Source organism: Trachurus japonicus, chromosome 19 (genome assembly GCF_045865225.1).
Source record: "Trachurus japonicus isolate A0001 chromosome 19, Traja_1.0".
NCBI lineage: Eukaryota > Metazoa > Chordata > Actinopteri > Carangiformes > Carangidae > Trachurus > Trachurus japonicus.
Window position 1 is genome coordinate 17,191,355 of NC_140925.1, and position 121,896 is coordinate 17,313,250.

A 121,896-nucleotide genomic window follows, 5' to 3' on the forward strand; every position below is an offset into this window, starting at 1 on the left:
TAAGAGTGCCCGGAAAGAAGGGATTGATAGAGGATGAAATATTGAGTGATTGATGAATGGAGGAAAAGTGAAATCGTCAGCAAAGGTCGAAAAGGCTGGAGCGGGCAGAGGTCGAAGCTGAAAGGTGTGTGGTTGAGCGAATGCAAAAACACTGACATAATCTGAAAGATATCGACCACAGAATAACTCAATCTGACATTAATCACTGTGGAAGACTTGACATCGAACTTTAAATACCACAGAGGTCATTCTGCTCCGAAAACCTTCCTGAATTTCCTCAGTCACTTTCAAGTTCTGCAATGCCAAAAAAAAATGTATTTATTTCTTTTAAAGGGAATCAGAGTACCATCTCTCCCTTGTGGTCAGATATGAATTTTCTGAATTCTGCCATGGGGTTTTCAATTTGACTTGAATTTTAATCAGATTTGATCTCAAGAAGCAACCGATTTTTGGAATATTAGGGAGGTGGATTTCTATCTTCATTTGTAAATCTTAACACATAAACACTGATAATAAAACCTTTTGAATGACTTGAAAGAAAATATTCAGGCTTCATAAACTCAGAAAGGTCAGTCAAATATTTCCGTGCGATAAATTTAGTGGCGCTTAATAAAACTCAAGCATTCAGTGATGATAAAATGTCAAGATGAGGCATTCAATGGCTGATATAAATCAAAGTGCCATTACGATGATTTGCCTGCATGGTTGTGTATCAGCAGCCCAGTCAGGAAGAACCTAACAGCCTGTGGTGGTTTATCAGCCTTTACACATCATCATCAAGTACAAACTCAAAAGCAGAAAACTGTGAAGCTCACAGATCCTGTGAGCATGTGTAATTTGGGTTTGTCATAGCGTAGGAAATTTAAGGCTCAGATTTCACTTTGAGTCTTCATACAATACATTCACACTTACTTCTATACACACTATGGTGTCAAAATATGTCAAACTACAACAAAAAGACATTTCTCAGGCAGGTTTTCATTTCCTTCAGGTTGAAGACCTGAGAAGAAGAGAGTTGATATTTTACTTGATAACCTGTCTCCTCTATCTGTCATTACAGCAGCAGATGCACAATAATGAGTTTAAAAGGCTCTAAGATGTGTATGCTGGAAGTGGATGATATGTGCCTCTCATATCGTTCCGACAGTAGTGTAAACTTCACATGCACATTTCATTTAGCATGCATGTACATCTGCTTATTGTTCAATAAATAGCATGTATCCACATATTAAAGGGATATTTATCCATCAAATGTCATAGTTTTATTATTGGGATGAGTGAGTGAAACACAGAGAAAGAAAAGAATCAGTGTTAGTTGGTGTCTCCTCCAGGCAATCTATCCTGTAGTTTAAGTGAAACAGCTTGGGATCAATCTTATCCTAAATTTCATTAAAATCAAATGTGTCAAACTTGAAGTAGAGCTTGAGGATAATAAAAGCCAGTACGAGTCATTTAGACCCTGAATTTTTTTTTTTTAAAGAGAGAGAAAGAAAGAAAATCAAGAGCCACTAGGGGAAAGTCAGCAGCTAATGTTTGAAACTTTCACCCATGCTGATAAAATCAAACGCGTCCCCTCGTCTCTCCTGATCTTCCCTTCATCTTCATCTATCCACTAGCACTTCTTTGCCTCGCAGTCTCTCACCTCTGCCCTCACTCCTTTCCCTCCACTCTTTCATCTTCCCATCTTCCCCTTTCTTCCCTGGTGGTCATACTGCATCTTCCCCCCTTTTCTTCCCCCTCTCCATCTCCTTGGGGTAAAGATGTACTGAATAATTCAGAACAGGGCCTGATTTATAAGAGTGCCTGTAGTGCCCAGACATCTCAGTCTCGCTCATCAGTCTGGCAGCTCATTATGGCCGGAGAGCGGCACGGCGGCCTAATCTCCAATGACACGCTGCTGTTCCCAAACTGGTGTACAACATCAGCACAGTGTGTTCCAAATGAACGAGTATAAGCAGTTGTGGCTCAGCAGTAAATGACAGGCTGTGATCTGCCTCTTTGTATGTTATCGCTCTCAAACAACCGAGCACAGTCTGCCTCGGGAAAATAAATTTCTCACTATTTCCATGTCGGAAAAAAGAAAAAAAAATCCTAACGCCAGGTTTTCGTGATTTAAGCGTGGATTGAAGTATTTCATGGTCCTGTGTTGAAGCACATCAGCACGAAGTGGGGAGCACTACCCATTCACATCCTCCCATCTGCTCTGTATACTACATCTCAACAAGCCCGCCTTTTCTGAACCCCCGAAATAGACACGTATTACCGACCACCATTTGATAGATTTTTGCCCTTGGGAATCCTATGGAAAATTTTGTGTTGCTGAATTGTAATTGTCTGCGCTGTACATGAGGAGATAATAGCAGTGGGAGGAAGACGTATGATTACAATAGCCATTCTTATGCAGTCATTAAATGGGATAATTTAGACTTTATTAAAGTATAGGAAAATTGAACACTTACTCATTATGCTAGGGCTTCCCCTGAGGGAAACCTGAGAATCTCAGGACTTTGAGAGGCACTAAAAAAAAAAACACAACCAACCCAATAATGAAAAAGTAGATAGAATTCAATATGTAAATCCATCTCAATACTTAATCAGATGGAACTTGTGACTTACAGCTGGTTTTATAAAATCTAAACCATGAATTTATATCTGTAATTAGAACACTATTGTTTTTCTAATATGTAAAATCCAATAAACAGATTGTTAAAAGAAAAAAAATCTAAATCAGAATTGATTGTGCTTGATCTGAATCCTGAAATCAGTAGCTTTAGCTTTCAGCATGAAACAATACTGAAGGTACTATCTCAGACCTTTAAAGTCAATAAGCTTGAAGGAACAACTTCACTACCATTCTGATTTCTGTATGATAAATATGAATGTACAGGCGAGAGTTGAAACTCTGCCAACGTGCTGCAGTGTTTATGGTTCAGTCTGCGTGGGACCATCTATAAGTTTGAGTCTTCCTGTTTTAAAACCAATCGCTATCAACCTGGACCCACACAGGAACCCAAACCCTCCCTCTTCAACCACATGACCTTTGAACTGTTATATAATTCCCTCGCTGCATTGGGTGTGTGTGGTGTGGGGGTAAAGTATACATATATGTATGTGTGTGTGTGTAGTGCGCCAGGTCAGCAGGTCATTGTCCTGAGGTCAAAGTATCATGTTCAGGCAGCCTGGATCAGGTGTCCTCTGTCAAAGATGATCCTTCCAGGGATAACAGACTTCTTCGATGATGGGATGTCCAATTAGACCTGCTTTAATGGGGTTGGGTTCCTCAATAATGCAAACGTGTACGCATTCGCTGGCTGTCAGTGGATGATCAGTGTTATCATTAGCTTTGCTGTTACAGACAAGCTGTGAACATGATCCAGCACAGTGGAGACTCCGCTGAAAGCTGGAAGATAACATTTCCAACTTCCCTAATGGAGAAATGACCAATGAGCTGCTCCATTGAGCCCAACCAGCCAATCACAAGACCTCCAGGCTCTTGAAGGAACAACAGAAACATTACATTTATATCATAACTGCCCTACGCCTCCTGTTCATCGCTTCTCTGTTCCCTCGGCAACATCCATCTTTTCTCTCTCTCCCTCTGCCCCCTTATATTGTTTCCATTATTTTTCCACCAGCAGGACTGAGGAGAAGAGAAGAAAAGACGACGCAGATGATGTTTCCTCCATAGCTGACTCTGTTAATCTCTCTCATTCTCCTTCAGAAGGTTTAATCAAAGTAATTTGACTCCAGCCGCGATAGTTGAAACAACAGATGAGCGAAGAGGAGGGAGGAGGATGAAGTAATGAGAGTGTGACAGAAGTAAAGAAGTTTTTGCTGCAGATAGATAGAGGAAATGGAGCTCTGGGGCAGATCTGAGTCTAATCTTTCATAAAACTAATTATATAGAACAATGTCGGTCAAAGCATTTTGGTGCTGGTTGCCCATTGTTCAACAGCACATCCTGCCTGCTACCTTTACTGCTCACATCTTTGAGCAGCCTCCCCAGCCTCCTCCTGTATTAGCATCAGGAATGCAGACTCAGCACGTTCCTATGGAGTCATGTATCCGACCTCATGCTCATTAATTGGTCTGTATCACATATTCAGCTTTCTGCAGGTTTGTTGAGTGACACAGTTGTGCAATTTTATTCTGGAGCACCATCAAACTAAAACATGTGGGGGCGTTGTATAGCTCAGTGGAGAGCAGGCGACACATTACGCTCCACAGCGACCCCGGTTCGATTCCACCAGTGGCCTTTGCTGCATGTCTCCCCATTTCCTGTCTCTCTAACGTCCTATCCATTAAACGCCTGAAAAGCCCAAAAGAAATATACTTTAAACAATTAAAAAAAAATTAAAATAAGTGACACTGTTGATACATTGTTTTTTAAATGTGAATGTCCAGGCTGGATTACGCCACAAAAAGCAGATGGAATCAACATGTTTATCCATACATGCTCATTTAACAGAGCCAAATAGAAAAGCTTGCTGTATTTGTAATTACTGCCAAGATTTGTTTGTTCAGCGATAACAAAGTTCTGCATTCTTGTGTTCTAATTGTCAGTCATGCTCATAGTTGCTTAGAGCGGATAATACAGGAAAACAGACTATGTTTTCGCAGATAAGTCCACTATACTGTATGTTCAATTACATAATTCCCCCACATGATACAAAAATGTATCTAGGGCAGCAAAGTGGTTTTAACTATTCAACTCTCAGTGCAGTTGCACTAACCACCAGTTTACATATTTAGATGCACTGTAGCAACTTGGTCAATGTAAATGCAGCAGACCAGTTACCACTTTTCTCCTGTACCCCAAACCACAGATACAAAAAGACTGACTACTCTTTTTAGACCTTTAGAAAAAACTTTGTATGTCATATTAAATACAAGATCCATGCACTCATACTTGCAAGCATTCATACCTCGACAGCTGGATATATGTGCACATGTGGATCTACTATTTGTGCACATGTGTCCAAGAAACTGTCAGGGAATTCAGCTCTCAGCTTTCCAGGTAACCAGATTCCTCATTTATTTATACGACATTTAAGAAATCATCCTCATGGAGAGAGGCAACCGTAATCCAGTAATTTAAGTGCTCTAAAATGAAATGCATGTGTAATTGCTCAGGTTGTATTGAGTTATTACGGTCAATAGTGTAAATCAATAAACAGGAGCGAGTGTTTTATGTCAATGTATTCAACACATTTTTACATTGGTGGGATAATGTGCCATAATCTGAATTTCTACTTGATTTACTATCACAATATAGAGAATACCAATGGAGCGATATGAAATTACATGTACAGTATGATAATCAAGGCTTTTATGTTAACTGCCCCTCGCTTCTTGAATAATCAATGCCTGATAGATGTTACTCTCCATGTATTACTACGCATTATAAAGAACTAATCCACTGGTAAGATAATGAGAACAGACAAGAGGACAATAACTACATTTGGATACATTAAGAGGGAGGAGCACATGAGCAGAGAGGGGTAGTAAACGGCCCTGTGAGCCACAGGCACACGGTTTTATTTATGAATTTAATTTGTGTTTTTCTTAAAGAGGCACTTGGCGGCCTTCCTCGACACAGAGGGGAGTTAGGACCCAGAGGACAGCCAAGGGAGCACGTTAAATTAGAAGCAGACTTCTTTCTCTCTCTCTCTTTCCCTCTCTCGGTGTCTCTCTCTCGTTCTCAAGACAAAGAGGCGAGGAGGAAACGGAGGGAGAGGGAAGAAGAGAGAGACAGAGTCTGGAACTGCTTTTGTAGCCACATCTTGTAGGAAATCCTGAACAGCGCATGTTAACGAGGGACACAGACACCACGAGTGCCGAGGCTCTCCTCCCTGTGCTCTGTGTATATATACGTGTAGGTGTGTATGTGTATAAGAAAGTATAATACACACCCCCAGCTACAGTAGACTACGTGTGCCCACCGAGACACTGCTGACAAACATACGGTGAAAAAAGGCAGACATACCGCGCACGCAAAAACACGTAACCACACACATGGCGAGGACTGGCGACTACGCAATGCATAAATACCCATAAACACACTCAGAATAACATATTGCACAAACAAACATACAGTGCTAGTTTGTGTCACGTCATCGACACAGAGGCACACACACACACACAGACCTCTTCAGGGACCAGACAGGGTTTCCCTCTCAGTCTGCAAACTGTGTGTAGTTACCAAGGAATGATTGCAAAACTCACTCGCACACACACACAGGGAGACATGCAACAGAGCAGTGAGACCTCCCCATGTGCTTGTATATCAGGCAAAGCTATGGTGTGTTGGCCTATGTTAATATGAAGACTAATAAAGACCAGATCTTACAGAATGGTACAGAACCACACACACACACACACACACACACACGGGAGAGTGGAAAAGAGGGAAAACGATGATATAGTGGTGACTAAGAGAAAATATTAATCAAAGCAGAAACCAGATTTCTCTCTTTCTCACTCTGCATGTGGGCTGCTCTGCACCCCAGGGTGTGGCGCATGCATTTTTCTCCCAGAAATGATATTGTCACATTTATGAATGTGTGGGAGATTCAAAAAGCAATATGTATGATGGAGGAAGAGGGTCAACCTCTTTCTTATTTAGATATCACTTGTATCCGTGTGGGATTTTGGCACATTCTGCTCAGCTGTTGTTGCCGTGTGAGTGTTTGTGTGAGATGCTGGGCCTTCAAGATATATAGATATCTTTTTATTACTTTGTCCAACTTTTCATTACTTCTCGCTCCATGATTCACTTACTAATCTATCACGACTAAAGCAATAATGCTGAGCAGTATTCACATTCAGTGTATGAAATTTGATGAGTTGGATTTTACTTACTATTACATGATATATAACATGTCCAGATTCTATCATTTTTTTAGTTAAAATCAAAATGGAGTTACATTTTTCAATGAGTCATAGAGACACAATTTAGCTTACAATGGTTCGAGGCTAAACGTGTTCCAAATCTGTCAGCACAAAGATGAAATAGTTCTTTTTTACAGCAGACATTGATTTGTCATAGTGGTAAAAGCACAGGTGTTATGAAGTAAAGAAATAGGTCATGTGAAAGAATGAGTAATGTAAAACAAGTCATGAATAGTAAACACTGGGGCTAACATTAGCATTGTTTGTTTGGTTTTCTTGCCCTCACAATAGCCACCTGTTTTCACCTACTGACAGGAAAAATCTGCAGTTAGCTGGTGAATGTAGTTTGATATGTTTCAGCTGAACTACTTTATTTCCATTAAGATTTGTTAAAAAAGCAAAACAGTGAGTATTAAACGTAAATTAATCAGGTGGCCGGGCCAGGACTCCAAATGAATGTGACTGTAACTCTCTGTCTGGGTGTGGAGATTGCTAACAGTTTTCTACAACTACGTCACTTAATTAAATGTCAGTGTTGTGTTTTTCACTGTCCTTTGAAAAAGATAATTCAGTCTTAAGTGTATAATCTAAAAAACATAAATCACAAAACTAGGCCAGATGTTTTCACTTCGACCAGACAAGTAGACTTGTTTACTGTATGTAGCCATATGGATTGTGTGTGATTGACATCTGCTTTATTTCCCTGTATTTTTCCCAATTTAGGCCGAGGACAGCTTGCATCATGGAGTTTGCTAACATCAGCAAGCTCTCAGTGTAGCCCTGCACAAGTTATTATGGAAGCTTTGATCAGCATAAAACTTTAATTGGTGTACTGTATGTAAATCAACTTAGTTTTGCTACTGGACTTTTAACTTTGAGAAAGACCTTTCATTGCACACCATTTGACATGCCACAAAGGTCTAATATGGATGTAACAATGACATAGTGAAGCCATTTTCTATGTAATGTCGTAGCATGTTCATGCAGGGCCATGAAACAGAAGCTGAATCTGATCTGTGCGTGCAAGGTGAACTAGGCCTTTTCTCACACCAGATATTTTTGACTCATCATGGTTGTAAAAGCAAAGGTGTTTTTTTTTTCCTTAAATAGTAAAATTAGGTCAAATTAAAGGGTGTGTAATGTGAAAGTCCCTGGTAGTCATCGCTGGTGGCAACATGAACATCTATCTGCTCCATGTTTGGTTACTGGTCTCAAATGCACTGCTCATTTCATCGACCACATACGCAGCCATGGTGAGAAATTATGAGTGCACCGACTGCACTAAATGAGTGAATGAATAATAAAAATAGCTTACTTAAGAATTCGGCTGACTGCAACTCCTGCCTCGTACAAATGTGTATGTTATTTTCCCCACCGCTCACATAAAGCTGATATAATAGTGGCAAAAACACAGGGGCTGCTCTATCATCAGGTGCTGACGGACTGATCTGTGACATTTTTCTACTCACCGGTCTAACAGATTACACCTGTTTCACCCTGTAACCACCTCCAAATCTGGTAAGCTCTGGGCTCATGGGACGAGATCCCATTCACTCCTCAGCTGATCCCGGCACAGGTGTAGCGCTTATGAGGGATGCGCAGGGCTTGGCACTGTAACAAAACGCTGTGATCTGATTCTGGAGCAGCCACTATCTCTGTCACCCCTGGGACATTAAGCTCTAATGGCTGCGAAACTGTAAATGTCACAGTGATTTGGACCAAGCGCGGAGAGCCGGATAGTGTGTGTTTCTGTGTTTCTGTGTGTGTGTGTGTGTGTGTGTGTGTGTGTGTGTGTGTGTGTGTGTGTGTGTGTGTGTGTGTGTGTGTCTATTGTCATGTCAGAGCCACTGCCTGAGCAAAAGGCATCACAGTGAAAGGGCACTGAAGTGAGGGGAAGTAATTACAGTATGACAAAAGTGTACACACAATATATTTTCCATACATCAGTTGCACAAAGCTCCACATAGCAAACACACACTTAACCTACATTTGTTTGTATGTAAACTATAGCTTAACATGCAAGGCCTGTGGGTCACCCTTGGTGATAGGGACATGGATTAGTGACCTCTCATTAAGCCCATCGTCCTCCATTGTTGTAAGCTTTTCTTTTCTCATGCAACCAATACAGAATTATTATATCATGGCTGTATGACTAGTTTCAGGCTACAGCACTGTTTATTGTATAAAAAATAAGCCATGTGTGAAATTGTGTCATAACTGCTGCTTGAATTCTTGAGTTATGTAAAAATGTGGGTTTGTCGAATCTGAAGGGGTTCCCCCGAGGAGCCATTGTGATATTGTGCTGACAAGGCCAAAACTGTGTTGTGTAGGATGTGTATGATATCACTGTGGCTTTGACCTTTGACCACCAAAATCGTATCATGCTCCAGTCCAAGGTGAGGTTTGGATCAAATTTTCTCAGAGCTCCTTGAAGACAGTGCCTCCAGCCCTGGTGTAAAAATGGAGGCAGATTTGCTACATAATGAGAAAAATAATGTTTCCATGGTTGCATTGGAGGTAGAGAAAAGCAGGTTTCTCATTCTCTAGCAAGTGACCATCAATCTGGCATCTGAAATGACAACTGCCACACTTAATCAGCTGTAATGTTCCCTCCCAGCTGGTTGAAAACGCTGTCACCGACTGACTTCTTAATGTTTCCAGTGAACTCGATCTGAAGTAGGGACCCAGTAAAAGAGGCGTTTTGAAGCACTTGATGAGTGAATACAGCTCAACATATCATACTGAAAGACTTAGGCTAAAACTCCATGTCCTCACACACACACAAAATCCATCCTCACAACTTGTTGAAGACTCTGGAACAAGGAAGCTGCATTGTTTTTGTATTCAAGTGGTGAGCTAGTTCTTCTAGGCTAAGTATTTATTATAGGTGTAATAAAGATTAATGAAAGATCAGACGCGTGTTTCATTCCAGCATAACACGTTCTGGCTGCCTACCTCAAATACTTGGACTTGGATAAGCAAGACAGAGGTTAGCTTACCCTTTTGCTCTTGTTTTGTTGGATACGGAAAAAAAGACACACAGTCAGAAGCTCGGCAGGTGTCCCGTACCTGGCTATGACTGTTACACTATGGAGGGACAATCACTGATGAGAAGGGTGTGACTGATCACATCACATCACACATGCTCATCAATAAAGGGCGGCACTTTAAAATTACACAGACCACAGGAGGATTAGCCACAACAGCCATCCATGATGACCGTAAACGCAAACATCTTATTGGCTTTTACTCCGCTTCTTCTGTATCTATATTAGCTGGAGTTAACCAGGGTTACTGCACATGTTGTTGAACAATTAAAGCAATGTGATCTATATTATTTTGAGAGCTTCATTAAAGTTCTGTTTGTTGAGGGAAGCAGCAAATGTATGCGAGCTGTGGATGAAGAATGCTACAGACAGGCCACACATCACAGACACGGATGTAGACACACATACAGACGCACACACGGGAACTCACACACAGGCGGGCTGAAAGGCCAACGGACATATCATGACTCTTATATAAGCTTCCCACCCCCAGAGGTATTTATATCCCTCGTTTGTTATCTATAATAAGACATCTCTCTTTTTTCCCCCCCTCGCTCCTTCTCCAGACTCCCCGGTCCTGCTGCGGGAAAATCCTGATTAGTGTGCTGATGACTTGACAGAGAGCGATCGAGACGGAGACACAGAGACAGTGCGGGGAGGAGGACAGAGGTGGGGCGGGAGACGGAAAAGAAGAAAAAGAAAAAAAAGAAAGTGCAGAAGGTGACAAGGGAGATAGATTTCTGTGTGTCTGCGTGTGTCTGATTTAACAGTCAACCGATTTGACGCTCTACATGTTTGTCCCTTGAGAAGTGTGTGTGTGAGTGTGTGTGTTGGTACAGAGATAAGGCCAGCAGTCAGGTCTGGTGTGTGTCAACGCCACCTGAGTCCCTGGCTAGTAACGCCGCCTAAAAAGGGAACTTGTCAGATGTAGTATCGCCGGCTGCGCTGGTCACCAACTTATCAATCTGTCTGAGGACAAAAAGGGCTGAAGAGGGGGAGCTGTGGTTATCACAGGAACTCTTAGCGGAGGGCGTGGCAGGAATATCTAAAAAAGGAAAAGAAAGAGGAGAGGATGGAGACTGTGAAACCAATTTCCCTCGATTAAGTAGCCGTGTGAGAAAGAGAAAACGAGGAAGGTGTGAAAGTGAATGGAAACAGGGCATTATATGATATAAGAAGTAGGTGGTGGGATAGAGAGAATCAGCAGAGGGGAAGGAGTAGAGGGTGAAGGAGAAAGACTCAGGTATTGACAATGACGTGGGACAGCAGCAGCCGTGGTGCGATAGTGAAGATAACTCGATTCTGCTGCGCAATGAGATTCTGCTGGGTAAGAGTAAGTGTATAGCGAGCCCACCCCCGTCCTCCTCCTCCTCCTCCTTCTGTACCCCAACCCCCCCCACCTCTTCTGTTGCCATTCTGTGCAGCCAAGCCCAAGTCTTCTACAATTCTCTAATGAGAAAAAGCTGGTAGGAAAATCCTGGACTTGGTCCTACATAAATTTACTGCCATCTCAGAGAACAGCCCAAGGAGAGAAGGGCTGAGCAGGAAGAAACAAGACACACTGAAAGAGAGCAAAAAATAAGACTCATTTAGAAGGGTAATTTCTTTGTATACACTACTGTACGGATGTGTATAGACTGTAGAGAGTGTCTTATAGTGGCAAGCGGAAACACTTATGATGAGACTGAACTTGAGATCCACTGCTAATATGTTAGCATGGTGTGTTCTTTGGAGGCTGGTGATTAGCATACTAGTAAGTAACCACCCTCATGTCCTTTGGTGCAGTGGACAAAATGGTCCTAGAAGACCGCCATTACATTTCTGTTGTATTTGTTAGACTGGAAAAAAAACTACTAGAAGTATGGGTGCAGCCAACACACCACTAATATCACAGTCAAAACCAATCTAACAATCAATCAATCAGCCAACTGCTCAGCCTACCCTATACCCATCCAACATCTAGTCAAGCAGCCAATCAAAAACAACCAACCAGTCAGTCAACTGATCAAACCATCAACCAATCAAAATAAACCCAACCATAATCAATCATCTATCAGACACGTAGCCAAACAGCCAGGCCTCAAACCATCAACCAGACCAATCTTCTAACCAAAGCACCCGTCCTGATAATTAACTGCAGATGACAGTGACAGAATGTTTTTTTTTTCCTTCACGCAACTTAATCACGACAAACCGCGTTCCAAAGCAGTAGTAATTAACTGCACTAATTGTTCTCCTGGCACAAATTATTTATTGAAAATTAGTGACAAATTTTCTGTCTGGAGATACAGACACACACATACACACACACACACACACACACACACACAGCGAAGTGGGTTTTACAGGGCCACAGATGAGTTCTTGAACACAGCACATCTGTAAAAGTCTCGGCTCCATCCCTCCCTCTCAGCTTCTCTACCTCCTGTCATCAGACGCTTTTTCCTTTTCCTCTCGCTCTCCTTCTGTTTCCTCCGTTGGGGAGCTAGCCTGTGGTTTTACAGGATTCACATTAATTTGTTAACTAGGCCACCAGAGTCACGGGGGTGGAAGAGCACAACACGTCTGACAAGAAAAATGAGGCAACCCAACAAAATACCAGTGTGTGAAAACATCACCGGGCGTCTCCATACATCCTGCTTTAAGCTCTAGCCTTTACGGTCCTCATGTACACATGGGCAGAAACTCCCACAATTCATTAGTGTTTGTACATACATAAAAAAACGTGAGTGCAAAACACATTCAGACACCACACACATGCACGCACACACACACACACACACACAGTGAGAGTGCTTCCTGCTGCTGTCAGGCAGACTACAGTGAAGTTTGTGGTTTGCCCCTGAATCACTGTGGTCGCAGCCTCACCAGGTGTCTATCAGGTTAGCCAGTCCTGCCTTGCCAACACACACACACACACACACACACACACACTTTCTCTGAAGTCCACAAACACATTCAGTGCTTATATATCCACTTACGTAACTAGGTTACAGTGAGAAACCAGGGTACATAGGTAATCAGAGAGTGAGCAACAGCTCTAGCAGCAAATGGAGGCCACAGTTTCAGTGTTCACACGAGTCTAAGATTGTTTTACAATTTACAATTTTTACAATTGCAAAAGTTAGAGTGTCTTTGTTTTTTAGTTTTCGCTTGAAATGTTCTGTCTAAGCTCCTTCCCTCCTCATCAGTCTTCACTTGTTGCTCTTGTACAGTAGATTCCCATATAAAAGCTATGATATTTCTTTATCAACATGCACTGAGAACAAATATGGGACAGGTGGAATGAACTGTAGATGCTACTGGTAGAACACTGCTCGTAGTTTCTCTTTTAATTGTGTTAAAAAGGTTAACCATAGAGGAAGTTTTGACTTTGTATGAACTACTGTAAGTAACACATTTTATTTGTTAATTTGATGCATGACGTTGTATCATTTAAATAGGAGGCAGTACTATAGTGCAGTAGTTGTAGCTTCACACAGAGATGGTTCAGAGTTTTTACCTGGTTTGGTCTTTGTGTGAGAAATGTACATGTTCTCCTTGTGCCTACGTGGGTTTCCTCCCACACTCTAAACACACACAGGTCAGATTCATTGGTGGCTCTGGAATTCTGTATAGGAGTTTTGTTTTGTGTTTTATTCATTTTTTTCCCCCAATAGATCTAATATTGACCAAACCTGTAGCCTGTAAAATATGTTACAATACTGCACAGGTATGTCTGGCAGATATTCCAAACTGTGGGATCATTTCTAGGGGCTAAAGCAAATTCATCATTCATCAGCCTCAAACAACCACTGTCATCTGGAACATGTAACTTCAGCCACTTAGCATGACAACTCCAACGTCCTCTAGTTTCTCCTTAATGTTTGTACCAACACATTCAGAATCACTTTGGCCAGTGATGTTAACCGGCGGCTTGCTTTGTGCACACACACTTGTAAATGTCTACTCTGCAGGCTCGTTAGAATGGTGCTGTATTTCTCTGTTATGACATCGTGCTCATTCCTTGACTGATTGCTTGTGTAACGGGGGAACTGAATGCCAGAATTGGCTGTGAAAATTCAAAATGTGTGACTGAAGTCTGTGGATATCATCAATTGCCTGAATAGGACGGTCCAATGGAGATCTGTGCATGACTGTACAGTGTGTGATGATCTCATTTTTAATGACACAAGAGAATGATTAAAATACCAAATCTAAGTATTAGTATCAGTTGTTTTTGACCCAAGAGACACTGGGAAACATGAACAAACTTCACTTCTACACTTTAATAACGATGTGTACCTTAATATTTTGGGGGCAGTCTATTCCCTCTCTAGACTCCGTTCATCATCTGTGTGATAAGAGTCAACACATCGGGGCGCCGAGTGGCGCAGGAAGTTTGGCGAGCGCCCCATGTTTAGAGGCTACAGTCCTCGCTGCAGTCAACCCCGGTTCGAATCCCGCATCGGACGGCCCTTTCCTGCATGTCTTCCCCCTCTCTCTGCCTCCCCATTTCCTGTCTATGCCATCTAATAAAAGGCATGAAAAGCCAAAACATATACTTAAAAAAAAAAAAGAATCAATCCCATTCATGGTAAAAACTCAATGAAGCAGTGACACTGCAGCATTCCAAAGAGCCGTCTAGACACCATAAGGTGCAATTTACACCAATAAACCTATATTCAAACCTTTGATTTCCATACTGTACGTGCCTATTAGCAACTAGTAGCGGCAATTTGCAATGGAAAGCTAAATGCGCCATCTTTTTGTTCAAAATAGACATGTTTTGGTGGAGCTGAATCATATCCTGCTGTTTCTACTGTAAAACACAATAATTAATGTCCTTCTGTGCCCACGAGGAAGAGCTTTCCCCAGGAAAGACCTACCAAACACCAGGTGTGTAGAAAAGTAGGCTACCCGCTTTAATGAGCTGACTATAGGTTGAAGCTATAGCGCCGCGGCAATCAGCGACAGAGAGTAGAAAAATGAGTAGCAGGCTGGGCACTGAGCACAAAGAAGGGTTTTCTTTGTGCTCAGTCTGTTTGCAGTTTAAAGCTGCTCATTAAGAGCAGACCTCATACTGATTCGTCTACTCACACCTTGCTGCAGTCTGAGCTCGGCCTCGTTCCTTTTCTCCACCTCACTCTGGCTCCGCTGCCATCTCTTTCTAATGGTCAGCGCTGTTATTCATCAATAATTGGCACTTTGAGTGTGACGGTGGCTGAATCACTGAGTTTCACACATATACTGTATAGTGTGTCAGAGGGTTTTTTTCTGTGCCAGTAAAGTGATCTATCACTGTTGTCAGTGAATCAGTGTTTGGATGGGGTTCAACACATTATGCTAAAAGAACCTTCACTTTCTTCGAATAACCTCAGAGCCTGGGAGCGTGTGTCGAGTATGTATAAAACAGATGTTGGGGAGGTTTTGAGCACATGCAGCGAAGCTGCATGATATGGTCAACAAAATATCTCTGCAATTATGCTGGTAAATATTGCAACCGATATTTGGACTCGGGTATGATGAACACTCGCTCACTTCCTTCAGCCAAAGCCAAAAGCAAATGCTTAGTGACTAACAGCGATAAATCCCTACCAACCGGCATTAAATTCTGAATGTAACAAAGACTTTCTTGCACTATAACAAAGCCGTACGCCCCCACTCACACGCCTACATGAATACCAGCCACAGTCGGCGCTGAATGTTCCTGACCGGAGCTGTTTTGTCATTAGAGACCTTTGGTTGTCGAACTTTTAGTATCCTAGTTGAAAGGAAAATATTTCTTAAAAAATGCTTATTATCTGTCCAGTCATTCAACCGATGCAGCAGTGAAAGATGCCACAGCAAACATACTTGTTGGATCACTTTCCCTCAAGACATCTCAACTTCCTAATGACTTCCTACAGAATGCCTTTAGATCACCCCTGGAGAATGCACCTCAGCTTCTTGCCAGCAGGGTTTTTGTTGCAGAAAGTCATAGCAATGGGAGCAGAAGATGTTTTCCAGTAAGGGAAACAAAACACTGTGGTGTACAGAGGCTACAGAGAATGGCCTCTGTCTCTGCTTCTTCTTGGGTGGCATTTATACATCAATGATCATGTATCATCATATCATGTATCATTTTAAATAATGATACAATTATATTTACATAATTAGGTTGGTGTTGCAGTGGTTACCACTCTCACCTCCCATCAGGAAGGTTCTGGGTTCGATTCCTTCCATAGGCTGATTGGCAGCTTTAAACTGCCCTGTCCAGAGTGAACCTTACCCCGCCCTCACCCTTTGTCAGCTTGGATTAGCTACAGTCCCCTCCCCCATGACCCTGCATGGATAAGCGGTGTATAGACAATGGATGGATGGATGATATAATGATAAATAATTCAAATTTGTTCACGCTACTGAAACAACATTAATTATTACATGTTCATATATTCAGATATTTACAATTTTAGTCAATATATTTTATTGGTGGATCAAATGTCAAAGTTGTCACTTGTTAAATTAAAAATGTAACACCACCCTGCTGCCTCAGGGCAACACAGTGTTTCAGTGCCATTCAACACATGACCAGTAACTCTAATGTTTTGGTTTTTCTCATCACCTGCACTGCCAAGAGCACAGTCTTTACAGTTTTAAGCTCAAACAACAACATCACCATACACTACCTGCATGCACCATACAACACACACACACCTGGCTGCATCTGGCTACTGATGAGGCAGATTGTGACGACCAAGAGAGAGCTAAAGGGTGGGTGACTACTGGGCTTCAATTCAACAGCATTAAATGATGAGATAATGGGCTGATGTGAGCCTGTTGATTGTGTTAATGTTTGACTGAATGACAACGAGGCCCAATTAAGAACAGACCAAAAAGCCTTCTGATTGGTCAACAATAACCACAATACTTTATGTGCGCATTAATTTTTTGGTGTTTTATTAAGAACAGCACTACTTGCTTTTAGAGATCCAAGTATGTTAAACTTTAATTTGATTGTTTGTGCAGCCTTAAATATACACACAAATACACACACACACACACACACACACACCAGCACCACAGCTGCTCATCCCTTGTGGCAAGCACTTTACATGCAAAGTACATGCAGGTCACATCATATGCTCAGCGAAACAGATGATTACAGACTAAAGTCCCCTTAACACACACACACACACACAAATGCACACTAAAAAAAGGACTTGCTCAGTTAAGTAAATGAATACTTCAAATATAATCTGTGGGTGAGTTCATGTCAGCCTCCTAGTGAGTTAAAGAGAACATACAGCTTCAGTTCCTGCAGAGAATACGGAAAATGCACGCACACACACATATATTATGCATCCTCTGACACCTATGAAAGAGTTTCTGATAGAATTCACAGTGAAGATCAAACTGAAAGAAGTTGGAACTGTCTGAAATTCTCCAAGGAACCGGGAGACAGGGAGTGAGGTGGGGGGTGGGGGAGAAAATATGAAAGTAAAGTTGTTGGCGGGTACAGGCCTACTTTTTCACCTCTTAAAAAATGCTCTCTGAAATCCCACTCAGCTCTCCAACTTAGCCTCTCTTTTATTTTAACCCCCCCTCTTCTTTTTCTTTTCTTTTTTTCTTCTTCTACGTCTTCTTCTACTGGTTTTGGAGGCCGTCAGAGATGGCACACACACCCCTCCTCGCTCTCCAGCCAACGTGAGGCTATTAATTCCAGAGGAGGAAAAAAAAAAAATCAAGGGGCCCGGGAGAAAAGAGAAGCGGAGGAGGAGGAGGAGGAGGAGGAGGAGAAGGGGAGAGGGGAGAACAGGCGATGGGGAGGGCAGGAGACATTTTCTGCTGATTAAGTAAGTGTTCGCTTCGGCTTCCATTATTTGACAGACGCATCAGAGCAACAAGCAACAAATGTGAAAGCCCACTTTGCTGTAATACAGAGCGAGAGAGCGAAACAGAAGGACAAAACAAATCAGTAGCATATTTCACCAAAATCCCTCCACTCCCTTGAGCGCTAGTGCTTTTGTCGGCCTTCCAATGAGGCTATTTCAACGTGATGACAAACACCTAGCCCCGCCAGGTGTCCTCCCTTACTGTTCTGGGCAGTGTAATCCTCTGCTTAAATCAGTGTGAGCAAAGGACAGAGAGCACTGGACCAGATCCCAAATTCCCCTCCGCCCTGCTCCTCCTCCTCCTCCTCCTTCTTGGCACAACATCCAGCTCCCCGTCAGAGAGGAGACACCTACGGGAGTCCTGGGGAAGTGTGTGTGTGTGTGTGTGTGTGTGTGCTGCTTACACAACCTCTCTCTCACACACACACACACACACAAACACACAAAAGCTCTCACTTTCTATCATATACTGATTCTGCAAGAATCATTAGCAAAACCAGCAGAGGGAATTTCACACAGGCAATGTGCCGGGCAAAACATCACTCAGAGCGAACACCCCAGGGGTCTTCAATTAGACCCTAAATACCTCAGCGAGTATCCAAGGGTCCTAATTACTTCAGACTGTTGAAAATGGCCGCGGGCCGCCCGAGGCCGAGGGCTCACCGAGGATATGCCTGTTTAGAATAGATTCTGGCCCCGAGATCAGTCGGGCTTTCCTGTGTTGTCGGTCTACGGCATCAGACGGAGGAAGCGGTCTTTGTTCATCAGAGCCCAGGCAGAGCCGACTGCTGGTGGTGTGCTGGAGATGTATTTATAGCAGGAACAGACACGACTGCAGGATTAATTCTCCAACCAGCGAGCGGAGGGAGACGTGGTGTTGGAGAGGCAGAGGAGGGCCGCGCATCCAGAGAGGAAGAGTTAAAAATATAGCTAAAGATACATCTGCTCTCTTGGATACAAAGCATCAGTGTACACATAGCCTCACGCAGTGGAGCGCTCACACACACACACACACACACACACACACACTTTCACACACTCACAGGGGGCGCAGAGACAGATCGATCCCAGTAACGTTACAATACATTACAGAAGCGCTGACCTTTTCCTAAATTGGTGCAGATACACATTAAAGGGCAAACGAGAGGACAGAGATAATCTAAATACAATCCTCACAGCCCTGGAGACACATGTCCACGCAAATACAGAGGAACATTCACAGATAACCCAGCAGTCATGTCAATGCTTTCAAATCCACTGGCAGTGGTTGGAAAACTCTGCTGTATATATCCATGTGCAACTTCAGCGTTGCAGAACACACAGTTGTGCATCATTTCACAAATCTAGACTGTGGCACATCAGGAACTAACTTTGCAATGTGTCTAAATCTGCTTCCATGCACATCCATGGGTGACAGCATGGACTCAAATGTAGTTGCCAGTGGTCAAGATGTGGACTGGAGGACTTCTGGTAGACCAAGGGTTAATTCTCCATCATCCATTACTGACATACTGTGGCTAATTAGGATAATTGTCAGGAGATGAACTGGCAACCATTTTGATTCTCCGTTAATTGTTAAAACTGCTCAACAACAATCAGCGACAAGGATGGTGGGGAGAGAGGAGGAGAGGGAGGGGCAGAGATACTCAACTGACTTTGCATCTCAATTAAAATCGGTGATGTGAAGCAAGAGACGAGGCAGAAGGGATGGAGGGATGGAGGGAGACAGGGGAGGAAAGAACAGAGGTAATCCGAATGACATTAACACAGACACACAGCACCTATGAGGAAAAAAAGAAACACAAAGGCTGCCTGAAACCTCCGGAGCAGAGCGCTATCAGCCAAGGAGACATTCCTTCCCATAGGCCTCTCACATCCAGGCACCACAACCTCACACACACACACACACACACACACACACACACACAATGCCGACACACTGGGAAAGACAGACACACATTGAGAGTTAGTGGAGAGTCTCTAGTGCCTCCATTCTCTCCTGAGGACTGAATCAGTGCAGGTCTGTACACTTATGAATCAATAACACACAATAATACACTTCAGTTGCAGGAATGATTCAATAAGGCTCTGTTGCTTGAATAGACTCCACCCCTCCCTCGCTATTCACCCCCAAAGCAAAGGCGACCGTTCGATAAAACAGCCACTACAGGTTTGTATCAATAAACTCATTTAAAATAAGCAGACCCTCACTGTAAGTCCAGTGGTGTGAGGTCAATAGATTTTCATCGCCGGATTTCGTTATGAATAATCAATCTGCAGCGAACGCCAGGTCAGAGGAATCAGAGCATGTCGAGGGAGCAACGAAGCTGGAGAGCGTGGACTTGAGGGCCAACACACAGCACAACACACACACACACACACACACACACACACACACACACACGTTCTGCCAGGTGACCATGGATGAGCTGCAGTGGGACCAACACACACATCTGTGTCAAACAAACACACTTCAAATCTGCCTCTTTGTTCATATTAGATCATGATGCTTGTTCACTGGAGACACAGGTTTATATGAAAACATGGATCAATACACACACACTGATGTCAGAATCAGTATGTCTAAGCAGCCCATGTGCCCCCCCTCCCCTGTGACTCCAGGTACTGAGGTCATTCATTAACCCCTGAGGTCAACTGGAAAAGCCAGGAGCAGGTGTTTCCTACCTGCCAGGTGAGACTCGCCGATGTGCGCATGAGCAGCCTCCTGTCTGATTAGTAAAAGGATATGGGTTGCAGACCATCTTGAGACACCAGCTCCGAGGCCGGGTGGTTTGTTTCAGGTAGAAGAAGACCACCGGGGCCAGGTCGCGGTAGGGCAGGTTCTCCCCGCCGCTCGCCGACGCGTCCTCCCCGGCTGTAGAGATCCCGTCGGGCGCCGGGGACGCCGGCTCCACCACCACCTCGCTGCTCTCTCCGCTCCCGGCGCCGACCCCGGACAGATCGTTGAGCCGGATGAAAGTCCTCGGCAGAGAGGAGCGACCCTCCGCGCCCCTGGCATCGGGGACCCCGGAGAGATTTCCCGCATCCTCGGCCATCATTCACCTCCTGCGGGCGATAGGAGACCGTAAACATATGATTAGACACAGTAAATACAGCTGACAGCCATGGAAATGCCCAGCAGCGGCCAGAGCAGGGCGCATTATGGAAGCAAAGTAAATATTAAGATTTAAGAAATATCAATATCTGGTTTCTTATTATTAAATCAACTTTACACGTAGTGAAAACCGGCCTGCTGCAAAACATATGCTTACAATTAAATCTAAATATTGGAGGGAGCGGTGGTCGTCATGGAGGTTATTTTAGGAAAAATATGCGCACACCTCATCGAGAAATTATTTCAAAAGAATGAATATGATACAAAACACATTTTAACGGCTACAGATGACCATGCAGACTGTGGATTTATTGTCATAAGCTGGAAATAAAATGAGAATCCACCAAATAAAATCAGCCCCCCAAATATTCAAGAGGGCTCGCATTCCTTTTCATCAAAAACAAAAGCCCAAATCTCTCTCTCCTCAGCAACAATCGTCTGCGACTGCTACAATTCGTTTCCAAACTTCAGCAGCATCAGTCATCCAACAACAGCACAGACATTATTACTAACTGATTTGCGCCTGTTTTTGTTTCTAAACGAATCAAAGAGCATCTTTCCGTTGGGGTTATTACCTGTAATGGATTCGGTAGATGTGCTCAAAGCGCGCACAGTCATCGCATGATCAGTTTTTGTTGTGGCTATTAAGTCCAAACATGCCTGAAGAAGAAGAAAAAAAATAAGAGAAAAGAATCCCGCTGGAAAGAAGGAAAGACGAGGAGAAGAGGAGATAAAAGCAGAGATAAGAGGGGAGCGGGGGGCACAGAGGAGAGGAGAGAGGGTCTTGTGGGTTTGGTGCGTCTGGCGGACCGTATAGTTTCCAGGTGGTGCGTAGCCGCGCGGGTCCGTCTCAACAGACGCGGTGCGCCCAAAACCCGGCTCTCCGATGTGCAGCGGAGCTTTCCCAGGGTCCTTCAGCAAAACTTGATAATCAATCCCCGGTTCGAGATGAAGGCGAGGAGCCGTCAGTTGTCTACTTTGGCAGCGCGCAGTCTGGTGAAAATATTACCGCCGCGCACAAACTTCTCTGTGATCCCCTCCTCCTCCACAGAGCTGATGGACAAACCCCAAAATGTGAGAGAAAAAAACGAAAGTGAATTATGGATTGGCTCCCTGGCGTTTTCCACCGCTGCTTTCCCCCACTTCAGATAGAGGATCCACTACTTTTGGCTGCATCCACAGGCGGTTTTAAGTGCATATCCCGCATCAGTGTTTTTAAAGATCCACGGAGATGCTGCTGCACATCCCTCTCTTCCTGCGTCAAACACACACACACTCACACACAAGGCGCTGGTAGTTTCTAAATATCACCAACAGCTTCCCTCTTCATGGTTGCACATATGACCAGCCGGCCGCTCCCGCTCTCTGTCTTGTCTCCTCCGGGCTGTACTCGGTCGGTTCCGTCCATCAGCAGAGCTCACACAGCTGGATCGCTGGATGGGGGATCCTAACTTCTCGGTCCTCGCCCAGCGAGCGCGGCTCTGGGCCAATCACGGCGCGTCCTGAGTTGGAGCGGCCTCCTCAGTGGCTGAGCTGCTCGTCAATCCGAAGAGCAGATCGGAGGGGAGGGGGTGAAACAGCTGGAATCTTATTGTTAACTGTCAGCCAATGAAAATCGAGGGAGTGATGGCATAGAGCAGTACTGCTACGTGATTGGTCCAGAGCTTTATTATGGGGAATTTTGAGGGGGAAAAGTTGCCACATGGTGCAATGTGACTCCAACTAACTGTGAATATACAGGGATGTATATAATAGCTGTCTCCCGGTCCAAGAGTCGAGACAAAACCAAAGAGCCCACAGATCTGATTATCTTGTACATTAAGTCCAATTGGAATTTTATCGAGTTAAACATTACATGGATGTGAAGTATGCTGATACGAAATATAAATTCAGCAGTTACAAGTTCTCTCACTGTGAAACATGCGGTGAATGGAATTATTATTATTATTATTATGAAGTTCAACTGTCCAACATGGCCCCCACACTTCCCTAATGGGATCCCACGAGACACCTCAAAGCCAGTCTGGGGCCATATTCTGAAATTATCACATTTGCAAATTAGTAAAAGTTAGTTAACATATGTTTTTGTTTTTGTTTTTTAAGAAAAAGAAAAGCAGGCAAGGCAGGTAAAAAGTTTAATGCAGTATACATAATGAGATTTCTTCTTCTTGTTAATATGATGATTTGGGGACCCCAGCCCCTGGAGGAGAACTCTGACATGTAGGCTGCTGACCACTAGGGGAAGATGTTTCCCCAGGCCGTCTATCTCATTCTCACACCCACACCCCCCCCCCCCCCCCCCCCCCCCCACACACACACACACACACACACAAAGAGTATCTACAGCTGGTTTAGTGATAAAAACCTGAGGCAGAGCAGATAGTTGTACTAGTTTTTAAGTGACATGATGTCTCTGAATTATAATACCAACCAACCCTCAACTTTTGTGTAGGCTTGTGATTGTTGTACACACACACACACACACACACACACACACACACAGTCGTTACTCATTACAGACATTACTCACAGCAGCAGCGCTCTTTATTTTCTCGACAGTTTATTGAAAAGCAAGAGAGAATCAATGAGGAAGACCAGGCTGTTTTTTTTTTATTCTGTTGCAGCCAGTGTTTATGTGTGTGTTGTGTAGTAGCAAATATTAATCACTTGGACTGTTTATACACATCTCATTATGAATTGCATGTTGGCTAAGACTCACACATGCACACACAACCTAAGAGACTTCTGTATGTGAACACAGGAGGAAGACACAAAGAGGAAAAGTGAGTGTGACTCATTACAGCTTCTGTCAATACACACTGTTTGGACCAATAACTTTATGGTGCACTATCCAGAGTGCCCATTAAAACATGCTGATCAGACACTGTTGGTACATATAAGAAGGGAATGAGGTGCTGCTCTGAATACTTAATAGCAAAAGTGAAACACAATTAAGACCAGGCTATGGGTAAAGCAAAGTATAAAAACAACATCTATTAATAATAAGCCTTAAAATTATGAATTTATAATTCATAAAACGGAATAAAACATTGGTATTTCAACACACAGTTCGCAAAAAACACTTCCCAAGGCGAGCGTTTATGAAGGGTTGATGAATGATGTTTGTTAGCGTCGGGCCAGTTCAAGCCGAGACCTCTATTTATCAGAGTGAGCGATCGGAGCTCTCCGGGGAAAACCTTCTCTCACGGTTGCTCCACAGGCCTGCTGACCAGCAGCACTGTTTACGCATAGGCACAGCTCATTCTTTACCGCTCACCTCTCACCGACTGCAGCGACAGATCTCATCGACAGAGAAAATGTAATGCCACGGAGGTTAAAAATGACTGACTTATCTCTCCTTCTTCAGCAGGAGGCGTCCATCCATGTCTACAGCACACAGTACGAAGACTCCTGATGAGTGTCGATAGAGAAAACGATTCTTACGATGCACAGTCAGTGCCTCAGTAATTCTTTAAGTTGCCATGGACGTGGAAAGACTTGTGCATTGGAAACACACTGGACATGTGGCAGCTGACGTCACTGAGCTGCTGTAGAAGAGCAGGCGTGAGTTCACACTGACTGCATCTCTGCTGCATTGCTGCAGATCTGTCTTGTTACACTAAGTTTGCAGACCATCGGAAGGTAAGGCTAAGTTAAAATAACTTTGTGTTCATTTATCAAAGAAAATGTCAATAAATTGCCACTGTCTCTACAAGAAGCTTCTAAAATGACAATATTTCTTCTTCAGGTGTATCATATTCAGATTCAATAGACAAGTACAGGAGGTGTTAGTCTTGTGTGATGTGACTGGAATGACCTAACAGGTCTTTCCTCTGTTTCTGTCAGGACATACTGTACATGTGAACCAAGGGCCAAAGACTGAATCTCTACTGTACATCATGTGACACATTCACCCATTTACACCTGCACTGACAGCTATTAAAAATCATTATGTTCCGCAAGCGCCACACATAACTCAACACACTACGAATGAGAATATGATAACTTTGACCATTTCATTTTTCATCAGCACGTTACACAACTACACTTTACCACTAATTTGTTATATGAATTACAGACATTCATGTTCCCAGTAATGTTGTTTGTATTAATTTGGTAAATCCAGCACCATCATAAGGAAAACTCAAATCAAACCTTCATACTTTGACCCCTTCACTTTATATGTAACTGAAACCTTCACAAATGTTTTCTCTGTGTCATTTATATCTGTAACTGTGTGTGTGTGTGTGTGTGTGTGTGTGTGTGTGTGTGTGTGTGTGTGTGTGTGTGTGTGTGTGTGTGTGTGTGAGCAGCCTATACACTCAATCATTGAACCCTCATTAGTCCCCCTGTCCCTGTCCACTCCCAACAGGCTTCAGGAGTGAGGTTTGTCTAGAAGCAGTAATTACTATATTGATCATTGAGTCAGAGTCTTTCCTGTTTCCAGTATTGTTCTTACAGTTAACCATTTGCACCAAGGGACAAAAGGCTCAACACTGTCACTCAACTTACTGTTGTTGTGAAAGTCATGGCCTATTGAAGAGAAATCTGGGGAAGATAAAGGTTTTTTAACTGAAGTATTCACTCTATGTAGCTCCGCCTACTTGACCAGCTTCAATTATGTTAAAGGAGACATATTATGCCCCCTTTCCACAAATTAAAATAGTTCCCAGGTGTCTTAAAGATATGACTGTGACATGCTTTGGTCAATATACCCCAAGGATCAAACATCACAGCTCTCAAAACAGCCCTGTACAGAACAACTGGTTTCAGTGCCTGTCCCTTTAAATGCAAATGAACCACTGCTTGCCCCGCCCCACCCCTTCTACCGGTCCTAGGTAGGGGAGGTATATGCAAATTCGAAACCAAGTTACATCACTGGAGGACAACTGAGGGGACAGCTGACACCATGTGGATTTCAACCTAGGGAGCCTGCACATTACAGATTTTATTTTGTCAATTGCCACATTTTCGGGGCCAGGAGGCAAGACGAACATCCAAATATATGTTAAAGAGCCTTCAAAAAGTGATATTTCTATAATATGTCCCCCATATGCACTACTTAACTGGTTTGACCCACTCATCTAACAAATCAAATCTCAGTCAGGATGTTGAATACAATCAGAGGTGAGGTAACTATGGATCACATATCACACAAAGATCAATCCACTGCCCACTACAAACCATGAATTTAAATTGATTACCAAGTTAACACCCCGTTTGATATCATGAGATCAATGTCAGTTATGGAGAATCACCCATCTTTCCATCAGCTATACTGCTTATCCATGCAAGGACCCAGTGTGGTGGTGGGGCTACACAGAGGTATGAATGTGTGTGAGTGTTGTTTGACTGGTGACCTACAGTATAAGGGCAATCTAGAGTCACAAATTCAGCTAAATGTGCTTGTATTTGGAGTGTGGAAGAAAGCTGGAGAACCTGGAGAAAACCCACGCAGGAACATGGAGAATATGCTAACTTGGATTTGTTGTCAAAGGAGCCACTGGATTACTAACTAGGATGTACAATCACACTGTAGGTAGAATACATTGTATGCCTCCTCATCACTGATAAACAAAGACTTCGGCCAAACAGAACCACAGGACTTATTCTGTTATGAGAAATCTAGTAACCCCACTTTCCTAAGCAGGGGAAATGCCAACAGGCCAAAATGGAAATAAGGACAAAAACATTTTTAATCTTACTGACGGCATGTTGAAATATGTCAAGCTGGTTCCTTTTAATCAATAAAATCATCAGAAGTTAAATATTATTTTTGTGGTTGCTGTGAAATCCAGGAAGTTGTTATTCGCATATGCTGTTTAACTTTGTGGTATTCATTTTCTGGAAAAGCAGTCCATTCCTATATTTAGTGCCAGAAAACCTGCAATCATTTAGAGCCAGAAATCGATAATATTTTGATATAGGACATTAAAACCTTGAAAACTCAGAACTTTGAAACTTCAAAGCAAAATTTTTGTCTCGGCAACATTATTTTTTCAATAAAATAAAAAGGAATCAAAGTTTATAAGAAAAAAAAAACACCCTTAGTTACAGTTTATTGAGAGTTTCACACTCAGAGTCTGAGCTAATCTACCCAGACTGTGTGTGTGTGTGTTGATTAGATTTGAGTGATGGTGCTGGCAGCTTTCACTAAACAATCTACCACACCAATCTGACTATTGGCAGGTTACGGCTGAAATGTAACTAAACTCTCATTAGTGCATGGACAGGAGTGACATCATCCTTTCCAAACTCCAGCCCACTTCAGAAACCGAGGACAAAAACAGAAATACCAATCTCTCTTGTGTGGATAAACCAAAATTGGTAACGTTGGTTATAACAACAATCTGACTGGGAGTGGCCTAACCCTAATCCTGGCCTCTTCCATCCAGAATATTTAAAAACAAGACTAAGCTAAAACCTACATTAGGGACAGCGCATTGATGTCACATTGGCCAAGATAATGCCTTACAAAAAAAAAAAAAAAAACACAAACTAAAGACTATATCTGTGCTATGACATCTTTCTGTTATCATCATATTTCCACCTTTCTGCTGCTCCTTGAACAAAAAAGACATCACACATACACTGTTGCCCATTTTGTTTTCAGACATATTCCTCTATTTACTCTATTAAGAGTAACTGTGATTAATTTTCAGTGATATGATTGATCAATAAGAAGATATACTTCATCAAGAATAAATCACATTGCCAATAATTTCATGAGAAGAGGTAAAAAATATATACTTTTTACTCCAACTTTATGGGCAACAGTGTATTATGTAGCACTGCAGGCTATAAACACCTCCCAATTAGAAACAGTGTAAATTCATGTCTCAAGCTTTGAGATTGTCGGGCTGGGCCCGTTGCAATGTAGTGTTGGGAGGATCAAAGGGGAAACTCTTGCACAGATCCTTGTATATGACAACACCAGGGGTCAGGTGACATTGACCATCATGTACACGTCAGTCACTTTTAGCTAATAGGGTTTAGCCAAGAGCTCTTAGGAGACTTTCCATGCAGAAGGGTCATATGAGATCAGGGAGGTCCCAAATTACCCATTTGAACCTTTGACCTGGCTCCATCTCCTGGATCCGGGGCAGCAGCTGGCCTCGGAGGCTACAGGTTCATGGAGGTACAGGAGAACACTAGAGGACAGAGCTGATGAGAAATTACAGTACCAGCCAATAAGAATCTAGTGATGTGTTAACTACTGGCGGGGTGGGGGGTATGCTTCTTCCAATTGGAGAAAACATAATCGCTGATGGTATATTTTTTGGCTGGATGGTCCACAACTATAACATTGATGTCTAAGTGACTGACAGTTAGTCATCATATTTCCACCAGTGTTCAGCTGAATGCTACATGATGGAAATGACCCATTGGCATTAGATCTTTGAAAAAGAATAGATGCAGTGCTGCCACACACATTTGATCCTAGAAACTAAAAGAAAAAAAGTGTAGGTTGAATTTGCTACAGTAAGTGTCACTCACTCTTTCAAACTTGTTCCATTGTCTCATATCAGAAACAAAAAAACATTGTAAATTCAACTGGGTAGAGGAGGGCATACTGTAAATGGCTGCCACTGGTGTTTGAGTAAATGTCAATGAACACACTGCGCCTGGCATAAATGTAAAAAACAAAAATTTGGTACTGGAGTCCTGCAGGTGTGTAAACATAACTCAAAATTTGGATTTGGATGCCTGAATAATCTGTACATATTCTGAACATGTTCAATATCAACATAGTTGCAAAAATGCTAATGAACAACGGTTGCTCGTTATGTTTATCTGATCACAATTATGTTTCCCATTAAACATGTATAGACATTTTTGGGCGACAGTGCTGTTTGTCTTTCTATTAAGAACATGTAACACTATGATCTGGATACTATCAAAAAGTTAGCTACCCTATATGCGTTTTGTTCTATTCCTTTAAACTATTTTCTCAAGTTAATTAAGGTTGAATTAGGATTGTCTATCTAATAATTGACTGAGCCCTTTTGTGTTTGAATATTTAAAGTATACTTGTGCAGGCTTCATAGATTCTTCTTAGATTCTGTTGATGCCTAGCCATGAGGATGGATGCCTCTTTTGCAAGTTCATGGCCGTATGTTCACAGATGTCCTGTCACCTTCTGTGTGAAATCCTAGACCGGAAACTTGCCATTTAATAAATTCACCATCAGCGCTGACAGTGTTTCTTTTTGGCCAAGCACACTGCCAAAAGACGGGTGACCTACACTCAAATGCATCGTGTGTAGCTAAAGAGAGAGGACTGAATCTGCTGCTGCTCTGCCAGTGTGTGTATCGACATGTGGATCATGTCATTCAGGACTCGGGTCCTAGCAGTTCAAATTAAAATTAGGTGGAAGAAATGAATACTGTGATGGAATAATCAAAACAGATGGTACAAAATTAAATGATAGAAATACAAGACGAGCGAGTACATCATGCATCTTAAGGAGGCGTCCAGGGGATATTGCTGGACTACGGCCTGACTGCATCTTAAAACAGATACACAAGAATACACACACACACTCATGTCTGGACAGAACAGGGCTGGCGACCAGATGCAAGGTGATTGCCTCTAGTCTCACTTTTCTATTTATATGTCAAACGATAAATAGAAGAAAACAAGCATGTCAGTTTATTTTAGCCCACATGCAATCCAAAACAATACAGTAATACAATGCACTCCATGTGACTCATGTAGTGTGTCCGTGTGTGTGTGTGTGTGTGTGTGTGTGTGTGTCGGGGGGGGGGGGGGGGGGGGGGGGAAATGGTCCGAAGAGGGTCAACAACAATATCAGTCGTTTGGGAACAAAATTCACTTCTAATTGAAATATGCTAAACACAAGTTTCCAGACTATACAAAGCTGTGACTCTGAAAGATTTGCATTCCTGCCTGCCCATCAAAAAAAAGAAAACAAAAAACAAGTGTTCAGTGATACTTATTCACATTGTGAATTGCTCCAGTTTTATGTTTTATGATTTCTTTTGGTTTTTTTCCCAAGGATGCCAGCCAGGTCTCTCTCCTGATATATTATATTAGTTAATTTTGGTAAATTGTCACGTTTTTGTTTCTCACACAAACCCATGTACATGAAATGCAACTAGCAACAAACCAGTGCAGTTGAAAAATTAAAAACACATTAAAAACGTGCAACATGAGCCCACAAAACTCCCTTCCCAAAGTCCAAAAACCATCCAAATACGAAATTCTCAATTTCAATATCAAAGGTCCAACTCAAACTTCCCTGCAGGGTTAGGTTTCTTGTTTGTTTAATAAGGGAAAAATTCAATTCATGTGAAAAAAAACCTTCAAGAAGGATGTATTCTGTCACCAACAGGTCGACTCAGTCATTAGTCCTTCAGTCTAGTCCAGTCACTCAGACATCCAATTGGGTTTCCTACTGTATGGCTGTGGTGTAGCTGTGGACGGGCGTTTGGTGGTTGAGGCCATCAGATTCAGGCAGACACATGTGATCAATTCTTATGACCTCACTGTTTGCTATCACGACATGAGCACGCTGCTCCCTGCGGTTCCAACTGAGTGACAACTCACTGACAAATAAAGTTAATATTCAAATTGAGAGAATCAGTGGCATTGCTTCTGAGATGGCTTTCAGTTTCACCTTCAGAAAAATCGAAAATGACAATTTGGGAAGTGGGAGGGTGCGCAGGAAACATGGAACTGGCAACCTCAATTACAGCAACAGCAACGCAACTGAGAACGAAACAATGACTCCATAATATGCCTGTAATGACACAGAGGCAAAAAAAAAAAGAAAAACAGGGCAGAGAGCAACATGAATCGGAGATGTAATAGAATGAGGATAAATAAAAGAGGAAGGGGGAGAATGAGGAAGAGCAAAGGAGGAGAAGGTTTCCAAAATAGGAGCAAAGGGAGCGAAAGTGTCACAGAAGGGAAAGGCATCAAAAGAAGAAAAAAAGGGGAAAGGGAGAAGAAAGGGAGCAGAGGAAGACAGAGCTGCAGAGAAAAGTAGATGGAGGAGTAAACATGAGGAATGATCGTGAGAAAATGCAGTCAACAAGTCAAGAGGTAGTTCACCGGGGTTGTGACTGATATTGTGTAGGTGCTAAAATCCAGACTCTACTGCCGTCGTCTCTTTGATTCTCTGCCATCTTCTCTCTGAGCCTAATTAAAACTGCATTGTTTTGTTTTGTTTTTTTGTTGCAAATGTAATTTGATAAGAGGGAGTTGCTACTGCAGCGTGACAAAACAGAGACAGAAGTGAGGGAAAAGTTGAGATGAGGGAGAGGGAGAAACAGACGGGGCCCTCAGCACTTCCCTCCTCGCCTCTGCCTTTCATCTCTCTCCTCTTTGAGAGTCCTCCAGCCCTGTTTGTGTCGGCTCCCACCGAGCTCCACGCTCCCACTGGGGGTCTTAGCAAATCAACACAGGACGAGCTGCTGTCCCCAGGGTGAGGCAGGGCCATGTGGGGCCCCTGCTTTGGAGCCGGTGCCGCTAATAGCTCAGGGCACAGGTTTTCTACGGGTACGTGGCGTCGGCCCCACGTTGCCTACATTACAAGTGTGAAAACTACATTCTACCAGATGCGGAGGATAAAAGAGTGGGGGAACCAAACTGCCGTGTGTTTATCTGTTGGTGAAGATTTTTGTGAGGATCATGCCTCTGCAAATTCATAGTGTATGTTGTGGATAAATCATAGAGCGTTCTCACGCACACCAACAGATACTGGGTCATATGCTTTTGTGCCCAGGATAACAGGATTAAAAGTCCATAGCCACTCCTGCAGCTAGGAGACTGTGCTTAGGAACAGAGGAGCTCGCTGATGTTTAGAAGGTGATCACCATCTTAATGTAGCATGCTACCACTTGTAAATAACAAAAGACACCTGAGGCTGATGGGAATTCCATACATTTGGCAGATGTCTAAATAAGGATGTGTCCAGTAGTTTGGTTTGTGATTAAACAACAGCCTGAACCTCTCAGTCCTCAGCTAGAGATGGTTTTGAGGTCAATGTTGAAAGAAGCCATCGAAGACAGCAGCATTTCACATTGCATGCATATCTCAACAGCAGTCTCAACTCCTGCCAATCAGTCCCAGCATTTTTTAACCAGTTGATGCTTCAGCAGGCTGCAGCATAGAAAAGGACACTGGCCAGTGGCCACCACCAACTGATAATACAGGTGCAGCATTTCACTGCAAAACGTCAGTGTCCTTGTTACGCCATTCACTTTACAAATTCAAAGTCTGCCATTTACAGAATCAACACTGGCTCATAATCTGGAGTTGGTCCCCGGGCGCTGCACCGCGGCTGCCCACTGCTCCTCAGGGATGGGTTAAATGCAGAGAAAGAATTTCACTGTACTAGCTGTATATGTGACTAATAAAGTACCTTTACCTTTACTTTAACTATCAATGTAGAGCCCCAGTGCTGCTCAACATTGTCCCGGAGACACAGTGACCCAGCCCTGAGCTCTGTGGTCGTCTTGTTGGATAATGCACAATCCAGGACCTAGGCTAAGACCACCCACTGTCCCTTTAGGAAGTTGTTAAATGCACTTGAAAAAGAAAAAGCATAATCCTCATGTAACCAACTGATCCAAGTAAGAATGGGCCTGGCAGAGGATCTTCCACAGCAATAGTTCCTTCTAGTCAAACTGTGGAGGGTCTAGTCCATGTTCAAGCTGGGGCCTCAGAATGTTATTCAGGTTATTAATTCATCCTCAGCTTCAAATTATCAACCTGAATTAAATCTAAATATTATTGAACGTGTAAAAAATGTCATTTAATGATCAATCATGAAACCCAGCAAAGATAATTCTTGTCCCGGGCTCACCACCTGTTAAATGATGTCTGGCAGCCAGTGTGAGAAATCACAGTGCAAGTGTCAGTCGGTCAGATTGATGGTCACAGTCTGGCTATGTGGGTTAAAAGCTGGCTGTGTCTATTCACACAGGAAAAGGAAAAGCGATCATGGCAATCGATCACTCCCACAGGGTAAACCCATTGACAGGCAGACTAACCCAGCACACACATTTTTCATATGAAAACTAACACAGACACACACTCTTACCAAGTGGTTTATTTCTTCAATACTGATTTTAAAGGGAAAGGAAAATGACTGACATGTTGGTCTCCTGCTATTTAGACAAGTAAGACGGGGTCACAGGGCTGAAAAAAATGATTTTGAATTCAATCAATCATTTGAATGATCTGTTCAAAAATCAGAAATTGATCTTTTTAAACATCTGCAGCATGTAAAGCTGAACGTTCCTTGTGAATACATGAAGCTGTAACTCTGTTAGTCTTGTGTGGAGGTCCAGTCATGTGAGACAAAAACATGGCAAATGTGGTTCCATTAAATTCTGATTTAAAAACTGGTGTTGGGCAAAAGGAAGCACAGGATATGCAAGATGGAGGTGAACTTACTCATTTTACATATTTTCATGAGCTGCCTCATGATTCGATTTGCAATCAGACATTTTTTTTTCTTTTTCATAATATACAAAATATAGATTATTCATATACGATTTCTCCAAATATTCAGGGTTGTTGATTTTACTTAATTCAAGTGACATGCCTGCACCAAAGTCAGTGACTGGACATCCATCCACCCATCCTGCTTACTGTATCCATGCAGGCTGGAGCCACTCCCAGTTGACATTGCCTGAGACCCTGAACAAACCCCAAGTCTATCACAGGGCCGACAAATAAGCAACAGACACACACTCAAATTCACAGCTACAGGCAATTTAGAATAGCCAATCAACTTAGAAGTTGGAGAACCTGGAGAGAACCAATGCAGGAAGAGGGAAAACATGAATCAAACCCAGAACCTTCTTACCAAGAGGAAATGGTGTCAACCACCTTTCAACTGGTCGCCACTGGTTGTACATGTAAAGAATAATATTTTCAATAATGCACTACATTAGAGTTTCATTCCACAGCTTTAGTTCAATGAGTATCTCATCTAAGCAATATTACTGTTTTGACTAGTGTTGACTAATTAATCATACTGTCATGAGCCAAATGAAGCAAAAACAAACCAAACAATAAATTGAAAAACAACTACCACATCTTGGGCTGCAGCCTCTCACACAAACACAAACTTAAGCGGTGGACACCACAAGGAGGAAACTTTTTACTGGAGCTGGTGACTACATTCAAAGTGCCATCAAAACTATTGAAGGGATAGTGCAACATTTTGGCAAATTTGACATGATCCCTTTAGTCATAGGAGTAGATTATCGGTGCATGTTGTTTTTAAGATCAGCGGGGCAGAGACGTGAGCTGCTCAGCGAACACAATGGCAAGGCAAGGCAATTTTATTTGTATAGCCCGTTTTTACAAACAGTTTGTCTCAAAGGGCTTTACATGGCATCGTAACAACATCCTCTGTCCTTAGACCCTCACATCGACTGAGGAAAAACTCCATAGAAACAGGGAAAAATCGGAGAAACCTCAGGGTGAGCAACAGAGGAGGGATCCCTCACCCAGGACGGACAGATGTGCAATAGATGTTGTTACAGACAAGACAGTTTACAGTTTATGTCAGAATAAATGATTTGGAAGTGAATGGTACATGTCCCCTGTCCCTCAAAACTCATCAAATACACAATCCAACAACTCCAAAATGCTCTCGTAGAGAAGTTATAACCTGCACATTCACTACACTATGAGATAATCATAATTATGTAAATCACGACACATGAAGCAAATACTCGGAACTTGTGCTTTTGAAATCACTCCGCCCAGCGGCTGTGTCTGGATTGTAGTTCCAGGCTACGCATTAGCCTCAAAATCAACTCTGTCTTGTAATGTAACATTATTATCTCATAGCGTGGTGAATGTACAGGTCACCTACTTGTCCACAAGGGCGATTTGGAGTTGTTGGAGGGACAGGGGACCTGTACTGTTCACCTCCATTGTGTTCGCTGAGCAGCTCATATCTCTGCCCTGCTGATCTCAAAACAACATGCACCAATAATTAAAGGTAATGAACCTACCGCTATATGACTATACGGATTATGGGAATAGGCAAATTTGCCAAAATGTTGAACTATCCCTTTAAGGCCATCAGCATCTTTAAATCACACCACCTAAACTTAACTCACGAAACCTAACCTACATGTTCAGCCTCTCCATCCTCTGGTTTGTTTTACCCGAGCACTGTGTTAAGTTGAGCTCATGATAAACTGTTGTGAACGAACTAAAAGGAACACTTTGTGTGTTTACACTAGAGCGTCATTTGCCACAAACATTTGCCTGAGACAGCAGCAGAGTTACCTGCAACAGAGAGAGAAGGACAGAGGAGACGACCGATAGTGACCTCTGTCTGTGTTCTTCATTCAGCTTCACTCCGCAAAACTGTATAAGCACACTTAAATGTTGGTTACATCAACAATGCAGCAATTATATTATATCACCCAGTGTTGACGCACATTGCTAACGTTCCTCATGTTGCACAAGCCTAGTTTTAACAGAAACATCTCCAAATAGTGCATTTTCTTTTATAACTCAAACTACTTTCCACCATAGTTTTTTTTTTGGTTTTGTCCAGAAATCTGTCAGGAACAAGCTCCCCTTGGGTTTCTTCATTACAGAGACAGTACTAATGAGGTGGCCTGACCTTGTGTGCGTTTGTGGGCGTGTGTGCGTTCCAAACCTCTGACCTCAGGAATGATCTACAGCTGCTACCTGCCAATTGGATGTGACAAGAAGTCTGTTCACTTCTCCGTCACTTGTCCTCACACACCCACGCAGTAAGCAGATACATGAATGCACACAGACACACACTAATCAGACACACAAGACACACCGAGGAAGGCATCCAGGTGCAAACGAGACGAGAAAATGGACGTGGTACAGACAAACTGCCTGATGCCAGTAAACTTTCCCTCCTTCAGCTCAGCTTTAGAAAGATTCTTCTTCATCATAAGAGGAAAACAGATGAAGGTGTTTACGTCCCACACATGATTAAAAAGCCTCTTGGCCTCCTTCCCAGCAGTGCCAGTTTGACCAAACCCGGCGTCACCATCTTGCACATCAGAACAGCAGACAGCCTCTTGAATGTATGTACTGTATGTTACCCAGTGAAGATTAATACAAGTCCAGGGCCCAAACATTTGTCTCAAGTCATTTCCCTGACTGAAATGAGCGACTGGAAGGGTGATCAATATTTCCATTCACATGATTGCTTGGTGGGTGTTTTGAATTATCTGAATAATGGAAAAGTGTAGGAGTTGGGCTGTAAAGTGTGTGTGTGTGTGTGTGTGTGTGTGTGTGTGTGTGTGTGTGTGTGTGTGTGTGTGTGTGTGTGTGTGTGTGTGTGTGTGTGTGTGTGTGTGTATAAGGGAAAACACAGGGAGAAAGGGAACGACTGTTTGCATCCTTGCTGTCTGTGGACATGTTTACATTTCTAAGTGACTGAGTTTCCATATGTGCTGTAATCCCTTCATCCCCCTTTCTGCCCACTTTGATTTAGTGGTTAATAAAAGTAGGAAACTATGAACTCCATGCTATATTTACTGCAATGCACTGTTTTAGTAGCCCCCACTTTGAATATACAGACAAACATGAAAAAAATGAGGGGAAATATGAACCGGTATAAATACTTCCATGCGACACAGGAATCACTAAACGGTTTGATAAAGTATGAAAATGGCTTAAATCACATGCTGTGGCCTGTCACCATATGTCAACTCAAGTTAAACAACCAAACGGTTTGGAAGGATCTTCTCTCCAGTGGAGTTTCTACAGATTTGGCAAATATGTTTTTTGAGTATTAAGCCATTATGTTACTTTGAAGTTGTGTTGATATCTTTTTTTTTTGCCTTGGCTTCATTATACAACTCTTTCTACAACATGGGAAAAACATAAATGTGCATGTTTTATGTACAGCAATGTGATCACATTGTACAGGGATGTCATGTTAGAGTTCATGTCAGAAAAGATGTGGAGTTGGGGGAAATAAGCATTTAACAAAAAAAAATGTCAGAGATCTTCTCCTCTAAACAAATGGAACTGATCAAAACAATAAACATACAACACATCAAAAATCACAGTTCCTCCAACAGACAAGGAAAGAGGAGCTGGCTGGAAATGCTGTTTTGTTTTTTTTCTTACCTGAAGTTAAAAAACATCCATTATTTAGCCTAGTTTTTATTTTAATCAAAAGCACCTACAACATACGTCTAATGCGTTGCTAACATTTCCTTTCATTAATTACAATGCATTTCTTCTCTCTGGTCAGCGCTCCTCCGCTCCTCCTTCACAACACACATGCACTCAGTGAGGCCTCTCTCCCAGCTCAGCCCCGTCCACTGCGCTCCCCAACCTCCTGCTGCTGTTGACGTCGGCATGAGCGGACCAGTTGGTCCAACTGGCTACGCTCCGAGCGGACGTGGCGGCGCACATTCAGTGCATACAGAACATTCACAGAACTAAACTTTTATAGTTTGTTAAAAATTTGAATACTCTAGTGTGATTCTTGTCATTTGCTCTACTGCAGTTTGGTGATTCCCTATACAACACAACACTACAGCCTCACTGCTGTTATTGCTGTACACTGCACAGTTCAACCCGAACGCAGTGGTACAGGGCCTTAGAAACACTCTGTACTCTGCCATCACTGAGATCAAGTCTCAGAAAAAGCACAATACCTGTCTGAAGGAGAAACCAAACCTGCAGGAGATGGAGTGGAGGCAGGGGGAGAGCCAACACCAGGCTAAAGGAAGAGGAAAAAGGCTAACACAAAGGCCTACGGTGACATCCTGGACTTACTCGTTCAAAAGAAAGTATGAGTTGAAGAGGAGAGAGGAGGAGTGAGAGGAGGCCAGGTGTGGAGCCCTGGAGGTGAGCCTGCAGGAGAGAGCTCAGAGAGAGAGGACTGGTACAGCAGAGTGATGGAGGAGAGAACATGGCTCAGCTGGAACAGGAGGAGACAGACATTAAACAAAAGGAGAACAAGAGGAGGAAGGAACAGGAGGAGGAAAACATTGGAAAGACAACGAGAAGGTGGAGCAGGAAAGAAGAACGACTAATGAACGAGAGAAAGGACAGCAAGCCAAAGAGGAGGAGGAGGAAGCAAAAGAACAGAGGTACTGGTATGCAACTTATTTTTGTAAAATGCACATACAACACACTTCTGTTTGTCTACATTACACCTGTCTGTATCACGCTCATCAGTGGTGAGGTAACACACACTTAACACACAGTTTTCTGAAAAATGTCACAAGGTGCCATGTAGCGCAGTGGTTTGAGCAGGCGCCCCATATGCAGAGGCTATAGCCCTCGCTGTGGGCCCTCTCTCTCTCAACTATCAAATAAAGGCAAAAAATAGCCCCCCAAAAAGTCAAGTCACGGGAGAAAATTGAGCATTAAACCTCCCACACTAGTGTACATGACCCTAAAGTAATCAGTATGAATTCTGACTTGTTTTTGCCTGAATCTGATTACAGTTTCAGCTCGGTCACTGTTATGTATCACTTGTACACGACCTAAATAGAAATAGGCCAAACTTACCCACAAACCAGTTTGCTGTGTGGACCACATCTGGCCCATGTGCGACACACTGCAAGTTGGTGGGAAACTACATTTTGAGTATTTGTCACAAAGTGATACAGTATACGGTGCATCAGACCAATTTAGAGATATAGATTAGTTTTATCAGGTCATTATAATTAAGTATTTTTGTTTTGCCAAAAAACAGCGGAACTTTTATTTTAAAATAGTGAGTTCTAATTTCACCAGTACATCATTGTGGGCCTTATCTTGCACACATAATACGTCCCTACGCTGATTTTGGCCGATACATGCATGTCTATCTAATAATGCAAAACATACTTTAGTGACTAACACAGTAGACGGGGCTCCTTCAGCCCAAAGAGAAACAAAAGGTGTCTCGGTGAGTTCACATGGCCGTCCAGAGTTCAAGTGGGTTTCCTTTCATTCCTTACGTCTCCAGCTTGAGCAGTTTATTATGTAAATGATGCCGTATCATTCATCATGGGACTGTGATGAAACTCGACACACAGGAATGCCATCTGGACACAGATCAGAAGGAAGGAGGGCAGTGGTACCACGGGAACAGATGTGGTATCGTAAGTGGGAGAACATTTCCATAAGCCACTGTAGCGCCATCAGATAGACACACCGACTGGAGGTATTCCTTCTCTGGATAACTGAGCGTGCCTGTTTTCTTTGGAGACATTGAGGGTGTAACCTGCTCCTCGGTGAGTTTTCTGAGCGGGTCTCTCCCATCAGAACAGTCACACTTCATTAACCTGAGAGGAGAAGACAGGGATGTGTACGCGAGTGTGTGTACGAGTGTGTCTCCACACTCTGGCTAGCCTTTGGCTTTTTTCAATGGTCTGGAGAGAGTTACGGCCACAATACCGAGAAGCCATGCAAGTATTTGCTCTTAGCTGCAAAATGTCCAGAAGAAAAATGATCTGCAGCTTTTATCCATGTTCTTTGTGGTCGCAGCACTGTTTAGAGTTTAAATGTCTCATCAAATAGGAATTCCACTTCTACTTTATCAGGCTTATTTCAAGGCACTGGGAGCCTATGAAGTAGCTTGCAGATGTGACATGCCTGCAGATGTTTAAGGCTCGGCTCAGTCATTAAAAATAGCAGATATTATGTAATGGGCTGAGGGTGAAAATTGAGGGTTTGTGTAAATTCATAGAACAATGAAAACACCCATATACCCACATCACATTAGAGCACAACTCTGATTCATCGTTGGCAGCTTCTTCTCTCCAAACTTTGATCTGGAGAGTCCACTTGGAAAATGTTAGGATATAAGTCCTATACTTTCCTATCCAAAGATCAGATATTCTTTTTTTCGTGAGGCAACAATCAGTCCAAGAAAATGTTGCATTATGGGTCGTTTCTAACCTTAAAGGGGAACTACTATATGCAAGTCCACTCGCTTTTCCGCTGTTTTGGTTACGCTCCTCTCACCCATGTTCATTTGTTTACAACAAAGCCAGCAAAAAATCAATAAATGGAGTGGTGAATAACGTTACATAACATACCGTAGATGACCATTTATTAGCCCGGGCGTTTAATATGCTAAATCGACTTGGAGCCCAGGCGTTTATAAGAACCAGGCGCGTATTTGCAACAGGCTACAATTTATTTTTGCAATGAGCAGCACCAGACCATCATGCAAAGAACAAGGATTTCACCGTAGGACCACTGGAACAAAACTACTTTTTCCCCCGACGCATCTTTATTGACATCAGACAATAAATACAAAGACAGTTTGTCTGTGTTACCGCGACACAGGGAGCTGATCAGAGCAGTGTTATGAATGATAACGGAAGGGGGGGGTCGATCGCGGTAATTTCAACACTGTACATTAGCGCATTTATCTATATCCCTATATCCCTCAGTCTAGCGCGCCTGTGTTTGTGTGTGTGTGCGCGCCTGCATGCGAGAGAGAGAGCGAGAGGAGGGGCTGACTTACAGAAGAGGTGAGAGCCGGTGCTGTTAAAAAAAAAAACTTTTGTTTTCTGTGCAAGACTATGGTAAACACTTAATCGCCCGGGCGTTTAATTGAACCGGCGTTTATTATGCCAAATGAAGTCGGACCCCGGCGGCTATTAGAGCACAGGCGCGTATTTGCACGCGGGCGATTATTTGGTCATCTACGGTATACGATGTTACGGCGGTGTGTTTGTGTAGCTTTAACCGTCATAAACAAAAGATTAAGGGTTACGGAGCGCATTTGTGTTGCGGTGTGCAGAGACGAGAGCCGGGACACCGGGCGGCGACCGAGTGACTACACTGATGTTGCAAGGTTGATTTTCAGCCATGAGACGCCAGGTGAAAGCAGAGAGCCTCCGTTCTCTCTCGTAACAAGTCACAAGTCACAAGTCATGTAGTTAACTTCTATCACAATTACTCCGGAGCTTTTTAATTAAGGAAAAAAATGTAGCATAGCCATGGGAGAAATCCTGCTTAGTTCCTCTTTAATGTTAAACTGAAGGTTTCTTGTCTTTACTATAGAAATAAACCACACACACAATTGTCTATCTAGCTGTCAAGGTCAACACTGAATGTCCTGCTTTAGATGGTAAGTGAGTATGTAAACGAGAGAAACTCCTCAAATGTTTAACATTAAAATGGAAGAAAATTTACATTTTATGCAAGAAAAGGACAAAAGTATGTTCCGGGACAACCAGATTATGTATGTTCAAAACGTATTTAATCATTTTACTCTGAGCGTTTTAGTATCTTTCAGTTTCATCTTCAAAAAAGCATTGATGTTTACTGCTGGTCACTTTTTCTCCACCATACTGTAGCAAACCTTCCAATATATACATTAAAGCTGATCTTTAATAAAGCCTGAATTATTGTGGCGTGTTGATGTGGGGAAACAGCAACTATCTGTACATGCTAGTATCTGTCTTCTCATTATAGAACCCCGGCTTCAAAGCATGACAGCCAGTCAATGAAAATGCAGCCGTAATCAAATTATCAATACCCAGCGCCACTCACAGAATATCAAAGTTGTTATCTGCGTATGCATGAGCAGAAATTAACGCAGTAAATCACAGAGGAGCTCAGATTTAATGAGAGGCTATTTGTTGGCGTGCTGCAAGGCCACCTACAGCTGCAAACACACATCAAAGACACCAGAGTGACTTGATGTTAATATTGACTCTACAGGATTTTCAATCAACAGCAACTTTAATTTTAAGTAACATACAGTTTGAGTTCATCCACATAATCTAGCCATTAATCACCATCATTAATAGGCATGTACCTTTGCAGGCAGAGGAGTGTACTAAGTGTAACATTGCCTTCTTTATACAGTCTAATCATCCATCCATCCTTTACCTACCTACCTTGAACAAAATGCTACGATGCTAGCAGGTGAGATGTTAATCTGATAATTTAGGGTTTCTATGTCAAAATGTGTTAATCAAAACTACAGACAATGCTGTGAAATGCCCTGTATTTATGGTTCTGAGGTGAGAATGTGTAGTGAACTGAACATACTTCAGTACAAAGCCAAAAGCTAGCATGATCACCGCCATTACCTTTTCAGAAATGCGGTCAGACGGTACAAGAATAATCGCTGAGGTTGGACGATTTACCCGCAGGGCAGCGTGAATATCTGAACCAAATTTCACAGGAAGCCAAAGAGCCGACATTTCACTCCAAGCCACCACTCACAACCTCAGTGGTGCTGCAAAAAAGTCAGAGGAACAGCAAAATTATTAGCGGTCTTTCATGGTGATCCATCCTGTGATACTCAGGAAGTGCAGACCGACGGACTGACAGCACCACCTCTAGCTCCACAGTATGTCCCCTGTCTGATGGTTGCTCTCTCTCTTTCTTACAGTACAGTGTCAGTGCTGCTTCTCACCACATCTAAGCTTAATTCTTCCCCTGATGAGTGGGTGTGAGGCTATTTAAGGAATCTGGCTGAACATCTATATTGATCTTTCAGTTACAGCGGGACTAAATCATGAAGCACCATATGCTAACAATGATCTTTCACAGCATGTGTCATACAAAATCTCTTCATGTTTTCATCACAGGGCTGCCCCTGCAGCATGTTGAAGCTTCACTGACAGAAGAAGAAATGTTGCTCTTAGGTGATTTGCTGCTGATAAGGAATTATGTGTTGCATGCAAGTTTATGGTACATTAACTCCTTTGCAATTAAATTTATTTCAGCAATCAAAAGGTAAAATGATGCCAGGCCACATGTGTGCAGACATGTAGCAATTGTTATATTTCCTCCAAATCTTGCTGAATATCCTTTTGATTGTTCTGCTGAATATTTAGTAATTTCTTGCCCCGTTCAATCCGCCTTTCCTCCTCACTGTAGCAGCATGTGTCTGAGGTGCCTGTTCTCGCTTCAGTGTGGTGTTTAACTAGTGATTTCTGTGGAACAGAGAGAACTAGAGTCCAAAATAGAGACAGAAAGCTCCACCAGTGTCACACACCATCCAATTACATCTAATGCTAAGAGCTTTTCCCTTTGTGTCAGTTGTGCTATGTACAGAGACAACCACAACTAACAAAACTGAATAGATCAACAAGCATAATTAATGCCTTTTATAACTCTAATATCTTATGTTTTAAGTTCTGATCTAGATCCATCTTTTTATATGTTTTCCATTGTTTCCACTCATTGCTGAGCTCTGAGTCAGTGGCTGCATTGTTAATTCATGAGTATGAATTTCTGGTCTGGGCCAAAAACATGTTTTGTGTGGTCAAAGAGACTTTAACCTACAAATTCTAATCATTTGTCAAGTGAATTTTGATAACTATTAACTCTTTGAGTGCCAGCCCTTTTATAAAATTCTAATCATTTGTCAAGTGAATTTTGATAACTATTAACTCTTTGAGTGCCAGCCCTTTTATAAAATGGTCAGTGCCATGTGCCAGCGTTTCGGGGCATTTTGAGTAATATTTTAAGACCAAGAGAATATTTTGTATTATGACTCTGAAAACACAAAATAGCTCAAAGGAAAGAGGAGACTCTCTATTTAACTAAAAAAAAAAAAACTAAAATGGACTTCATTCTTGGCATTTCCCCCCCCAATTTTACCAGATTCTCCCTCCAGATGATTGTCAGCAGGTAGGACTGACAGATCAATTCTGTTTTCATTGTCATCACGATATCAACATGCACAATTAACACATCGAAAAAGGTGGCCTGAAATGCAATAAGCAAGTTTCATTTACAGGTGTGTGACATGCCTTCACACTCCCTTCACTATACACCTCATTACTGGGACCTGAGCTACACAGCTACAGTAGACGTAGCTAATGTAACAACAACAACAACAACAACAACAACAACTCCATCAGGTCCCTCAGATACCACGTCTGAAACGTGCCCACATGGGATCCATCGACTATTTGTTCTGGCGCAACTTCTCGTGTTTAGTCGACTTATACAGTATAATGTTGTAGTGTGTTTACAGTGCGCAAGCTTTCCACTGTCTCACTGTTTTTGGTGTATTTGTGTGGCATACAGTATGTAATACAGCGTTTTGAGTCTTTTTCAGAAAGACACAGGAACTGTATGGTTAATGTTCATACCTGAATATTTGATTTATTTATCATCATCATCATCGCAGTATTGAACTGTGTCATCTCAGCACATTTTGTTAATATCATGCAGGTCTACCACTAGGCTTCATTTAGCTTTCTGGCTACAGAACTCAGCTCTCCCTGCAAAGATCTGTTCAGATTTCACTCCAGGAGGTTGGAGTTCCTACTACCTGTGTATTCTCAGGTCGTGCAAGAACACACGCTTAATCCATTTTAAATCAAAAACACGTTCCTGTTTTACACTTTGCTCTGCTTGATATTCAATGTCTATGAACACTGCGGGCAAAGACAGAATCCCTGCCCCTGGTCAATAATGAATTAATACACAGGTGTATGGAGAACCACTAGCCAGCCAAACCTCACAACCGACAGGGCTAAATCAGCACTGATCAGCAAATACCAGGGTGACCCATTCACAGGCCCAGCAGAAAGAAAGACCTGCCTCCTCACTGTGCACTGGTCTGACTCAGCACACAAACAAGAGAACATCGTGAGGTTGACCATGTGGGTGTGACCTGTACGTTGTTCCTGCATCGCTCCACTGCTAGCTGCCCATGGCCATACTGTAATTAATTAATGATGCTCAGACCTCTGTGATGAACACGTGAGGGAGGCGATGCCTAACAATCGATGCATGAATTACAGTTTGATGCCAAAGGAACAGAAGCTAACCCTGCTGAGGTGGAAGCATGGCAGCTTGGAGACCAGCTGCCTCCATCAGAAGGTGGAAGGGGGGTAGACAGTCGCTCCCCACCTCAAGGCGCTCCACCAAGGAAAAAGGCCAACAGAGTCAATTGTTTGGAAGTTAATGTTGACACACTCGTACTTTTACATGACTGTGTGTTAGTGTGACTAATTGTGGTACTCTGACTAACACCAGACAATACATGTGAAAGTGAGTGAGTAAGACAGAATTCTTTCTCAAAGTCAGACTATGACACCAAGATAATGTGGTTGGGAGCCGAGTTGCTCCTGCATGTTTACCACAAAGACAAACAGGCCTAAGTGCTCTGAGCATTTCCCTCCCCAGACTTTGACTCAGGGGTCAAACAAAATGTAACAGGAAGAAGATGCTGGTAACAAATGCACAGCACGTACAAAGTTTACAGAGCTGCGAAGTTGTCCATATCTCTACCACGCTTTAGTCAATAAACAATTACATTCCTGTGTTTGTGCACTGGGACAAGGACAGAAGTCCAATTAAATGGCACAGTTAAGCTATAACATAGCCCCGACTTAAATAGTACATGCTTTTTTTATATATATATATATATATATATTTTTTTTTTTTTTAGGGCATTTTTGGCTTTATCTGATAGCATAGTTGAGAGAGACAGGAAATGGGGAGGCAGAGAGAGGGGGAACGACATGCGGTTAAGGCCTGCAGCGAGGACTGTAGCCTCTGCATATGGGGCACCTGCTCCACCCACTGTGCCACATGACTCCTTAACTGTATGTTAATGTTCTGACTGAGGTTAACGTGTGGGCCCACAGGCTGGGGCCCCGACACCACCAGGATGAGCAGAGGGTGCCCCGTCTACAAACGCCCTCCCTGTAGCCAAGGTGGCTGTCAACATGCACTGTAGGCTGTTTTCCCTCTGGCAATGGCAAGTGTGGCCTTTCATCACCTTGATGGGCTGTTTGTCAGTGACAGAGGCTCCAGGACAGAGCTCACCCCGTCCAGACAGAGGGCTTCCAGGTGGATTATGGATGTGATGGAGGAGGCATACAGGTCAAGACGACTGCCCTCGCTTGTTAATATCAGAGTTCACTTCACGAGAAGCCAGGGCAGTACTATGGGACATATACTAGAGAGATACTTGGCCTGTGAGATAGGTGTCATTCAGTGTTGGCAAATCATACAGTCATTGTTAGGTGTGTGACTTTTGACTTGCGCCCAAAATGAGTGGTAAAACTGTTGCTTTAATCTCACCAGTTCCTTTGGAGACTATATTATCAGCTCAGCTGAAAGCCCAAATATTGTCCAAATAAACTGCAGCCAGCTCATTGTGTGAATGGAGCCTTCATGGCCCCTAGAGCAGCACCCTGACTCGGAGCTGTGACTTAGCACAAGTGTCCAGCGTCACATTGTCCCACAGTTCACCTCAGTGCTGGAGCCATCTCAACAGATGGCCGGAGCCCGTTGACATTTGGGTATCACTATTCTCCTTCCATTTCTGTTAAACTCTCAAATCCTGCAGTTTACACGTGTCGACAAATGTCATCAAATGTCGAGCAAATGTCAAGGGCTCAGACACCAAGACGGGCACGGCCACTTGAATGTGTGTGTGCAAACCGTGCACGTAAAACCACAAGATGTTCAACTACTTGAATATAATCTCCCTTATTTCTTCGGCCAAAAGTTTAATTGTAAGAAAGATACAAGAGAGCAGACTCAGCACATACGCTGGTATAATTTCATGTGTAACTTTATGTGAACTGACCCTGACTATTTGGCTCAGTAAAAAAAACAATACGATTTTATCTTCCAAAAACAGCCATATTGATTCCAATTTAGGGAACAAATTGAGCAGCAGGGAGCTTATAATCACCCTGTTGTCTTGTGCAAATGCTTATGTTTCTCTCACCAAACGCGATGCAAAAACTGTGATGCTGAGTAAGAGAGGAGAGGAAGGAAGTGAGGAGGGAAATGGAGAAGTGTGGATTTGGGCAGAGGGGAAGGAAGGATTTAATGAGCATCTTCTTCTCTCTACTTTCATCTCCCGGCTTTCATCTAACTAGGCTAACATGATGAACTAGTCGCCCTGTTCCCCCTCAGTCTCCGTTGCTCTAGTTACCTCCCTACCCACCACACAAACCGGGCTTGACAATACATGATAAATCTACAGGATGAGGAGGAGAGAAAGAGAGAGTGAGGGAGATGGAGCGAGTGTGTTCACTCCGTCGTGCTGATAAAATGCTGATCAGCTCTCTCATGTTTCTTCTTCCTCACCCACTTTTTCTCCTCGGCACCAATGAGTGGATACAAGTGACATCTGTTTTTTACCATCCTTTTTCATTAAAAAAAAAAAAAATCTAATAAAATAAATAAATAAAAATGAATCCCAACCTGCTTGACTCACAGCTACACAGCTGGACTACTTTAATTGCCATTCTGGTCAGGGTCTCCTAGGAGTTTGTTTTTCATTCAATACCCATAAAACATGATGACTGATGCACCTCCGTTCCAAGGCAAATGAGAAAATATGAGATCAATTTCCTCTCTCGATGATGTCCATTTTAAAATTTCATAACATACACACACACACACACACACACACACATACTTAGCTGAGTTGTATCAAAAATGCCTGGGAGTTAAGTGCAAGCAAGCTACTCCCACCACTGGTCAAAAACAAATGCCACATACAGTAACTGGACCATGTATGGGTGCTGACCATCAGAGTCAAGCCACACCTCTTGTTACTGCCGCTCAACCAGCTGCTGTGGTTCCCAGCTGCTGTTAACCTGCAGTGAAGCAGAGCACTGCTCCCAGTTCAGCCTGACTGCCACTGCAAATAAACTACTTTCATTATTACTATAAGAGGAAGAGGAATGACTGAACATCTGACACAGGTTGACTTTGTATAAACACATTGCGCTGTAACTTTATCATGATGGAGGAGAGCGACTCGAAATGAGGCTTCATACTAGACCAATGACATGTCATAAAGAGGGAATTAGAAATAAAGACCTGTCTGTTACATGCTGGAGTTGAGGTAAATAAAGCTTTCAATCTCTATGATGAAAAACCAGTTGAACATCATTCACTTCTAACTTTATGTCTGAGTGTTCATTGTATAAGTAAAGGAAGCCAAAATCACGGCAGTGTTTTCATACCTGCCTCATATTTGGTTGAATCACATTTTTTATCATGAGTTCATTTTCCTCCCTCAGTGTGGTTTGTTTGGTCAGGAGTGTGAATGTGGTAGTTGTGCTCAGTGATCACCAAAAGCGGGCCAGACGTGCACCGAGACCTGGTCTTGGTGCGCTTCCAAACGGACTCTGGAGAGGTTTGTGGTGAGAACGTGAGCCGGTCTCGATCCGACCCAACCACTGGAACTGCGGTACATTTTTGGACTAAACCAACTAGTCAGCTTAAAGTGGTGCATAAAAACAATGTGATATGACGAGGGCTGCAATCAGATTGTGCAGTTGTCTCTCCATTGGCAGAATACATTAACTCACAGGTGTGAATACACCCATAGTCTCTAACTTAAGCTGCTTTCCCACTATAATTAACGGGTTGACGCAGGTTTTTTTAAATGCTGGTCGACCTGCGAACAATGATCTCCAGCTGGCGAGCTGCGTGGCCATTAACCCCCACCGCAGCGCGTCTAGTGACAGTGCAACAGAAAACAGCGAAGTAGGCCTAAACAACTGAACTGCACGGAAGTGTGTTTTTTTTTTCGCATTGGATAATGCAGGCGCACGGATTATACGTCAGCCTGTACACGATTTACCAGCCACTGATATCGGATCCGTAATCCGTCATTCAAACGTCTGAGACACGCACACACACACGGAGCTCGGGCTGAATATCCCGCCCGCTCGATAACGACCAATCAAATTCGTTTTCCTTACTCGGGTAAACTTGTGTTGCAGCTCGTGACAACTCGGCGCAACAAACAGGACAAACGGCCATTTCTGTACACCTTTAAGCTGTGTTTTTGGTCAGTATGGTGATTTGGTGACATCGCAATCACAGAAATCTGTATTTTGGAGCCTCCACGAGGCAACATTCCAGTCTCTTCTTTTAAATTTGTTCTATTGTCTGACAGACAGAAAAACATGGAAATGAGAAGTGGGAATTTTAACCTATTCTTGTTTATGTTTGTGATCCCAATTTCATTAATTTCCCTCTTCTTTTTCTGGTAGTCATGGGCTTCCATAAATCCCAACGGTGAATACATTCACAAAATACACCTGTCTCACAGAACATTTCATGGTGAAATTTATAGACTGCTGTAGTGGCTCTGAAATGTTTTTTCTTGCTCTCATGAGGCAAAAGGAATCTCTGCTCACATTGTTTATAATATCTAATAATATCTCTACTGGCGCAGTAGTTTATATCCACCACAAAGCTTTATGGTGCAGTGTTGCAGCTGGAAAAGGGAATGCAGTAACAGGAGGGCGGTGGTAACGCTCACACAAAGTGACTGCGTGGCAATAAAACGAGTTAGAGGGGATCCCACCTCAAAAAGAAGACAGCCAGGGTTCTACGCCGCACTGAGACCATAATCGTCTACAAGGTGCAGTAATAAAAATCATTACAGTGTTTTCTCAGGCATCTCACCTCATAATTCTCTCAGCCTATCTCACTCTAAATCATCGACCTGGTGACATTTTGTTCTTTTGTTTGCCCCTTTCTCCTCACTCGCCCCCACATTATCACTCCTCCCCCTGGTGTCACACTCAAACAGTTTAACGAGAGACAAAGTGACTTTTTCCATAAAATATACAAATTAATATACAATTCCTACTAAGATGCAAAGGCATTCAGATAACAATTATATAAAATTATATTAGCCTACAGTGTATAACAATTTGTAGAGAGAAGGCTGCCACTTCAAAACACCAGCATGTGTAGGAGGACTTCAGTTCAAGAGTCTACAGTCAAGCTCTGTGAGGGTGTGTTGGTGCTGAGGTTGCCACAGCAGCACTTTGAGCTATTATGCTAAGATGCTCATAAGTGCCTGTTCACTGCCACCTGCAGCTGCACAGGTGAACCAAAATATTATAAGATGATGCAAACAGGTTAAAGATTACCAACAAGAGACGTTTGTGTTAAACAGAAATGAAGGTCGCCATTAACAAACTAAGGTAAAAGAGACAAAACACAAATTATGTCAGCAGTACATGAGGTTCCATGAGGTCACAACAGCCATAATTCAGCACAAAGGCTATGTGAGGACAAAACTAACATAAAGGTCACTCCAAATGAGATGAATAACAGCAAAGACCAACTTCAATAAAAAGCAATTACAGTAAGTGAGGAAATAGCAGAGGCCTGATGGCCAAACTGAAAGTAACAGTAATGCATGACATCATGTAGACCAGCGGTCCCCAACCTTTTTATCTCCGCGGACCGGTCACCGGTGGAAAATTTTACCGCGGCCCGGGGGGGGGGGGGGGCGGCGGTGGTCATTCTCTTCGGGGGGGGGGGGGGGGGGGGGGGGGGGGTAGCGTACGTTCTCCTGTTTACATTACATGTAGGCCTACTGTATAAACAGGACTACACGTTCACATAGCCTAGTTTTCTCTTACGTTTACGTTCTTTGTTACAACTCACCATAATATAGTATCACAATAATATCAGTCATCTGGGGGTGATGCTCCGTCTGTCATCTCGGTTCCTGTCTACTCTGTCATCTCGTTTTGCTGCTGAAGCTGCAGAAAACTCCGTTTCACAAACATAATATGTTTGTAATTGGAGCAGGTTTTCCGTGCTTTTCTGCTTAAATCCAGAACGCAGGGAGATAAGTTTTCTGTGAAGTGATGAAGCGGCAGAGAGCCGGCCGGGTCCCACACACACATTGCGGAGCTTGGAGCATGTGAATCACCTGCAATGAACCCGTCATTTAAACAGGACTCGTGCTTTTTCTTTTAGAACAGCTTTCTTCTTGTTGGAAAGCGTCGGGTCTTCTGTCGTCTTATTATTGAGTTTTTCCCGGCCCGGCGACGTGTGTTTTTCACTCTTTTACGTTGGTGCCTGCCTGTCAATTGCCTGTCAATTGCGCAGCGCTGGAACGATGCACAAACGGAAGTGGCAACATTTTCAAAATAAAACGACCGGAAGTGTGAAATAGACGAAACAAACGATTTTTTTTTTTTTTCATTTTCATTTAATCTTTCTGCGGCCCGGTACCAAATGATCCACGGACCGGTACCGGTCCGCGGCCCGGTGGTTGGGGACCACTGATGTAGACCATGCAGCATGAATAAGGTCAGAAGGACTTTGATAAGGTCTCCTAACCTGATGCACCAGGCTAACCAAAACTACAATGTGTGTGGTTTAAGTAGGATCATGACCAGGTGACAGAGATCTAGATTATGAAAACAACACTGACGTCAGGTGATGCAGGAAACTTTTCTGTTATTAACTCCTGCTTAGATAATGAACGGGGAGGAGAGGGCCCATCTTACCAAGAGTAAAACAAAGCTCCTTGACCTGTAAGCAGTGGAAGCACGAGGCTTCACACTAACATGGACAAACAGGTGCAGATAGGCTGAAGCAAACTTTCTTCCAGACCATATCCTTGCTACACTATATTAAACTGGTGTAATTAATGCAATAAGTGATGAGCAGTCTTGGAGCTTCTAACAGTTGTGTTCAAGACGTTTTTCTCTGCTCTGTAGGCCTAGATGTGATTGCAGCGTGTGCATTAGCTTACCGAGACTGGGTCATGGGGTCTGAGAGCTGAGTGGCCTCCAGAGCAGGACTGTGCAAGGCGGCTGTCTGCAGCATGGAGCCTGGGTGCAGCGTCAAGTCGGTCTGTTCTGGGACCTGTTGAAGTGGTCCAGGACTCCAGGTGTAGTCCGAGGTGGAGTGGAGAACTGGCTGAAACTGTTGACTTTTCGGAAGAAGCAGAAACAAGATGGACGCAGGCAGCCATCACCTGAACCTGTCGCTGAGCCGGGGAGAGGTGGGGGAGGACTGGAGCAAAGCAAGGCCCATAGACTGTGAATACAAATGCACTGCCTAATGTCGAGAGGCGGGAATAAGCTGATGTGTTGACGTTGCTGTCAAGCAAGCGTTGTTTTTGTTTTTTTTTCTAACCTGTCAAAAGTAGCGGAAGCGACGCGACCTCCTGCAGAGATAGGCGCTGGGATTCACTACCCGCCCAGGTGCTCACAATTGAGACGCTGATTGCGGGAAAACGAACTGATGTGACAGGTACAACGTGATTGGCTCGTATAGCTCATGGAGAGATGTGATTGGATTGTTTTACACCTGGGAAGTCAGAGCGGTGGGAAGAAGAGAACTATTTCTAACTACTGTAACTTGCTAACTAAGCATGCAGTGTTTAAGTGTAACAAAGTAGGAATGCTTTAATATCTAATGATGTAATGTAAGGCTAAAGCACAAATATTTCGTGCAAATACAACCTTACTGTAATGAAATAGGCTACTTCAAATCAAATGTATAACTGTAACCTACTTGTACTTAACTTTCACTTTTTCCTCAACAACATTTCTCCTATGCATGTTACTTGTTATTGCAAAATAAAGGTTGGTGAATGAATTCTCCTTGACTGCAGGTAAATGCAACATCAAAGAGGCATCTGTTGCATGGGCTCTGCTGTTGAAGTTACAACAATAAAGTTTTTTTTTTTAATCAAAATTCTAATTGTTCACTTTTTTAACCTTTACTTGTAAAATTCTAAAATGGGCTAGCCTACATAATGTAAGAAATTTACTTTTGATACAGTAAATACCAGACACTGTAAGATTTTAACTGAAGTGATAGCCTAAAAGGTGACTTCTCCTATCACAGTCATTTTGTGGTAAGATGGTTGTACTCTTACTCAGCTATTGTACGCTTTGTTTCATTACACTTCATTCTGATGGAGGCATAAATGCCCGCATAATAGTTTATGCGAGTCCGTCTGGGAAGAGATGACATTGCCTATTTCATTTGAAAAAGTGGACAATATAAAAAGGCAGCATCCTCTGAAAAATGAAGCATGAGATACTGTAGGCTATAATAAAAGGTGTTCAGAAGGGTTCTGTATCCGTAATCATTTTTGTTTAAGCTTGTACAATGTAGAGTTTCTACCTTTAAACTTCACTTGTTGGATTGTATTTCCAGCTAATAGGATGGGTGTGTTCACAGACTTTCTGGAAGATTTAGCATGTGGTTAAGTTTGTATAATTACAGGTTGGTAAGTAGATGAGGAAGGAGACATTCAACTCCTGACTCATTAGCATCTCTGGATCTGCTACAGCCAATATAATTGTCTAATCATGACAACTGACAACCAGCCAGCTGCTATCAGCTTGGAGATCCCACCCGGCTCAGACCGTCCCCGCTGGGAAGATGCACAACAACATAAACATGATGCAGCCACAGATGTTACATTCTCCATACTGGTGATCATGTTAAATTTGGGGCTTGGTGTTTTTCATCCAGACTGCGACGATGACTCCATTACCTCTCCAGCTCCTCCCCGGCCTCCGGTTGGCTCGACACTATCCAGCTGGATGCCCTCTGCTGCTTGACTGCTTTTGACATGCCGCTGCCTCTGATGTAGTCTGAGCCATGATCCAACCCTGCTGTAGCATTGGCTGAAATGTCACAGAGAGCAAGACAAAGTGGGGATGATACTGCAAGGTTATGAGAGTAAGAGAAGCTGACAGACATATAAATTCACCAAAAATGCTGTTTTAGTGCCGTGTACTATATACGGCGCAGTAATGTGGGAAATGAGTGGATTTATAGCTGTTTGTTATGATGCTGTGTCTGTTTCTATCTTCCTATCCCTCCCACTGACTCCAGAGGAAGTGATGATGAATGCGAATAGACAGATCTTTCTTCACTTCCATCACCACCTCCCACAACAATAACCTCTAATCGATCATTCGCAGCATCACCCTGGGCATTCTGACAGACCACACTTCTTAAGAGCAAATCACGGAGTACTCAAATTTGCTAGTGTTCTTAAAGAAGCAGTGATCGCTGTTTGAGCACTAAAATGGATTCAATAAACTATGTGATGTCAAAAGCATTAGTCATACTGTAGTGACAAACACACATACTGTATTTATAACGTGGATCCAGAGGTCTGCAAACACTTACTGTGGTGAATACATACAATATGTCGGATATATCAACTGTTTTCACATAAATGCACAAAAATAGTTTTGCATCTCAGAGTTGCTGAAGTGACAAACACATTTATTTCTAATAATGTAATATAAGTTACATCAATGGAGGGAAATGTTCAAGATGCTTCCTTGAGCTTAGTATTAGAAGATGAGAACAAGAGCATCCATGCCCCCCTCCCCTCCCCTACCTACCCTCTGCCTCCTAATGTTCTCCTCTCTCCAAGTTAGTCTGTCGCTGTTCTCAGACTCCTGTGGCCTCATTATCACATAGAAAGACTGAAACACAGGAGCCATATCTGACAGAAAGCACAATAGCGCACACACTAGCATGACTTAATAATGTAAAACCAGGATCACGAAACAAAAAAGCATATAGAAAATAATGAGATTTCATCCACGTCAACAAACCTGCAAGTATAACACTATACACATAGATTAGCTCACTTTTCTATATCCAGAATATTGTACAGTGCATATTACAACAATTGCAGTATGAGTTAGCAGAATAAGTTGATAAGTGCCTCCTCATCTTGTTTAATCATTGACACTCCTTGTTAAAGAAAGCTGTACAGATGTGTATAACATGTGTATATTTCATAAAATGTATCTCTCAAATCAGGTCTATACAACATAAAACACATTATCAATTTACAAGTGACAACTAAATCTAGATTTCATACAATTAAGTGTCTCCAAACTGTACAAAGGAACATGTATTCATCTTGTCAAGGTGATATCAAGATTTAATTTTTGAAAAGCTATTCATGCTTTCTCAAAATTTATAGCAGATACTCAGGATGGGTTCATAAGTCTGCATCTTGTAAAAGCCAATCTTACTTTTTTCCCTCCAGATAACAGAAAATACAGGATTTTAATTAATGAATGTGATGAGAAGAGATAATTTGTTATCTTGGAAATAAAGCACTGCTGCAAATGAATGAACGGAGACAGGTCGCTGCTGCTGCAGCTGCTTTTCATCCTATCACGATTATTACAATTCTGCACTCAGTAAAATGGCAAGTAAATGATCTCCTGCAAGGCCAGCTGCTCACCTTTTAACTATGAGAACTCACTCACTCAATTTTTACCATAGCTTCATTGGCCTCTCATTGCTTCCAGAATATAGTTTGAGATTCTACTTATCACTTATGTGTTCGATGGATTTGCTCCAAGCCGTCTCTGACCTTGTCACCCCCTATGTACAAGGGCACACTTCCTGTGGGTCAGCAGAAATAGCTCTTCTGGCACTACCTTGGAACTGCAACAAAGAGTGAGTGTGCCATTTGCTGGCACCAGTACAGTGGAATCACTTACAATTCACAATCTACACTGCTGCTTCCCTACTTCTGCTTAAGCATCAGCTAGAAACACACCTTCAAACTGACTGGGGTGATTAGATATCTTCTGGACCATATTATATTTTATTTATTTATTTCATCACTGAATCCCATTCAAGCATATTGTTTGTATATTTATCTAACAATAAAGTCATTATGGTGTGTAGATTATTGCTCCATAATTAGTGGGCCAACAGGTTAGCTGGGGTCAGCCACTAATCCCAGAGCTAATGAAAATTTAGCTTGCGCAGCTCATCAAAACAATTAGTGCGGAACAATAATGAGACAAGTGATGGAATTCAAAAGGGAGGGGGGGTAACAAATGGTGCATGGTAGCAAGGGTGTAAGGGAAGAAAAAAAAAGATTAAATAAACGAGGAGACAGCAGTTCCAACGTGATTACATGCAGAGGCACAGAGAGGGAGAGACTCGAGTGTGTCTGTAACCAGAGATAGATGGGTCCCAACCTGGTGGAAGATGATAGGGTGAGACACGGAGAGAGGGAAGAGGAGATAAGAGTGTGGAAGCATTTGGTGGAAATACATGAAAAGGATCCCCAAAGTGACAAAAAAAAAGCGTGACTGTTCCCAAACTGACAGGTTAAGAAAAAGTGAGGTCGGGACACGATGGAGCTAAAATGGAACAGAGTGATCCCTCTCTCCTATCTGTCTGTCTCTGTTCCTCCTTCTCCTCCTCCACACCCTGTTTTTCCTCTCTCTTGTCAAAGAAAAGTAGAGAGCAAGGGAGAAGGAAAGTAAACAAGTGCAGATGGCCTAGGTGTTCTCGTAGTATATTGGTGGATAAGAAGGTTGTGTGATGGAGGAATCACGTTTGCCTCTTTTCTCCCCCCCCCCTTGTTGTTTCTTCTCCATCGCTTCCACAGCCCAGAGCTGCGCCCTCCGAGACAAACTCCCTCGCCTCAACATTAGCAGTCCATCTGTCTCCCCCTCTCCTACATAGACATGTATACACACTATCTCCCATGTGTCCCCCTCTCGTTATTACACACAGTCACACAGAGTTTACATTACCTTCATGCATCATGCTGGAGGGGAGAATACACAACAGTGAGTTTCTCTGTGTATGAGGATTATTTATAGTATAAAAGCATAGAGGCAGACTACTAGCACTTTCATATGTTCCTTCTGGAGACTTCCTGTCTTAGACTTAGAGAAGGAAAAACATTGTAAAAATGTCAGTATTTATTCTAGTATTTCTCCAAAATTCTTTCGTGCTGCATTCAGGGACAGTGTGAGTCTAAAATATGTTAATGAAGACCCTGTGTAGCGTCCTCCAGAGACCTAAGCTTTGTCGTTCAAACAAACAAGGAAACTAATTTAATTTTTTTTAAAGTATTTTTGGGGTTTTTTTTCGCCTTAAGTCGAGAGAGACAGGAAATGGGGAGGCAGAGAGGGGAGATTCGAACCAGGGCCGCCTGCAGTGAGGATGGTAGCCTCAACACATGGGGGGGCTGCTCTACCAACTGAGCTAAACACCGCCCAGAAAGAAACTAATTCCATCATTGATGATAGTAACAATGATTTTTCACCACACACAAAGTTATAGTCATGGTGTTCCACAAGGTTCTGTGCTAGGACCGATACTTTTCTACTTATACATGCTTCCTTTACAGTAAGTATTACCACATGGAATGACTGACAGCTGTATTCATTCATTTTAAGCTGTTCTTGGACCAGCCTCTATTCCCTTTATTATTCATTCCAGGCTGATGGACACCCACCCTCAGTCTGGTTTAGTTGGGGGTTTCTTCCTTTTAAATTTAGTTTTTCCTCCCCACTGTTGCAAAGTGTTGCGCATTGTAGGAATATTTTCGTTTCTGTGTCCTGAGTGGCGTTACATGAATAAAATTGGATAGTATTCAAGTCTTATGTGTTGTGTTGTTCCACAAGAATCATAATTTCAAACATTCAATCAAAAAATGAAACAAAAACTGCTTGTAAGAGAAATTTTTATTGTTCAGGGTTGTGCGTATACATGCTGTGCGTTGTTGTCTACACCTCAAGAAAAAAATCACAAGACATGAGGAACTGCAGCAGCACAGGAGAATCCAAGATAACAGACAGCTGAATGAGTGTGAGAGCAGATGTTAAATGGAGGCTCATTAGAGAGCAGCTCCTTCACAGTGACGATACTACAAAATAAATAAAATGCACACTTTTTGGACTTTTAAAATGTATGTACATGGAAAAATACAAACCTAAAAAACCAACCTTTTTTTTATTCACTCAAACACACACTCTTACAGCCAAGGCAAGCAGGCCTCCCCCGTCAGATCCATGTGACATGGACATGAGAGCTGAAACACAGGGGGAGAGGACAACATGGCAGACTGATCCATCAGTAAAATACAGTCCTTCCAACTCATCCATGTGGTTTCAGGTTAACATCTATTGAGAGTCAGTGGTGTACTTCTGGGCTAACAGTCAGGCCAGGACATTTTGGCCAAGTGCTGCATATTTTCAAAAGGCTGCCACTGCTGCTGTGCATATTTCTTTATAAGGATATTTGTATACCTGGATTTCAATATGGCTGCATTGATCAGAAAGCCTGCTAAGATCAAATGTGAGGTGATATTTGAGGTAATACTTTGCTGGTTTTGCTTACACAGAGCTGGAGTTACAGGTTTGACCTTAGTCACCTCACGGTAACCACTCCTACTAATCTAGCGTGTCCACTTTTTAAAGCGCTGGTATTTAATTATGGCAAAGAAAGAAAGAAAAAAGACTAGATCTGGGGCTGCGTACTGACAGCGTGCAGTCTTTGAGGAATATTAACCTCCTGGTAATTATCAGACAGTGAAATTCTTTGGTTGTCACTCTGCCTGTGCCTCCGTGGTGCCGTCCAGCAGCAGGCGACGCAGCTCCTGGGGGTCAGTGACGGGCAGGGAACAGGTGAAGTCCTGGCAGACGAAGGCTGTGGCCTCACCAGCCTGCTGCGACATGGAGGAGAGGGCGGGGAGGCGCTGGCGTAGGAAACTGTCGTCGCTGTCAACGAGCATCAAGACCTGAACACAAAAGAGGTGAAATGGAAGAAAAAGGCTCAGTTTGAATAAACATCTCTCATGAAGTAAAATAAAAGGTTATCAGATAATATAGAGCCGATTACATTACAGAAAATGAATTTCAGTTTACATTCTACAGTTGTTTCATGTATGGCATGATTGATTCATATGCATTTGGATTTGTTTACAGAGTTTTTTATAAGAGCAATGACGAGGCAATACCTTTATAACTTTATTTTCAATAAGCTAAATGGGTCTGTGACTACCTCTGGAGATGGTTTGAGAAAATAGAGTCATTTTATGTTTCCTTTCTCCATATGGCAGCAGTCCCGTCACCAAGGAGGAAGGTTACCGTATTGGAGTTTGTTCAGGGCTTTAAACCATGTTTTATACTTTTAGAGCCAGATGTTTTTTTTTTTCTTTCTTTAATGCAAATTCACCCAAAAGCAAAATAGACCTAAAAATAACACATTCAGTTGTGGGTCAATGGGTAACACGGTCTGATGCCCTCAATAGTGGAGAGACAATTGAGTGGGTGGACAAAATAGAGCAGTGTTGCCCTGTCACACATGGAAAAACATTCAAATGTATGAATTTATTGATGAGTGTGTGGCTCAGAGTGGCAAGAAAAGAGAATGGAAAGAGACGGCCTGTCTTTACATGTTTGGATTGACACGTGTCTTTCTGTAGATGTCATAGTGGGGACATTTCTGTTGAGCCATGCAACTTCACTGGGCTGTGTGATGGTTACACTGGGTTTTATGTGTGTGGAATTAGGAGGTGGGGTTTAGCTTTTGATTTTCAGTTGCAATGGTTAAATTTATGAAAGATGGGCTTTGGGGGGTACATGATATAAAAAGAGAGTCCCCACAACTACAGAAAGAACCAAACATGTGCGTGTGTGTGTCGGTGATGGTGGTCTTGGACAGGCAGCAGAGCGAAGTCAAACAGGGCTGCCCTGTCCATCCCTACGGCGGCTTCCTGTCAAACACGTGTCATTTCCTCCTGGCCCCGCACCACCCCTGGTTCGCAACGCGGCAAGAGATGACAACATTTACGGCAAGCGCAGACAGAGTGGTAAAAGGAAGGCGAGTGGAGGAGGAGGGAGGAAGACAGAATGAGGAGAGAGGTCTGGAAACACATGTCATCCAAGGTGACGTCCTGCCAGAGAAGGCATGACATGTATGGTTGGTGAGTGACAGAGTGGAGGGTCAATATGAATGTATTACAGAGTACAAAACTACTGAAGCTTCTTGGCTTTGTAGCTGAGGTGGTAAACGCCAATACACCTTGCAGGAAAAAAAAACACTTAACAGCTATGATAAGGAAAACTTCTCACTTTAAATCGTCTTATTTTTTTTTTCTTTTATCTTGTTGAGTCAGCTGCGACACAGTGCTGATGATTTGGACCCGTTCCACTGTTCTCTTCACTTTTAAAACTATCCCCCAGCCTCTGTAGAGCAGTGCCAGATAACTCAGACAATGGATCAATTTAGAAACTCTGCATCTCTTTTGTCCCTGTGTCAAGAGTTTAAATACTTTCTTGTGCCAAAAAAAGAAAGAAAGAGTGCTTTAGGCTGCCTGTGTGACAGCGGTGTTTACCTATATCACTGAGTGCTGCTATTATAAGGTTAGAAGGTCCAACAGTGTCTGTTTACATAGCTTTTGTTCAGATTATAGCTGATTTACATCAACTACTTAAGGGGTAAGGTATGTTGCATGGTTAATTTACTCTTTAGTCTGAAACATTCCTTCAAAAAGCATTTTATTCAAAGGGATAGTTCAAAATTTTGGCAAATTGGCCCATTGCCATAATCCTTATAGTTTTAGGAGTAGGTTCGTTACCTTTAATTGTCGGTGCAAGCTGTTTATAGAACAGCAGAGCAGAGCCGTGAGCTGCTCAGAGCTACACTACGGAGGCTAATGGGATTTCTTGGTTTCCCCTCATCAAACTCATCAAAAACGCTCTTGTGGACAAGTTGTGACCTGCACATTCACCACGCTATGAGATAATAACGGAACATTACGAGACAGAGTTTCAAGGTAAATTCATGCAAAACCGCTGATGTGTGTTCCCATCTGGAGCAGTTTTTCGACAAGCAGTCTCTGCATTTGCCTCGAAAACAACTCGTAACGTTCCATTATTATCTCATAGCGTGGTGAATGTGCAGGTCACAACTTGTCTATGAGAGCGTTGTTGGATTGTGAGTTTGATGAGGGAAACCAAGAAATCCCATTAGCCTCGCTCTGAGCAGCTTGCAGCTCTGCTCCAACGTTCTAAAAATAACTTGCACCGACAATCAAAGGTAACAAACCCACTCCGAAGACTATAGGGATTATGGCAATGGGTAAATTTGCCAAAATGTTGAACTATCCCTTCAAGTATGTGGAGTTGGCGTGTTATAAATTCAATGTTAAGTCCAACTTTTCAGTAAATTTAGATGAGATGTTATGGAATTTGCTCAAAATCATGAAAAGTTGGAACATGTCAACTGAGCAAGGTAAATCTACTGATGACGACCATGGACTAAATTGCCATTGATTGAGCACATTACTGTGCCCAGCCCACATGGGCTTAAAAGAAAATACAAGTTTCTTACAGTACAGGCAGGTTTTCAAAACATACAAAACAATAATAGTAAGTAGTCTTACGTAAAATACAGTGTTTTCTGTCTCAATAAATGGCATCCCACTGGTCTTGCAATTATATTTCTCTAGATAAGGTACTATATTTAAAAAGCATAATTTCTTTCTTGATAGTAACTGTAAATCAATATATTGTAATCTGTGTTAATAACAATAAAAAAAGGAAAATATTTGTTATCAGTACCAAAGGTCAGGGATCAGAGCAGAACTAGTACCGAAAATGTCAAATGATATTGAGTGAAGTGTGTCCATCCATAAACTGTAGCACAGTCCCTTCAGTGTGACTGCACCCACCCAGTTCCTATAAAGCCATGTATCCATGTACAGGTGGCTACTGGGGTACCTTTGGCAACCCCGGTTCTGCACGTTCCAGCCCCCACCCACACTCTTGCCTTTGGCCATTTGGCAACCCTGTCCATTAGTGCAGACAGTCCTCCTGTCCCCCTGCAGACCTGCCAGCCAGCATTCACCCAGGCCATCATGCAGAACTGTTTGCATCCTCTCCATTCTGCCTCAATGAGCCTCCTCTTCTCATTCAAGGCCGTCTCAGTGCACCTCAAGTACTCAACTCGAGCCATTTAGACGCTCATTTGTGCCAGTAGCCATCTGCACTTCTAATGCCAAGGAGCCCTCAATGCCAGTCTGCCGTCACTGAAGCCTGGCTCGGCAGTGGCGAGGCGTTTCTGCATCTATTACTAAATGTTCTGCGTGGTAGGTAAAAGCCCTCCTCAGGGGGATGATGAAGTGATACTGCTCTGTCTCATCTTATCTCATTCTCCGCAGTGATGTTGCCGCACCTGTTAGACACAGCTCAGGGCACAAATAACAGTAATTCTCAAACTACAGATTCACACAGTGCTGCATGGGGTTTTCTGTTGACATCTTTTAGACTCACACAGATCCTGTTCAGATCATTGGGACCACCTACTCAACTAAAGTCCTCTGCCAGTCTCTCTTCTCACAGAGTTCCCCATACATTGATTTATTTGCGGTGGCCCACCACAATACCAACATTGACTGCCACGTATTGATTTGCTATTTTTTTCTACTATTTGAAATGGCTAAAACATTATTTCATTGTAGAGCTGTGGACAGAGCATCGATCGGCTCAGCCCCTCCTTACCTCTCTCTCTCTTTCTCTCTCTGACACAAACACACTGACGATTGCCCGGTCTGCCATAGCTGGACTAAAAACAACCACGCATTAGGTCTTTGTAAACAGAAATGATGTATGTGTTTGTTTGCATTAGGGCTGCCACAAACGATTATTTTGATAGTCGACTAGTCACCGACTATTTTTTTCGATTAGTCGACTAATCGGATCATACGTAAATTGAATGTAAAACATACAGCTTATCGCACCAGCATGCAGCTGCTCTTATATACCATCATTAGCTTTCAGCTTGAAGTGTTTAAGGTATATGCTAACTAAAAATAAAGACAATTAAGATGATAGTTCATTAAACTTTTAATGAAATATGCAGCTTTAACTGTAGCATAAAGTGCAAACAGCTGAGTAAAATAAGGATAAGGCACTGGCCTAAACAACACCAAAATAAATACTTAAAGGTTTTTTGTCTTTCCTTCATTTGTCTCTGGCATTAAACATAGCTACATTTAAATAAAATGAGGTGGACACCTGAAACTAAGGAATTGTTCACAATAATAAAGTTTTGGTAGGCCTATCAATCAAATATAACTTGTGCTCATTGTAAATAATAGGAGTCGTTCTGTTAAAAAAAATCAAATAGTTTATAAGACAATCTGAAAAAATGTAAATGTTCCCTTTTTACTGTCACAGAAGGAGAAACATGGAAAGACTCCACCAGAAAGTTCTGTGTGAAACTGTCAAATGAAAACAAGTGAAACTGAGGTGCAGCTCAAACTCTGCAAGGTGTGGACTGTGATGAGCTACCGGAAAATATTGACGTAGATTTACGCCGGGAGAGAAGACTTGCTCGTTAAGATGAGCGCTCATTACGTGACCAGGACGCTGTGACCAGACGCGGTAACGTTCTAGTATTCTCCAACACAGAGTCTCAAAGTCTGCGATTTTATTTTTAAATGATGAACGGCTGTTTTTCAGTCCGTGATTTAAAACGGTGGAGCGGCGGTACCGCTCCTAGTAGCGCTTCTCATTTAAAATGACACAGAGAGAGGGAGGGAGAGGAGCGGCGGGAGCGGCGGCGGCGGCGGGGGGGGGGTTACACCGGTGCCGCTTGATGAGGGACAAGACAGGTAGAGAGAGAAAAGAGAGAGACCACCTGTAAACTCACCTTGAGTGAGTGAGTGAGTGCACGTGTGTATGTGTGGTGGGCGGCTGCGGCGGCGGGTGCGTGTGTGGAAGGTGCCCCAGCAGTTTTGAGAGAAAAACAAAGTTAAAAAAAAGAAAAGAAACGACGCATCGACTATTAAATTAGTTGTCGACGATTTTAATAGTCGACGTAGTCGTGACTAGTCGACTAATCGTGGCAGCCCTAGTTTGCATACTATAGATGCATATCGGCTGAATATGAATGTATATAGGTCTGTATATGGGTGTATGTAGGTTTTGAATAGATTTCTATATTTCTATTTTTTATACATACATACATACAAGGGGTAGGATCATATAAGATTTTTTTTTACCTCTTTCTTCACCCTTTCGAGCATGTTAAAGGCATAGTTCAACATTTTGGCAAATCTGCCCATTTCCATAATCCCTATAGTCATAGCAGTAGGTTCGTTACCTTTAATTGTCAGTGCAAGCTATTTTTAGAACGGTGGAGCAGAGCTGTGAGCTGCTCAGAGCTACGCTACGGAGGCTAATGGGTTTTCTTGGTTTCCCTCATCAAACTCATCGAATACACAATCCAACAACTCCAAAATGCTCTCGTGGAAAAGTTGTGACCTGCACATTCACCACGCTATGAAATAATGAAACGTTACGAGACGGAGTTGTTGTCGAAGCAAATGCAGAGACTGCTGCCGAAAAACTGCCATCGACAGGAACGATCGGTACCTCTCAAACAAAAACAAAATAAAGACTTGATAATAATAATAATAATATAATAATATAACACCTGGGAAGTGAGAGCCAATCACAACTCTCCGGAGACACAGGTGGAGATGTGTTCCACTGCCAGGTGTGAACTGATGTGATGTATGCCCACCTCAGATGAGCTGGTTGACCGAGATGCGTATTAATGCCAGCAGGTATGAACTGGGCCATACACACACACACACACACACACACACACACACACACACACACACACACACACACACACACACACACACACAGGGGAAGACTGGTAAGGAGTGTGATGGAATGTGGTCATAACGGTGTGACTGTTGCTATGGAGACAGGAGGAGGATTTCCCTGCCAAAGCGAACGCTCTCCCTCTCCGTCTCCTGACTCTTCTCTCTCAGCTCGGTGCCGTCTCTCCCCGGGTCTAGACCGCGTCCAACCACGCACCCCTCAACTTAAAGGTCACGCTGTAGTCTGTCTGTGTCACAACAACAATATCTTCACACACACACTCCTGGGGACCAGACAGGACTGCGGTGTGTGTGTGTGTATGTGTGTGAAGCCGTAGCAGACAGCACAGTTGGATACGCATGAGAACACAGTCAAACTCCCACAGGGTTAATCCCTTCATACACTGGGCAACCCTGAAACAAACACACATCAACACACACGTGCACACACGCAGATACACACAACTCCCACCCGTTAAGTGTCCTTACACTGACAGCTCCCTCCCACTCTCCTTCTCTCACTCTGCCAAACCAGTCGAGCTCAGACACTTTAAAAGAACACAGTGTACCTGTGCTGACAGTAACACACACACACACACACACACACACACACATAGACACACATCATCAATGTTAATGTTTTTTATCCCCCTGGTTTCTAACCCAAGTAGTATGCACATGAGTCACAGGCCGACCTCTGTCAGCGATGTGGAGCCAAAGAAACATGATGAACGCCCCACAAACACACTCCTGAGAGCGGCTGTCATACCTGTGGAACAGTGATGACGGTGGCTCTTAATAGTGCTACGTGCAGCCATGCATGAGAAGCTTTTCTTCCTCCCTCCCTTTCACTGTTTTGTCTCTCTCTCACACACACACACACACACACACACACACACAGATACGATCTTGCATGAAGGGACTCCCTCAGTCGTTATCAGAACCCGGCATCTGGCCCGCCACCCCAGGACAGGAACAGACACACATTCACACTTGGACAGTAAAATGGCAGACGGGGCAGCGGGGGGCCATATGCGCCGCACACGTTTTTCAGTCATCTGTCGATACCAGCTTCACCATCAGCTTCCGTTACTCATCTGAATTTGCACCAGGAGACACAGAGAGAGGAGGGGAGGGGGGGTGAGGTGAGAAAACCAGGCAGGAGACATTTCTGAGACAGACTCATGCGGGAATATCAATTAGGTCTTTTTTATTCTTCTGCTAAATCGCTTTAAAGGGATAGTTCAACATTTTGGCAAATTGGCCCATTGCCATAATCCCTATCGTTTTGAGAGTAGGTTCGTTACCTTTAATTGTCGGTGCAAGCTATTTTTAGAACGGCAGAGCAGAGCCGCGAGCTGCTCAGAGCTACGCTACGGAGGCTAATGGGATTTCTTGGTTTCCCTCATCAAACTCATCCAATACACAATCAAAAAACTCCAAAACGCTTTTGTGGACAAGTTGTGACCTGCACATTCACCACGCTATGAGATAAGAACAGAACGTTACAAGACAAGAGTTGTTTTGGTAAACTCACGCATAACCGCTGATGCGCATTCCCGTCAGTGGCAGTTTTTCGACAAGCAGTCTCTGCATTTGCCTCGAAAACAACTCCGTCTCGTAACTCCGTGGCTCCGTAGCGTAGCTCTGAGGAGCTCGCAGCTCTGCTCCGCCGTTCTAAAAACAGCTTGCACCGACAAATAAAGGTAACAAACCAACTCCTTAAACTATAGGGATTATGGCAATGGGCCAATTTGCCAAACTACTGCACTATCCCTTTAAAATGTATTTGATCTGCTTCGTACATGTTTGTTCTATACATTGGCTCTATTCTTACATTTGATTTTTACTCTTTTTCAATTATTATGTGACATTTTATTTCCTCACCTCTTCCTCCTCCCTTTTTTTCTCTACATTACCCCTCTCACTGTGGTGAAGGCTCTAATTTTTTGACAGCACACGGAGGAAGGTCTGGATCCCCACAAAACCTCACTTAAATTTGGCCACATTTGAATACACTGTGCAGGCGGATGACAAGTTAAAGGAAAAAGTGAATAAATGGAGAAACTCAACAAATGCTTCTACAAAAGGTACTTATTAAAGATTTACCAAAAGCTCTGTCAGTTCAACATCACGCAGAGTTGAGGCCATTATTTCCAATGGCTGCACGCTCTCAGGCAACAACTCCACTGGTTCACACTACACTGATTTTCCACCAGGTTAACAGCCAAAGCTGAATGTAAGTTTAGATGAACTCTACAACTTGTATCCAATGGGGTTATCACTGACGGAGTGTGGAAGTGATGGCAGCAAATGATTTCACATTATAGAAAAATGGAGGAAGTATTCATTTTGTCAGCGTCGTTTCTCACAATTATGTAAATCAGCTGAGCAATCCCAGTGGGACAATTGCAGAATAAAACTCTCTGTTATCTGAATATGGATGCATAATTGGTAGAGTCTAGAAAACTAATTGAGAAGTTAGCATTGATACTACAAACAGGCATAAATGTCTCTTTTTTCTAAATCCAGTGAAAATGCAGGAAAAAATAAAGTAAAACCAAATATTATCCAAAGTAGTTTGCAACATTTCCCCTAATGACTAGAGACCAGACCAGATATTAAAATAGAAAACTAAAAGAGAATACACAGGACAGCAAAATCTCTGCCAACAGTCAAGTCATCCCATGGTATAGACATAGTGCTTTAAATACCAAATGCAAAAATATCACAATGACGTTGATAAAAATAGATAAAATCATTATTTAGAGTCTGGTGTATCCCACTGAAGCAAACAAACCTGAATGTACAGCACTCCACACTCACAGACTCACACACCTCTACAGTGATATGAAATTACACAAAATAAAAAAATAAATCAATTTCTTCACATTGTGATTTAAAGAGGAACTATGTAAGTCCAGTTGGTTTTCCTCTGTGTTGCTATTGCTAACCCTCCTCCAGGCCATGTGCATTTGTTTTCAATGAAGCGAAAATGCAATCGATAGAGCGGTACATAATGTTATTCATCATATACGCGTTACTATGTGTATATTTGTATAGCTTAATCCGCCATAAACAAGAGATTACAGTTACAGCGTGTTTGTGTCGTGGTGCCGCCGAGACGAGAGCGAGGACACCGGGTCGGAGGCTCTGATTTTGAAAGGTTATTTTCAACCAAGAGAAGGCAGAGAGCCTCCATTCTCCATTCAAGTCATTTATTTAACCATCACACTTACTCCAAAGCTGTTTTATTTAGGTAAAAATGTAGCATAAGCTAAAAATCCTGCATAGTTCCTTTTTAAATTATATTTGTCTGTCTTATTATCCACAGCGTCATTTCTGTTTTCATGCTCACTGAAGGAACTCGGTGTATGCACTGATTAAACATCTGTCTGCTCCTGTTTGCTGCATTTCCACTGAAAGAGAGAAAAAAAACTTAAAATTGCTTCTGTTGTCAAATGGGTTAAGCTCTAAAATGTCAAAATTGTGCTAATGCACGCTTTTCATCTCAAATTTTTTTATACTGACACCAATGAAAATCTAGTAGCTCACACGCACACACATACACATACACTGATTTTGTGTGTCTTCCGACCTGAGCTAAGTGAGTGGGCGAGTGTGTTCCGGCAGCGTGCTCTGTCCTTTGTCACGCTGGGCATCAGTTTTCAGCTGCTGACAGTCTCTACAGGACCCTCTCCACTAAATCACCGACGTCCGTGGTGAGATGTGACAACGCCTCGGTGTCTGCGCAGAATTAACAACTCCTCTCTTCAATCAGGCCCTGATACCTACCACTGACTTCATCAATTCCTGTTGCATTGAGATAAAAAGGAATTCTCATTCGGTAACACCATAAAAAATGTTAAGGAGATCACATCTGACATATGAAGTGTTACCACGGATTAGTCAGTTGTCTTGGAATATCTCACATGGAAAACAGCAAATTTCATGTCATTGGTTACACTGGCCCTCAGGTATAACTACTGAAGTACGTGTCTGTAGGTATTTTTATAAATACATCTTCATGCAACAAAGGATGTTGATATTTCAAGACACCATTGCCCAGGCAACCCAGCAGAAGGTTGACCAACTGTTAGAGTGCAGTCATTACATCAGGGAGTTTGAGCAGTTTGGCTTTGTGTATTGTTCACTTTCAAGTTCTACGCCTTTTCTGAGAAAACACCAACAGCTATCACTTTGTTAGAAAATCTTCACAGCTGTCAGACAGTCATTCTCTAAAACCCTTCCCTTCTGTCAGCTGCAGGTTTTAAAGCCCCCCTCCAACGATCCTTTTTGGTTATTTTAAAGCATTCTCTGTGGTCTTTAAATTGTGATTATGAAGTTTTTAGCCAAAATCACAAAACCTGTGCCATTTCCCACGGCTCTCCTTCTGCACAGCACCACTAACTCATTAGCAATGCGCCTCTGAGTGGTGGGCGGAGACTGCGCTGCTCAGCATCTGCCGTTGGTTCACAGCAATTTGAAGGCAATTTTGCACTTAACTTTTTCTGCTGATGTGTCCTCTAACATCAGAAAAATGCCACAGGAACATGGGAAAAGCACAAAAAACACAATTTTAATCCGAGGGGGTCTTTAAAGCTACTAAATGTAATGTTTATGTATCATTTTTTTCAGGTGACGCTGTGCAAGCTCCAGGTTCATCCTGGACAGGTCACCAGGGCTGACCTTATCCCCCATATGCTCACATTCACACCTATGAGCACTTGCACATACGCAATTACGCTAATGTGCATGTCCTTGAGCTGTGAGGGGAAGAACTCACCCAGAGAGAGAGAGAGGGAGACAGGGAGGACATGCAGACTCCACACAGAAAGGTGACCATTCAACCCAGAAGCTTCTTGCTCTGAGAGAACAGAACTGCCCACTGAAACACAATGCTGACCACAAAGCAGGATGTGGTGAATTCATGTTTAGTAATGACTGAAATTGCTTTTGGGGGATCCTCCAGTTCAGCTTGTATTTTAGATTTTTTTTATGAAAAACACGAGTGCATTTCTCTCATAAAACAGGCTCCATTATCATATAAATGCTCAAACAGGCAATCCCAGTATGTTTGTGAAAGTTTGTGAGGCGAGTTGTTATTTTTTCTCTTCTAATCCCAAATTGGAAATCAAATTATTTCATGTGAGGTCATCATGTACTAGGGAAAGTGAAAAAAAAGTGAACTGTGCTGTGATGGCCCAATTTTTTTTGTGTTGATACACAAGCTAATAACATCAGTGAGGATGTCCATAATGTTCTTGTAACCGCAACTGAAACCTCTTATTTTTGCTCCACAATATATCGTTCTATTTTTACATTGTCTTATTATTATTATTATTATTATTATTATTATTATTATTATATATAAACATTATATTTATTTTGTTTGTTAACTTCATAGTGTGGTTATGAAGACATGACAGAGCAGTTATGTAGGTGGTCATAGTAATAATGATTGATTGATTTTAAGATGAGCAATGTAATAAAATGTGCCTTGCCTTTAGTGCAGGTCAGTCTGTTGAAAGGCAGATGAACAGTACCGACCCCTGAGACCATACTGTGACTCTGTGTGTGAGATTAAAGGCTGCTGGACTCCACAGAGAAGTGTTTCATTAGCTCTCTGTCACACAGCAGGTTAGAATCTCCAATAAAGATGAAAAAAAATTTAAAAAAATAAAACCAGTTTTCTTTCCAAGTCTTCACAGAAGACTGTAAACAGGCAGGTGAGGAGAAACTGACTCTCATGTCGTATGTGGAAGTATTTGTGGCTGGAACATGAAGGCTGTTACATCACATTGTGGAGGAAGCCATGTGTGCACCGACCCACATCTCCTTTTTACGTCTCATTTTATGTAATGTATGTGTACACAGATGTAACCTGCCTTAGCTCTAATTGTTGATTTTTTAAAACTAGGAGATACAGATATTTTATCAGTGCATTAATTACCTCGTGGACTAGTAAATCAGAAGTCTAGATCGCTCTAGGAGAAAGGGGTATTGGCAATATGCATTGAGTGACAGAGTAAAGAATTGACACAACCATCAGGTAAGTTTTAAGTGTGTTATATTGTTTTGAATAAAGAAATAAAATAAATAAAATGAATAAAAGAAAAAAAATGTTTTACAGTGTCAACACACACATGAGATATCGACCACAGTTTCCAATAAATTCAGTCTCTGAATAAATCACAGTCTCTGTTTTGGGTAGCTCGCCACGACCACTGAGGTCCCTTCTACCTTACAGAACAGGAGGAAATCCTCAGCAGAAGAAGTAGTGGTGCAGATCTCAAACCCAGGAATCCATACCAAAGAAAAAGACCCGGCCTATAAAGGCCAAAAGAAAGGGTTACTATATATTCATGTAAATAAAATATACTTCTAAATGTAAATAAATGCATATAAACACATATTTATACATGTATATTATAACATTGTTTCTTAATAATTGTTTTAACCACTTTTTACTGTGCTTTTAAAATGAACCGAACACAATATAAACATCAACATGAGCCAAAATGGCGGAATATTTCTTTACACTCATCTCCTCTCTTTTCCTCTTTTTTCTATACCGCCGCTCACTCTCAGAGAAAATACACCGAGCGGGGGGTAATGTACACAACACAGATATATAAAACTATTTTTTAAACACTATACACATGAATTTAATGCCTCACTAATCCATATTAACATTAGCAGATGCACATTTCAGCTTTGTTCACCGGACTTTTATCAATTAAGTTCAGGCTACTCACCAGAGGCTCAACTTCACATACACACACACACTCCGGGCACAAGGAAGAATACACGGCTCGTCTGTCCAGGTTCCGCTCTTTTAAGAGACAGGGACATGGGAGTTCAGTAACGTGTAACCTCAAAAATATAATTTAGCGAAATACATGTGGCTAATGACCGGAGCTAGCGCCGTAGCTGCTAATAAACACTCACGTTCTCCTCCGTCTCCGTCACAAAACACACGGTCCGCTTCCAACCCACGGCAAAAGAAAAGGCTTCGCTCTCTGCACCGACGATAAAAACTTAACTCAGACTTGGAATATCTGACTTTCTTTCACAAAACGGTAATATCTGCAGCCGAAGCTTAGCATGCAGCCACCTCGACGACGGTCCGGCAGAGAGAGAGAGAAAAAACAACAACACGCCTGCACGTACACCCTGACGGCGTCTGATTGGTTACTCCGCTTCACATCACGTGAACTCCTCATGTCACCTGAATCTTTTACACTTCCAGAAAGGCACATTCGCCACACTTGAAATAAACAAGACATTCTTTTTAAAACAGATGTAAATAAACGTGTGTATATTAATCTTTTAAATCTATTTATTGACATATTTATGATTTTAATCATAAATCCTATTTATTTATTTTATGTAAGATTACTTTAAATCAAACTCTATTTATTTATTTGTCACATCTATTTATTTATCATTTATTAATTTATTGATCTAATCAATTAACTGATAGCTGGACTAGGATAAGGGCCTAGTAACCTGGGTTACACCCTCCCCTTCTAAAGGTGTGTATGTCCCATTACACCCACATGACTATGAATTGGCCTTGGGGTTACTTGGAGGATGTCTGCATAGCCAGGGTTCTGGAGTGCATCGGCAAAAGCAAGGTTGAGGCCTTGGAAGAGTGACTGGACTATAGACAGCAAGGGATTTCCGAGTTGACCATACTGTAGTCGTTCAGGTTGTTCTCTACGCCTCTGGGAACGTCTGGGAACACTGTCACCCTCACTCTCTCCCACGATGACTGGAGAGGTTCCTCTTCCAGATATCCCAGCTGCGGTTCCCTCATTGGTTCTGTCCAATGACACATCCTCACAAGATTTATTGACAGAGCATCCGTCATCCTTGCTGCTGTCACTGAATGACAGATCTGAGAAAACAGGAAGGCTTTCATCCATAATATTTGGTTCTGAGGGAGACTCCGACATGCTCGGCTGAACAGGTAAGGTCTCATCCTCCTGTCTTGAAATGTCAAAGGGGGCGTCCTGAGAGCTTCCAAACAGAGCTCTTCTCACTTTGGGGGGATCAGTTTCTCTGTGCCTTGAGATGACCTCAGCCTCCGGATCAACAACTGCTGAGGTTCCTTTCCATCCAGAACAGCTTGGCTCATTTGAGGTGTCATCCCCGAAAGCTGGAGGTTTCTCTGACTCGGATGGAATGATCTCCACAGGCATCCACTGTACTGTCCCTCTTTCAGGTGCACGTCTCTTTTCTCTGTCTTGTTTTTCCATGATTAATGTCTCTGTCTTTTCTTCCAGGTCAACAGGAGCAGGAAGCCAACCAGCTGAAGACGAGGTGGGTTGTTTTGTCTCTCCAAGATGTCTCTCCCTTGCAGGTACTGTCTCTGGCCGGGTCACAAGTCTTGTTTCAATGAAGTCAGAGTTCAATGTCTCTCCAGGTAAGTAGTAGTAGTACTCACTGTCTTCTGACTCTGAGTTGTCATCTGCCACCTCAGACTCGGCTGCGGCTTCCATTCTCAACTGTCTCCTTGTTCTAGGTTTGCTGATAGTCTGCTTCGGAGGTTGCTCGGGCTCTGCCACAGGTAAGAACCCACACGGCAGCAAGAGGTCACGGTGTAAGGTGCGAAGTGGTCCATCTTTTCCCTCTGGTTTGACAGAGTACACAGGTAGGTCACCAGCACGTCTGACCACTATGTGAATGTCTGGTTCCCATTTGTCGGCCAACTTGTGTTTCCCTCTGATCCGAACGTTCCTCACAAGGACTCGATCTCCTGCCTCAAGAGTGGATTCGACGACTCTCTTGTCAAACCGTTGCTTGTTGCGCTCAGCTGTCTTTGAGGCATTTTCTGTGGCAACTCGGTAGCTTTCCTCTAGGCGGCCCTTTAAGTCGTGCACATATTGGGAATGTGACTTGGGTTCACAGCTGGACGGGAGATCGAACGCCAAATCAACTGGAAGTCGGGGTTGCCTGCCGAACATTAGTTCGTAGGGACTGAATCCCGTCACGTCATTCCGCGTGCAGTTATAGGCGTGCACTAGGGGCTTGACAAACTCTCGCCAGCGAGATTTGTCCTTGTTCTCGAGTGTGCCCAACATCTGGAGGAGGGTCCTATTGAATCGCTCCACTGGATTTCCCCTAGGGTGGTATGGGGTTGTCCTGATCTTCTGAATGCCAGCGATGGAGCACAGTTCTTTGATGGTGCGAGATTCGAAATCTGGACCCTGGTCACTCAGAAGCTTTTCCGGAAATCCATAATGCACCAGGAAGTTTTCCCATAAGCACTTAGCCACAGTCTGCGCTTTCTGGTTTCGAGTTGGTATCGCGACTGCGTACTTCGTGAAATGGTCTGTCAGTACCAGTATATCTTTTGTGTTGCTCCGATCCGGCTCCACCGATAGAAAATCCATGCAGACCAGCTCCAAGGGCCTGCTGGCCTTGATGTTACACAGAGGAGCTGCTCTTTCGTTTGGAGTCTTTCGGCGCACACAACGTTCACACCTCTTGATCTTCTGCTCTACATATGCGGACATTCTAGGCCAATAGAATCGTGACCTCACGAGGTCGAGGGTCCGCTCTATTCCTAGATGGCCTAGATCATCATGTAGGCCTCTCAGTGCTGTGGCTCTGAGTTCAGTTGGTAGAACAAGCTGGTGTGTGACTCGTCCATGTTCTTGTCGCGTTCTGTACAACACTCCACCTCTCAACTCAAGACGCTTCCATTCTCGGAGCCACAAAACAAGTTCTGGAAGCTCTTGTCTCAAGGTGGGTGAGGGCATGTCTCCAGACTCCTTGTGCTCAATGACCACTCTGAGATCAGGGTCGGCCTGTTGCTTTGCTCTCATCTCCTCTTCAGTCCAAGGACCAATCACAGGGAGTCCATGATCCTCTTCCTGCTGGAAACCACTGGGCAGAGCATCGGAGTGGACGGCGAGAGACTCGACCAGTGCGACTGATGGACATGTGGAATTTTTGTGAGACCACTCAACATCATGCCTCTCACATATGGCCTTCACTGCATCTGGGAGAACAACATCTGGACTCTCCTGATCCTTCAGGTAATGTAGAGTGAACTGTTGGATCCTTTCACGCTCTTTCCTCGACACAGCATCATCCAGGAGCTCCCCATGTGGTCGACGAGAGAGTCCGTCTGCATCCTGATTCTGAGTTCCTGCTCTATACTGGAGCTTGAAGTTGAATGTCGATAGAGCTGATAACCACCTGTAACTCGTGGCATCCAACTTCGCGGAAGTCAGGATGTAAGTTAAGGGATTACTGTCGGTGACGACAGTGAAGTCGGTACCGTACAAGTAATCACTAAACTTAGCAGTGACAGCCCACTTTAGCGCGAGGAATTCCAATTTGTGAGCAGGGTATTTCGCCTCACTCTTTGTCAAACCTCTGCTTGCGAAAGCGATAGCCCTCATCCGTCCATCTTGTTCTTGATACAAAGCCGCACCAAGCCCTGTCGTGCTCGCGTCAGTGTGAAGGACGTATGGGAGTTTGGGGTCCGCAAATCCCAAGACAGGTGCGGTGGTGAGCTTGTCAATGATCTCCTCGAACGCTCTCTGACATTCTGGAGTCCACCTCTTCCCAAAGGATTCCTTCGGATGGAAGTACAGGTGAGTTTTTCCTCTTCCTTGACTGTGTTTCCTGAGAGGTGGGTACCCTGCTGTGAGGTCATTTAGAGGTTTGGTGATCTTTGAGTAGTTCTTCACAAACCGTCTATAGTACCCAGAAAACCCCAGGAAAGAGCGCAGCTGTTTGAGGTTCTCAGGTACTGGCCAGGTCTTTAAGGCTTCTATCTTCTGCGGATCCGTCTCAACTCCATGCTGGGAGACAATGTGACCAAGATACTTAACGGAGGTTTGGAAAAACATGCATTTTTCTGATGACAATTTTAAACCATACTCTTTAAGTCGGTTGAGGACCTGTAGTAATCTTGACTCGTGTTGCTCCAAGGTATCCGAGAAGATGATGAGGTCATCGATGAAAACCAGCGCTTCCTTGCGGTTGAGATCGCCTACACACCTCTCCATCAATCGCTGAAACGTACTTGGCGCGTTGGTAACCCCCTGGGGCATTCTATTAAATTCCCAGAAGCCGAGGGGACACACGAACGCCGTCTTCTGTTTATCAGTCTCTTCCATTTCGACTTGGTAATAGCCCGATTTTAAATCGAGGACTGAAAACCACTTGGAGCCAGTCAAAAGAGAGAACACTTCTTCTAAGTTTGGTAGAGCGTAAGCATCCTTTATTGTTTGTGAGTTGAGTTTCCGGAAGTCGATGCATAACCTCACAGAGCCATTTTTCTTCCGCACGACAACAATGGGGGATGCGAAAGGGGACTCGGACTCGCGTATGACACCAGAATCGAGCAGCTCTTGAAGATGTTTCTTAACTGCGTCGACATCGTGTGGATGGATGGGTCTGGGTCGGTGCTTGAAAGGAGTGTTATCGCTTAGCTTGATGTGATGCTTTACTTTGTTGGTATGACCAAAGTCCATGTCGTGCTGAGAAAAAACTTCAGGCATGCTATTGAGCAGCCTAGTGATTCGCTCTTTCCACTCCGGTGGTAATGGGGAATCCCCAAAATCAAACTCAATTTTGTTGGTTTCAGGAGTTGAATCGGCAGAGGGCTCCTTTCCCATCACTTGCTGAATGGCGTGAATCTCAGCCAGCACTGTTCTCGGGGGGATGGTGACGTCATGTTGGGTCTCATTCCTCAGCAGGATTGACATTGAGCAGGGGCGCTTGACAGGTAAGGTGCACAGGGAGCTAGCAACCAACAGTCCGCCAGGAAGGGACGACGCAGACGCAGCCTCTACAACTGCCCACTTATCCTGGTGAGCACCACTGAGGTGGACCTGCCCCTCCACAACGACCGTGCTGCCCGCTGGCACCATTTCAGGGGTGTTACTCCGCGCCTTGATCAGCCCAAGAGCTCCAGTACTTGCCTGCTTTTTCCGTACTTCCAGGATTTTCAAAACCACTCTGTAGCCAGGAAGGAATGACTGAGGGCGACAATCATGCCTTTCAACATAGCTGGAATAGAGGACGTCTAATGAATTGGTGCCAATGAGGATTTGAGGCACACTGCTCACATCAGGAACAACCAACACCAGCGTAGGGACTTCAGTCTCTTTTCCCAAAAACTCCTCTGGAAACAACAGGTTGAGTTCTACGTACCCGAGGTAAGGCACGGCCTCTCCATTGGCTCCCTCTACTTGCAGCTCTACATCCAAAAGGTCGTCCAAGGATTTCAAGGAATGATGGGACAGGTGAGTCTGGAAAAAGGACAGCGGGATAGTGGTCACCTGAGATCCCGTATCTAGCAGGCAGTTAACTTTGTGGCCTTCAATAGTGACTTGAGCAGTGCATTTTGTTCCAACCAGCTTGGGCGGCAGTATGGTGGAGGTGGTGTTAGCATTACCACACTTGCTAGCCACTTGCTTTGTTTTTCTAGGGCGTATGGTTGATCTTTTAGTCCCTGTTTGCCCTGCAACAGGGGCTTCTAGTAGTTTAACTGCTGGATGCTAGGGCTGCCATTTTGCTGATCCCATTGCCGTTGTTTTTCTCTAAGCAGCTGTCTCTTTTCCTCAACGAGGAGGGGGTTGGGTTCACTCTCACAGTGGACTGCCAGGTGAGCGTCTCCACCGCAGCGGAAACAGTACCATGGACGGGGCCTATTGTTTGCTGTTGGCCCAGAACTGGACTGTCCGCTCACTCTCTTGTTGGGTGGCTGGTGTCGAGCTGTCATGGAGAAGTCTCTTGAGAATGCAGGCGATGGTATCTGATGACTCTGAACTTGGGGTGGGCTCACCTGTGCTTGAAGAAAGGCAAGCTGATGTTTCAATGCTTTAATCTCTGTTGCTTCTAGGTGGTCGCTCTTTGCTTCCTGAGTTGCTTTCCTCATATCTGCTACTTGTGCTTGAATGTCAGTAATTTGTCTTTTCAATGTGCTGATTTCAGTTGTGTCAGGACAGCTGACTTTGGCTTTACGTGGAGTTGTAGTCTGCATGACAGCAACCTGGGCTTGTATTTCGTTGAGCTGTTTCTTTAAGACGTCAGTATCTGTTACTTCTTTCTCAGGTGTAGCACAACTGTATGCAGCTAACTGTTGTGATGCAGCTCTGAACTTTGGGACAGCAGGACTTGGTTTGTGTAGTCCAAGGTGTTTTTTCATGCGGTTATGTTTACTTGCCTGTCTGTCTTCTTCCGTTCTAATCAGAAGCACCAGTTCAGCAAACGAGGGCGGTGCATTTGTTTTCCGCTCCAGCTGGAGATCAGCGATCAAGCCATCATTCCAGCAGCCACGACAGAACTGCTTCAGGAGGTAGCGGTTTCGTTCACTCTCGGCGATACCACCTCGTCTGACCACAGCACTCAGAGCAACTTGCAAGCGGTTCAGATAGTCAGACGGCTTCTCATCGTTGTTCTGCAGCGTCCCCATAAGCTTAGCCAACAGCTCATCTCCATCCTCTACAGAGCCATAGACTGAATCAAGTAGCTGAAGATACACTGATGGCAAAGCTTGAGGGCTGACATGCTTGATAACATCAGTAGCTGGAGGCAATAAGCTGTCCAAGATCTTGCGTGTTCTGTGCAGGTCAGACATGGAGGGATCTGTCAAGAATAAATCAACATTTGCTCTCCAGGTGTCAAAGTCAAGTTCACTGTTTGGACGAGGAAACTTCCCAGAGAAAGGTCTGAGGCGAAATGAAGAGTGCATGGGAGACATAGCTTCATTAGCTCGCATGACATGTTCAACAACGACCCGTTGTACAGCAGGAGGATTAACATCACTCATGGTAAGTACTGAATGTGTCACTGCAGCACTGTCACCATTACCACTGGCTTTGATGGACTGGGACGCTGGGTGTTGAGTGTTCAAGTTAGCAGCCATGCTAGGCGATGGAGCGGCTGTCAACACAGCAGGCTGCAACTGATCATTCACACTGATAGGTAAAGACGTTACCTGTGGACTCGGAGCAGCGGCCTCGAGCCTTCGCAGAGCTGGTGTTGATGCTGCTCGGGCATCACCTCTCAATCCACGCTGATCACGACTGGGTGAAGGAGATGGTGGGAACACAGCTGGTAAGTTCCTGACTATCTCAGGTGAGACAGATCCAAGCAGGAGAGAGGGCTGTTGCACGACCTGTGATGGCGCTTTAATATTTTCAATCCCCTGAACAGTTGCATCAGATGTGTTCAACTGAGAGTCTTCGACTGGTGCAGTGTCAGTGGGGATGTTCATACCTTTGTCTGCGCTTATCTTCATCAGCTCCTCTTGAAGTACACTTTCAAATGATTTCCCACTTTCATCAGCTATGGCTTGCAGTACCTCAAGATACCCCTTGGTGGCGCTGCTGCTGGCAGTGCTCTAAGGAGCGCACCTTAAAGGTAACATTAGCATCAACTGAGCTCTGATACTCTTTTGGCAATGCAGATCTAAATGTGTTCATTGCAGAGCTATTTGCATATTCTACAATGGAGCAGAGGTGATATTCTGATTTTGGATCATCAATAACTAGTATTCTGTTAATAGAACCATAGCGTTTCAGGTGGCTCTCAAGCTCCTCATCTGCTTCAGTTTGAGTTAACCCGTTAACAATAACTGAGTTGCGAACATTTATCTTTTCATCTTTCACTATATCCATTGTACTTTATATTGTTTACTCTTTTACTCGTGTCACTCAATAATACTCCACTTTCTCCTGGCTAGCTCGCCAAGTTTCTGTAACCTGCCTTAGCTCTAATTGTTGATTTTTTAAAACTAGGAGATACAGATATTTTATCAGTGCATTAATTACCTCGTGGACTAGTAAATCAGAAGTCTAGATCGCTCTAGGAGAAAGGGGTATTGGCAATATGCATTGAGTGACAGAGTAAAGAATTGACACAACCATCAGGTAAGTTTTAAGTGTGTTATATTGTTTTGAATAAAGAAATAAAATAAATAAAATGAATAAAAGAAAAAAAATGTTTTACAGTGTCAACACACACATGAGATATCGACCACAGTTTCCAATAAATTCAGTCTCTGAATAAATCACAGTCTCTGTTTTGGGTAGCTCGCCACGACCACTGAGGTCCCTTCTACCTTACAGAACAGGAGGAAATCCTCAGCAGAAGAAGTAGTGGTGCAGATCTCAAACCCAGGAATCCATACCAAAGAAAAAGACCCGGCCTATAAAGGCCAAAAGAAAGGGTTACTATATATTCATGTAAATAAAATATACTTCTAAATGTAAATAAATGCATATAAACACATATTTATACATGTATATTATAACATTGTTTCTTAATAATTGTTTTAACCACTTTTTACTGTGCTTTTAAAATGAACCGAACACAATATAAACATCAACATGAGCCAAAATGGCGGAATATTTCTTTACACTCATCTCCTCTCTTTTCCTCTTTTTTCTATACCGCCGCTCACTCTCAGAGAAAATACACCGAGCGGGGGGTAATGTACACAACACAGATATATAAAACTATTTTTTAAACACTATACACATGAATTTAATGCCTCACTAATCCATATTAACATTAGCAGATGCACATTTCAGCTTTGTTCACCGGACTTTTATCAATTAAGTTCAGGCTACTCACCAGAGGCTCAACTTCACATACACACACACACTCCGGGCACAAGGAAGAATACACGGCTCGTCTGTCCAGGTTCCGCTCTTTTAAGAGACAGGGACATGGGAGTTCAGTAACGTGTAACCTCAAAAATATAATTTAGCGAAATACATGTGGCTAATGACCGGAGCTAGCGCCGTAGCTGCTAATAAACACTCACGTTCTCCTCCGTCTCCGTCACAAAACACACGGTCCGCTTCCAACCCACGGCAAAAGAAAAGGCTTCGCTCTCTGCACCGACGATAAAAACTTAACTCAGACTTGGAATATCTGACTTTCTTTCACAAAACGGTAATATCTGCAGCCGAAGCTTAGCATGCAGCCACCTCGACGACGGTCCGGCAGAGAGAGAGAGAAAAAACAACAACACGCCTGCACGTACACCCTGACGGCGTCTGATTGGTTACTCCGCTTCACATCACGTGAACTCCTCATGTCACCTGAATCTTTTACACTTCCAGAAAGGCACATTCGCCACACTTGAAATAAACAAAACATTCTTTTTAAAACAGATGTAAATAAACGTGTGTATATTAATCTTTTAAATCTATTTATTGACATATTTATGATTTTAATCATAAATCCTATTTATTTATTTTATGTAAGATTACTTTAAATCAAACTCTATTTATTTATTTGTCACATCTATTTATTTATCATTTATTAATTTATTGATCTAATCAATTAACTGATAGCTGGACTAGGATAAGGGCCTAGTAACCTGGGTTACACAGACATATGCCGTCCTTTAATGACAGTTCAACAGGATCTACTAATAAGTGAGGAAGCTGAGAGGAAGAGTGATGTTGAAAGAGTTGTGTCAAGAAGGAAAAATTGCTGCGAGCTGCAGGTCATTTACACTCATCTACTGTACTAACAAGACAGCAGCTGACTTCCTGTCTGAAAATAACATCACGCTGCCCTGGCTCTTTTTGAACAATAAAAACACACATGCAGTGAGCATATTGCCACACAACTCACTGAGTTCATATTCATTTTTCTTGTAAGAATTGTCATTATTGTCAGCTTCATTGTGGTTGCCAGATAAGAACCTGTTTCAGCTTTTGAATGGTTGATGAAGGAGTTCTGGCCTTTATGATGACAAACTTGAGTCACAGTATAATTCTGGTATAATACATTAAAATGATAAGTTTGATATTGTACGTCCTCCTGTACAAATAAAATAAAAACACAAAAGACACTAAATCTGAAATAATGTTGAAGTGTGTGCATGTTTACAATGTTTGGAAGAAATTTTATTTTTGTAATTTTGTTTTTCATTCGATCCGGGGTGCTTGGTCAATGAGCGGTTAGATGACATAGTGAGCAGAGTCCATAGCAGTGATCGCTGGTTCGACTCCTTCAATTTTTTTGTTAGTAATATTGAATTTATGGGATTTTAAAAGAAACTCTGCAAGTTCGGTCGCTTTTCCACTGTTCTGCTAACCCTCCTCAAGGCCATGTGCATTCCTTTTCATTGAAGCCGACGAGAAATCCATCCATGGAGCGGTGGATAACGTTATTTATCATAAACGTGTTACAATGTGTATATTAGGGCTGTCAACGAATGGCAGAAATGAGATTCGAATATTGCCTCTTAAAAAAAACAGATATTCGAATAAAATTCGAATATCTATTTTTTCATATTTTCTCCAAAAATCAACACAAAGAGATGGACTTTTATAGCGGTAGCCTGTATTTATTATCAGCGCATGTCAAACACGTTTTGAACAGCTTACATTACACAAAACAAACAGCTACACAATGCAAATCAGCAACGACATTATATGCATATTAATACGTGAAAAAAGACTGCGTTTTACTCAGCCTTAATCAATTCATGTCAAACAAGTTTTGTGATGACGCGAGCAAACAGCTCGCTCTGGAACGGAATAAGAGCCAGCATGTTTTATTCCAACATCCAAGTAATGATCCTTATAACGCGGATCAAGTACAGTCGTGATGAAGTGCAGAGGATCATCACAGCTCTCAGTGAACGGCACTATTTTTTTAATGCGCGATTAAAGCTGTCACTCGGTAGTTTGGGAAAACAGAGAAGCTGCTTCTCTCCAGACGTGACCACACAGACGTGTGTGTGTGTGTGTGTGTCTGTGTGAGTTACTACGGTTACCGCGGCGCTCCCGTCCCCCGTATATTTCTGCAGCTGGATTGACATGATCCGGTCTGAGACATGAAACTTATGGACTGAGGAGTCGTCCTGCTGCGTCCTGCTGCGTTCTGCACGTCACACCGACGACCGTGCATTTGTAGGAGGAAGTTGTAGTTGCTGTTGTTGTGGTTGTGCGCGTGAAGATAATTTAAAAATAAATTATTAATATTCGAATATCATATTTTAATAATCGAATTTCATTTTTATTACTATAATTCGAATATACATTCGAATTTCAAATATTCATTGACAGTCCTAGTGTATATTTGTGTAGTCTTATCCATCATAAACAAGAGATTATGGGTTACATGGCACGTTTTTGTCGCTGCAGAGACGAGAGCTGGGATACCGGGTCAGAGGCTCTGATTGGTTGGTTTTTGGCTAAGAGACATTAGGTGGAAGGCAGAGAGCCTCCATTCTCAAGTCATTTATTTAACCATCACAATTACCCTGAAGCTGTTTAATTAAGATAAAAATATTGCATAGTTCCTCTTAAAGTGAAATGGTTTGACGAAAACTGGTATAAAAAGCAACATTTTGGTGGTAGGTTTAACTGGAAATCAATTACAAATAAATGATCAGGACATTATGCTTGTAATAACAGTTTATAAACTTCTTTTGAAAAGTTTACATGAAGTTTCAACACCAGCCTTGTGTCTGCTTACTCGTTATATTTCCTGAGTGTCGGCACAGATGCTACTTAACCTCACTCCTCTTCATTCCTTCACAAATAAAACCGTGGTTCAACTAAACTTGGATCGCTGTGTGAACTCCCACCTTATCCCTGATTTTATCAGAAGAAAACATTCACAGCCTATAAAGATCAAGAGACAGCAACAGTGCGAGGCACGTGGGCATCTGCAGCTGTTTGTCCCTGTGTGTGTTTGTGTAAATGCATGTGCACACACAGGCTTCTTATCTGTTCAGCGTGGGTTTCATTTTCCAAGCTGAGAAGTGGATAAGCATGCAGCGTCAAGCATGACTGCAGCAGACGTACGGACAAGATACAGCCACGGGGAGAGGATTATATCTCAAACAACACCACTAAAGCTGTCCACTCTCTGCTGGATCCCGCCGGTACAAGCACCTCCCCCATAGCTTTATGGATGTACTGGCACATGGTCGTAGGGACGGAGAAAAGAATCATTCAAGGATGGCATATGTAACATTTCAGATGAACAAGTCGAGGAAGAATGGAGTGAGTCGAATGTTAGAGATGTGGAAATGAGTTTTGGACCATGGTTATATGTGGAAAGGAAAAGAGGATGAGTGGTTATCTGAGTGCATTAGTACTTACTACACCAGGGTCTCCTACTGCACTGAAGCTTAAGCGATGTCCTTCACTTGTAAGTCGCTTTGGATAAAAGCGTTTGACAAATGAGTAAATATGAATGTAGTGTAAATATCTACGTGGTCTGTCTGAAAAGCTCTCCTGGGACCTTTTCTACAGTTGTCAATCTACCGGGGTTCAGCCCTCTGATTGGTTACTGGGCTTAGCTGGAGGGGGGGTTCAGGTCCTAGAGCACAATACTTCATGTGTACACTCCTTTGATGAGCCAACAGAGGGATTATGACAGAGTGAGAGAAAGGATCAGACGGGTAAAAAAGCAACAGATTGATGGAAGGTAGGTCAGAGTTCATGGTGAAGGACTGTGAGAGTGACCGGCTCTAATCCTCTTCTGAACTGTGATGTTATCAGTGTGAGAGGGAGTGCGAGCCTCTGACCTTGGCTCTGTCCGTGGCCACGCCCCACCTTGCCTTCCCCGACACCCTGCTATCTCCTCCCCACGTCTCTGAGGTCTTGTTAGGGATTCCCAGCTGCTTCCCTCCACAGATGCTTCAAAACCTCACTCCTCTTAAAGGCCATAGTTCCGTTCTTAATTCTCTTATCCTACCTTTCCTCTGTTTCACTCTTCCTCCTGTCTGGGGAGAGAAGAGATGCAGAAGCAGAAATAAACAGGGAACCTGTCTACTTACAGTTATCTCCTTCCAGGAATTTATTAAATCCTATAAAATCCCTTTAATACCTTTAGCTGTTTCTGCATCTTTCACTAACACCATCCTCCCGTGGTCCTCCACTCACCACTTGCCACAGACACCTACACCTTTCCCTATCACAGCTGCTCAATTTCCTTCTTTCACTGCACTCCGGAGAGAGTGAGCTAAGCCGTGTGCTCTGCGTGCGTGACTGACGAACAAAGACTTTCTTGGATAGTTTTTTTTTGGGAGGGGGGGGGACTAAAGCACAGTTGAGGCTGATTAATATTCTGCATTGACAAGAGGCATTCAGGCCAACAACAATGAGAATCCACAATGGGAATTACAGTCCTTGTAAAACATTATTCAACTCATAAAAGACCACACAAGTAAATCTTATAGTCGCATGAATTCATACATTAAAACCACTGTGGACGCCACCGCCAAGATGCTTTGTTGCTTTATTACCAGAACAACCTTGAGGACACAGAAAAATACGCTCCATTAATATGAATCATTATATTTAACGGTGGGTGGTTTCCATTCTGTGTAAATGTCTTCCAAGGAGAAAGCCTGAGTGTAACTTTTGGGGGTTTCGACAATATGACGTTTTTTTTTTTCCAGGACTGGCATGACTTTTGTGGTTGTTAATTCAAATTGAATAAGAACTATGAAGACGTACCACCTAGTTCCTTTTTTTTATATAACACATATCATTAACAGCTGCAGGATTTTAACTTCAGGTTTTAAAAAATTGCTCTCAATAAAGCAGTCCCTAACTACCCTGTCTGTCTGTTAAATGTTATGGAGACCATATTTATGCACATATTGGGGGTTATTTGATTTCCACAGTTAAGGGAAGTCTTAATCACCTTCAAACACATCTGTCTATAAAAGATTATGGCACTGATGTGTTTGTTTCTGGAAAGTGTAAATATTGTGTTTTCCAAAAAAAAAAAAAAAGGAAAAAATTTCAATACAGCCTAGAAGAAAATATTGATAAACTTGAATATTGTGATATTTCCTGACAGAATATTGTATCAATTCTTTGAATATTTTGATATTTTAAGCATAGTTTAGATGATGACAGTGGATGATGACTGCTAGTTGACTGCATTGCCATAGTGTCCCCCTCCTTCCACTCCTCGCCAGCATACAGGACTTGGGCGTGATGCTAGCTCATGTGTTAGCCATCAGAACTTACAATTGGTTGAATGAATCCCATCAGATAAGACCAACCTCAGCATACAAAGCTGATGCATGGACCCATTTTGACTTTCAAGGGCAAGAATGCAGTAAAGACTTTGACAAGAGCCAAGCTGTTTGCAGGACACACTATAGACACCATAACACCATGCAACAGAAGCTAACGGCTAACATGAAAGGAGCAGATGCTGCTCAAATGACTCTGGATGTTTTAGTCAGAATAACACTTTCAATACTTCACTTTATTTGCAAAGACATGAGCACTCTCACTGCTGTGGAAAACAACAGCTTCCATGATATGATCAAAACAATGAAGCCCCGGTACACCACGCCTTCCCTACAGAGCAGATACAAACCAACTATTCTGAGGTTGAATTCATAAAACAAACTGTATTTGTTTTTGCATAGAACCTTGTATGTCCTTTCTTTATAATGTGAGAGTTCTTACATCTTTCTATTCTATTTTTATCTTCTATTTTGGGGGAAAAAATGCAATATATCCCATTGCTTATAGCTTCCCCATGCATTGGAATATGTCATATGGTCACTCTCCTGTATCATATCGCCCGATTCTTACCAATACTGTACACAGCCCTATGAGGTTGTGGATGCATCTTATAACCAACAATGTAATGCAAGAGTCTTTGCTAGTTCCAAACACAGTTGTCAGTTCCCCATTCAGCACATGCACTGGCGCCCATCTCAGCACCCATGGCAGGCATTATTAGTGTATTTCTGTTTTAAGGCAGCAGGAAGCCATTATTTTATTGATTAACAAAACCTGGTTAACCAGCAGCCACTCCACGCTGCTGTCCTGCAAATGCTGAAGGAAGCCCAGATTTTTACAACCACGTCATCTGACAAAATCACCAAACACACAAATTCAAGACAAAGACCATGCAGTGGTTTTGGCAATATTTTTCCACACAGAGAAACAGAGAAGCGACGGAATCTCTTTCTTATTTTGTCTCTCACGCAACCTCCATCTGCTCCAACTGCTGCGCCGCCTCCCTGCCACATACTGTGCAGAGTTGATGCAACAGAGTGAGCTCGTGGGGCAGTAATGGCCTCTGTGGAAAGTAGTTTGCCCAGAAAGTTGCGAAATGTATCTATTGATCTGTTGCGGCTAAGAGACAGAGAAAAAAAAACATTATTCAAGGCAAAATACTGTTATTTGAACAAAATATAAATATATCACATTGTGCTCTGTGAATTGTCTCCATTTCATAGACCAGATGATTCATTATTGGGGAAAACATTTGGTAGATTAATGGATAACGAAAACAATTAGAGCTTGTAGGTCAAATAATACAGCCATCCATTGTTAAACTAAGGGAGGTCTCCACAATAAGGAGCAACTCTTCAGCCCAAAAATGAAAAATACATTAATTCCCTTGTAATCATGTCTTGTGATTAATAAGCGCATAAAGTCACCATGAAAGCTTGTGCTGTTTGTTTTTGCAGCCTTACAACATACACAATCCTTTGAGGAAAACAACTTGAATGGTTTCCTGGTCCTGCTGCACTGACCATCATCCTCCCAGACGTTCTGACTGGCCATGGTTAAAAGCACAGGCGTTACTCATAAAATCAAGGATGGTTCCTCTCTACCCAAGTGACTGAAGCAGCTCAATAGAAAACAGTCATCATCACTTTTATCATTTACACCTGTGCTGTTTTATTTTACACCACATGTCAAAAAAGGCTAAAGTCCTATTTATGTGACGGAGTTCTACGACCAAGAGTCCTAAACTGTTCACCCAGTATGGACGTGACATAAATTTAAACTAAATGTAGCAATTTAAAGGGATAGTTAAACATTTTGGCAAATAGGCCCATTTCCATAATCCCTACAGTCATAGCAGTAGGTTCATTACCTTTAATTGTCGGTGCAAGCTATTTTTAGAACGGCGGAGCAGAGCCGCGAGCTGCTCAGAGCTACGCTACGGAGGCTAATGGGATTTCTTGGTTTCCCTCATCAAACTCATCAAATACACAATCCAACAACTCCAAAATGCTCTGGTGGACAAGTTGTGACCTGCACATTCACCACGCTAAGAGATAATAACGGAACGTGACAGAGTTGTTTCCGTGGCAAATGCAGAGACTGCTTGCCGAAAAACTGCCCTCGACAGAAACGCGCATCAGCGGTTTTGCATGAATTTACCTCGAAAACATTGTGCTTCCAAGATCTGACTCTCTGATCTCGTCCAGATTTACTGATTTACTAACTGTTATATGCTGCAATTTCTCACAGGAATTCCATGTGTCACAGCTGTTAATGATAGGCAGTGATAAAAAAAAAAAAGATTAAATAAAAAAAACTATGTGAGGATGGGAGCTCTCCAGTACAAATTTACATCCAAGTTATTAACTTGTTGTTCAGCAACAGTTTCAACAGCTGAAAATATCCAGCGGACGCGGAGGTGACGGCTCACTGCAGAGGTGGTGAGGATGTGGAGTGGGCCCTTGTTACAGGCAGCAGCGCGATGTGAGACGATCCGAGGGGAATGTTAATGGAGACTAAAGGGGCAGACTGTAGAGGAATGTGGACCGCAAGTAACAAGTAATAGTTAAGGCTGCACAAAGCGCAAAAACAATTATATTGTGATTAATTCGGCAGACACTGTGACATGAGTTGTGATTTCGGTTGGCGTTTAGAGTGGTGACGGCCATATTAAGAGGATACCAAAGGTAAGAATATCACACAGTTTGATGAATGAGCTAGAAAGGTGCTATAAATGGGGAAGGTTTCTGCAAATTCACTCATTACAAGGGACTTAATGGACCCATTAGCTATTTTTTTCTTCCTTTGTCATACTGCTTGAACATGTAAATATTGAATGTCTCTGTAGGCCTACTTATGATATTTATAGATGTAGGATGGATGTGGTGATGGTGTTACATAAGTCCAGTGATCTCATGGACGTTATTATACGGACAATATTTGAACATTTAAGGGCCGTGATTCCCGATGTGACAGTGGCACAGTGAGTGGATATTTACTGGAACCCCAGATGTGACGTTTTGTTTTGTAGTGTCCTGTGTTGTTGTCAAGTCAATATATCAACGACATCTCTATTTTTTGGGTGAATGGACTTAATGTTGGTTTTGCTCTGTAAAAGATAAAAGTAAATAAAAATCTTAGTCACAAAAAAATAGGACATTAAAGGAGACATATTAATTAATTAATAGTTCCCAGGTGTCTTAAAGACATGTCTGTGACATGCTTTGGCCAAAATACCCCAAAGATCAAACATCACAGCTCTTTTCATCCTCTCAAAACAGCGCTGTTCAGAACAGCTGGTTTCAGTGCCTGTCCCTTTAAATGCAATGGACCACTGCTTGCCCCACCCCTTCTACCGGTCCCAGGTAGGGGTGGGGTTATGCGAATTTGAATCGTAGTTACATCACTGGAAGACAAATGAGGGAACAGCTCGTAAAACCACATGGATTTCAACCTAGGGAGCCTGCACATTACAGATTTGTTTGTCAATTCTCACATTTTGGAGGCCGAAAGGCAAGACAAACACCCAAATATATGTTAAAGAGCCTTCAAAAAGTGATATTTCCATAATATGTCCCCTTTAAAGTATGGAAAAACAGATGGGCCACAATGCTTGCTAGTGCTGTTTGCTACTAAAATTGATCATTAAACAATACTGTACAAAAGGGGTTCCACTTCTGAGGTTATGATGTAACCCTTTGTGTTTGTTAAAAAACCTTACCTGTTGCTTCTACCCTGGTTGCCCCAACCACAGCAGCATGTTAGCTGCTGTCCTCCTCCTCTACCACACCTTTCTCTTCATTATCTACAGCAAATCCCCTCCTGACCTTCTCCTGACTTTGCTGATACCTCTGGTCCACACTGTGTTTATGCCTCCTGGATGAGCCCATTTCAAGTCTTTGAAAACATTTTTCATTATTCATCTGGAGTGAAGGAGCAAACGTTCAGTGTCAGATTGAAAGAATTAATATTAATGTTATCCACTTGCACTTGAGCAGTTGATACTGGATAGTGGCTATGCTTGCCGCCTTCTCTGCAGGGAAGTGCAAACAGCAATCCTTCCTCCCAAGAGAGAAAGAGACTGAGCAAGAGCAAGGCAAGGAGGGCGACTCAATGTGTGGTGCACAGCTGGAAAATAAAATTATATTTTACCCATTTGAAATTAGAAACCAATCAATGGAAAACAATGTCTGGGAAACAGTGGATTGGGCCCAAGTTGGGCCAAAGCAGCCTCTCCCAACCCACTCACTTCACTAGACATATTCGGAAATAAAGTGATAATTTGTACCACAGTATTTCCTGCTATCTAGCTGTTATCACATCCTTGACTGTTTCCCTTATAGGATACCTTTCATAGATCATTTCACACATGCGTATGAGGGAGACAGAGAGCAGAAGAAGAGGCAGAGAAAGACGCCTGTTCCAGAAATAACACAAACACACACACAGGGCAGAGGAACAGACACAGGGAGTGTGAGAATGGGAGAGGAATAATTGCGAGACAGACTGCTTTCTCCAGTTGTGCTCCAACTCCCACCCTCTTAAAATTCAGAGCTTCCACAATCAACAAACATCGACCGAGTCCTAATCAAGCCATATTTCTGTGTAATAGACAAATTAACTATAATTTATTGCAGCAATTACAATCAAGAATGATGTTTCAATATGACTGCGAGGACCACAACAAGGGAAAACTGTGGCAAAACTCTGAGCGCTGAGGTGAATTAGGAAGCACAGAGGCTTGTGTTGAGTTACCAGTTAATAGTAAATAAATCAAAGGCTGTGTGTTTGTGTGTTTGTGTGTTTGTGTGTGTCTGACTCTGGATTAGCATTTGTTGGGCTGTGAGCACCTCATTCAGCAGAATTAGAGCACATCGGCCTTGAACCAGGAAAACAGGCGGGCAGTAATTGGATTTAAATTAGACATGTTCTCTGTTCATAGCTACCGAATGTTACATCAAGCACAACCCCCTCGCTCACTCCTCCTTCTACCTCTTCTTCCGTTTATCTCATTTAACATCCCAAAATCTCTTCCCACCCTTAGTAGTTACATAATTCACCCTCTTGACTCCGTCATGCACTTCATACTTTATCTTTCTCATACCACTCTTCCACCAGTGTAATTACTTTTATTCCAATTTCTCTTATCCATTGCCGCTGGCTATCTGTTACCTTTCCAGATTATTACCAGCAGTTAAACACTGTGTATATTGGATGACTAAATTAATTTTTTACTGTATAAAATGTTCCATCATTTCTAAAAAGGAAGAAAACGTCTAACCACATAATTGATTCTCTAATCTCTGCTTTACATCTTACCCATGGCAGATGTGTCAAGATTTACATGTCTTTAACCTTTCTTTCTTCGTTAGCCTTTCCAAAACTTTAGCTTCAGATGCATTTAGTTAGCCATTACCAAAATCCTAGTTCATGCTTCTACATTGAATCAATCTCCTTCTTTTTTCTTCTGTTTTGTAGTAATTTGTTCCCACTGTGTTATGGCTAAGCAGATTTTCAGTGGTGACCAAGAAACACCTTGTTAATTAGCTAACAAGGCTACAATAGTTTGTGGGATTACACAAAGTAAAAGAAGCCCCCCTCATTACAAATTCACTGTGTAGAAAACCGTTCTGGATGCTAATATAATTTCCTCTCCACCTTTTCTTGCCCAATGAACTTTTGTTTTGTCCAGACACATGGTGTTAAAAGTCTTTTCTCTCATCACATTAAAAGCTTTTATCTCACTCTTTCAGCACTGTGGTTATTAAATAATGATCCAACTCCACTTTTATGAGACACGTTCTGGAACAAGCAGGCTGGAAACATTAAAGGTTCTGCAGGTAACTGCATTGTCGACCAAATCATGGAGCTGAAGTTAGCTTAATTAGCTTGCTAGCTGCAACTGATAAGATCTCCTGGCAAGACTTGTGCTTTAAGCCAATAAGAATTATAGCTGAGGGTTAGAAATGGAGAAGCTGTTGTTTTTAAGAATCTATTTGTTTGATAATGAGTAAGACTGCAGTGATAGTAGATAGCTACAGTACTGTTAGTGTGAACAATCTGCTATGTGCTGTGATATGCATATACATGTATGCTGTATCTGGTATATGCTTGAGGCCATAACATATCAGGGTGTGTGTGTGTGTGTGTGTGTGTGTGTGTGTGTGTTTGTGTATATCTCACAGCTGCTGAAGGCACTAGTGCTATTCCTCAGGGAGAGCATCTCATCCCCCGGTATGAGTGTGTGCTTGTGTGTTTAGTGTTGTGCTGGATCATCACATCTCAGCCCAGCCAAGATAGCTGCTACTGCCACTAATGGCCGGCTGTTCTCATAACATCTGGAGAGAGACACACGCACGCACACACTCTAACATACTCTAACACACTCTCCCCTCTGTCTCATTTACCATTCACCCCCTTCCATCTAACTCTGAGGCTCAATGAAGGCTCATTAGAAGAAAATCAGGATCTGTACTGTCACTCTGACAGACCTGTGCAGTCTCCACACACACACAAACACGCACGTGCCCACACACACACATACAGAACACTCCTTGTGATAATAATCACATAATACAGTCGTATAGTTTAGATAATTAGGCATTTTCCAACCGGATGGAATGCCTGCGTCTCATTTATCATCCTCCAGGCTTCAGTGTTTTCCTCTCGTCACCGTCATCTCTCTCATCCTTCCATGCACAAGGCCTTTACACCTCCACTTCTCTTGTATCCTCAGCTCCTCCATTAGCATGCTCATTAGCAGGCGCAGGCCGACACCCTCAAACAGGCTGAGGCCATATTAGGATGAATTTAATGCATAAAATAGCTATTTGGATGATGTTAATTATACTGAAGAGTTACACAAATGAAATGGTGCTGACCTCTGATGCCTTTCCACACAGGCTAATAGGTCTGAACGCTATATTGTTATCATTAATTAATAACATATATATTGCAAAAGGGGGTAGCATGTGGGACAGTGACCGGCACTGTTGCCTCTCAGCAAGGGTTCAAACTAAAGGGCCCGGAGCCTTTCCCTGTGGTGTCTGCATGTTCTCCCTGAGCCTGTGTGGGTGTTTCCAGGTTCTCTGAGATCCTCCTCACACATTAGGTAAATTGTCTATAAATTGCCTGCAGGTGTGAATGTGAGCATGTGGGGCTGTTTGTCTCTATATGTCAGCCCTGTGACAGACTGGCAATCTGTGCAGGGATATTCCAACAGGAAACAATACGGACAATATCAGATTTCTCTCGCTCACCTTGACTCAACGGAACGTTACCAGACAGAGTTGTTTTTTGCGGTTTTGCATAAATTTACCTCGAAAACAACTCCATCTCGTAACGTTCGGTTATTATCTCATAGCGTGGTGAATGTGCAGGTCACAACTTGTCCACAAGAGCGTTTTGGAGTTGTTGGATTGAGTATTTGATGAGTTTGATGAGGGAAACCAAGAAATCCCATTAGCCTCCGTAGCGTAGCTCTGAACAGCTCACGGCTCTGCTCCACCGTTCTAAAAATAGCTTGCAGCAAAAATCAAAGGTAACAAACCAACTCCTACTAAAACTATGGGCCAATTTGCCAAAATGTTGAACTATCCCTTTAAAGACTACAAATCAGCTGATTGAGTTACTGTAGCAGGTCGGTTCTTCCCTTGTTTTATTATTTTCTATGACATTGATGTCCTATGATATTCCTGGAGGTTGAACTGGTTAAACTGGACTAACCAAACATTTTGAAGACTGACGAACTCCCAATACTCTTGAAACCAAACTCAGACATTTCAAGCAGTTGATACAATAGAAGGAAATGTATAAAAAGTCAGACAATGTCAATTGTGACAAATTATATTTTAAGACATTTCTTCTGTAATTTCAATCTTTTTTTTATTTTATTTTTTTTACGTATAATGCATCTCTTTTATGGTTAAATGCAGTTTCTCAGCCACAAATGGAAACACAAAAGACCCCAGTCAGCAACGTGACTCAGCCTAGCATGTGACTGGTCTTGGCTGGATGAGACAGTACAACATGAACAACCTACTTAATAATATATTTGTCCTGATAATGGTTCTATCAGGCTCAGTCTTGGTCTCTCTGCAGGAATCTACCATGGGCCACTGCTTCATACTGCAGGACCGAGTGTGTGTGAATGAGAAAAAGAGCGGGTGAGAGATGTGCAGTGTGTCACTTGACAATCACTGCTTTAATTTACCGATATAATTGTGGCTGAGGGCTAGTCACATAAACAAAACCCAGAGAGCAGTCTCACTGAAGCTCCAGTTTACTGTAGACACAAATTTCATAATCATGTCTCACTCCACGTACAGAATTGCCCATTAAAGAAATAACTCTGGTCTCAGTGGATATGATTCACTTCTTGTTCCACCGCTGTTTGCTACCGACTACAAAAACATTCATGTATTTTTGATTCACAATTATAACTCCTGCTGTTTTAACAAGAATTTTGTCCCACTGAGATTAAGGTACATTTTCCTCAGGAAACCATTGAATAAGAAACTAGCAGTGATAATGTTGCCTCTCTACAACTAAACAAACACTAAAGCCACAATGTAGTCACAGTCTTAGCTCAGCATAGCTTTGAATCTGTGAGAGTCAAACAAAACTGGTTTATTTCTAGAATCTACACATTAGTTCAAAATGTATAGGGGGAAAAAATATGGATGAGATGAATTGTTTGGTGAATCAGGGAATTGATTCACATGCTGTCTGTCAGGTACTGTATATGATTAGCTTCATTTAGCATATCTTAGCATGTTTTTTTTTTTAATTTTTTACCAAGACTGGGGGCTGGAAACAGCTGACTCTGTCCAAAATTTAAAAAGAGAAAAACACAGTCTACCACCTCAAAACTCAACTCACTGTCCGCTGTCACTCTGTTCATCCAAAAGTTTATAAGATTTTGTTGCTAAAATTGAGAGAATTATTTCAAATTTTATGGTTGAAGCTTCTAAGAAGTGTGGCCAAGTCGGCCATCCATCCACAACTAAAGTCTGACTCAGACTGACAGCTGTCCATAACCAAGAGCCAGTCCCAACACACACACACAACTGCAGAGCCACTAGGCATTAAGATGTTAGAGGAGGGCTTTATGGTCAACTAATACCTGAAAAGAGATAGCTGGAAAATTAATAGGAGAAGAGAGGAGAGAAGAGAGGAGAGGAGAGGAGAGGAGAGGAGAGGAGAGGAGAGGAGAGGAGAGGAGAGGAGAGGAGAGGAGAGGAGAGGAGAGGAGAGGAGGAAAGGAGAGGAGAGGAGAGCAGAGGAGCGATTGGGCTGACCTTTTATAAACCACACTGAAACGAGCCAACGCCCCAGGCGCTGTTCGAGGTCGGTCCCACAGTGCATCTGTGTGTGCATGTTTGTGTGTGTGCATGTTTCAAAGGTTACTGTGAATCTGTTGCCACTATAAAAGGTACTGATGTCGGTGTAAATCAATGAGTGTCTATCTGCTGTAAGTTCATCTCTTCTTTTCGGGGGTTACTTTGGGGACCGATGACAGGTTTGTCCTGACGGCAAATTTGTCAAGTTGATGCATCACTCTGTCACACAAACACACCCATCCACACACACAAAGGATCTGAAACACTTACCTTATGCGGCAGGAAGACGGAGTTGACGGCCGCTAGAAGACTGGTGGTGTCTGGGGCGTCCCTCTGACCACAGATCACAATCTAAAAAAGATTTAAAAAGTGGAAGAAAAATGTAAAGGAAAGGGAAGGGGAGGAAGAGATAACGAGATGAAAGAGTGTGAACAGAGTGAAGTAAGAGGTGGAAGGTGACACACAGAAGGTGGAGAGAGGGGGAGGAGGAGATAGAGGTTAGTACTGTATTTGTAGCAGTAACAAGGGAGGCAGGTGGTTCGTCTGGGACTGCCTCACTCCTGAGCTTGTTAACCTCGCCCTGTCGCCCCAACCCATCCTGCACAGGTCACATCCAACAGACGGGGGGCCGACTATCCCCCTCCACTCTATTTTTCTACTCTTGTTATTTCTGTCTTTGTTCCTCTGATTGTACAGCACACACGCCGGCGAGCTCAAAGTTTTTCCTTGGATGACCGAGAAACTTCGGGGGCCACTGCTGTGCTTTGGTGCCATGCTGGTTTCAGTGGTTTCAGGCTAACTGAGGGTGTTAATATTTGAAAAGCGATTATATAACCGGGGCTGAACAGCTCAAATAGCCTATTAAGTGCATGACGGCTGTTAAAAACAGGGTAAAAGAGATTTCGAGTCTCAGTGTGTCCAGGGATTAAGTGTGCATATATGTAGAGAGCTGAGCCAGTGTCCTCAAACAACTGTCAACTCAAGTAAAAGAAATGCATTAAACAAATTACTGTCTCGTCTAAGGAGAGAACTTTCCAGGCCGAGACTCATCCAAACAGAGTTTGTATCAAGGCGCTCTGAGCCTCCAACACATCTCATAATTGGATAGGTAGAGATGTATTAATTGAGCTGCAGCGATGGTCGTAGAAAAAGCATACATTATACAAGTACATGTAACAGGAAGGGAATGGAAAAAGAACTATTCTCAGTAGGATTTGTGGAATCTATAAAAACTTTTTATTAGGGCTGTCAAGGTTAATGCGTTAACACATGCGATTAATATGGAAACAATAACGCGTAAAAAAAAAAAGAATGAACCATTAATCACATCACCTGACTTACAGTAGGTACTGTAGACCCTGTCTGTGTATACAGTCTATGGTCTGTGTCTGTGTCGCCACTGGGTTTGTTTCCATCTTGAATCCAGCATTATCCCACCTGCTCGATGCCTATGGCCAGTTTGATCACAAGACGAGAGTGGGAAAATTCAAACTCTTGGTGTGACAGTGTCAGTGCTAATGACTATCAGACTAACTGAAAACCATGTCTGTAAGTGTTTCCTGTGGCACACAAACATGGGCGCATTGGACAGGTCGCGCTGGACCGCTACTGTGGGGAACACTGGTGGTGTGTTATTATTTTTCATCCATCTGTAAAATGCAGCCTTAAATTCAAATGGATAAACTGTAGGTACATAAACTGCATCCTTCAATACTATATAAAAAGAATAGAAGAAAATACATGAAATATTAGTATATATAATATTTAGTATTGAGATTATTCAAGTTCATTTTTTAATTGTTTGACAGCCCTACTTTTTATACTCATTTATTTGACACTCTAATCAAGTTTAAGACACTAATTACTTAAGTCTCTAGGTAAAGTGTGATTATTATCTGCAAGCATTCTGATACCTCACGTCACGGATTAAGGGAATAATTTGGTTATAAATATCTGATTTATTTGAATTAGTACAGAAAAATGTTGTAGTTGCAGTAATGATAAATGATAAATGACCAGAACTCACTGAGAATGAAATGTAATGTTCCTTCTATTAAAGGAGCGTCGTCCTCTGTAGCACTAGGGCCTGCAGTCTGCTTTACTTGTAGTGATTTTCACTTCAGTGCATAATGGTACTGAGTCAGCACAGCCAATATGGAGATCTTTCTTTCACCAGCCTCTTGCTCAGTGTTTGTTCAGTTACTGTGTATTGTTTGGTTCACTTTTTGTCAGTAAATGTAACGTCTTGCTCTCACACAATTTGTCAGGCGGGCAGAAACACTTTGTTTCTCAGTAGGCGGACATGAAAATGAGTTTAGGCTAACGGCCAGGTAAACACACCCACTCCCCGAGTTAAGCCAGCCTTTAGGGCTCACTACAGAAAGCCAGGGCTTAACAATACACTTACTCAGTCCTCCCATTCAAACATATTTGGACCACTGGTTTGAATATATACTGTATATAGTATATATATTTTCTTTTCTTTCTTTTTCTTTTCTTTTTTCAACCCCTACTCTGGTCAGTTCACTTAAAATCCTGGAAGCACTGTAGCCTTTAAGCTCCTTGACATGGAAGCAGCCACTGTGGAACTCTATCTCAGTCACATGATGATTCAGCTGACCAATGGTGGAATTATGATCAGTCAGTCAGTCAACATTCACAGTTACAAGGCTGGCCCTGCTATTGCAGTCCATCCAGCAGCACATCCCTATTTAACTACAAGCACAGAATCCATGCTGGTACACGCACTCAGTATGGGCTCTGTGACTGTGATATCTCTGGTTACTCTGTCACTATGAATTAGTGAGTGTAGTTGTAATGGTCAACACGGCCCATCAGGGGAACATTATGTTTTCATAATGAGCTGCAAGCCTTTTATTTATAACCTACCTATCCTTTAATACACTAAAACACTTAGCTGTAGAAGACCTGAAGTAATTAGAGGACAATGTAAATCCCTCTTGTGCTTGAACTTGCAGTGCCTCTAAATTCATGTGTGCTTGTGTGTTAAAGTGGGACCTGCCTGTTTTATTGTGTAGTGCTGGGCCATGAGAGAGCGGACCATTTCAGGCAGAGCTATGGGAACCCTGGTCAGTCGGTCAGAGAACGCCGTCAGCAGTTGTTGGGACTTCTGGAGCCACTCCTGTCTGCCAGTGAAGTGGGACAGACGCAGGAGGTTGGACGCCGACACCGAGTTGGCGCTGGGCTCGGCTCCGTCCTGATCTGAGAGACACAAAGACAAAGACACATTCAACAACACTTAAAGGCTTAAATAGCTACAGGCAGCGGGATGGTTCTGGTACTAAGCTTTGTGGACCAGGACTCTTGACACACACTGATGAGCCAGAGCAGATCCAAGCCGCCAAGACAGGCTGTTGGTGAATATCCAGCATTTCCGACTGGGAACGTCCCACAAACCTTGTTCCCAGTCTTCTCACCAAAACAATTTGGCCCTTGTAAGTTTCCCAGATCTTTACACCTGCCTGTTTCTCCTGCTCCCAACACAAAGACAGACTGTTTGTTATATTCCACCGCAGTTATAATGTTTCAGTTAATCAGTGTACAGTAAAATACCCTTATAAATGTCTCCTTCCTGTTGTGTAAGCACTGACTTGCCAGTTTACAGTACAAGTTTAGTCGATGCACAGCACATTCATTTTCAAACAAACAAACAGCCCCAGAGATATGAAGAAATCATTTTTTATGATCTGTTGTTAAAATAAAAAGAATTGCTTTAACTGTCTGTACATAAACTGTTCTGTATATATTTTTTCTGTCAAAGTAAATAAACTCAACTGAAGGCACAGTACAGTATACTTTTCAGTTCTTTATCAGCATTTGTGGAACACACTGTGCAACTACAGCAAACCTTACTGCACAGTTATATTCCATTTCATCCCAGTGAGAAGAGGACAGGTATAATTGTCTCCTATATCTTTACACTGTGTAGAGGCAAACATTTCAAAACGCAACTTAGTCCACTACAAATGATAATAGGGATACAAACAGTAAAATAAAATGAAGATGCTCAGATATTATAGTACTCTTTCTCCAGACCTCCGGTCCAAGTCGTTCAGTTTTCAGTTACAATTTGTCAAACGAGCTGGAGGGACAGCAGACTACTTAAGATACACACTCCATGCCATCCCATCACCTCCCAGCACACAACCATGGCAGTGTGATGTGACGGGCCCAACAGACGACCTCATGACTCAGCCCTGTTAAGTGATTGGTCCTTATCTCTTATCAGTGTCCACCGAGAGTCTGGAGGTGATCTTCTCATGACCTATGATCTCACTTTATGTCTGCTGCTTAACATTACCCTCATGCTTGGGCCTGAATGGTGTGTATCTGTGTTGCTAGCTGAGACAAGCCGCTTTTATCTCAAACAGCAATTCGAGGCAAAAAACTAAAAAGAACAAAGAATATACTCCACACAGTCTCACGCTAACATGTACTGTATACATACACTAAAACATTGTGCTGTACACTACACATTCAATATTCCTCATGCACATAAATCAACAACTGAAGCAATAATTTGATTTCATCGATCTGAGCAGTACGGTATGTTTCAGCCCCATGGCGATGATGCCTCACCATACACATACAGTATGCATTTGTAGTAAAGGCAAGAGACTCTGCCTGCTTTCCTCATTTCACACACTCATATATAACTGTATGTTATACATACTGTATATACACACACGTACACATGTATGTATGCTTATACACATCCTGTACATAATTTAATACAAGGAGCCCCATGGAAAGAGGTCACACACATCTTAAGCCGTGACAGAAATGTCTCCAAATACACACCCACACTGTAAGACTCATCAAAGTGACAACACAATGACAGCATAGCCCAGAAACAAATGCACTACTGTTACACACTACTCACATTGTTATCAGTTCTTATATTGATAAAAAATAAATATATTGATGCTGATGTTTCTGAAGTGAAGTGGCATCCAGCTGACATGTCTACATTTTTTGGAGCAATACAGCTGAGTTAGGTCACAGGAGATGAAAAACTTTTTTTTTTAAACAAACACAGCTGAATTGTTTAAATAAGAGCAGAACAACAGAGTCTATATCATTTCAACGTTACACCTCAAACACGGATCCACACAGGGGAGTGTGGTGAGACGTAGAGTGGCCGAGTGCTGGGGTAATCCTTCTTGCAGTGACAGGCTACACGGCAGCAGCTGTAGCGTCACTAATGGGCTTCAACCCTACACAGCGCCACCACCATAATGGCACAGTCAATCCTCTCAGATGAGAAACCTCTCACATGTCAACTCCGATAAACACACACAGATGCAGGTGTGATGGCGGGACAGGCGTTCCCACACACACACGCACACAGGCACACAAACACGCACGCGCGTAACCATCATCTGCAATCTGTCAGCAGTTCTTAACAAGAATCACTATTAGCCTTTTTTGTCATTGCCCCTCCCATCTGTGGTATCTTGCGTCCGTCTGAACTACTTCCACTAAGCTATTTGTCACAGGCACATGAGTTTGTGTGTGTATCTGCGAGTGTGTTTTTTTAAGGTGGGAAAAAAGACCAAAGCACCTCAAACATTAAACTGACAAACTTCAGCAAGAATTCCCATCCTATCTGGAGGATTTTGTAGGTGCAACAGTGCAGAGGAGCCATGCAAAATGTTGTAACTTTCCAAATATGGTAAGACACCAGAGAGGACACCATACAAGTTCCATTAGGCCGGGTAAAAGACTGGCCTACTGACAGCGCATACTCTATTATGAGAGAGATATTAAGTTGAGTGGAAATGACATGAGAAGAAGAATAGAAAAAAAAAATACAAGCGGGAGAAGCAAGCCATTAAAATAGATGGCCACTGTCAGACGGAGCAGCTCAAGAGGAAAAACAGAAAAGAAACAGGCAACCAGATCTCGGGGTCTGACAGATGAAAAGTAAATGTCTGCATGTCTACAAGGTGTCAGCTTCTCTGAACTGCCAGCAGTCATAACTTGGGAGGAGTGGACTGGCAGCTGAAAAAGGGTCAAGGTTACATCCATTTATATTTATATCCATCACTCCCTCAGTGGAGAAACTGTATTACAGTGGACAGCATGAGGTGTTGTGGCTTTGTTACATAAACTACATTGCTGAATAAAACTTATTTGTAAAGACAGCAGGCTCCCTATAGGCCATTGTAGGTTTGAATGATTGTATGCATTGCACTGCAGTCACATGATCTCTATTATGTTCTCTATTATATAATCAGTCCACTACAGAGCGAGAGAAAGTAATTTGCTCTAAGAGTGGTCAACTCAATACATATTGTATATTACAATAGAGTAAGTCAAATACATTTCATTTTTATACAGAATATTTGTGTAAAAACTACATAACTACATGATATCAGCTACTATATCATACAAATATTGACTTTAAAGGGATAGTTCAACATTTTGGCAAATGTGGCATAATCCCTATAATCATAGGGGTAGGTTCATTGCCTTTAATAATTATTGGTGCATGTTGTTTTGAGATACGCATTCACCACGCTATGAAATAATGTAACATTACGAGACAGAGTTGTTTTCAAGGCAAATACGTAGCCAGAACTACATTCCAGGGACGGCTGCTCAGCAGAGTGACTTCAAAAACCAAAGTAGTTCTGAGTAATTGCTTCATGTGTTGTACTGTAATGTTACATAGATGTGCGGGTCACAACTTCTCCACGAGCGTTTTAGAGTTGTTGGATTGTGTATTTGATGAGTTTTGAGGGACAGGGGACCTGCACCATTCACCTCCATTGTGTTCGCTGAGCAGCTCATGTCTCTGCCTGGCAGATCTCAAAACAACATGCCCCAATAATTAAAGGTAATGAACATACTGTATAGAGCAACTCCAGTGATTTGAATATTGCATTTGAGCATATTGCAATTTTGGTAACATTGCAAAATATTGTCGAGTCCGATTTGGGGTTACAGTTTGATGATAGGTGATTGCACATTGTTACATTAAAGTCAACTTTTAACACTGTACTTGAACAACTCTTACTATTGAACAATTCAGTTATTTTTTGGGTGAAATGTTATGTCAAGTTCACAGTGAAGTTGAGGTAAATTGAGGGATTTCAGGTTCCCACTGTACATTGTGCATGCTGTTTCAATCTGTCAGATGCAGATGGACCATGAGACAGATCTGACAGCTCTGCTGATCAAAGTACCAGGAGAATCAGAGTATCAGCCTTTGACTGCTTTCATGAAGAAGAGGGCTGCATAGCGCTGGGGGGAGATGGGGAAGGTCAATATTCCTCTGCTCTTCTCCTTTATCCTCTAGCTACTAATCTCTCCATCCATCCATCCTTGCACATCTTCTCTCCTGTGGTTAAAAGTGTAGCGATGGAGTGAAGCTGGCAACAGTATTACTGCAGGAGCTTCCATCTTGTTAAGCTCAGGATCAATCAGTGAGGTGAAGGGTGTAGGTAGACAAGACAGAGACGGATGAAAAGATGAATGAATGATTACACCTATGCATTAGCCCTTCTGTTCCTAAATAAATTACAGTCACTTGTTGATGCTTCTTTTGTTCCTTCAAAACGCTCTGATCAAACTACAACATTGTGTTGACGTTACCTAACTGTCCGCAGTGGACACCTCAACCCCTGCATTTATTCATCTGTCTGAGCTATCCATACATCTTTGAACTTGTCTAAGCCACAGAGGTATGCTGCTGCAGTAGCACTGTTAATCCTCAGCCTGTCCATCAATCCTCCCCCCCTTCCATCTCTCAACCTATTAGAGACCCAGCCAGTAGCAGGAGCATCAATACCTCGCTTATTTTCTACTCAGGTCATCACTTTGCTTCAAACTGAAATAACAGTTACTGGAGGGATTGCTCCAAAATGTTGTGAAGAGATTCATTGTCTCTAAAGGATGAAAGCTACCGACACTGGTGATCCCTTTACCACCAGCAGATCAGAGTTCTTACTTGTTCAGCTAAATATCTCAACATCAGCTCAAAGGATTTACACTACATCTGTACAGACGTTCAGTGAATTATTGCTGAACAAATCATTTCTGATACCAACACTTACTTCTTTCTTTTTTTCCCTATTTTTTGTTCAGGAACATAATATTTGTAAATTAATTCCTGTAGCACTTTTTTTTTATATGTACTTTTTTTATTCCCCATTTTACCACAAAAAGAAACATCACAAGTGTAAAATGACCTTTTCATTCTGTTCCCTCTCAGTATACAGTACAGTCTTCTATGAGCAAAATAGAATCAAAATTACTATTAATTTCAACTAAAATTGTATGGATCTCTTTAAATTTCATGAAACACTTTCATAATAAAGAATTGTTCAAAAGAATGTGAAAGTATAGGAGTATGATATCATTAAAAATAATGTTTTTGTTCACTCTTTGTATGAACATAATTAACTTACATGTCAAATACTTGCCTATAGCTTCTAGAATTACTATCTATCCGTACAAATAAATACTAATACATACAACTAGTCTACTTAATAGCTAATCTATTGTAAATCTATAATTGTATTTATTTACAGATATTACACTATGCTCTCACAGCTGAGTTTGACTTTTTACAGTGAGTATGACATCAGTCATTGCGTACAAAAATCTATTCTTATCATTTGTAAATCACTTTGAAGCTAACAATTGTTGGATTTTTTCTCCCAGCCCCACAGATCCGACTGTTATGCCTCATCACATTGAGATGTTAATGTCTCATACAAGAGGCTGCGGATCAAAATGTGCTATTGTTGTAAGAAGGGCAGCTAAGTAACAGAATTTGCCGTCTCTTATGAGGCAAATTTCATTACCTCTGTGATGAATCTCATTAATCTCATTAGCACTTGTCCTTAGATTGAGATGGTTGATATGAGATCACTGGTGATAATGTGGCTCTATTATCCCTCACCCTCTTTCAGCTGCAGCAGCACAGTGCTGTCGCTGGGATTGCTGCAGAAGTAGCCTCCTCCCTGATGGTCCCAGAACAGTGCGTCCTGACGGAGCTGCAGCTCCTCGGCCCACTGCAACCACTCCGTCTGCAGCGTGGCTTCATACAGGTCCAATGAGCCGCAGATGATGAAGGCGTAGTCGTCGAGGAAGCCGGGGATAGGTGGAGATCTAAAGAACAGAAATGAGGACATGTTTCAATAGGAATGAATTAACTGATAGATGTTGAGATGGGTCAATGCTGGTGAACTAGTTCACTTTGTTTTTTTTCTCCTCATCTTTAATTTACCAAATGCTTGGTTACCAGCCCTGAAGAAAATCTATTGAGACAGTACAGAAACACACACATTATTCTGTCTAAGTAATAAAAGGCATGAGGGAATGACTTAGACAGTATTGGGCTACACATGTAATTCATCCTTAAAACATTTCTCCCTGTGAAAATGCATACAGAAGGCATCAGAAATACATATGTGTATACACAGTCTTTGAAGTTTTAGGTTATAAAGATCATTAATAAGACAAATATGGCTGCAGTTAAATAATCCAACTCCTTCTGGCATCAGTGAGAATCATCTCTCTCGATCCGTCTTATCCTTGGATCCTTTCCTGCAACTTTTATACTCTCGTCAATTTTTATCCAACATTTCATTTTTTATTTCAACTTGTTCTTCTACCTCTCTTTAAATTCGTGACTACACCTGGAGTTTGTAGTCGTGACCAAACTGTATCAATCGTTCCCTTCCTGCTGTCAGTATAGCATCACCAAACTCTCCTCTCTAACTCTGACTCACTTTCTAAACTGTACCATTATAGCAGCTTCTCTCTTTCACCACATCTACGGCCCAACAAACCCCCCACCCAAGATTTCACAACGGCACCCCGTATAAGTGAGTGCAGGGGAACGAATGGTGACAGGGAGCCAGATAATGCTGTGTCAGTGTGTCAGGAGAGGCTGGTGATCAAGAAGCTGAGAAGAGGAGGGAGCTTCAGAGGAGACGAAGTGCGTGTGGAGGTCACGGGGAGACGAGGAGTCGTATCTGGGCCTATCTCGGCCAGACTGAGTCATAAGTGGAAGGTAGACAGTGGCGTGTCGCACGGGATAGGACAGGGATGACGGCCTGAGACAAGACCTCGAGGGGGGCATCGCTGACACACAAACCAAAAACTGTAAGAGCCTTTAACAAATATTAAACAGCCTTTTCATTCACACCTTTAATAGTCGATGTTACATGACTCATTTCCCTGAGAGCGAAGATAAAACGCCTTGTCAGTGTAGCGTATCATAGCACCCTGAGACACTTTTATAATAATAGCTTCATAATGGTTCTCTTATAGTAGCATGCACAGTGACTGTTCCAGTAAAAGTCCCTGTGGTTGTCATTTACCATCCAAGACAACTGGGTGATTTTGTGGATGAGCTACACTATTGACACTTCAGGTCTTGACTAGTGGTGCAACGGATCATTGTTGATCCGTAATCAGCTCGGCACCAAGTGGTCAACGGATCGGTTGATTGAAAAAGTTGTGCATGTAGGCAGTTGTTTTCAAGGCAAATACAGAGACTGCTTGCCGAAAAACTGCCCCCCACAGTAACGTGCATCAGCGGTTTTGCATGAATTTACCTCGAAAACAACTCCGTCTCGCAATGTTCCATTGTTATCTCATAGCGTGGTGAATGTGCAGGTCACAACTTGTCCACCAGAGCATTTTTGAGTCATTGGATTGTGTATTTGATGAGTTTGATGAGGGAAACCAAGAAATTCCGTTAGCCTCCGTAGCGTAGCTCTGAGCAGCTAGTGGCTCTGCTCTGCTGTTTTAAAAATAGCTTGCACCAACAATCAATGGTAAAGAACCTACTCCTAAAACTATAGGGATTATGGCAATGGGCCAATTTGCCAAAATGTTGAACTATCCCTTTAAAATGAGCCTGTATCCCCCTCCAACTCACAAAGCTGGTAAAAAAGAAAAATGGCCACAGAGCTCTGACTTGAGCCAGCTTAAGTTGAGAAACACTGACCGGTCTCATTACTTCCATTCTTATCAAAGTATCACAATCTCAGGTCTCTCCCAAATCAGCCTCCTTGATCCAAACAAATTTGGGCTTTATTCAGCGAATCAGCGATATTGTCTGTTACTAAGGCCATTAGAGCAGCCTGAGCTGCAGCTCAGTCCTCAGCTCTTATCTTGCAGGGCCTATCAGCAGCAGACCTTGATACGCTAAACTGCCGCATCCTACTATCTGTACTCTGGGCATCTCGGGCGAGCACTTTCTTGGTTTGAATGCTATCTCACTGGGAATCCCTTCACTGTGTCATGGCAAGGACAATGGTCCTTATCACATCTCATCTCCACAGGGTTGCCCTCAGGTTCAGCTCTGAAATCCCCTGTCTTTGTAATATACCTACATCCTTAGATCCAATTAAATGCTCAGGTGGCTGTCACAACATAAATATAATGACCTGTTCCTTCAGTTAATAGCCATTTGATAAGAACAAATACTTAACCAATCTGATGTCAAAGGACTAAAAATAGATTGAACTGGTTTTCTTTAGTACAGTAATATACTGTACGTACCATGGATGTATAGGATCGTGACAACGTGTCATTCATTGCATGTTCAACCTCATCCTGATAGATCTTAGTCCTTTTTAAGCCATTTATTAGCATGAAAGTTTCAAAAAAACATTTTTTGCCAAAGCATCAATATTTAAGAAAGAAAGAACTCATCTATGAACAACACTGTTGCATTGAGTCGCTAGAAGCAGTCACACTCCAAATCATGTACTGTATGACTTTAAGGCTTAATTAAAAAAATAAAAATAATAATTATAGATTCATCTCTGCACAGATGTCATGAAGGAGAATGGTATTTTGTGTGAAGCAGTTAACATGTCTGTTTCTGCTGTAAAGTTTGCCATTAAATGTGAGAGTCCACAGACAATGACTCACATGGCCTCAAGTGGCCTTTGTGGAGCTGCAGTTTTTTGGCACTTCCATGTTTGCTTGGTCTCAGCAGGCTTGTTTTGGGTATTGATTCTCTAAACGGAACAAAACAAAAGTTCACAACCTGTCACTCACATTTCAACGGAATCTACAGAGAAAAAGGACTCTGATCTCTGGTAAATGCAGAAAATGAAGAAATAAACCCATCCCCATGGGCCTGCCTCAGTGCTCCCATTCTCAGGCCTCACCTCTGCTGCAGAAGACAATAGTAAGACTCTCAATCACACAGGCCAGGAGAGGGCCAGGGAAAATCTATTGCATCAGCTCCTCAAACACTTCCACAGCCTATTAACCCAGTTAGTCTCAGCACCTACCATTACTCCTGGTAAATTAGTCCACATGTTCCCACTTCCCAGTATGAGTGATTTACCAATGGATAGAAACTAAACAGGACCTGAGAAAAGGGCCTTGGTAAGCACTCTCACTGCTGACACCACCCTGAATCAGACAATTATGAATGAGACAGAAGCTGTGGAACAAGGCCAAGAGTGTTTAGGGTAACACTTGTGTTTCTGTTCATGCGTGTATTTAAAATTGTACGCATTTCATCATGTGTGTTGTGGGACTCGTGGCATATTTTTCTGCTGATTCGCCTGCATTTCACACACTCGTTCATTCACACTAACTAGGTCGCAAGGCTGGCCAACAGAACAAGGACACCTGGGCAATCAACAGGAGGCTGTATTTATGTGAGCATGTGTTGTGATGCTACAAGTACATTCTCAGTCTGGTCCAGGATTGAATGCAAACAATGGCCAATCAGTAAACACATATACTTATGTAACCTGGTTATCAGCCGGACCGCAACAGCAGAGCCAGCACTATAATTGCAAATGTCCGCGAGGGATTGACTGAGATAGTGATGGAGTTAAATGATCACAGTTCTGACTTGCCATGTGAGTTTCCCCCATTGGCCATTGCTCATTCAAAATTAATTGGCATCAAAATTAATTATGTATGTGTGCTGATGTTGTCAGATAACATTGCAGCTCTGAAACTAGGATTTTCGCCAGGCAGATTAGCCACTGGGAAATGGCTCAGAGGTTAACATGTAGTTTTAATGGACCACATTTCAATCACTATTTCAAATGAGAATAGAATAGATTATTGGAAATTCCACTGTATTAAAATACTGCACATGTAAGCACAGAGAGAAGCACATAAATGAAGGGCTGACAGTGGGCAGAAAGCAAATAGGATGATATCAGTTGTTTACAGTGGTTCGGTTTTCAACAACATTATCAATTTTACACATTGAGTCTATGCAGTTTATGACCTGGTCTTATGTTTGGATTCTTAAACATCATGTAAAATGTCATGCAAATAAGAAATACTGTTTCTTTTTTGCTGGGTTAAAGGGATAGTTCAACATTTTGGCAAATTGGCCCATTGCCATAATTCCTATAGTCATAGCAGTAGGTTTGTTACCTTTAATTGTCGGTGCAAGCTATTTTTAGAACGGTAGAGCAGAGCCGCGAGCTGCTCAGAGCTACGCTATGGAGGCTAATGGAATTGGGAAACCAAGAAATCCCATTTTGGCAAAATGTTGAACTATCCCTTTAAGAAATAAAACAATACTTGGGGCGCTGTGTGGTGCAGTGGGTTGACAGGTGCCCCATATGCAGAGGCTACAGTCCTCGCTGCAGTCGGCCCCGGTTCAAATCCTGCATCGAACGGCCCTTTACTGCATGTCATTCCCCCTCTCTCTGCCTCGCCATTTACTGTCTCTCTCAACTATACTGTCAAATAAAGGCAAAAAAAGCTCCAACTATATATTTTTTTCAAAAAGAAAGAAATGAAACAATGCTTGGTTAGAGCAGAATTTTTTGCTGGAGGAACATTACTTCTTGACCATATTTAGCTCAACAACGACATTACTAAAACTAGGATAAGTGTTAACAATTTAGTGTTTGTGGTTTATCAATAACAGCAAATAAGAACCACATGTTCCCTCTCGCTGTGCTGTTGGTACAAAAGCTTTGACCAGGAGAAAATAACTCTTGAACATCATATGTCAGTCAACAGGCTCATCTATAATCCACTTAAAATAAAGCCAATCCTGTTTCAAATATAAGCTAGAGGGGTAGATGTGAAATGTAATTACTGGCTTGTGCATGCAAACACAGTTTTGCAGTAACCGAGTTAGTGGAGTTCATGTCAACGTGTTCTCTGATTTCCTGCCGTAACCTCATTCATCCCGATGCTCTAGTTTCCTGTTCACATGTAAACATGTCATCCAAGCACAGTGCAGCTGCTTAGCGCTCCTGTATTTAACGTCAAACTCCTCCTCACAGAACATGCTACATCATTAAATCTGGGATTTAAGTTGATATTAATGCATTCCTCCCAAAGACAACTGACTGGGGTGTTTGAGCTTCCACAACGGCCTCTTAATCAGCTGCCAGTTCCAATTATGGTACTTGACACGAGTTAATGACACCCTTTTTGAGTCCCAGTTCACATGTGGCACTGTGGGGAAATGTTTTGACGAGGGGATCTCTGATTTGTTTGTATTTCAAACACGCAACACATTTAAATTCCTGCCGAGTGTTTCACACTCTTCCACTGACAGGTGGCTGTAACACGCTAGGAAAAGCAGCACAGTGATAAACCTCAAAATGTATTTCCACACTGAACAAGAACTGTGGGTTTTTGTCCCCCCGCCATTACTTAGACTGAAATTGTGTAAGGGAGCAATTTCTTGGCAGCAACTATGAAAGGGAACAATCACAGAATCAACAGCTCTTTCGATGTAAGGGCATGTACGTGTGGTGAATTGACGGTTAAAGGGATAGTTCACCCTAGAATGATATTTCGCTCATTATCTACTCACCCTCATGTTGACTAAGGGCTGGAAGAAGTTTCAGATTCCTCCGTGGCTTCTCTGAGTTACAGGGGGTCTCGGCATAGCAGTGCATGTCCATATAACGGTTGCAAAGGGACACCGGAGCTCTTCGTAAAAAAACACACACAAAAAAACATCCAAATACCTCCATGCTGCTCGTATGTAATGTCCGTCTTGTGCTGAAGCCCCAAATTGCGTAATTGTCCCGAAAAAAATTAAATAAGTCTATATTTTAAGCTTGTTTGTAGCGGAAGCTCCTCTTCCTGGTCCGTCCAAATCTCGCGTGATTCGCAGTAACCGCACTGACGCATACTGACGCCGGCGCAAATCACGCAAGATTTGGACGGACCAGGAAGAGGAGCTTCGAGAAGCTTCCGCTACAAACAAGCTTAAAATATAGACTTATTTAATTTTTTTCGGGACAATTACGCAATTTGGGGCTTCAGCACAAGACGGACATTACATACGAGCAGCATGGAGGTATTTGGATGTTTTTTTGTGTGTGTTTTTTTACGAAGAGCTCCGGTGTCCCTTTGCAACCGTTATATGGACATGCACTGCTATGCCGAGACCCCCTGTAACTCAGAGAAGCCACGGAGGAATCTGAAACTTCTTCCAGCCCTTAGTCAACATGAGGGTGAGTAGATAATGAGCGAAATATCATTCTAGGGTGAACTATCCCTTTAAGATCAAAAACGAGGCCTTCACTTCCTAACGTATGTAAAGCCCTGGACTAGCTTTACCCACAAAGCAACAAAGGACTTCATTTGTTGGTTATTTCAAAGGATTCTTTCACTTTAAGCCAAAACACAAGTTCAAAATATGTGGAAACAATCTGAAACATTTGACTATAACAAGTCCCCAGAAATGACTCAAGAAGGCAGTACAGTGGCATGCAAAAGTTTGGGCACCCTTGGGCAAACTTTCTGTTGATATGAACAGTTAAGCAAGTGCAAGCTGAAATGATCTCCAAAAGGCATAAAGTTAACTATGAAACACTCTTTTGCAATATTTGAAGCAATATCAGTGTATTGCTTTTGTTTTCTACAATTTTAGAGTGAAAAAGGGAAACAAAGCAGCAGCCTGCAAAAGAACGGGAAACCCAGGAGACTTGAGCTCGCAGATAACTTTGACCAAGTTATCAGATATTTACTATTTACACATTGTGATAGTTCCCAAAGTGGGGACTACTAGGTATATGCAGGGGGCCCAAACCTTTGCTGTGGCCCTTTCCCTTTTCTGTCATTTTGAAAAGACAAAAATTTGTAGGTTCATATACCTTAAATTATCGGTGCATGTTGTTTTGAGCTGCTCAGCGAACACAATGGAGGTGAACGGTACAGGTCCCCTGTTCCTAAAAACTCATCAATAACACAATCCAACAACTCCATGTGACCTGCACATTCACTACACTATGAAATAATCATGTATAATTATGTAACATAACGACACACAAAGCAAATACTCGTAACTACTTGCGCTTTTGAAATACACCCAGCAGCCGTGTCTGGAATGTAGTTCCGGCTATGCATTTGCCTTGAAAACAACTCTGTCTCGTAATGTTACATTATTATTTCATAGCGTGGTGAATGTGCAGGTCACAACTTCACCACGAGAGCATTTTGGATTTGTTGGATTGTGTATTTGATGAGTTTGATGAGGGACAGGGGACCTGTACCATTCACCTCCATTGTGTTTGCTGAGCAGCTCACGTCTCTGCCCTGCTGATATCAAAACAACATACATAATGATAATTAAGGGAATTAACCTACCCATATGACTATAGGGATTATGGCAATAGACCAATTTGCCAAAATGTTGAACTATCCCTTTAACAGAACATATTTTGACCAGGGGTGCCAAAACTTTTCCATGCCAAAGTATATTCAAGCAACTATTAGAATCACAGCTTTCACAGGCCTCTATATACAGTATTTCATACACTATAGTCATACAAAAACTTCATCAGTGTCTTACATCTGCTGCACCTCCATCTGTTCCCCACGGTAACACGACCGGAGGATGGTCTGTTGCTCGGCGTCCCACAGGTTCTCCTTCAGGAAGTTGCCAGCCTGCACGGCCCTCTCCAGCAGGGCCTTGTCCCCCTGCACAGCTCCGACACGAGCATAGGCCGAAAGCATGAGACCTGGAGAGGAGGAGGTAGCAGAGGTGGTGTTGGTGGACGTGGTGGGGTGATTAGGCAGAAAAAAATGACTGTTGCTCAGCTTAAGACAAGTCTTCTATCCAGCGAGGAGCCAATGTGTAGCTGCAGCTCGGTGTTAGCTTAGTTATTTTCCGAACTCTTTGAACTTTTCCTTGTTCTTTCCCATTCCTTCCCTCTTTGCTCTCTAAATCCATCCCGTCCTCCCTCGTTCCCTCCACCACTCTTCTTTCATGTAGCGTATCAAAGCCTGGTGACGGCACAGTCTGGTCTTCAAAGTGTTGCGGCTGAGAACAGGTGATTAACGGAGGTGTTTCTTCATTAGAGAGGAGAAGAAGACTCCTGTGTCTAATTGGAAAGTTCTTGGGATCGCAGAGCCTCATTACTTCACTTATACACTCTGTCTTGCGACGTCAGGCCTGGTAGCGAGATTTGTGGGCGTACGTGTGTATTTACGCGCGTGTAGCGTGCTTTCTTTTTGTATTTAATCACATCTGAGACAAACTGCTGGACAAACAATGCTGATGAGCGTCCAAAGTGGTTTTTACACTCAGGCAAAGTGACAACTACTGTCTCCATAATAATCTACACACATTTTTTGACATTACCAATGATAAACACTTGAGTAAATCTTTGGAAGCTGAGACTCAGATCCATACATACAGAGTATATCATGCCTAAATAGCTGCTAGTGCCAGACTACATGCATTTAAAATATACTCATACTTTGGCCAGACTCTCAGATGTTTGGGGTTGGTATCTGTCCATATTTGATTTTACAAGGATTTGTAACACTTGTTGAAAAGCTTTTACTGCACTTTAAGTTACAAGTTGTCAACCTGTCTCTCTTCTGCTCTGTGGGAGTGGGAGGGAGGGTGGTACAAACATGATGAAACAGAAAGCAGACTTTCACACTGAGTGAGTTCACATAAATCAGGTGAACAACATGAATAAAACACTTGTGTTTCTTCAGCCTTGTTTGACCTGGTCAGCTGATTTACAAACCAAGAACAGTGCTTATCTGGACAGGCTGCAGGAGGTATTAAGTCATGCTACTGAGCATATACACCATCAGCCATAACATTAAAACAGGTGACTGGTTTTATTGCCGTGACTGATTGGTGTATACGTCTTTACTAATTTGATTTGAAAGTTAATTTGTAGTTTAATTTATCCTCCACGGCTCACAACATTAAAACCAGTCACCTGTTTTAATGTTATGGCTGATCGGTATACACCTCCTTGCACATGTGTAATTTAAACTAATTATGATTAGTTTGTTATAATTAAATTAATTGTCAATTCATTTTATTTTCATTAGACATTCTGTAAAATCCAGTACAGTGTCCAGTGGACTAATTAATCTGTATGTGTCTATCAAACAGAGAACCAAAGCAGATGCAGGAACATCTGTTCTTTGTCACATTCTAAGCCCAGAGATAAGGGGAAAATATTTTAACACCACAATCTTATTAGTAATGCCAATAATTTACATCTTTCTGGCATGACATTTATGAATAATAAATAATCTAGTTGCTGTATGTTCTATGCCTTGACATTTACCATTCCAGGAGGCCAGCATCTTGGTGTCCAGATGTGGGCGTGGCCGACCCTTCCTCACCTCCGCCATTCTGGCTCTGGCAGAGGCCAGGAGCTCATTGACTTTCTCGACACTGACGCCGAAGTGAGCGGCCGTTAATTCCACCGAATAACGCACGATCAGCACATTCTGGCCTTGCAGCTCCCCGTGGGGGTCCTGGCAACACACAGCACAGGAGACCACGCACAGAAATGAACTCACAGTGACTGCAACAACTGTCATGTTAATGCCTTAGTGGCCCGGTTTATTAGCTTCAATCAGTGTCCGGATGAGATAAAAGTGATGAGCTCATAATGAGGTGTTACTTTCAGGTTCATTCAATCAAATCAGCAGTATAGAGAGTGGTTTTAAATGTCCTTTCATCCATCCACTGTTTAATCTTCCAGTCCAATCACTAGTACTGTAGCAGTGGCTCCCTGTGATGTAAAAAAAAGTACCTGTTCTGGTTCAACATTGCCCTGCTCCTTGACCCCATAGTGGTGCATGAAGATGTCTGCCAGGGTGGAGGTTCCGCTGGTGCCCCCCACCACATCTGGCAACAGCTCCCGCACTTCTGAGGCCGTCCAGACGCAGAAAGCCCCCTCTCGCTTTTCTCGCCCCCCCGATGCTGGGACAGAGTCTGCATCCTCTGCACTGTAGAAGCCCCCAGACTGTTTCAGACAATAAATGGAAATGAAGGAGAGTGACAGCTGCAGGTTAATGATGAGCTTCTGTGAAATAAAAAAATAATAGCTGGCTCTGATCTATGAAGGATGACTTAGTAAAGGCAGGAAAAAAACAGAAGGGAAATCAGGCTTCAAGGAGCTGAGATTATTTAAAAATGAAATACATATATAATACGGAAATAGCAAGAATAAAAACACCTGCTGGTCACCACAACTTTTCATTACTACTTTTTCATCCAACAGCATCAACATAATAACTTTTGTTTGGACCTCTCTACCTATTAAATGTTTCTGCATACCACAGGCCTGTAGTACAATTCTCTACTTCTCATCTTATGCCACTGTGTGTTAATCCTGTGCTTATCATTTATTTTGTCACTGCACACCCATCAGCCATAACATTAAAGCAGATGACTAGGTTTTATGTTGTGACTGACTTGTGTGTTTTATTGTAGTGAAGTCATGACGCTGTGGAAAATAATTCAAACCACAAATTAAGTTTTAAATCAGATTACTAATGGTTCAGAATGAACTCGTAAAACAGGCTATGGATGAGCCAGAACAATAAAAAACAGTTACTAGTTTTCATATTGTGCTGATCTGAAGATGTGTTTGAAAAAAAAAAACATATTCAAGTTGTTTTTTTTCTTCTTGTTAATTGCTAAAAAATATATATTTTCGATGACTCACTTAAACCTGTAGGCTACGTTACATGAAAGTATAATCATGTGTGATCTGAGGTGATGAGCTAACCCTGTCCATCATATGAAACCAAACCGTGCTAGGAGCAGCTGTCAAATCATATTAGTAGGTGTCTGTTTCCATTTCAACAGGTAAAGCAGTGAAAGTGACAAAGTGACAATATCAGATATTCTACGTATTTAGATTTTACAGTGTTCTCTCAAAGCCACAGAAAACATTACAAACTGTTTTTACAGATACGTCTCCTTGTGATAAGTAAACTGGATAAAACTGACTGTATTGAATTAATAACTTCAAGGGTCTGACTGACTGTAACATACACAATATTTTTAGTCATGATGAGAACTGAGAGTCTTCCTCCATAAGAGAAGATCACAGCTGCTGTAGCACAAAGAAAACATGAAGTCTATAGTAAATTACCTCTGCAGTGTTCATTCATTAGTGTATAATTATGTAATAAATCTTGAGAAATATAATGATTTCAATGAGTGTAATTTCAACTGTGTGCCCTGTTCGCTGCTGTCAACTCATTAATCAAACGGGGGAAAAGGGTTCACCCACAGAGGAGAGCAGGGGTTTAAGAGGCCATTTGTCACCGGGGTCCAACCCCCTTCCCCTCGAGGATGTATGAACACAATGCACACAAACACACACTTAGGATTTCTTGGTCAGATATATGGCTAATGTTAGCACTTTCTCAAAAGAGAAAATAGGCACAACACACAGTTTATATTGCTCGATTTTTAATGACTTCCCATTGCCAGCATGCATTCCAAAACAAAACATTAACACTAACCCACATCCTAACACCAAACCAAACCAAACCTTAGCCTGACTTAACTAACTTCCTGCGTCTTCTTAATGCTCCCTTCACATTGTTTCCATTGGTGAGGACATGTGGTTCCCTTGTAAAAAAAAATCAAAGACATGCACATGTACACACAAAGAGGTGGTAATAAGGTTACAGATGACTCACCTTGTCACTCAAGTCTCTGGAGACGTAGCGCAGTATGTCCTCAGCTACTTCTGCAAATTGCTGCTCACCTGATACCTGGGAAAGCAGAAACACAGAGCATGCACCTGCTAAGAGTCATGATTCAACCTTAACGTAACCTTAACCATACTGTGATTTATATGCAGGATATTAACTGCAGCAACACCTTCATTACACACATGCACAGCATCTATGCGTGTGTATTTGCATTTGCATTTGCCTTGCACCCTAATAAACCTTTGTATATCTTAAATACCGGCCAGCCAAGCCTACAATCCTTAGAAAAGAAAAAAGTGACATTTAGATTACACAATTTATTGCAGCATTATATCTGGTTTGTGCAACGGGAACTTGTTATTGAATAAATCTACTCCTTTTTAAAATGTGTGTGGTTTTTTGAGAGAGAACTGGAAATCAAAGATACTAACAAATTACCCAACAGCAACAACACTGTCATTACAAGAGTTTGTATTTACTCTGAGACTAAACAAATGTTTGCCAAGTCGCATAGCGATGGTTTTATGCTGACAGCGTAATATGGTGATAAATCACTTGGATAACAGAGAGGCAGAGGGATGGAGAAACAGTTACTGTGTCAGATATAGAGACAAATATACACACCTGGGAGGCAGTTATGTAGGCTACAGCCAGCTGTGCTTGGTCATACAACATCTTCTCAAAGTGTGGTACGTGCCAGGAGAAATCTGTAGAGTAACGATGAAAACCCTGAGAGAAAGAGAGAGAGTGTGTAGCTCCCATTAGTTACACTTGTCTATGTTACACTGGCAAGATTGCTCTAGAAACATGACCCTCTCTGATGTCATCAAACTTTATCATTTCTAAATCAAAATAAAACCATAATGTCATTTGTTTATTCATTTCTTTGTGGAATATGTCTACACATTGAGCACGTTATAATTATTACCAATATTAATATAAGTTAATATGATAATCATTTACTTTAAACAGAGGAAAATACAATGTTCCAAAGCCCACACAAATTGAAAATAGTTCATACCCCAAGTATAGTTTACTATCTGGCATGACAGAGTAGCCATTTTCACATTGGAGGAGCTGGGACTGGTTACACTTTGTCTTTTTTGAATTAAAAATGAATAAAACAAATAATCAATTGAAAATCGAATGAAGTACAAATAGTAGCCATTCATTTTATGTTGCATTGCAAATCAGTTAAATTGACTGGTGAACCTGTGCCACATGGTCATGGATGCCTCCCAGCGCCATCATGCGGAGTGTGTGCAAGGCCATCTGAAGAGCCTCCACCCCCTCAGTGGTGGAGCGGTTTACAGACCAGAAAGACATGAGGAACATCAGATTAACTACGACATGAGAAAGAAACAAAGAGAGAAGAGAAGAAGAGTGAGACGACGACCGGGGGCGGGGGGGTCGTAGCGGAAATAATGAAAGTAATGGCAAAAAAACACAGCAAATCTCCAAAATCAGACAGGTGCCAAGTAGCCTACTCATTTTAATTGCCGATGAGAACCGTGTCAAAAAGGAAAAAAAAGGAAAAACAAAAAAACAATCGATCACGGACTTCATGATCGATTACCATGGCAACGAACAAGTTTCGATTTTTTTGGGTCAGGCCTATCAAATACACAATCCGACATCTCCAAAACGCTCTTGTGCACAAGTTGTGATCTGCACATTCACCATGCTATGAGATAACAGAACGTTACCAGACTGAGTTGTTTTCGAGGTAAATTCATGCAAAACTGCTGATGCACGTTCCCGTTGGGGGCAGTGTTTTGGCAAGCTGTCTCTGCATTTGCCTCGAAAACAACTCTGTCTCGTAACGTTACGTTATTATCTAATAGCGTGGTGAATGTGCAGGTCACAACTTGTCCACCAGAGCGTTTTGGAGTTATTGGATTGTGTATTTGATGAGTTTGATGAGGGAAACGAAGAAATTCCATGAGCCTCCGTAGCGTATCTCTGAGCAGCTCACGGCTCTGCTCCGCCGGTCTAAAAATAGCTTGCACCGACAATTAAAGATAACGAACCTACTGCTATGACTATAGGGATTATGGCAATGGGCCAATTTGCCAAAATGTTGAACTATCCCTTCATGGTATGTTGCGTGTACCTGGTGTGGGGAACTTGGGGGCGTCTCTGAAGCCTCCATATTCCTCCTCATAGGAATGGGCCAACTGCTGGAAGCAACGATTGGCAACATCTGTGGCCAGGGGAGCGCTATCTCCTGGGTTTGCAGCCACGGTTGTGCCTTTCTTTAGAGCTTCGATGATCCTCTCCCCACTGGACTCCAAACCTGAGCGGTTATTCCTCCACTGAGGAATATAAATCACACTTATCGTCATGTGAGGATGACAAAGATGGTGCACCAGGCAGAGAAAAAAATGACAAAATATCTTGTACCGTGTACTGTACTTCGTAAACATGCATACAGTTGAAGATAAGATAGATTTGTTTACTTTGTCCTCATGTATGATGCTGCAAGACTTTCTCTTCCCCACTAATGTTACTTACCATAATGCATCCTGAATTTAATCCAAAGATATCCACGTATTGTTTAAAGGAATAGTTTGGCATTTGGTTGATGTCTTTCCTGCTGGGACTTAGATTATGTCCCAGTGATACCACTGTCTGCCCTGTCCATTAAATATGAAGCTGGAGCTAAGGAACAGTTACTCCAAGTCAGCATTAAGACTTAAAACAGAGCTCTGTCCAAAGGTTAAAAAAAAAAGATCCACCTACAAGCATATTTAAAGGGATAGTTCAAAATTTTGGCAAATAGGCCCATTGCCATAATCCCTATAGTCATAGCAGTAGGTGGCATACCTTTATTTGTCGGTGCAAGCTATTTTTAGAACGGCGGAGCAGAGCCACGAGCTGCTCAGAGCTACACTACGGAGGCTAATGGGATTTCTTGATTTCCCTCATCAAACTCATCAAATCCACAATCCAACGACTCCAAAACGCCCTGGTGGACAAGTTCTGACCTGCACATTCACTACGCTATGAGATAATAACGGGACGTTATGAGACAAAGTTGTTTTCGAGGCAAATGCAGAGACTGCTTGCCGAAAAACTGCCCCAGACAGGAATGCACATCAGCGGTTTTGCATGAATTTACCTCTAAAACAACTCTGCCTTGTAACATCTCGTTATTATCTCATAGCGTGGTGAATGTGCAGGTAACAACTTGTCCACGAGAGTGTTTTGGAATTGTTAGATTGTGGATTTGATGAGGGAAACCAAGAAATTCCCATTCTCCTCCGTAGCATAGCTCTGAGCAGCTCGCGGCTCTGCTCCGCTGTTCTAAAAATAGCTTGCACCGACAATTAAAGGTAACAAACCTACTCATAAAACTATATAGGGATTATGGCAATGGGCCAATTTGCCAAAATGTTGAACTATCCCTTTAAAGCTTCACTACTATACATCACAACATGTTGTATTTTGCTTGTTTAATCCTTACAAGACCCAGGTATAAAAATGAGAAGATGCAGGTTTACTAAGGGCTACTGTGCTGGAACATTTTGTGCTGGTTGCTTGGCAACCTCAAGACTCGTTTGGCACCGACGTTCTCCACAAGAAAAAGCTTTTTACCTGCTCCATGATTCTGGCGAGGACTGTCTTGAGACCAGGTCTTCTTCCATGGTCTCTAGGAGGGAAGTAGGTGCCTCCAATGAAAGGTTTAAGTTCAGGGGTCAACCAAACACTCATGGGCCATCCTCCACCTCCACTTGTTGCCTGTAGACACAAGCAACCAAAAGTCACGAGACTGTGTTAACAGAAGAAAGAAAAAGTGATCAGCATGAGAAAATGTAAACGTAAACACACACCTGTACAAAGGTCATGTAGACCTTATCCACATCAGGTCTCTCTTCTCGGTCCACTTTGATGCAGACGAAGTTGGCACTAAGGATTCTGCCAATTTCCTCGTCTTCAAAGGATTCCCTCTCCATAACGTGGCACCAATGGCATGTGGAGTAGCCCACTGGTGGGTTGGAATGAGACGGAAATTCACAGTAAATAGATGACTCACTTCCAAAACAAACACAACTATAGTAATTCAGTATGCATGCAATCATGTGAAAAGTGATTATCTACTGAAACACAAGGAGGCTCTGAGTAAAGTATTCCCAAAGTGAAAAACATGTCGCTATCTGGAATCAAAGCATCCCCTTACCTGATAGAAAGATTGGTTTATCTTCATTCTTGGCCTTGTCAAAAGCATCTTGTCCCCACGGGTACCTAATACAAAGATTTTGTTAAGTAATACCAGATTCAGAGTGTGTGCAATTCTGTAGTTTAAACTCACTCACCAGTCAACAGGGTTGTGTGCATGTTGTAGCAGGTAGGGTGACCTCTCCTTGGCTAACCTGTTGGTGTGTCTGCGAGGAGTGGAAGATGGGCCCTCACCCCCTGATGCCATGCTCATGAAGACAGTTGGACTAGAGACACAAACAAACTTGTAATGTGAATCTGTGTTTACTGGCAAACCTTCATTTCAGGTAGCCTATCCCAGAGCTGGGAATTAGAGAAACACAGTAACAAAGGAACAACTGTCTTATTGTTGTTGTTTAATTCGTTATTGTGGTGTTTTAACATCTTCCGGCGTTCATGAAAAAAATCTCAGATATGTTAATAAAGAATGACACTAGCTACTATATAAAAGAAATAATTGCATTACCTTCAGTTGTCCCAGTTCAAAACACTATGCCAATTAGGGAATATGATCCCTCCTGATGGTTATGTTACTGAGTCATTATTACACAACTGCCATTGCCTGAAATGCTGATGCAATGTGAACACAGAACAAGAAATGTGTCCAAAATCCTGTGTGCCTGGCGATGACATATAGCAGGATAAGCACAAACAACAAACAATGTAGGACTACAGGGCTGTGCAAAGCATCCATGCTCATTAGTGTGGCTTACTGTAATTAAATGCAGTGGAGAGTCATTGCTAATCAATATTTTTTAGAACAGCTGTGTTTTTTTCTGCTTTGACAGTCACATGACGTGTATCTTTCAACACCAAACCACAAAAAAGGCAACATTTAGGCTACTGTGTTAATACCTTAACAGTATGCGATGCATCCCAATGAAAACAGTGAACATGCTGTCTAGCATAACAGCAGAGGCATGTTTAGCAGCGCTGTAGCCATTAGCTTATAGAGTCACGCTGAATTCCGTTTCAATATCACTTGTTTTTAAAATGACTTTGCTTCTTGGCAAATGTTTGTACCAAAGAAAACATGATTGACCACCTAATCCGAAATATTAGACAATGTCCTGTAATTCGGCTGAATAGTTATGAACATACAGACTACGTATCTGTTATATTTTTACATTTTAACAACACAGAGGTTAGCTACATGATAATGTAAACACAGCCAAGCTAACCATTAGAGCTATGACAAATTGCAGATAACAAATGATACTTCGTAGCTTATCTAACTGTACCGAATAAAAACACAGGGCATTTGAATAATTGCTAAATGTTTGTCGTACACAGACATATGCCTCGTCGTAATATTCAAGTATGGAAACATATAAAATAGTCTTATTTGCATGGGAGTTTCGCATATAACGTTAAGCACCGTTCACAAGTAACACTACAGTCAATGTAATGTGTTTTGGTGCTAAATTAGATATATTTGCGTCAGCTTGTCCAGGTGACGCAGAGCTAAAGCTAACGTTAGTTAGAGATAGTAACCCAATAGCCTCTGGACGCTTTACCTCAGGTGGCAGCAGGCCGGCTGGAGGTGGTGCAGCGGTGATTTGTCGCTCGGTGGGTGGGGAATGAGTCTGAAACACCGTGTGTTGCCCCCCGAGCTCTGCTGCCAACCGTCCGCTCCCCAGATACACGCAGTGACACGGCGTGCGGGCTCAACACGGCTATTTCTGGACGCCGACCAGCGCCACGCTAGTCTTAGCATCCTATTAATCCACCAAGTGTGATGCTTAGTTACTTCAGCTGGCTAATGTTAGCTACTTTGGTTGACCTGCCAAAACTTCTACTCATGAGCTGAGCGCGTTATTGCAATGCCGCACATTGACACGGGGTGGCGCACCAGGAAACGCCCCCTAGGTCGTGACGGTGTGTGTTGGTTCCTCTGATCAATTAATGGTCTATAAAGAGGAATACATCAATAGCAAACTGAAGCAGATAGTTGGCATCTGATTCTGGCATCTGACAGTGCTGCATTCAAGTCTCACACAAATAAACCTGGTTAAAAGTTCAGCTGTCATCACCATGTCAAAGTCATGCACTGATCTGAAGCAACACAGAAAACTACCAACTTGACTGTTCTGATCAAACCTTTTGCATTATCCATAATGTTATTAGTTATAACCTTACAGTCTATGGTTATAACACATCCATACACATTTGTTTTGTCTATAAGTGAGACCAAAGATGAATTTCCTGCCTTGGCGGGACAACAAAGTTTTTCTAATTCAAATTTTTCTAATTCACCATGCTTAAATATGAAACAGTCTTTCTGCCAGCTTTCAGGGTAGTGGTATCCTGTTGTGATTCATTAAAGATATCCTTTT

The 121,896-nt window shown here is 42.4% G+C and overlaps 1 protein-coding gene across 1 annotated transcript; it reads right to left on the bottom strand.

Moving 5' to 3' along the window:
- Positions 1-57,111: 57,111 nt before the first annotated feature.
- Positions 57,112-121,393, bottom strand: spata20 (spermatogenesis associated 20). Its single transcript, XM_085762454.1, has 16 exons — positions 121,078-121,393; positions 119,659-119,787; positions 119,523-119,587; positions 119,176-119,330; positions 118,940-119,083; positions 117,456-117,657; positions 116,555-116,685; positions 115,967-116,071; positions 115,328-115,402; positions 113,422-113,634; positions 112,948-113,140; positions 111,201-111,369; positions 103,335-103,543; positions 97,425-97,624; positions 94,673-94,753; positions 57,112-58,176 (listed from the first exon to the last, which is right to left on the bottom strand). Exons 1-16 carry the CDS (start codon positions 121,275-121,277, stop codon positions 57,985-57,987), a joined length of 2,463 nt encoding a protein of 820 aa, XP_085618580.1. The 5' UTR covers positions 121,278-121,393; the 3' UTR covers positions 57,112-57,984.
- Positions 121,394-121,896: the final 503 nt, after the last annotated feature.

Bases quoted from the DNA above. Each gene is read 5' to 3' on its own strand.
- spata20 (XM_085762454.1), bottom strand. From the start codon at position 121,277: ATGCTAAGACTAGCGTGGCGCTGGTCGGCGTCCAGAAATAGCCGTGTT. The intron at 119,331-119,522 runs GTAAGGGGATGC...CCAACCCACCAG, and splicing joins TAAACCAATCTTTCTATCAG to TGGGCTACTCCACATGCCAT. The intron at 97,625-103,334 runs GTGAGGGATAAT...TGTGTCTCTCAG, and splicing joins GCTGCTGCAGCTGAAAGAGG to ATCAGGACGGAGCCGAGCCC.